Source organism: Notechis scutatus, chromosome 2, assembly GCF_049901735.1.
Source record: "Notechis scutatus isolate UNSWTSFEM ecotype Mainland chromosome 2, rNotScu1.2, whole genome shotgun sequence".
Lineage (NCBI taxonomy): Eukaryota > Metazoa > Chordata > Lepidosauria > Squamata > Elapidae > Notechis > Notechis scutatus.
The window spans coordinates 256,225,522-256,359,169 of NC_142010.1; the positions used below are offsets into that span (position 1 = coordinate 256,225,522).

The following is a 133,648-nucleotide window of genomic DNA, read 5'->3' on the forward strand; positions in this document are numbered from 1 at the left end:
TGGCCATTTATCTTTCCCTTTAGGGTGCAATTGTTTCTGTAATCTTCTTGGTACCGCCACAAGAGCTGTGCTGTATTTTTATTTATTTAATTAAAAAACTTATATTGCTGCCCACTCACCCATGGTTACTCAAGATGGCTTACAGGGCATAAAAGCACAATATAAAAGCAATAAAATAAATAAGTAAAATAATAACCTCACCACCCTGGCGACAACACACATTCATACCAGCCATTTAATGGGCTCCATCCCGTTCTAGGTTCCTCAGGCCCGCTGGCAGAACCACGTTTTCAGGGCCTTCTGAAAGAGTGTTAGAAAGGGGGGCAGTCTAATTTATGGAGGGGTGATGTTCCAGAGGGAGGGAGCCACCATGGAGAAGGCCTTTCTTCTAGGTCCCACCAGACGTATCTCCTTAGTAGACTGGAGATAGGGGACCAAAAAGATTCCACAAACAATTGTACTCTGAGGGCAGGGATAAACCATCAAATGGCCTCAAGAGCTCTCACAGAGAGTGCTAATGGACCAGATGTCTGCCAAGAAATAAAATCCTTCCACAAACCCACTCCCCTATCAAGTCAGCACCTATCCTACCATCTCTAAGCACCCAGTCTCAGGTGTCAGTACCTATCCTCCATCCCTCCCCTCCCCATCACAACTGATAAAGTTTCTTGGATGAAAAACGAAACGTTTTGTTCTTCCTCAAGGAAAAGAAAACCAGCCCATTAGGACTGCAGAAAAAACAATGGCTACCAACCTGCCTTCCATTGAGGACCTGTATCCTGCATGAGTCAAAAAGAGGGCTGTGAAAATATTTACAGACCCCTCACATAAACTGTTTCAACTCCTTCCCTCAAAACGATGCTACAGAGCACTGCACACCAGAACAACTAGACACAGGATAGTTTTTTCCCGAAAGCCATCACTCTGCTAAACAAATAATTCCCTCAACACTGTCCAACTATTTACAAAGCCTGCACTACTATTATTATTAAACCTCCCATCTTTCTTTCACCCATCTCCTCCCACTTGTGACTGTATGGCTGTAACTTTGTCGCTTGTATCCAGGGGTGGGATTCTACAGGTTTGCACCTATTCGCTAGAACCGGTTGTTAACATTCTAAACAGTTCGGAGAACCGGTTGTTAGAAGAAATTATTGGCCTAATCCTGTAAGGAAGGCAGGAAGGAAACATTCTGGTGTTGCTTACAGAAACTGCCTCTCTATTAACCCTTATTACATTCTTGGCAGGACTAGACTTCCTGTCTCAGGAATTTCTCTGGAGTATTTTTTCCCTCCTTTGCTGGTACTTTGCTTGTGTGGAGTGACCATTCAAAGTTACAATGGCACTGAAAAAAGTGACTTATGACCATTTTTCACACTTACGACTGTTGCAGCATCCCCACAGTCATGAGACGCCAGGCAAGGAGAAGCGTGCCTCGATGTGAGTGCTATTGAGTTGGCCACGCCCAGCTAGTCACATGACCACCAAGCCATGCCCACCAACTAAGCCACGCCCACAGAACCGGTTGTTAAAAAATTTGAAACCCACCCCTGCTTGTATCCTTATGATTTATATGGACTGTTTCCTAGTATGATTTGATTGCTTATTGTACCCTATGACTATCATTAAGTGCTGTACCTGATGATTCTTGACTCTTGACGAATGTATCTTTTCTTTTCTGTACACTGAGAGCATTTGCACCAAGACAAATTCCTTGTGTGTCCAACCACACTTGGCCAATAAAGAATTCTGTTCTGTTCTGTTCTATTCTATTCTGTTCTGTTCTGTTCTATTCCTACAGGGTATGGTCCAAAGATTGTGTCACAAAGTGAAGACTGCCTATATATATTTCCCTGTTCCTTGATATTGCATCAATTCACATAGAGACATCCTTTAATTTCCCTCCCTCTCCTTTATTATCGACTCCCTTGGAACCCATTTTAATAAGGGAGTTATCTCCAAAGCAAAACAACATAAAAGCATTTTGGTCCAATTATGCTTGACTACACAAAGCTGTTTTGCAGATAAAGGCATAGGAAGCAATCCATAACCTTACTCGAAACTCATTGGAAGAAAAGCAGAATAAAAAGGAAGCCAATTTCTCTAGGAGAATGAAAGGAATCCCACGAAGCTGATGTGGACTTAACTACCACCTATAGAATATCGAGATTTATCACCACAGGTTCAATATTTAAGTAACACTTTCAAGTTGGTACTGACACTCTTTGAAGTCATTAGTATAAAAAGAACGTTTCTTCCTTTTCAAGGAAACAAAGAGATTCTCAGACAATTCCCAGCGCGCCCCTTCTTCTTCTTATGTTAATTTCCCAGCACAGGCTAAAATGTGCTAAATTCGTGGCATTTAAAGATCAGCTAAAGGATTTTGAATGTCTTGCAGGAGACATCTTGCCTCCATTCATTTTTCCTTTGAAGGACAGAAGGTTAATTAGCTTTCCCCGAGAAAGGGTAGCTCTTTACCATTGAATTTCTTCTCCACCAACGCCTTTTACTGTGATTTTCCTAATGAGTTTCAGAGACAGAGAAAGCCCAGGCATCTTGCCGTAAAAGGCCATTCTTCAAAGTACTAAAAAAAAACAACCATCCTAAGATCTCTCTTGAAGTGGTGGACTTGAACACATCCTGATTGCAGATACAAACCAACACTCGTCTTTTCTGAAGTGTGTGTGTGGGGGTGTGTGGAACATCTGCAAATTTTTTGCCATCATTTTATTCACAAGTACAATTGGCTACAGAGGGCACATTGGCTCATTGGCTAATCCCTGGATTACCATTCACTGAAAGGCCTTCAACTCCGGTCTCCAGAAAATTTATCCAACATTGTTTATTGTTGTTAGTTGCAAAGTCGTATCCGACCCATCGCGACCCCATGGACAACGTTCCCCCAGGCCTTCCTGTCCTCTGCCATCTTCTGGAGTCCATTTAAGCTCACGCCGACGGCTTCAGTGACTCCATCCAGCCACCTCATTCTCTGCCGTCCCATTTTTCTTCTTTTGCTCTCAATCGTTCCCAGCATTAGGCTCTTCTTCAGTGAGTTCTTCCTTCTCATTAGGTGGCCAAGTTACAGGTTTATGTCTCGTTTAATGAAAAGGACCAGGGGTGACATGATAGCAGCCTTCCAACATTTGAAGGGCTGCCACAGAGAAGAGGGAGTATTGTAATATAGAGAAGAACAAGAAGCATTGGATGGAAACTAATCAAGGAGAGAATCAACCTAGGACTGAGGAGAAGTTTCATGGCAGAACAATTAGTCAATAGAATGACTTGTTCTCAGGAGTTGTGAGTGCTCCATCACTGGAGGCTTTGAAGAAGACACTGGACAGCCATTTGTCTGAAATGGTATAGGATCTCCTGCTCAAGCAGGAGGTTGCATTACAAGACCTCCAAGGTCCCTTCAAACTCTATTATTCTGTTATTCGGTGAACTTAGATGCTACACGGTGGCGCAGTGGTCAGAATGTAGTACTGCAGGCTACTTCTGCTGACTGCCAGCTGCCTGTAATTTGGCAGTTCGAATCTCATCAGGCTCAAAGTTGACTCAGTCTTCCATCCTTCCGAGGTGGGTAAAATGAGGACTCAGATTGTTGCGGGCAATAGTCCAATTCTGTAAACTGCTTAGAGAGGGCTGTAAAAGCACTGTGAAGTGGTATATGTCTAAGTGCTACTGCTATTGCTACACAGCACTGGCTATGACTGGAATATGGATAGAGTCACAGAATAGCAGAGCTGAGACTAGACTGGAAGTCAAAAAAAATCCTGGGAAATCCCACTTCCCTATCTTTGCTATGACAGCCAGATGGTTGGGTCTGTATAGTCAAAAAAAAGTGGGGGGGGAGCATGAATCATGATAATCTTTATTTATCTTTATTTAAATAAGGTAGCAGGCCTGGATGACATAGGCTGGGCTTCAAAAGCTAAGCAGAGTTGGGCCCAATTGGTGCGTGAAAATCTCTGGGGAAATTAATAAAACACCCCAAAAGACATCAGTTATGAAACATTTGCAATTTGCTGCTGATAAAACTGTATAAAAATACGCATGAAATCATCAGAATCACTCTAGGGAAGTCTTCTTTTTTTAAAAAAATGAAACCGTGGTTGATATTATTAAAACATAATTGCTGGTAATGGTCAATAAATACAATAACCCTTACAAAATTGCTCAAATCACTGCAGTTGTTAAATGAATCATGGGGTCGTTAAGTGAATCTGGCTTCCCCCATTGATTTTGCTTGTCAAAGGCAGCTGGAAAGGTTACAAATAGTGATCCCATGTCCCTAGAACAGTACAATTGTCATAAATGCAGGCCAGTTGTCAAGGGCCCAAGTTTTGATGATGTGACTGTGGGGACCCTGCAGCAGTCATTATGAGCGGGACTTCTGTCAGAGCGTTTGCAGCGTGACTACTATTATGAGACAACCCAGGAGCAAAACTCAGCACACAGAGACTTAGACATTTAGCAGTGGTTTATATACAACAGTTATATGCAGAAATATAAGTAGTAGGCAAAATATCTTACAAGCAATCTTTCTTTTAACTCTACATGGAGAACTCTGCAGTGAATACCGGACAAAAAGAGAGAAGACATACCCTCTAATGGCTGCCTTTACATAAGCACCTCTTAAAGGGATAGAACCCATCCGCAATCTTAAAGGGACATACCCATGCCATGCTGATTCATTCTTATTGCATCATCCACATCTGGTCAGCTTCCTTGCTGGTCGGCTCGTAAATCCCAAGACCTTAACAACTTCTTGCCATTTTCTTTCGAAAGGATGATTCTGCTTCAAACTCCCTGTGTTTCTGCCAGGCACCAGGTGGCCTGCAGCAGGGTTGATTAAAAAAAAAAAACAGTACCCAAAAGTCTTTGTAAAGGGGTTGGTCTATAAAGAGATATATTGAAAAGAGAGATTGCAAAAATTATTTGGCTTTTCTTGCTAAGGAATGCAGTTCTACATACTGCCGTGAGTCTTTTGCTTTTTTAGGCTTTGAGAGAGAAAAATAGACTCTTCTGGATTTTCATGTTCTTCCCCAAAAGGAGGATGCCTTTTAATGAGTCTGCAAAGCAAGTACTGTAGTACTTCAGTACTCGTTGGTAATTGGTTCCGGGAAGTGCGGCGAGTATTAAAAATGACACATACCAAACAATCGAAATGACTTACCACACACCCCTTTGTTTCCACTGAGAAGGATTTCCTATCTGTCCCTTTTCCTATGTCAGTGACCTTCTCAGTATGGTTGACTTCCTGTCCACGCTCTGTGGCCATTCCCTGCTTCCTTTGGAGTGACCTTCCCAGCTCTGTCCATTCTTCACAGCCATCCCCCTCTTTTTATCGTAACGCATAGAGTACCAAACAAAGTACGAGTCCCGGGATAACATTATCACAACAAAATGCTTCAAGCACCAAATTTGATGGTTTTTGAAGCATTCTAGTACCAAGGTACCACTGTAATAGTGTTGGCAATGCCACTGTCAACTGGTGAGGCTTCCCTGACCTGCTCCCGAGTTGCCATAGGCAGGGGGATGGGAAATCGCGCCTTGCAGCTGCACCATGGAATTGTCTTCTCAGTCATAACACAACCAGTTTGTCCGAGTAAGTCAAGGCCATCTCCAACCGATACCAGCAATGCCTGGAGGGAGTGACTTCCACAACCTGTGAAATTACCTCATTGGGGAATGTGATCAGGTGACACACTTTGTGGAGGGGGAAGGGGGAAACAGGGTCAGAGGCAAGGGGCGAAGGGGATGAAGTCAGAGTTGGCTTCACCTCCTAGGTAATGCAGACATGGTGTTCCTAATAAAAGGCTGGATTTTTATTGCCAGATGGCCTGAGACTCTTAATTAGGTTAGGGCGCTGGTTGGAATCCTGACAACCACTTAGATTTATATAGTGCTTCATAATGCTTTTACAGCCCTCTTTAAGCAGTTTACAGAGTCAGCATATTGACCCCATCAATTTGGGTTGTCATTTTACCAACCTTGGAAGGATGGAAGGCTGAGTCAATCTTGAGCCAGTCAGAATTGAACTACTGGCAGTCAGTGGAGTCAGCCTGCAATGCTGCATTCTAACCACTGTGCCACCAGGGCTCTTCTGTAATACATTTCACTACCTTCGGAAGAACGCTTCTTACATTGTTCACTTGTAATTATCCTGGTATTTTGTTTCCCCCATACAAAACACACCAGACAGATGGCATTTATGAACAAAGTATTTGTAACCCCAGAGCAGCTGATCAATTATTGGTCTAATAAGCACAAAGGAATATTATTTTCCAAGAATTGGATGATTCTCAAAGACCAACTCAGTAATCAACAAACTGCCACAAAAAGAACTTAAGAAGCCATTAATCTTCCTGATTGATTAGCCCTCTAATCATCACTGCCTGAACACACAGCCTCGTGGTAGCATCTCTACCCGCTGCCCCTACAATATGGGATGAAAGAGATAACCATCTTTCTACACCACAATTCAGATATGCAAAAGGATTGGACATTAAGAAGAACCTCATCATAAATGTGAGTTGATAGGATGCCTGATGAACCAATAAAAAAAGACTTTGTATGGATGCTTTGTGGAGTTGATCTGCCTGCTTTATGCCATCCAAACATTAATAAGCAGAACAGTAGAAAGATAATAAAGTCTCAACCCCATGATGATCGAAGCGACTGCATGGTATGGTGGATTCAGGCAAGAGTGAGGGAGCCTCCCCCAACCCAACAAGGGTCAATTTAGTGACCAATCCAGATTACAGATGTGACCACATGACATGAACTACATTTCCCAGGATACCTTAACTACATTTACCATGATGCATTCCCTTAAGGGGACAGCTCACAATTCCTAACTAACTATCCCAAATCCCATTAACTCTAAACTGTCTGGACAGCACAACTTTATACAAGTGAAACTACTCTTGGAATATTGTGTCCAATTCTGGTCACCACGATACAAAAAAAGTCCCTAAAAGAGTGTAGAGATGGACAACAAAGATGGGGTCTGGAAGGTAAACCAGAGGTGGTATTCAGCAGGTTCTGACCAGTTCTGGAGAACCAGTAGCAGAAATGTTGAGTAGTTCAGAGAACTGGCAAATAACACCTCTGACTGGCCCTGCCTCCATCTATTCTCTGCCTCCCAAGTCCCAGCTGATCGCCTGGGTCTTCTTTTGTTGCCATGCACAAGAGAATGGAGCTGGAAAGCAGGTTAGTGGGGTGGGGAGCAGTGGTGGGATTCAAATTTTTTTACTACCGGTTCTGTGGGTGTGGCTTGGTGGGCACGGCAGGGCTTGGTGGTGTGGAAGAAGGGGTTGACTTATTCTCCAAAGCACCTGAAGGGAGGACAAGAAGCAATGGATGGAAACTAACCATTGAGAGGACCAACACAGAACTAAGAAGAAATGTCCTAGTGTGAGAAAAATTAACCAGTGGAACAGCTTGCCTCCAGAAGTGGGTGCTTCATCACTGGAGGTTTTCAAGAATAGACCAGACAGCTATTTGTCTGGAATGGTGTAGGGTCCCCTTCCAACTCTATTATGCTATGTTCTACATGTATCCTATAAGCTAATGGGTGTAATCACAGCTGGGCAATTCATTTACTCCTTTATAATCTGTGCTATTAACCTCCGCAAAGTTTTCCAAACTGAGGTCCTTCAAAGGTGGTGGGACTACAACTTCCCTCATCCCCAACCATCAGACTGGCAAGAGTGAAAATAGTAGTCCAACATAACTGGCTGGCCAAAGATCAAAGGTATCCTGTGTGGCTCTTGAAGATTAAAGTGAAGGCAATTCAAAGGCTGATGTTGATCCAGAAATAGTTCTGGGCCACCTACTTTCCCAGAAGAAGGTGAGAAGCTTGATAATTGTACAACAGCAACTAGATGCATTTCCTGATTTCCCCAGTTCAATTCAAGGGGGAACCTCGTCGTTAACATTTAGTATGCAGGAATCTGTAGTTAATCAATAAAATTATTCGTGGAGAATGAAAATAAGTTAATGACAAATCTAGTGTAAAATATTCTACAGATCAAAGGCAAAGGAGATGCAAGCACACCCTTAGGGCACAGCTTGCTTTGAAACTTAAGAAACCAACATAGAATATTGCAAATGCAATGGAAAATATCTGCTTTTTAGGCGCAGCCATAAAAATAAACAGGAATATGCACCAAGATGTCTCTTTTGTGTTTCACGTGATCTGTCTGGGAGCTGAAATAAAATGCTAGGATCAAGATTAGCTCCTTAAAATTAGTTTCTGGCTAATTTCTTGACAAAAGTATTGTGTTGCATCGTGGTTCTTATATTATGATTCCACTGCTTCAGTTTTTGTCTAATTTTAAGGAAAACCTTAAAATTAAGGAGGACATCCCAAGTAGTATAGAATTCAAATAATGAAACCCTGCTTCTACATCTGAGGTAAAGGAACTCCAGAAATGTTACTAAATGGTTGCAGGAAGCATGACCAATAATGAGAAATGCATGGCAGTTGTAAAATATAGCAACACAAATTCACAATAGGATTATTCTTCAGTGAAAATTTCATGCATTTAGTTAGCAAAGTGAAAATTTCAAGTATGTGATAGTCTTGGTGCTCTGAGCTTGATTGTTTGTTTGTAGACATTTCATGACCCAACTATGAAACATCATCAGTGGAAGTGGGGGTGGAGTTTGCGAGCAAACAACCAGGCAAACAACAAAGCTCAGAGAGCACTTAGAATTCCACAGTTCAACTCCGAGCTGCACATATTCCCTTCTATTGGAATTTCAAGAATCTCAGTTTGCAGCTAATCAGCTTTCCCTAATTTAATTAGAACTCTCATAATCCCCAACTGAGACAGGCATATTTAATGCAATTGTCCAAAAAGCACGAAGTTGAAATATTTGAATATCCTGGCCGGATAATCTGTAGGTGGCATCTCAACTGCATCCATTAAAAAAGATTGGTGATTCAGCTGTAGTAACCCTGGCTGTTATTGACTTGATAAATCATGGTTTGCTTTAATTGCAGTTTATTAAAATGCCCTGCCTGACTCAAGTTATACAGGTAGTCCTTGACTTACAGCAATTCATTTAGTGACCGTTCAAAGCAGTGGTGGGATTCAAAATGTTTTACTACCGGTTCTGTGGGAGTGGCTTGGTGGGCGTGGCATGGCTTGGTGGGCATGGCAAAATCTCCATTCTCACCCCACCCCACTAACCTGCTTTCCAGCTCCGTTCTCCTGTGCAGGGCAACCAAAGAAGACCCAGCCAATCAGCTGGGGACCCAGGAGGCAGAGAATAGAGGGGGCGGGGCCAGTCAGAGGTGGCATTTGCCGGTTCTCCGAACTCCTCAAAATTTCCACTGCCGGTTCTCCAAAACTGGTCAGAACCTGCTGAATACCACCTCTGATTCAAAATTACAATGGCACTGAAATAGTGATTCATTACTGTTTTTCACACTTAGGACCATTGTAGCATCCCCCTGGTCACATGATCAAAATTCAGATGCTTGGCAACTGGTTCATATTTATGACAGTATCGGTGTCTTGGGGTCATGTGATCATTTTTTTGCAACCTTCTGACAAGCAAAGTCAATGGGGAAGCCACTTAACAACCGTGCTACTTACTTAACAACTGCAGTGATTCACGTAGCAACGGTGGCAAGGAAGGTTGTAAAATGGGGCAAAATTCACTTAACAAATGGCTCATTTTGCAACAGGAATGTTGGTCTTGCAGTCATAAGTCGAGGACTACCTCTACGTCGTGTTTCAGAGATGGCACTGAGGCAAAACTAAACCAACCACATGGAGGTTTAGCGCCCCAGGTGAGTACAGTCTCTACGTTGGGTCAAAGGACCTTAGCAAGGTTGATGAAGGATTCCCTTGGGAGAGCTTTTCAAAAGCTTCAAAACACCTTCACGCCCTGGAAGGGATTTAATTTGGATGCTTTGCACTTGCAGTTCCCGAAGCTCGTTTATTTTAATATCTGGCCTGTGGAGTTCATCATTGTTGTGATGAAAGTTCAGCGCAATCCACTTATTCATTGGAAAGAGAGGGACAATAGAAGCAATGTAAGGATAAGAACAAAAGGAGGGGAAAGGCTGAATGGAAAACCTGCTTTCAGCCTCCTTCTGCAGACCAGGAACTACAAGCCAGCATTGCAAGAAAATGTGGTTAAAGTAGAAGGCTCCTCCTCAGACATGGAGTCAGTCAGACGTGCTGCTTCCTTCAAGATATTTCATTTCCCCACCTTCCATTTCACCACAGCCATAATTTCTTCATCAGATGATGTGGAAAAAAAAATAACCTAGTGGCTTTTCCTCCATATTTTTTTTCTGGGCATCTCTACCTCCCAGTCTCTTTGGACTACAGGTGAATCTCCCCTCTGAGAAATCACTTTTAAATCAGATCTTACCTACCAATCTAATGGGATCAGAATCTGCCTTGGTAAATCAGGAAAGGGATCTTGGGACATGTTGCTCAGCCCAATGAATTTGCTAACCTAGTGTGCAGGAGAAAGAGGAGGAGAGGGGAGGGGAGATAAAAGAATGAGAGGAGAGGAGGAGATGATCAAATGAGAGGAGAGGAGAGGGAGAGGAGACAAGGAGAGAGGAGGGGAGGGGAGGAAAGTGGGAGGAAGATAAAAGAAGAAGACCAGAGGAGGGGAGGGGGAGGAGAAGGAAAGGAAGATAAAAGAAGGAGAAGAAGAGGGGAGGGGAGGGAAAAGGAAGAAAAAAGAAGGGGAAAGAGGAGGAGAGGAAAGGAAAGGGGGAGGAGGAGGAGAGGAAAAGGAAAGGAAGACAAAAGAAGGAGAGAGAGGGGAGGGGAGGAAGATAAAAGAGGAGGAGGAAAAGAAGTCAATAGATGGGAGGGAATGGAAAAAGAAAAACAGATTTCACAATCATTAGAACTGAAAAATGTCGATATAATTATTCCCTGATCCAATCATACTGAATAAGCTAGACTGTTCTAGTCACCAACCCTTTATCCTAAGTGATAAAGCTGAGATGCTTTTTCATAGACCAGAGAGTAGGATTTGCTGCCCATAATTATGATGCAGCCCACTGAGATGATTTTAAAAGGAGACAAGACGGGTTCAAGAAGGATCAAGCTCTCAACGGGCCTTTTCCTACTTACAAAATCCTAGGAGCAGCTGGCCGTAAATACGAGGAAGCAGCAAGTAGAACAGAAGATAGCTCTCCGATCCAGGCTTGAGAGCTTCTTGAAATTCATCCTTTTATGCTGTTTTAACGTCAGACGATAACTAATCCCTCTTTAAAATAAGAATCCAGACAAGCTGATAGCCATAAGCCTCAGAGAGAAGAGGAAGCTTAAACCCAAAGCATCGCCAATTTTTGCGGGACAGAAAATCCAGTCTACATCACACAATCCTATTTCTCCTCTCTGGCTGTCAGTGTAACTTCGCTTTGTTCTGTCATCTTATATCACACTTTTTTTTTAAAAAAAGGGGTTTATCATCCACTTCAAAGGTATAACAGCAGCTTTCCCTCAGCAACAGAGTTCCTGAAGCCAAACGAAAATAAACCAGTGGTGGGTGGATGAAAAGTTCCCCCGAGAGAGAGAGCACCAAAAACAGGATGCTAAAAACCAACAAAAGCAGCCCTTCCTAAGGATTAATTCCCAGCAAGGAGGAAGAAAAAAAAAGGATAGAAATGGCAGTCAAGATATATAATCCACATCTCCCAGTTTTCTTCCAAGTTCTTTACCGGTTGTCCTCGGCTTACGACCTCAATTGAGCCCAAGATTTCTGCTGTTGGGTCAGGCATTTGTTAAGTGAGCTTTGCCTCATTTTACGAACTCTCTTGCTGCAGCTGTGAAGGGAATCCCTGCTGTTGTTAAGTTGGGAACGTGGTCATTAAGTGAATCTGGCTTCCCCATTGATTTTGTTCCTCAGAAGGTCGCAAAAGGGGATCATGTGATCCACGGCAACCAGAGGTGGTATTCAGCAGGTTCTGACCAGTTCTGGAGAACCGGTAGTGGAAATTTTGAGTAGTTTGGAGAACCGGCAAATGCCACCTCTGACTGGCCCCGCCCCCATCTCTTCTCCGCCTCCCATTGAGTCCCGGCTGATCAGCTGGGTCTTCTTTGGTTGCCCTGCACAGGAGAACGGAGCTGGAAAGCAGGTTAGTGGGGTGGGGAGGGAATGGGAATTTTGCAGTAGCCTTCCCCTGCCATGCTCACTAAGCCACGCCCACCAAGCCACACCACGCCCACCAAGCCATGCCCACAGAACCAGTAGTAAAAATATCTGAATCCCACCTGCAACGGTCATAACTACAAACCAGTTGCCAAGCATTCTGATTATTATTATTATTATTATTATTATTATTATTATTATTATTATTATTATTATTATTTAGTATTTATTTGATTTGTCAATCGCTTACAAGATACAGGTATAAGAATAAACATAGTTTTGAATACGTGAGATAGATACTTATAAGAAAAATAAAAAGAAACAACAGGACAGGGACGGTAGGCACGTTGGTGCGCTTATGCACGCTCCCTACAGACCTCTTAGGAAAGGGGTGAGGTCAATAGTAGACAGTCTAAGGTTAAAGTTTTTGGGGTTTGGGGAAGAAACCACAGAGTGACCATTATGTGACCAAGAGGATGCTGCAAAGCTTGTAATTAGAAAAAACGGTCGTAAGTTATATTTTTCAGTGCCATTGTAACTTTGGTCGCTCAACGAACTGTTGTAAGTCAAGGACTATCTGTATGTAAGGAAAATCAAAACTGACTAATCTTGTTACTGGGAGATAGCTTTTCCATATAAAAAGTAAATAAAAATCCCTACCTAAATTCACAAAACCTTTACATCAATTTACTAATATGGTTATTTTGGGGAGAAATTCCTGATGACTGTGAAATAAAGGAAACTTCAGAAACATGAGCTAGCGTTCCAGCTACCTGGGGAAAAAAATCACCATGACAGCAGCAAAAACCATCCATTGCATAAATTAAAAAAGGAGATCCTAGGTACAAGAATTCCACCCTTGAACTAAAAGCAAGGGGTATGTTTTTCCAATAATAATTAACCCGAGCATTAGATCCATTAGTCTCAGGGCAAGCTATTTCTATCCCCCTCTCTCAATTTTGTTGCCCTTGCTCATTTTCAATCTGCTTTCTATATGTGCATTTACATAATTAAAGAACATTTCCCACAGGGCCATCAGGCATGCGAAAGAAAGAAAGAAAGAAAGAAAGAAAGAAAGAAAGAAAGAAAGAAAGAAAGAAAGAAAGAAAGAAAGAAGGAAAGAAAGGAAAGAAGGAAGGAAGGAAGGAAGGAAGGAAGGAAGGAAGGAAGGAAGGAAGGAAGGAAGGAAGGAAGGAAGGAAGAAAGAAAGAAAGAAAGAAAGAAAAATAGGAGCATTTATCATTGCAGTTAGAAACTACTCCACACACTGCCGTCTGCCCCTCTGTTCCCATGATGTCACCAGTTTCTTGGGAGAAGGCATGAAGATGCTTTGTGCCTTGTGAACAACTTTGCACAAATAAGGCACCTTGCACCCTCATGTCATTAAGTTGCAAGAAAATATTTTGTGCCCTCTGGGCAGCAGTGCCGTGAGAAACAACAGTTTCAAAATTCATGTTGCTTACTTTCCGCAACTAAAAACAGTCCTAATCAAGGAGCTACCAAAAAGAACACTCTCCCACCAATCCTGACAGGGCAAGCCGCTTGTATACACAAACAGAGAGCAAACCCCACTCCCTTCCAGCACTGATGATATTACCTAGTTGGGTAATGAAATGTCTGCAAGAAAACAACCAAGTTCACAGAGCACCAAAGATTCCACTGTTTATCCTTGAGCTAAAAATATTTTCTTTTATTGGTTACAGCTCCTGACTCATCAATGGTGCTGGAGGGAACGTAAATCTGTTTGAGACCCTGAAATTCTGACTTGTTGGGAGGTTTCCAATGGGTGAGTGGCCCTTCTGTATACGATCTCCTCCCAGCTGAGAAACAAAGGGGTGATTTGTTTCTCAATTCAAAGTGAGAAACAGGACAGTCTCAGTATCATCATTTTGCCTGTCTCTGTCACATCCAGGCTATTTCTTTATTCATTTTGTACCTTCAAATCATTTTTGACTCCTAGCAACTATAACATAAACAGGCCCTGAGATGTTTTTTGGCAAAAATTTTCAGAAGCAATTTGTCCTTCAGGTCTTCTTCCTCAGGCTGAGACAAATGGTTGAACTTCTAGCTGGTTGAACTCCCGGTCTCCCAGTTTCTAGTGCTGTAACCCCTACACCAGACTGCCTTTCCAGGATATCTTTAAATTTGTAATCCTTGTGGCAGGAGGTCAGCACAGAGAGAGAAAGCTTTCGGGCTGTTTTGGGCTTCTCAGTTCACCGATCGGCAGATCGTTCACAGACAAATACGAGTTGTTTATCTTTATATTCATTTAAAAAAATCATGGTATACATATTCCCCAACTTAGCAAAGCTCCCTATTAAAAACATGTTAGCCAACACCTTTTAAAAGACAAGTTACATGTCGATTCCAATCCCAGATGACATCCTATCTAGAGATGACATGATAACAGTGTTCCAATATTTGAGGGGCTGCCACAGCCTATTCTCCAAAGCAGTGGTCCCCAACCTTTTTTGTACCACGGACCGGTACAATCCATGGACCGATCCATGGACCGGTACCGGCATCAGCACGCACGACCAAGGCAAGGCGAGCCGAGCGACCGGCCAGCCAGCCGTCCCCTGCTTCTCCCCGCCACCTTCAACTCCTCCTTTGTACCTTCTCGCGGTTGATGGGCTTTTCAGGCTCTTTCTTAATCTCCTCCTGAGTAACGCGAGACTCCACCGCCATCGGGACGGCTCTTCGTTCAGCCGCCGCCCCCTTCGACGAAACTAAGGCGTGAGGATTCCTTCAGCACCCAAACACCGCTTTCCAACCGACGACCGACAAGCTCACCCGGAAGCACTTTCTCAAGCGCCGTCGAAACAAGATGGCGGCGCCCAAGCAAAATAGGCGGCCCGATACAAAATGATCCACGGACCGGTATCGGTCCGGGGCCCGGTGGTTGGGGACCACTGCTCCAAAGCACCTGAAGGCAGGACAAGAAGCAATGGAAGGAAACGAATCAAGGAAAGTAGCAACCTAGAACTAAGATGAAATTTCCTGAGAGTTAGAACAATTAATCTGTGGAACAGCTTATCTTTAGAAGTTGTGGATGCTCCAGCACTGGAGACTTTTAAGAAAAGACTGGCCAAACGTTTGTCTGAAATGGTATAGGGCAGGGGTCTGCAAACTGTGGCTCTGGAGCCACATGTGGCTCTTTCAGCCCTCTGCTGCGGCTCCCTGTCGGCTGATCCCACCACTGGCTGGTCCCTCCCTTCCCTGTCACTCCATATTCCAGAGCAGGAGGTGACTGGGTGGGGGTGAGTAATGTCGAGTTGGCCACACCTACCCAGTCACACCGCTTGCTAAATTATTGGCTCCCGGTGCTTTCTTTTCTGTGGGAAACAGGTCCAAATGGCTCTTTGAGTGTTTAAGGTTGCAGGCCCCTGGTATAGGGTCTCTTGCTTGAGCAGGGGGGTGGACTAGAACAGTGGTCACCAACCAGTGGGCCAGGGACCACTGGTGGTCTGCGAGAAAATTTTGGTGGTCCGCAGACGAATGTCATCCCCAAAGCATCCCCCCCAAGCAATTAATGTGGAATGTGAAGGATGTGTGTTTGTGTTTATTTTCATAGTCATAATGTGTACTGAAGATGGTGTTTGATTTAGTTGTACGAGGTGCAATGACAATAGAGTAAACTAATTAACTAATCCAGGCTGCGTGGGAACACAAGGCTGCGCCGCCCACATGGCCCACAGGAACACAAGGCTTGCATCGCTTGCATCGAGAACAACACAAGGTAGTGAGGGGAGGGGGGAAAGGGCGGAGGGGGGGACTTGCCCTACTCGTGCCACGCACCTCGCCTGGCCATTCAGCTTCTTTTTTCTTCTGCTTTTGGTTGACAAAAGTCTTTCTTTCTCTCCTCCAAACTCCGCCAGAAATGAGTCTTTGGGACCCTGCAAGGCATCCTGCTCCAAGAGGCTACACTGGCACAACAAGTCTCACAAAGACTCATTTCTGGCGGAGTTTGGGAGAGAGAAAGAAAGACTTCTGCTGCTTCTGCTGTTTTCCTTGCATGAAGCCAAAAGTCTCTCTCTCGCTCCCCGAGAATAGAGCTGGAGATGGCATCTTGTGATCCCAAATAAAGAATGATCAATTGTAGGAAAACAGAGTAGGGAATTTTCCTACAGACTTTTTTGGGGGATTTTCCCAGGGTCTCTGGTCCTTGGGATTTAAAATTATGAGTTTGGTGGTCCCTGAGGTACAAAAGGTTGTCGATCCCTGGACTAGAAGACCTTCAAAGTCCCTTCCAACTCTCTTATTCCGTTATCTGGAAGGAAGCATTAGCACATTTGCTGGGACCTCTTTTTTGAGCATGGGACTATACAGTAAAACAAAAATTAAGAATTTTTGAATCTTCATAATCTTTCTTTAGGAAAGATTCCAGTCTGATAGCACCTCGGGATTGTCTTCTCTGAGAGAGCAAGTCTATTGTTCTTAAATATATTAATATTGTTAAAATGTTACTGTATAAAAGTGATTGTTTTCTGCTTAACGAAGTATGCTATTGTGTTGATATCAAAAATTCTTAACCAAGGAATCAATGAAAGTTCACAGTTCTAGTGGTACTATTAGGAAATACCAACCAAACTAAAATCACAGAGGAATTCCACTTCCTTTTTTGGACATAGAACAGCAATCAGATTATAGAACTGTAAACAAACTACAATTTACCTGTAATCTAGCCTGCAATTTATGCCTAGCATATTGATCAGTCCGTTGAGGTCTATTCAACCATAATTCAACTGTTTAGCATGTTTTGGAAATGCGGCCCCTTATTAATATAACATTTGAGACTTTTCACTTAAGTGCGATGATCATATATCAATTATTAGTGCTTTCAAGTTTCATATGAGCTTTTGAGTAAGCAAAGTACTCTCTGGTGTTTACTTTCTTGATTCTCACCAATGACCTTGCCAGGAGAAAAACATTCATTATTATTAATGACCACTTTAAAGCAAGTACAGTACCATCAGTGACATAGAAATAAATTGATTTATTTTCCCTTCCTCAGACAGGAGAGCCTATCAATCTCTTCTGTGTTTGTTATCCCAGAACCAGCCAGTTAAAACTACAAAGGAGGTTCAGGCTAAACATTTAGAGCAGGTGTCTTCAAACTTGACAGCTTGAAGACTTGTGGACTTCAACTCCCAGAATTCCTCCTCCAGTCATGTTAGCTCAGGAATTCTGGGAGTTGAAGTCCACTAGTCTTAAAGCTGTCACGTTTGAAGACCCTTGATGTAGAGGAATTTCCTAACAGTATGAACTATCAGCCAGTGGAACGGGCTGCCACATGAAACAGGGAATTCTCCTTCATTGCTGGTCTTTAATCAGAAGCTGGATAGTACTACTGCTGTCACCATGTTACTGACTGCAACTCCCAACAGCCCTAGGTAGCACAGCCAATGGCGAGGCATGCTGAAGAAGTAGTTCAGCTAGAAGTCCACAGTTCATATTGTAAAGACTCTTGCTTAAAATTATTTAAATTATACACATGTCATTTCAAATGTGAAGACATCAATAACCAGCTTTCAAATGAGATCTGCTCATAATCTGACATCCAGATCTTGTTCATAGATTGTACCAAGTCAGATTTCTTTAAATAGCATCTCTAAATAACATGACTGCTATTGTCAGAATAACAGAGTTGAAAGAGACAGTAAATAAACTGTCTTCTAATCCAGTGATTGCCAACCAGTGGGGCGGGGACATTGGACCATTGGTGGTCTGCAAGAAAATGTTGGTGGTCTGCAGAGAAATGTCACCCCCAAAGCAATTAATCCAAGCTGCGCAGGAACACAAGGCTGTGCCGCCCACATGGCCCTTGGAAACACAAGACTTGCATCGCTTGCATTGCGAACAACACAAAGTAGTGAGGGGAGGGGGGGAAAGGGCAGAGGGGGGGGGAACTCGCCCCAGTCGCCCCACGTGCCTGGCCTGGCGACCGGGCTGCTTCTTTCCACTTCTTCCTTCTTCTGCTTTTGGCTGCACGCAAGGAAAGCAGCAAAAGTCTTTCTTTCTCTCCCCTAAACTCCGCCAGAAATGAGTCTTTGGGACCCTGCAAGGCCTCCTGCTCCAAGAGCTCCTGCACCGGCGCGACAAGGCTCACAAAGACTCATTTCTGGCAAAGTTTGGGGGAGAGAAAGAAAGACTTCTGCTGCTTCTGCTGTTTTCCTTGCATGAAGCCAAAAGTCTCTCTCTCTCCCTCCCTCCCTCCTTCCATCCATCCATCCCTGAGAACGGAACTGGAGATGGTACCCTGCAATCCCAAATAAAGAATGATCGATCAGTAGGTAAACGGGGTGGGGGATTTTCCTGCAGACTTTTGGGGGGATTTTCCCAGGGTCTCTGCTGCTTTCTGCAGAGACTCTGGGAAAATGTCAGCAAGCCACCATCAATCAAAATTCATATTAATGGTCCGCAGGATTTAAAATTATGAATTTGGTGGTTGGCGACCCCTGTTCTAGTCCAACCCCCTAACTCAAGCAAGAGACCCCATGCAATTTCAGAAAATGATTGTCCTATCTCAAGTCATAACACTAATTAATGTCAGTAAATGTTTATTTAATTCTAGGTTGGATCTCTCCTTGATTAGTTTGCATCCATTGCTTCTTGTCTTGCCTTCTGGTGCTTTGGAGAATAAGTTGACCCCCTCTTCTTTGTGGCAGCCTCTCAAATATTGGAATACTGCTATCATGTCACCCTAAGTCCTTCTTTTCATTAAACAACGCCTGTTCCAGCAACCGTTCTTCGTCTGTTTTAGCCTCCAGTCCATCTTTGTTGCTTTTCTCTATATTCTTTCTAGAGTCTCAACATCTGGAGAAGGCCAGATAATTCTAATCTTCAAAGAGAAAAGAAAAGATTTATAATGGCTCCTTCTATTGAGGAACTGAGAAGGGACTATGAGCAAGCAAAAAAAAATGGTAAAGCTGGTTTGAAAGAAGCCTGCCTTTTTTTGGAAATGGCGCTCATTAACTATCAACAAACATTGCAACAGATGAAGACAGCAGAAGAAGAAGAAGGAGAGGAAGCCATCTTTAATAAATCTCAGAACTCGACCAAGAGGGAAGGAAGAGGGAAAGGAAGAGAAATAAAGGACTTAAGATTTAAAAAAACATTTAAGAAAGGGAAAAATAAGGTGCAAAATCAATATAATGATGGTAAACAAAAGGGAAGAGGAAAACGACAGAGAAGGGAAGCCAGTAAGGCAGAGGCTAGAAGAAGGGGGGGTAGAAAGGTTTGTTGGGAGAAGAAAAAAAGGAAAAGGTGGAGAAAAGCTACAAAGTTTTGAAATTAAATGGGAAAAAGGAATCTTTTTTAGGGATAAAGGATAAGTATAATTTTTGCAAAGAGATTTTGCAAGGTACATAAGATGATATTGTAGTATTGTATTAGAAATAGAAAACTTAAATGGCTTAAGAGTTGATAAGAGATTAAAATGTTGAAATGTTAATAATGATTGGTTTTAAAATTTAATAATATGAGGGGAGATTTAGAATATTGAGCTTTAATTAAAGAGTTTAATAAGATTATGGTATTGATATTATTATAAAATTTTTATTATAGTATTTGTTTTTAATATTTAGATTTATTGTTTAACTATGTATTTAATTATTCTGGATGTATTATTCAGTTAGAATGTACCAAGCAAAATCGGATTGGGTATTGGGTGTTATTTTAAAGATTAACTTGATTAATTTAGTGGGGAGATAGAAAGGCATCATACTCTGATTAGTGATTTCAGGAGAAATTTCTTTTTTTTAAATAAGGAATGAGACAAAGGTATAATAAAGAATGGACAAAAGAAAGAGGTCATAGAATTGTGAACTTCTAGGTATTCTTATTACTTCAACTACTCTTTTAAGGCTTAACAGCAATCGATATCTCAGAGCAATTTAGTTTTGTTACCATGTTACTTTATTACAATAAACAGTTGTCCAAACAGTTGCATGCAGCTAACAACTGCCCCTCTTTAAACTAAACTATAACCAAGTTTAAACCAAATTGCCCTCTTTTAAACTAAATTTGCATGACCTCTGTAGATGCCATATACTAAATAATAAGTAAAAACTCCCTTCTTTAGGGACTGACATTTTAATGGCACTGAAAAAGTAACCTTAGAGCAGGTCCTCACACTTACCACTAACAATGTCTCCATGGTTATGTGATAGAAATTCAGGCACTTTGCAACAGCCAGGCTTTTATAGGTAATCCTCGAGTTACAACCATTTGCATAGATAGATAGATACTGTGTTTCTCATATAATAAGGCCGGGTCTTATTTTGTTTTGAGCCCCGAAAAAATGGCTAGGTCGTCTTTTCAGGGGTGACTTAATTTCCCTCCCCACTTGCATCTTCAGGCAGGCGGGTGGCGACGGCTTGGATGTTGACCTCGGCGTTGGTGGGGCACTTCGTATCGGGGTCAATGCAGGCAGCACCATATCCGGGTGTGCAACAAAAGTACTTCCTAACGGCAAGCCCCCCCACCATTCCCCCCCATTTCGCATGTTTTAATATAGGCCTTAATTTGGGGGGAGGGGCTTAATTTCATTTCATGCCTATAAAACATGCTGGGACTTCCTATTGGGGGAGGCCATATTGTTGGAGAAACAGGGTAGATAGATAGATAGATAGACAGATAGATAGATGGATAGATAGATAGATGATTGATAGATGATAGATAGATGATAGATAGATAGATGATTGATAGATGATAGATAGATAGATAGATAGATAGATAGATAGATAGATAGATAGATAGATAGATAGATAGATAGATAGATGATGATAGATGATAGATAGATAGATAGATAGATAGATAGATAGATAGATAGATAGATAGATAGACAGACAAATCATAGAGAGATGATTGATAGGGGATAGATAAGATAGATAGAATAGATAGAATTCTTTATTGGCCAAGTGCGATTGGATACACAAGAAATTTGTCTTTGATGCATAAGTTCTCAGTGTACATCCAGGGTGTCAAACTCACGGCATCACGTGACATATTGGGACTTTTGTCCCCTTTGCTAAACCGGGCAGGGGCGGGGCCAGCACATGATGCATCTGGCCCACAGGCCGCAAGTTTGACACTCCTGGTGTACATAAAAGCTATAAGTGATAACTTATGATCATAGTCAACATAAAAATATATTCATCATAAATCAGCAATCAACATAAACCATACTAGGAAACGAAATAAAACAATATAAACCATCAAGATACAAACAATAAGATAGTCAAAGTAGAAAAGGGTTAATACAACCTTACTAAATAGTTGAACAGTGTTGTGGGAATTATTTGTTTAGCTGAATGATGGCATTCGGGGAAAAACTGTCCTTGTGTCTAGTTGTTCTGGTGTGCAGTGCTCTATAGCGTCGTTTTGAGGGTAGGAGTTGAAACAGTTTAAGTCCGGGGTGTGAGGAGTAAATATTTTTACAGCCCTCTTTTTGTCTCGTGTGGCCTTCAGGTCAGTGGTGGGATTCAAATTTTTTCACAACTGGTTCTATGGGCGTGGCTTGGTGGGCATGATGTGGCTTGGTGGGCGAGACAGGGGAAGGATACTGTAAAATCTCCATTCCCTCCCCACCCTACTAACCTGCTTTCCAGCTCTGTTCTCCTTTGCAGGGCAACAAAAGGAGACCCAGCCAATCAGCTGGGACTCGGGAGGCGGAGAACAGATGGGGGCAGGGCCAGTCGGAGGTGGTATTTGCTGGTTCTCCAAACTATTCAAAATTTCTACAACCGGTTCTCCAGAACTGGTCAGAACCTGCTGAATGCTACCTCTCCTTCAGGTCCTCAATGGAAGGCAGGTAAGCTACAATGGCACTAAAAAAAGATGAGTTTGATCATTCTTCAAATTTAGGACCCTTGTTTTTTATTTTTTTATTTTGTTTATTTTATTTGGTTTGTCAATTGCTTACAAGATAATAGGTATTAGTAAAAACATAGTTATGAATATATGGATACATATAAGAAAAATAAAACAACAGGACAGGGATGGTAGGCACGTTGGTGCGCTTATGCACGCTCCCTACAGACCTCTTAGGAAAGGGGTGAGGTCAATAGTAGACAGTCTAAGGTTAAAGTTTTTGGGGTTTGGGGAAGAAACCACAGAGTCAGGTAGAATATTCCAGACATTGACCACTCTGTTGCTGAAGTCGTATTTCCTGCAATCAAGTTTGGTGCGGTTAACCTTGAGTTTGTATCTATTGTTTGCTCTTGTATTGTTATGGTTGAAGCTGAAGTATTCATTTACAGGTAGGACATTGCAATGTATGATTTTATATACTATACTTAGATCGGACTGAAGGCAGCATAGTTCTAGGTTTTCTAGGTCTAGAATTTCAAGTCTGGTGGCATAAGGTATTCTGCAACGAGTAGAGAAGTGGAGAACTCTTCTTGTGAAATATTTCTGGACTTTCTCAACTGTGTTAATATCAGATACATAGTGTGGGTTCCAGACTGATGAGCTGTATTCGGTTGGTCTAGCAAATGTTTTGTATGCTCTAGTTAGTAGTGTAATATTACCAGAGAAAAAGCTACATAAGATTAGGTTAACAACTCTTAATGCCTTTTTGGCTATGTAGTTACAGTGGGCTCTAGCACTTAGATCATTAGAGATGAGTACTCCAAGATCCTTGACAGAGTTTGGATCATCAACAAGGTCTTGACTATTCAGCTTGTATTTTATTTTCTGACTTTTTTTGCCAATATGTAAGACAGAGCATCCTCACAGTCATACGAACAAAATTCAAGCTCTGGCAACAGGCATGTATTTATGACAGTTGCAGCATCCTGAGGTCATGTGAACACCATTTGTGACCTTCCCAGGAAGCTTGTGATAAGCAAAATTAAAGGGGGAAGCTGAATTCACTTAACAACCACCTGGCTGTCAATCAATATGTATGATGTTTCAGCCTCCCACTGTCACTGATTGTGGTCTTTGCAGCTGCTTTCCCCAAGCAGAGTCTTGGAGAAGCCCACAGTAAAATTTTGCGCCTGTGACATCTCACTTAATATCTGAGTCGCTCAGCAACGGGGTTGCCAGTCCCAATTGTGGTTGTTAAGCAAAGATTACCTCTTGCCGTGCAAAGGCAGCGTACAGCTGGGGCTCTGAGTGCTTCAATTTTTATAGCATCTTCTCTTCAGCCCACACAGCCCAGCATCCATCACGCAGGGACTCACGAATGACGGTCGTTTGCATCACAACAAAATTCATTCATACAAAACCTCATTGGCAAGAGACATCAATGCAACAGATTACATATTTCTTCCTACAAGTGGGTGTACAAAGAACAGAGGGCTTTGAAGTTTAACTTCACTGTTGGATTACTCGTTAACTACCTTTTTTTAATATACAGCAGATAAGATGACAGATTAATGGGTTGCAAATAGATTTGTAGAGATTTGTGGCCCTCTTTTGCAAGGGGGGTGAAACTATTATTACTGTAATACATCTATCAATATTCAAATAGGGGAGGACAGTATAAGAATATGTGCTTTTTTTAATGCACATTTTTAAATGCTCTGTCTAGTTTTCTTTTATCTTTGTATTTCATTTTATTTTGATGTGTGCCTTTTATTTTTCTGAATAAGATACAGCCATTCAGTTCAGAGTTACTGACTTATGACTGTTTTTCATACTTATAACCATTGCAGCATCCCCTTGGTCACATGATCAAAATTCAGACTCTTGGCAACTGACTCATATTGATGACCGTTGCAGTGTCCCAGGATGACGTGATCCCCTTTTGCGACCTTTTGATAAGCTAAGTCAATAGGGAAGCCAGATTTATTTAACAATCATCTTACTCACTTAACACCTGCAGTGATTCACTTAAACAATCACTTGAAAAGGTCATGAAAACAGGGCAAGACTCACTTAACAAATGTCTCGCTTAAGTGACAGAAATTTTGGGCTCAATTGTGGTCATAAGCCGAGAACTACCTGTGAAACCACATGCCAATAGAGATCGATGCAACCGAAGTCTCTCTTCTTCCAAGGGAAAGTGGATGCACAAAAAGCATTTGGTAAATGCTGACTCCCAAACTTTCTAAACGTTTTCTGGACAGACAGCAAACGAAAAGCAAATTAAAAGCAAATAAATACCTTGCAAGGAAAATATGACCACCAGATCATATTTATGCAGGAGGCAGTTTGGAAAGAAATGCAAGAGACAATACTATAAGTCCAAGATAATTCCTTGGAAAATTTGAGGGGAAGAAAAATGGAAAATCCCTTTATGAAGAGCAAAGACTCACCTGGTCCTTTCTCCTGATTCTGACAGCTGCCAGAAAGGTAGCTCTTGAGAAGGCCTGCAAGGAAGACAGGAGGACAATGGCTGTCTCTGAATGTGAAGGTTGCACAGGCATCTTATGATGATCTAAGACGCCCTCAACTGACCTTTCCTCGGTGAATTTGTACAACCTTCCTTCGAAGCTATCAAAAGCAGTGATTCCCACCTTCTGGAAGAATGTGCCAAATGCTCACAAAAACACATGACAGAAGGGAAAGAAAGCCTTCATCCACATCCTCAATGTGCAATCCATCAATATCGTCATACGATATCACGATCCCATCGTTCGATATTCTTTAGGTGCAAATGCAGCATTTCCCTTCCCTGTTCTCTCTCATTCAGTGCTGTCATTCTCGTGCTACAGAGAACTATTTTTATTTTTTTTTGAACTATTACCATCTGGCAGACGGTACAGGGTAATAAAAACAAGGACAAATAGGCTGAAAAACCACTTCTATCCCAGGGCAGTAACTCTGTTGAATTCTACTTTATAGTGCAATATCAATGCAATATCAGGGGTTTTCAATTCAATTGTATAGAATGCGAAGGATGTGAGTTTGTGTTTTATTTTTATAGTTATAATGTACATTGACGTTGGCATTTAATTTCATTGTATGAGGTTGTAATGACAATAAAGTAAACTAAACTAAACTAAATTAAGATATATCTAGTTAGAGCGCTGTTTCCATGGTGCTCAAAGTAACTTCCTTCCATGGTTGCATTCACACGACACAAATACAGGTCATGTTCAACTTAGAATCATTTCTTTAGCGAACATTCAAAGTTATAACGGCATTGGAAAAAACAAACAAACCAGTCCTCGCACTTACAACCGTGGCAGTACCCCACACAGTCACATGATCAAAATTGGGGCGCTTGTATTTACAAAGTTGCGGTGTCTTGGGGTGATGTGATCACCATTGGTGACCTCGTGTGTCCAATCACACTTGGCCATAAAAAATTCTATTCTATTCTATTATCTTCCTACAAGCAAAGTCAATGGGGGAAGCCAAATTTTCTTAACAACAGCCTGATCTGCTTAACAACTGCAGTGATTTCTTTAAATAACCTTAGCTGCAAAGGTCATAAAATTGGGCATGACTTACTTAACAACCACCCTGCTTAACAACAGAAATTCTAACCCATTTGTTATTGTAAGTCGAGGGCCACCTGCAATATGTAGGTTTGTTTATTTGCTGATAGCCTATGATTTGAATGAAGACTGGAAAGTCACTCCATACAAAACTCAAATGTCTTGTTTGCTTCAGGGAATTAAAAATCTTGCTGGAAAAGGTATGGATGAACCAAAATTTCCCAGTCCCTTCTTTTAACTATCACTTTCAGGACCGAGATTGCGTTGTTTTATGCTAATGCCAACCATAAATTGCATGTTCAGGTAACTGACCATTTCTTTGCATTGGATTTATTATCCCAAAGGTCCCTTTTTTTCAAGAGGCAACTAGACTTCCTTTGTTTTTCCTTGAAGATGTTTCACTTCTCATCCAAGAAGCTTCTTCAGCTCTTCTCAGAGCTCAATCCATTCTCAGAGCTGAAGAAGCTTCGTGGATGTGAAGAGAAACTTCTTCAAAAGAAAAACCAGAAACTCCAGTTGTCTCTTGAAAAAGGACCTTTGGAACAACCATGACCTGGATGACTGAGAATCTCCATAGAGATTTGATCTATTAATTACATGCCCCCAGGTGAGTGTTGATTCTTTACGCATAGATAGAATTTATCATTCTTTGCATTTAGTGTCCTTAAGATAAAGCTTCCAAGCTGAGGTCAGTTCTAGAAATGTACATAGGTAGCTCCTTGCAATTTTATTGCAATAGAACAGAAATCATTTGCTAATAATACCTGGTCTAGTAATTAAGGCTCCAGAGTAGAAAAGAGGAGACCACGAGTTCGAGTCTTGTCTTAAGACACAAAAGTCAGCTGTGTGATTTTTGGGCCAGTCACTCTCTCTAAGCCCAACCCTCGCCACAGGGTTGTTGCTGTTGGGCGAATAGGAAGAAGGTATGTTCACTGCCTTGAATTACTTGTAAAAATAATACAGGCAAGATACAAATAAAAAATACTTTCTTCTTCGTCTTTTTTCTTAATTTAAGCAAACAGTTCCCTAACCCTTGCCAACTTTGCTCATCACTCTAGATTCTTAGGAGAGTGTTAATTGAGGCTAGGAGCAGCATTTTTATAATTAATATCGAAAGAGAATTAGGAGGGGGGAATGCAATCAGACAGAAGTCGCATTCAGTTTTAGATATCTAATGAATATTGGATCCACTCTTCCAGTGTCTCTGCTCTTTCCCACCAGCTGATCCCAGTGCTCAGCTCAGCACCAGCTGATGTCGATGTTCTCACCCATCGGCCACACTGCCAATTCCCAAACCAGGGCAAAATTACACCCGGAAAGATGCTGCGGCGCTAAATGTTAACACAATGCAACACAATGCCCTCAAATGTCAAAGGGAAAAAAGGTCTCTTTTGCTTGAGCACTGTTTGTCTGTCAAAGAAGCCACAATCGACCACAATCAATTCCCATCTCGGCTTCCTTCACAAACCAGCACCTTCGGGCACACCTCAAGCCAAGCTTAGTGTGTGTGGGGGGGGCTCCTTGAGTTGTGGGGTGACTTAATGAAGAAATCTGGGGTTTGTTATGTCCGCCCTGGCTTAGCAGAATGGGGGGTAACCAGGTTATATAGGCTCTGGTTACCGGGGTCATTCATTCTGGGCACGTCTGAATGGGGTGGGGTGGGGTGGGGTGGAATCAATCTCTTTCGGGAACAAACCAGCATCGGATCGGGGTTGGGTTGCTCCCAGACCCGGGTTCAGGTCCCACAGTTCTGCCTGCCCCTTTCTTCTCGGCCATGCCTCTGCCCAGAACCCACCCTCCGTTGGGGATGCCCCGCTCTTGGGCTTCCCAGCTCCGATCGTCGGGAGGGGAGGCTGGAAGACTTGCGGGGACGCCTCGTGGAAGCGGAGAGCGAGAGAGCCCCGGGAGGCTGGCGGGCTCCCCTCGCATCCTCCCGCGTCCGGCGTGGGCGCCTTTCTTTCTTCCTTTCTTGCGATGCCCGAGGCGCCTTTCTTACCCCGGGCTCCGACTTGCAACTCCTCCCGGGGGAAGCGGGAGAAAGAAGAGGCTACTCACCGCCCCAGGACGCAGCCCTGCCCGCCGGGGGGGTGGGCGTCCAAGCGAGCTCGTCGGTTCCTCTCTTCTCCTGCCCCGCCGATGCTTTGGGGGAAACCTCAAGCGGGCATCGCCTGCCCATTAGGCGCGCCGTCCTTGCTGCCTCCTCGCCCCGAGGGGAGCCCAGCAGCCCCTCCCCGTGTCGGGACCTCGCCGCTGCCTCTTCCAGTGCAAAAGCCGCCGCTGCAGCAGCAGCAGCAGCAGCAGCAACAGAACGCGCCTCCCGGTGCCCGGCCCACCTGCATGACGTCATGGGAGGCCTGTCAATCATTGGGCAGCCACCTGCTGTTAGCTCGGACTGGTTGCAACTGGGGTGGAGAGGGAGGGCGGGGACCAGGCGGCCAAGGAATGTGATGGCTGGACACCATCAAAGCTGATACCAGCCAGAACATAGACCCACTCAAAAAAGTCAGGGAAGATTGGAAGATGTGGAGAGAACTGGCGCACAAGATTGGACAAAGAGTTGGACACGACTGAATGGATAACATCATCATCCTAGGAGCTGGGTTGGAGGTTAGCTACAGAGGTGCGGGTGGGGGGGCGTGTGGGGTTGGACTAGATGATCTACAAGGTCCCTTCCAACTCTGATTATCTGTTATCTGTTAGGTGGTATTCAGCAGGTTCTGACCGGTTCTAGAGAACCAGTAGCAAAAGTTTTGAGTAGTTTGGAGAACCGGCAAATACCACCTCTGACTGGCCCTGCCCCATTTATTCTCTACCTCCCAAGTCCCAGCTGATTGGCTGGGTCTTCTTTGGTTGCCCTGCACAGGAGAACAGAGCTGGAAAGCAGGTTAGTGGGGTGGGGAGGGAATGGAGATTTTGCAGTAACCTTCTCCCGGGAGTGGGGTGGAATTGAGATTTTGCAGTATCCTTCCCCTTCCATGCCCACCAAGCCACGCCCATGTAGTAAAAAAAAAATGAATCCCACCACTGGTTAGCAAGCCCACGTTCAAGACCCGAGTGCTGCCTCAGGGCAGGGTGAGCTTCTGTCCTTTGCTCTAGCTCCTGCCAGGGATATGTAAGAAGCCCCCAACTGGGTGTCTTCTGGGCAACGGTGATGGCACTGGGTAATCTTTTCGACCTGGAAGCACCGAGGTGTTTCTGACACAAATGCCACCCTCGTCATCATCTTGAAAAAATGACATATAAAGAAGATGGAACAAATAAACTCTTGCCTCAAAGGGTAACACAATTAGATAGCTATTTCAAATTCCTTTAGCTCAACTCAACACTAATTTGTGAAAGAGACAGCTTCACAGCTCAGGAAATTGGCATAGACTCTCGTGAAAATTGGAGAAGTCTTCTAAAATACACTTTTCTCCAGTCTGTTACCACCTGTCTTTTGGACTTTAGCTCCATGAGATTAGGGAGTTGAGTTGACTATCATCTGGTGATGCACCCAACAAGGGGCGATATGAAACGGGCAGACCCTTTCGTCCATCAATCATGTAACCTGGTTCAAACATCATGGTATTTGTTTCAGTTTGGCATAATTTTGTGAGAACTTGGTCATTGTGGCTCACAAGCTATGGTTTATGGATTAGTGTGCTGTGAATACCCTGCCAATTGGAGTATCACTACACTAGCAAAAACAAGGAACAAATTACCAAAATGTATGAAATCTTTTGATGCAAAATATGTCAAGTTAGGCTGCTAACTGATGCTAAAAATGGAGAACATATTATACCGGTGATGAAGGACCTGTACCAGGGGTGGGATTCTACAGGTTCGGACAGGTTCAATAGAACCGATTGTTAAGATTCTGCACAGTTCAGAGAACCGGCAAATAATGCCCCTGGCTGGCCCCGCCCTTCGCTCCCCTCCCCGCCCAGTCAGTCCTTATCACACATGTGCAACATCAAGCACATGCCCAACATCACTGACTGCATTCTCCATGCCCAGTCACTCCTTAAGGTATTTCTTTCTTTTTTCTTCCCGACGATCAGCTGTTCTGACGATCAGCTGTGCCAGGATCCTGCTGGCTTCGCCCAGGTTTCCCTGAGCCCCAGAAAGTAAAAAAAAAAATGGAGCGTGTGGGTGGCGCTACAAAAAAAAAAGAATAATAAGAAGCCACGCCCACCCAGTCACATGACCACGCCCACCTAGCCACGCCCACAGAACCAGTAGTAAAAATATGTGCATCCCACCCCTGACCTGTACCATTTGCTGAAATTGTTGTTAGAACACCAACTTGCGTGTGTGGTTGTTGTGAGGAAAAGGAAGGAATATTAGGTATGTTCACTACCTTCAGTTACTTATAAAGTAATAAAGGCAGAATAAAAATCAAATAAATACATATACTTTTAAAAGGGGCAGCTTTCAATTATACGGTGGTGGTGCCATCTTACCTTTTTTTTTTCACACACACACACACACACACTCTTATAGACATCCCTGGATTAATTTAATCTGTAAATTATCAAACAGCTTAGAGATCTGAGGACCACCTGTCTGAACATGAAACTTTTAGGACATTGAAAAAGGATAGAAAGTGTTATTTTAAAGATAGCCTCACTTTTTGAGTTTGCTGGGGCTTCTCTGCTGCTCCTAAATTAGGGGAAACCGTCCATCAAAAACTTCACGATTGCCTTCCTATGTCTGGTTTTGAGAAGATCCCAAGACCTTCATTTTTAAATAAGCTTTTTTAAAGGTTATATTAATGAATAGCCATTCTAAACACCTTTAACAGCCGTCAACTCTTTATGCTTTATTTTTATTTTTGTAATGGCTAGTCACTTGGAGTACTCTCTACTCTGTACAGTAAAGCATGAAATACATCAAATGGATAATTGAATAAATTATAAACAGCACCATTGTCTTCTTTTTCTCTTTGTTGTCATTTCCGTGGAACTGATGCACTCATCCTTTTGAGCAATCTGCTCCATAATGAAGGTATCTAGAAACACGTCAGAAATAATAAGTTGTTTATAATGGCGCTGGAAGCAGTTTTGTAAGCTGCATTTTCCTTAACATTGATCTATTCTGAATAACAGAATAACGGTTGAAAGGGATCTTGGAGGTCTTCTAGTCCAACCTCCTGCTCAAGCAGGAAACCCTACATCATGTCAAACAAATCATTGTCCATTCTCTTCTTAAAAACCTCTATTGTTGGAGCATTCACAACTTCTGGAGGCAAGTTGTTCCACTGGTTAATTGTTCTCTCTGTCAGGAAATTTCTCCTTAGTTCTAAGTTGCTTCTCTCCTTGATTAGTTTCCATTCATTGCATCTTGTCCTGCTTCAGGTGCTTTGGAGAATAGCTTGACCCCCTCTTCTTTGTGGCAGCCCCTCAAATATTGGCACACTGCTTATCATGTCACTTCTAGTCTTCCTTTTCATTGAACCCAATTCCTGCAACCATTCTTCATATGCTTTAGCCTCCATCCCCCTAATCATCATTGTTGCTCTTCTTTGCACTCTTTCCAGAGTCTCAATATCCTTTTTAGGCCATGAATGCAGCATTCCAAGTGTGGCCTTACCAAGGCATGATAAAGTAGTATTAATACTTCACGTGATCTTGATTCCATCCCTCTGTTAATGTAACTTAGGATTGTGTTTGCTTCTTTGGCAGTTGCAGCACACTGTTGGATCATATTTAAGTGATCGTCCACCTGTTCTACCTGCTCACTTTTGTGTTTTAGAAATGACTGGATGGGCCCTGGTGCCTTCAGTTTTTAGTTTCTCGCCATTCTTTTATGGTATTTATTCTGCCTTGCATTGGCAAATAGGCCTTCCCATAAAGCATTGTAGCAGCAACATTTCCTAGCAAGACCTATCTATTCGCCAGAACAAGGTCAGTATTAAAATGTGGCAAATCTGAGGTGGGAAGAAGGCAACCCTTTGTGGCAAGATCAAAGCAATAAAAATAATATTGATTTGCGCTGTTTCGTGCTTGATATTCTCCCGCTTGCATTAGAACACATAAAAATGAAACTAGATTTATCAACTTCTTATCCAAACACCCTACCTAGTATAGTATTTTGATATACTGCTAATAAGGGCAGTAAAGTGATATTATTTCCTATCTGTGAAAACGTTCTGCCTTTCTTCTTTCTGCTCCTGCAGTTTAAGACATAACAGCAAAAAAATAATAAACCAGCTTTGGAGAAAAGCAATGTGAAATATAAATGGCTGAATTTTCTCTCTCTTTAACATCAACAGCTTTATACACTCACTGAAAACAAAGTGCACCCTTACATGCTCTAGAATGGTTTCCCCCAAGGTCCCAATTAAACAGGATTGCATTACAGCAGCCTTAATGAATATTTGAGAGGTTTGTAGACGAGACCGAACAAGAGAAGGCAAAAACAATGAGATGGTCTATTTCTGTGCTGGTTTCCCGTCATGTTAGGGTGAATGAGAACTGCATAGACGACAAAAGGAAAATGGCACAAGAAGCTTGCAATATGATGGGCCAGATAACGGGTATTTGTCCCAGGTATATGCCTAACCTGTTTGCCTTCTCCCCTCCACACTGCTGAAATGAGGAGCTGCATTGCCTACATGCAACCTGGTATTTAGCTAGGTTTTGATGAACCACCTAAAAGTGCACTGATGATGTTACCTAGTTGGGTAACGAAATGTCTGGAAGCAAACAACTTAGCTCAGAGAGTATCAAGGACTCCATAGTGGAACCTGGCTAGAGTCACACAATATACTATAGAAAGTTAGCACCCACCCTTCTCTTAGAAGAATGAAATTTTCTAGGAAATATTTAAAAGGCAAAATATTTCCCCTAAAAGATAAATAAAAATCTTAAAAGAAACAAAAACAGCCTCAGCTCCCTGCCCCCAGCAGATATTTTGGTGCCAGCCTATCTACAAGACAAAAGACCTTCACCCTCAGGACATAATAGGATTAGCCCTCTACCTATCTAGCAGCAATGCTCACCCCATGGCACCTGGGGATATTACATCATCCCAAGGTTCAACCAAACTTGATTCAGACAAACATGCCTCCACATGGGAGTCTGACAACAACCAATAGAATACAATTCTTGCACAGGAATAGGAAGCTCAAGGGCATGGCCCAAGAGTGGGTATAAATACCGCCCCCCCTCCCTCAAACCCATGTATTCTGCTGCACCAGGACATCAAACCCATATGGTCCTGTCCACCAATAAACCATCTTTCCAATCAGCCTCCATGTTTCCAAGACTTACTTTCTCCCCACTTGGAACTGAACCCAGATGGATATTTCTCCCAACAATATTAAGAGAAGAAAGGCAAGTTGGCTGACCTTGGGCTACTCATTCTCCCTCAGCCCAACTCACCTCACTGAGTTGTGGCTGTGGAGAAAATAAGAGGAAGAAGGAGCATTAGAATGTTCACTGCCTTGAGTTATCTGTAAAAATAACAAAGGAGGGATGCAAATAAATAAATAAATACATAAAAATTACTAAGAGAAGGGTGGGCATTAGGCAACTCACTTCCTTCAATCTGCATTAAACCCTGTGCTTTGTTGTGGGCCTCAAAGCAGCCTGAGATCACACTGTCAAAATTCAGAGTCCACGTTATTGATTTTCAGTGGAACAATTTAGTTATGTGGGATACAGTGTCTCTTAGTAAGGGAGCTCATTATTCATTCAAAAGGCCAAATCAATCCCAGAGTCATCATATCCTTGTCCAAATTTAATCTCTATAAAACCAACTGTGTGGCCCTGAGACATTTATTTCAACTGGCGCTGCAGCCATATTGAAAGACTGAGGGGCTAGATGTTGTTGCTCATGTCTCTCTTCAGAACCTCTGAGAAGGTTGAAGGGCCCTCAGATGATACATTTCCTGTACTTTCTTCATTGTCAAGAGTGACAAGAACTGGAATGAGGGAGCCGGGCAGGCAAATATGAACAAAAAAAATATTTCCTTGTCATCCCTGAAGCATAGAGAAGAAGAAAAACTTAGTTCTAACTTCTTCTGACAAAAGATTATACTGTATCTCTAGGAAAAAATCAAACATTGGAGATTGTTTGGGCTTTTTTTCCTTGCAATGTGCTATTTCTAGATTTCAACTAGCACTGTAGGAGCTCCAGATCCAGATGTGAGAGGTTCTCCACATGGAATAGACCATCTCAGAGGATGGCCCCCAAAAAAGCCTTAATTTCAGAATGTTACTACCAACCTGCCTTCAATCGAGGACCTGTATACTGCACAAGTCAAAAAGAGCGCTGTGAAAATATCTACAGACCCCTCACATCCTGGACATGAACTGTTTCAACTCCTTCCCTCAAAACGACGCTATAGAGCACTGCACACCAGAACAACTAGACACAAGGATAGTTTTTCCCCAAACGCCATCACTGTGCTAAACAAATAATTCCCTCAACACTGTCCAACTATTTACAAAGTCTGCACTATTACTATTAATCTTCTCATCATTCCTTATCGCCCATTCCCTCCCAGTTGTGACTGTATGACCGTAACTTTATCGCTTGTATCCTTACAATTTTTATTGACTGTTTCCTAGTATGATTTGATTGCTTATTGTAGCCTATTAGTCGGTGTTGTACCTCATGATTCTTGACTATTGATGAATGTATCTTTTCTTTTATGTACACTGAGAGCATTTGTACCAAGACAACTTCCTTGTGTGCCCAATCACACTTGGCCAATAAAGTATTCTATTCTATTCTATTCTATTCTATTCTATTCTGTTCTGTTCTGTTCTGTTCTGTTCTATTCTATTCTATTCCATTCCATTCCATTCCATTCCATTCTATGTCTACAGGGTATGGTCCAAAGATGGCAGCCACAAAGCTCCGTGCATGTATTTAAGTGAGCTGTGATGTGGTTATGATGTGGATTTGAATCTAGTTTGATCAACTCATTTCAAGAACTGTTTGTATTCCTCATCACGTATATGTATGATAATTAAGGCAGTTGGTGAAGCAATAGGAAAACATAATTATAACATGTACCTATGTCTCAGTTTAATGACATGCAAAAATGCAGAGCGGACCATTAAATTGCAAACAGCATCTCCGTTTCATTACCTGGTTTTTCATGTACCAGGCTCCTAATCTCAGAAGACTATTTTCTATTGCAGTACATAACTATTAACAACTTCTGGAACCTGACATGAAGAAAATAAACGGCTGACTTTTGTCATTTTGTGTATGTGTACACACACATACACACACACGCACATAAACTATTTGATACTTGTGAAAAATTTCTGCTTTGTAAAATAGATCAAGCCCCTTTAAAAGTTGAAAATTATTTATGTAATTTTTTTCGAGAAATATGGCTAGTTTTATCTAGAACACTTTGGTTTTCTTCAGTGTTCTTTATATGCTTGTCAGAATGCAGAATAGGTAACACTTTTTATCAGGATGAACTAAAATTCCACTGAAAGATATGTTGGCAGTCCTCGACTTACAACCATTTATTTAGTGAATGTTCAAAGTTAGAACATGCTGCAAAAAAAAGAGAGATTCACAACTGGTCCTTGAACTTATTACCACTGCAACATCCCCATGGTCACATGATCAAAATTTGGATGCTTAGCGGCTGGCATGTTGGTTGGGGTCATCCAGCTGCCATTTGTGACTTTCCTAACCAGCTTTTGACAAGCAAATCCAATGGGGGAAACCAGTTTTACTTAAAAACCATGGGATTTACCTGATGATCTCGGCAAAAAATGATCATAAAATTGAGTGCGACTTACTTAATAACCACCTCACATAGCAACAGAAGTTCCAATCGCAATTGTGGTTATAAGTTGTGGACTATCTGTGCAAGCTTTTGGAGTCCCCAAAACTTTTAATTGGAGTAAGTAGTATTAAACTAAGTGGTATAAAACAGGGGTTTCCAACCTTGGCCACTTTAAGACTGGTGGATTTCAATTCCCAGAATTCCTGAGCTAACATGACTGGAGGAGGAATTCTGGGAGTTGAAGTCCGACAGGCTTAAAGTTGCCAAGATTTAAGACCCCTGGTATAGAACATGGTGGATGAAGTTTTCCTTTTAGATTTTAGATTAAGTTGTAAGAGTGATCCCCAATGTGAATTTAGAATCTTCTCCCACCTCTTTTTTTTTTCTTTCTTTTCTTCTCGATCAGCAGTTGAAGTCAAAATACACCGGAGAAAATGTTTCTTTCAAATTTCACTCAGGCAAAATTCCATTGGCATTTCATCCTTGTCTATTTATCTGCCCATCTGTTCCATTCAGGACAGGGCACAGCCAAAGTGAATAGGTTCTGAAAAGCATTTGTTTCCCTTCGTTTGTTAATGAGACAAATATTAATTTCATCCTAGTCTGGAAGCCAATCATTAAGTCTGAACAGAGAAGGCGGTTACATCAAAGACAAGTTAGAAAAGAGCAGGCAGGTTGCCAGTGGAGGCAACTGTTGTTGTTTTTATCTGAAGGGTCCTTGGAGCTCTCTGAGCTTGGTTGTTTTCTTGCAGACATTTCATTACCAAACTAGATAACATCATCAGTGCTAATAAGGAGTGGGGTTTGCTTTCAGTTTATATTCTAGTGGCTTGCCCTGTCAATATTGGTGGGATCTGTGGGAATTGTCTTGGGAACAAAGAGACCAAAACACCTCCCCACAAGTAATCAACATCCAGAGCATAGATTAACTCCAAGGTTAACATCAGACCAACCATCAAATACTGTAGTAAACAAGCTAACAGTAAACAGCCCAAACAAAGAATTTCCAAGGTCAAGCCCATCTATACTGGCAGGACAAGCCACTAGATTAGAATATAAACCGAGACCAAACCCCACTCCCTACTAACACTGATGATGTTACTTAGTGTTGTGGTTCGCCGGCAGCGGAATTGGACAGTGGGAAAGAAAGGGGATCGTTCCAGTGTCTGGGGAGGACTCGAACGAGGATCCTGTGTCTGATGCAGAGATGGGGCCAGGATCATCTGGGAATGAGGTGCTGCCTCCAGAGCTCTGGAGTCTGGCAGCAGCAAGGCAGAGGACTCAGGGGAGCCTGTTCCCAGTGCGCATGTGTGCAGAGCTGCTAGAAGGCTAGAGCAGCTGAAACAAAAGGGGCGACTTGGGAGTAAGGCTGGGAGGTGATTGCCCCTCCCATAAGGTATAAAGGACAGGCAAAGATGACAAAACCTTTGCAGGAAGCAAAGTCGTTCGTTTGGTTCAGATTCATCCTTGAAGCTCTTTGTACTTTAGTTGGTTTCTTTTCTAGTTCATTTGACACTTTTGTTATTGGCAGCACTTCGCAAGAAAGGAAGGTGGGTGCTTATCTCGAGGAACTGTTTGAGATTCATTACCGGCTGGGAATGAAAATACTTCCCAACATTGCAATAAAACAAGACTTGTTTTTAAAATAAGTATGTGCATAATTACAGTCTCAGAAGCCTTGGTCAGCACACCTAGTTTGGGTAATGAAACATCTGTAAGAAAACACCTAAGCTCATTCTCCTTTTTTTGTTGCTTTCTCAATGGATGCAAGGGGACTTCCATCGCATGTTTATGTTCATTGTGTCAATGATGCTATCTAACCATCTCATCTTCTGATGTCCCCTTCTCCTTTTGACATCTATCTTTCCCAACATCAGGGTCTTTTCCAATGATTTGTCTCTTTTCATTTGATGGCCAAAGTACTTGAGCTTCAGTGAAGAAAAAGATCAGGGAAGACAGGATAGCGGTCTTCCAATATTTGAGGGGCTGCCACAGGGAGGAAGAAGGGGTCAAGCTATTTTCTAAAGCGCCTGTAGGCCAGTCAAGGAATAATGGATGGAAACTGAACAAGGAGAGATTCAATCTGGAAATAAGGAGAAATTTTCTGACAGTGAGAACAATCAACCAATGACTTCAGAAGTTGTGCCAGCTTCATCACTGGAAGCTTTCAAGAAGAGACTGAACTGCCCTCTGTCAGAAATGGTTTAGGGTCTGCTTGGGTGGGGGGTTGGACTAGTTGACCTATAGGGTCTCTTCCAACTCTATTTATCTATCTAGCTTCAGTATCTTATTTCATTACAGCCGAATTAATTCAATGGCATGAATTTGTACTATACTCTGGCCAAAAACCGACCTACCTTGGTTTGAATTTTGATCTAGCTTGGTTAGCTTGGTTTGAATTTTAATCTAGCTTGCACATTAACCCAGTCCTATTTCATTATGGATGGGTTAGTATGCAAGCTAGATTCAAATTCAAACCAAGCTAATAGAGAGTTTGTGGCCAGACCAGGGTACAGATTCATGCTATTGAGTTAATTCAGTACTTGAAGCTCCAGTTAGTTTTGGATGAGCAGGTGGTATGAACACAATCACCTAAAGCTGTACCACTCTTTTCAGAAGTGGAGAAAAAGGATAGCAGGGTTGCACGACACCGCATCTGTCTGCAAGCTCCTTAAATCAAAATCATCTTCTATCCTTGTGTTGCATTAGCCGAGGGCAGCAGTGTGTGCTCCCAGCAAAAGAGCAAGTAGCTTTCAGGGATGGCTGACAGGTGCAAAGCCCCTTTTCTTTTCCTTTATATTGGAAGGATCGCAAAATCACAGCGATGGAAAGACCTCGGAGGTCATCTACTACAACTCCCTGCTCAGCGGTGGGTCCGTTGAACAGCCTCTGCTTAAAAAGCTCAAGCAGAGAATTCAATGCACAGCCTCCCAGCTTGCATGTGTAAATCTAGCTATTCGTACGAACAAAAATGTGTGTGTAATACATTATCGCTGCTTTGTTAATGGTTACAATCTAGAGGTCGTTTATGTTTCTCCTAAAAGTTGAAAGAAATTAGACCTGGGGGCGAAGCCAGAATAATATCTATTATTTCTCTTAAATGACTAATATTTTGTCTTTACTACATATTTTTCTCTTTTTAGGATTTCTTTCTCTTTTTCTCTGTCTCTGTCTCTCACTGTGTCTGTCTCTCTCTCTCTCTTTCTCTTTCTCTGTCTCTTGTTCCTTCCTTCCTTCCTTCCTTCCTTCCTTCCTTCCTTCCTTCCTTCCTTCCTTCCTTCCTTCCTTCCTTCCTTCCTTCTGTTAAAAGGCTGGAAAATGCCTTTCTTCTGAGGATTCGGTTTTTTTCCAGCTGGGAGAACTCCAATGCAAGGATTCAGACAAACTGCTTGAGAGCTGAGTGTTTTATTTTTTTCAGGAAGGCAAGAGACAGCAAGAAGTCTGCGTTCCCGGGGCTAGCTAGCTAACTTTGAATGGTGAATTCCTAGTTCTTTATACCTTTTTTCCTCCCTTTGTGTGTGAATGTTCGTTTAGTGTTTAATGTTTAGATATTAAAATCCTGTCAGAGTTTAATTTTCGCCGGAAGGCATACTTAGCAAGGTGTGGAAAATAACTCTGCGGGGCGGCTTGATTGCCTTATCGGTTCTTTCTTAATCAATTTTACCTTTAAAATGGGTTTTTCTATTTGTTTCCTAGCAATCTCCTGTCTGTTTCCTATGTAAATTATTCTGTGTCTTCTGTCTGTTTTGTTTTGCTGATTGGGCCTGTAAGGGTTTTCTTTTCCTTGTTTCCCTAGCTTTCTTAACTACTTGGCTTTTGTCTGGGGGCTCCTTTCAATACTTTTTATTAAATTTCTTTTCCTATGCAAGTTTGTTCTATGGCTGGCCTGATGTTCCCCTCGGGCTTTTCCTGCTTGAGTGTCACCACTGTCCTCGTGAAGTTCCCTTTCCACACTTCCTTCCTTCCTTCCTTCCTTCCTTCCTTCCTTCCTTCCTTCCTTCCTTCCTTCCTTCCTTCCTTCCTTCCTTCCTTCCTTCTTTCTTTCTTTCTTTCTTTCTTTCTTTCTTTCTTTCTTTCTTTCTTTCTTTCTTTCTTTCTCTATTTCTCTCTATAGCCTGCACAAAGGGAGAGCTGGCTCTTACCAGAAACCTAACTGAACTTGAACGGCTTTTGAAATGAATCTGAAGGTTGCATGAGATTAAAATGCAACAGCTGGGCTTTTTCCATGCAAATACTTCAGGAGACAACCTTATTTGGATTCAGAGCCCGCTTTCTACTTGGCTAAGAGACCATCAGGAGATCCCAAGGGCTGTCTGTTGGACTGGGAAGTAAAGAAAACTCCCAGGAAGAAGGCAATGACTAAACGTCAGCCAGGAAACCCCAAGAGGTGAGCTTCATTCCAAAGAGCCCTTAATTGACAACTGATTGGAATTTATTTAATAACAAGCAAATTTACCTCCCGCTTGCAACTTAAGTGTGTTAACTTTGGTTTTATTAATTATCTTTGTGTGCCATTCAAGGATTTCTAGAAGCCATAATTCATCTTATTTATATGTTGCTTAAAGAAATGTGGCAGCATAACATGAAATCATAAAAAGTAATTACAAAAGTTCTCTAAAATTAAAACAAATATTAAAGAAAAACTTAAAGGTAGGGAGACCATAGATGTTTATGTGTTTATTTATGTGTATCCAGTGGTGGGATTCAGCCGGTTCGCACTAGTTTGGGAGAACCGGTTGTTAACTTTCTGAGCAGTTTGGTGAACTGGTTGTTGGAAAAAGTCATTAGGGCAGGAACCGGTTGTTACATTATCTGAATCCCACCACTGTGTGTATCCCACCTTTACTATTTTACAAAGGTAGCAAACATATCCAACACACCTTCCCCCTCCTATTTTCTCCACAACAACAACCCTGTGAGGTGGGCTGGCCTGAGAGAGTTGGCCAAAGTCACCTAGTTGGCTTTCATGGCTAAGACGGGACTAGAACTCTCAAGTCTCTTGCTTTCTTATCTGGTGCCTTAACCCAGACGTCTCCAAACTTGGCAACTTTTAAGACTTGTGGACTTCAACTCCAGCTATGCTGGCTGGAGAATTCTGGGAGTTGAAGTCCACAAGTCTTAAAAGTTGCCAAGTTTGAGGACACCTGCCTTAGCCACTTGACCAAATGGATCTCACCATTTAATTTAATGAGATGGTTGCACACAATGTAACCACCTCGTTAAATCCCCATTTCTGTGCAACCCCCAAACCTGTCAGGATAACTAAGTTTTAAAGAAAAGTTCCCCAATGTTTCTGGTTTACAGACCAATGAGGGTGAGGGGGAGAGGAAGTTTCCGTGTGGGTGGCCAGAAAGCACCCATGAAGCTCCATTTGTATGACTGGTGTGGCCACATGCCTGCTGCTCATGCAAATGAAGCATGCACACATGTGCTTGCCCACTGCTTACGCAAGGATGCACATGCATGCATACTTGCTGTGGTGACCTGGGGCATGGCACAGAGATAACACAGGCTGCTGGCAGTTCACACTGCCCCTTTATTGCTCCAAATTTCCCCAAACGCTCCCACGTTTCTGGCAAGTCCTAGAGCAAAGTGATGGCACACACACAAACACACACACACCCTTCAAGCAGCCTCTGGCTGCAAATAGTCCAGCCCAGCACTGTGTACAACAAGGCTGCACGGCAATAAATCCAGCAGGGCAAATCAAGGAGTTCAGGAAGCAAAGGATCCAGGTAATTACTCCAGAAAGCCAAAAAGAATTTAAGGACTCTTGGAAAGTTCAAACATTGGCACACCACACTTCAGGAATTCAGCGTTTGTTCCCACAATGTCTCCTTAAGCCTCATTCCCCAGGTGTGCCTTATGAAGCTGGGTGGGGCACTCTTCTCCTGAGTAGCCAGGTCAGTTTGCGCTGTTCTCGTCTTCTCTCCACTCTCCGTGCTCTTGGATCAGGAGGGGATGATCCTTGCTCCTCGCCTGTCTCTCATGTTCATCCTGATCCTGTTCCTCCCTGTCTACAAGCTGTTCTAATCCTGAAAGGCCCTGGCCTGACTGGCTCTGCTCTTCCCCGTTTTCCTCCAAAGCCAACGAAGCCACCCCCTCAATCTCTGTTGACTCAGGTTCCAGCTCATCTTCCCCCACAGATTGAGGCTCCGACGGAGGCATGGCACTCACTGACCATTTCTGAAGCCCAGTTGCAATCCCATGGCCCACTAGTGAGCCACGGCCCATGGGTTGGGAAACCCCTGTTTTAAAAGGCTTCTGGGAGGATCAACACCTGACAACAAAAAAAGGGATAGAGTCAGTAGCGCATGAGGTACAAATTAAAATTGGCAACTGTAAAATTTGGCATCCCATATCGACAGCCTGTCAAAGCCAAAATAGCTGCTGAGTTTGGCAGAAGAATCATAGATGGCACCTAACAGATTATAGTAAAGTCCAGCACTCACAAAGTACTGGCAAGTAGAAGATTCTGGGCTGTGAGACTGACCTTGAAATTCGGCCGTAAATTCAATGCAAGCCCAATCCCTCACATTCTGCAGTGTATACTGCAAAAATTTATTTATGTACTTATTCATTCATTCATTCTTGGCAACTTTGTCCAAGATAATGTAGGATTAAAACATAAAGTAAGTAGTAAACACAAAGATATGTCATTCTACCAAACAAGAGCAAACAATAGATACAAACTCAAGGTTAATTGCACCAAACTTGATTGCAGGAAATACGATTTCAGCAACAGAGTGGTCAATGTCTGGAATACTCTCTACCTGACTCTGTGGTTTCTTCCCCAAACCCCAAAAACTTTAACCTTAGACTGTCTACTATTGACCTCACCCCTTTCCTAAGAGGTCTGTAGGGGCGTGCATAAGCGTACCAACGTGCCTACCGTCCCTGTCCTATTGTTTCTTTTATTTTTCTTATATGTATCCATGTATTCATAACTATGTTTTTACTTATACCTATTATCTTGTAAGCAACTGACAAACCAAATAAATAAATAATAAATAAAATAAATAAAACTGAGACCAAGTCACAATCTGTTCCAATCCAACCCCATTGTATGTTGCATTCACCTAATACTCTGACCCAAACATTCTCTTCTGTTGATAGATCTCCTTCCCCCAGTCCTGGAAGAAGGACCACCACTGCGACACCATGCCTCTCACACCTTGGCTGGCTGGGGAATTCTGGGAGTTGAAGTCCACCCATCTTAAAGTTATCATAGCTGAGAAACGCTGCTTTAGGCTAAAACTACAAGCCAGTATCTCCTGTAACTAGCAAGTAAAGCTTTCAGGGTAAAGTATTAATTATAATCCGCTGCTAATTGCCTGGTGAAACAGAACCCTTAGGGAAGTGGAAAAAACATCGTCAACTTAAGAATCCAATCCCCAGAGTTTCTTTGCTAATGATGTCCTTGCCTCCAATGATAAGCTGTTTCCCGGCTATTGGACACCATCTGCTCCAGGGAAGTTAATGATTGGCATGCCAGTTGCCTCCATTCAAGAGCTCCAAATAGTGTTCTTCCATTTAAGAAATCACCTTGTGAGAATGAATCACTCCTAGGGAGGCTTCTCTTCCTATAAACTCCTGTCATGCCCCTGGTGGAGACTGACTTTGAGGGAGAGGAGGAACAGCCGGCAGGGAGGGGAAGTGTGGCTCTGGAGGTTGTGGAGGAGGCTGGGGAAGGGCAGAGGCCAGCTGGGCACTCAGTGGAGGACCCAGGTCCATCCCCTTTCCATCCTAGGGCATGCAGGCAGGAGAGGATAAGGGAGAGATGTGGTCTCCTTGGGAGGAGAGGGCCTTGATCCTCTTCATGGGCTGCAGCTGTGACAACTGAATGAGAGTTTGGACCTGCATACTGGCAAACACTGGAAACAAAGCTTGTAAATATCTCTAGTTTATAGTTCCTCTCTGAGTTTGGCGTCCTTCCCAGTGTGTGTTATCTGTGGACATCCTCCAGCCCTTATCTTGCCTGGTTTGTGTTGCTTTTTTCCTTCTTCGTGTAACTGTTTGTGTGGGAGTGTTTTTGTCTTCTTTCAAAGATATTAGGAGCTTGGAAGCAAAGTGAAGGAATAAAAGCGGCTTCACCTGTTTTCTGTGACTGTGTTTGTTTTGTATCCCACCCTGGGTCATCACAACTCCTCTCCACCACAGCTTCTGCCTGACAGTTTAATTATTCCCTTCCTGCACTAGGCTACATGCTGCTAATTGATGTAAACATTCAAGAACAAAATTGGTTTTATTCCTGTTTGTTCAGGAATAAGGGAATTGGGATATTCCTCATGACTTTACTGCTGTAACAAACAGAGAAGACAAGGAACAGCGATGGGAAGATAACCATTTTACTAAGCAATAGCTCCTTTATTATAAGGTTGGTTAAATTATGTCGGGTGTGGGAAGCTACCCTCCTCCGAGAAGAATGAAATATTTTGAGAAATATTTAAAAAGGCAGGATAAAATATTTCCCCTAAAAGAGAAATAAAAATCTTAAGGGAGACACAGACTCAGAGCCGCAGTTCCCTTCCCCTCAGCTGGTATTTTGTGTCCATTGAGAAAGATTGGGCCAGCCTATCTACAAAACAAAAGACCTTCAGCTCCAGGGTGATGGGATTAAAACACGACCCTCCAGGACATAATAGGATTAACCCACCACCGTTAGAATAGCAAAAGGCACAAGGTTTACTAGATTGCACAACTCCCTGGAGCATCTCAGAACCCTATAAAAATCAATTCCTAAGCCAAAGGGGTCAGCTGCAGGGTTGGGCTGCTTGAGGTTCTGAAGATCCTCTAGCTAAAATTCTGCACAGTTTGAAGAACCCTTAAATCCCACTCCTGGCTGACCCTGCCCACCCCACCCCGTTCTTCCCCGGAGTCCCCACACAGCCCGTTTTGGATGCAGGTAAGTGCAGGGGGCACACGTAGGCTCTGGGAGGATGAAAAATGGGCCTCCCGGAAGTTTGGGAAGGCAAGAAATAGGCCCATTTCCAGCTTCCAGAGAGCTTCCGGAGCCCAGGAAGGCCGTTTCGCCCTCCCAGAGGCTTGAGGAAAGCCTCCGGAGTCCGGGGAGGAAAAAAATGACCCCCCACCATGGTGCAGAAGGCCAACTAGGCCATGCCCACCCAGTAACTGGGCAGAGAATTCCATTGCTAACATTTTTGAAGCCCACCCCTGGTCAGCTGTCCCAGAAGTGCATGCTGTTGTTGGTTCTGCTCATCAATAAACCTTCTTTCCTAAGCAGCCTCCATTTTATTCCTGGATTGGAACTTGGACCTGATTTTTCTTCCTACACTCAGCTCAACCTGAGGAATTCTCACTGGCTTAATTTCATTATTCAGTATTTTAATATCTAAGTCATCTTACACGATCCACTTATTCTTTAAGACAGAGTGGACAGAGATGGACAGGTGGAAATAACAACCCTCTCTGTGCTTATACAGGTAGCTCTTGACTTACAATCATTTGCTTAGCGACCATTCAAAGTTACAATGGCACTGAAAAAAATGACTTAGGACCAGTCCTTCCACAGCCTATCACAGCATCCCCATGCCTATGTGATCAAAATTTGGTCGCTTGGCAGCCAGCATATATTTATGATGGCTGCAAATTCCCAAAGTCATGTGATCACCTGTCATGCCCCTGTTGGAGTCTGATTCCGAGGGGGAGGTCAAACAGCTGACAGGGAGTGGGAGTGTGGCTCCAGTGGCTGGGGAGGAAACTGGGGAAGGGCACAGTCCGCATGGGCATTCAGAGGAAGACCCAGGCCCACCCCCTCTTCATCCTAGGGGATGCAAGGAGGAACGGATAAGGGAGCAACGTGCGTTACAGGGGAGAAAAAGGCCCTGATTCCTTTCATTAGCTGCAGCTGGGAAAACAGGATAAAGAGGATGTTTGTGCACAGCACCTTGCTGGAAGCAAAGTGTGCATTATCTTTGTTTGTCAAGTCCTATCTGGGTTCTGGCGTCCTCCCAACTGTGTGTGTTTTGTTATCTTTTGAGTTCTGCCTTTCCTTATCCTGCCCTGTCTCGTTAATTGCTGCAGTGTGGTTTGTGTTGGTTTTTATTTATAATTTAGATGTATTTTGGGTTTGGACTGAATTTCTTCCCTTTAAAAACTGTTCTTGGGAGAATTTTTTCTCCATCCGATGATAACTGGACATTGGAGACCAGGTTGAAGGAATTAAAGGGACTTTACCTACTTTTGTGACTGTGTTACTGTTGTGCCATGCCCTGGGTCATCACCTCTCCATTTGTGACCTTCCCAGCTGTCTTCCGATAAACAAGATCAGTGGGGGAAGATTCACTTAACAACTGCCGCAATATAGTTAACAACCACGGCAAAAGTGATAAAATTGAGCACGGCTCACTTAACAACAACGTTGTTTAGCAAGGAAAATCGGGGTCATAAGTTGAGGACTACCTGTATAGCTTAGCTGAAACTAGCATAGAGTGGAGACAGAGAGATTCAAACTGTGGACCTGTTGTCTGCCACTATTTTCAGAGGGAGAGAAAGAGAAACCCAGATTGCTCACCCATCCAAGGAGGAAAAAATTTAAATTAGACACATTCCAACTTGTATTAGAGTCAGGTTATCATTTTTTAAATAACCCTATTAAGATTACCAGTTTGCCAAAGGGGAAAATATTTCAGTGATTTGAGCTGCTTAATGCTTGCACCAACTGCTTTCATCCAGCAAATCCATTTCTTGTCTTAAAGAGCAAGAGAAGGAGAATAGTAATAGCATTACAATTATTAGGGTATTCTAAGTACCAATAATCTCCGAATCCCAAAATATGATTTAGGCTTTGGCAGGGATAAGAGCCGGTACAATTAATTCTCGACTTATGAACACAATCGAGCCTGAAATCTCCAGTGCCAAGTAAGATGGTTGTTAAGTGAATTTTGCCCCCTTTTTAACCTCTTTCTTGCCACAGTTGTTAAGTGAATCATTGCAATCTTGGTTGTTAAATGAATCTGGCTTCCCCGTTCACTTTGTTGGTCAAAGACCACAAAAGGTGAGAACGTGACCCCGGGATAGAGCACCCGTCATAAATATGAGTCAGTTGCAGGGGTGGAATTCGGTTCTGTGGGCATGGCTAGGTGGGCATGGCCATGTGACTGGGTGAGCGTAGCTTCTTCTTCTTTTTTTGCAGCAAACACCACCTCACCACCCCGTTGCTGTTGTTTTTTGCCTTCTGGGCCTCAGAGAAGCCTCCTTGGGGGGCGGGGGTTGCTCCCAGGAAGGCAAAAAATGGAGCCTGGGGGGGCGCGCAGTACCACCTCATGCTCCATTTTTGGGCCTCCTGGGCCTCAGGGAAGCCTCCTGGGCAAAACAGGAAGACAACACGGTGGGATCCCAGCACAGCTGATCATTGGAACAGCTGATTGTCGGGAGTGGGGGAAAGAAATACCTTAAGGAGTGACTGGGTGGGGGAGAATGCAGTCAGCAATGTAGGGCATGCATGTGATGTTGCGCATGCGCGATAAGGACTGACTGGGAGGGGAGGGGAGGGGCAGGCGGAGACGGGCATGGCCAGCCAGGGAGACAATTTGCCGGTTCTCCGAACTGCGCAGAATCATAACAACCGGTTCTATAGAACCGGTCCGAACCGGAAGAATTCCATCCCTGGTCAGTTGCCAGCAGCTGAATTTTTATCATCTGACTGTGGGGATGATGCAACGGTTGTAAGTGTGAAAATGGCTGTAAGTCACTTAAATTCAGTGCTGTTGTAACTTTGAACAACAATGAACCGTTGTGATGTCAGATCTGGTAGATGTGGTACAAGTTTGCCGAGAGGCAAATTGATTCAAAACCAAGGAGCTGGTCCATAAGGAAAGAGAGATATGGGGTAGGTTGGAGGCAGAGTAAAGAAAAGTAGAGGGCAGGGGAGGGAAAGGAAGGAAAGACAAGAGAAGAGAAAGACAAGCCCTAATATTAAGAATATGCTTTATTAACCAGCCAAGATATTCAAGTATGATTTATTCAGTTAGCTTACAGGTCTGGTTTGCAAGATAGCGTTGGAAGAAAAATCCAGGTCCACTTCCAAGCTGGGAGAAAAGCGCTGGAAATAAAATGGAGGCTGATTAGAAAGAAGGATTCTGTTTATGGGTGAGCAGAACCAACACAAACACACAGCATGCAGTTCTGGGGCAGCTGACAAACTAGCTTGATGAGTGCAAGGGTTTTTATACAGTTTCTGAAATGCTGCTGGGAGTTGTGCGGTGTCTGAAATGCCCTTAGGAGACTGTGCAGTGTAGTGAGCTCTGTGTCTTTTGCTAAATGTTACTGGGTTAATCCTATTATTATTAACTTTAGAGCCATGGTGGGCACAGTAGTCAGAGTGCGGTACTGCAGTCTACTTCTGCTGACTGCCTATTGCTGGCAGTTCAGCAGTTCAAATCTCACTGGCTCAAGGTTGACTCAGCCTTCCATCCTTCTGAGGTCAGTAAAATGAGGACCCAGATTGTTGCAGGACAGTAGGCTGACTCTGTAAATCTTAGACAGAGCTGTAAAAGCACTCCGAAGCAGTATATAAGTCTAGGTTCTGTTGCTATTATGTCCTAAAGGGTCATGTCCTCTTCTTAGAATTTGGGTGGAGGAGAAAGTAAATTTTAATCCTATCTCAGGAGGTGAAGGTCTTTTGTTTTGTGAATAAATTGGCCTGGATTTCTTAATGGGCATGAAATATCTGCTGGAGGCTATTAAGAAAAACTGAGTCTGTTTTCTTTCTTTAAGAGCATCTTTCTCCATTTCTCCTTTGGGAAAACATAATATTCTGCCTCTTTTAATATTCTCCAAAATATTTCGTTCTTCGGGGAGGGGCTTATCACAATAGATTGTTGTCAAAGTTGTCTGATTTACAAAATGCTTATTTGGCGTTTAAAAACAAAACTTGACCTGAATTTGGTAAGACCTATCCTGATTGAGGTATTTCTCTGTGGGAAGAAATATCCATCTGGTTCAGTTCCAAGCCAGTAGAAAAGCACTGGAGACAAAATGGAGGCTGGGGGCTGATTGGAAAGAGGGTCCATTTATTGATGAAGCAGAACCACCAAGCACGTGTGATCCTGGGCAACTGACCACGTGGAGTTGAGAGTGAGGGGTTTTTATACCTTTTCTTAGGCTTTGCACTTGAGCTTCCTGTTCCTGTGCAAGAACATATCTTCTATTGGCTGTTGTAGGGGTTGTGTAGGGGTCATAGCTGGCTCTATAGGTAAAAGAGGAAATGCAAATCCTAGGTGTTTGTCTGAGCTAAGATTGGTTAAAGTTTGCTGGTGGTGCAACTGAAAGGATGTTGGGCAATTCCTATGGTGGCTGAGGGCTAATTCTACCATTTGTTCACACCTTGGTGAAGGGAATTTCAAAATATTCTCTCTTGATATGGATTTCTGCCTGCAGTATTTGCTTTGCCTATGAATAGAGCTACCTAGATACTTGTCTTCTTTCAATAAGGTCTTTATCTCTTAAGTGCTGGCATCTGCTGTGGGCTATTAAGAAAGACTGGAGGCTGCTTTCTGCCTCTAAAAACATGTTTCTCCATTCGTCCTTTAGGGAAATATAATATTCTGCCTTTTTAATATTTCCTAAAATATTTCATTCTTCTAGAAGACGGGTGAGTGCTAACTTTCTACATTTCCATGTTTCACCTGTCCTGCTTTTTTATTATTTTTGATACCATAACTATGCAGTTAATCATTTGGGGTAGTTTCCCCTTTGCTGTCTCAGAAGCACAAAGGCTGAAAAAAAGGCAGGGCACAAATGTCTCAGTGGCTTTGAATAAACCCTATTAACCAGCCACCTTTTTGCTGTCATGAAGCAGTTACTTATTTCATGATGAATATCAAGGGACCGATAAAACAGGCACTTGGTGCCGAAAATCCATTGCAGGGGCAGACAGGAAAAGACTCATTCAAATTAGACCCCTGCTAAGCTCATTACATCATGTCTGTGAGTAATTTCAGAGAGGCGTATTAATCACGAACATTAAAATATTGGAATAGGGTTTTTGTCGCCTAAGCAAGACAATCATCATAGATGAGAATTTTATAAACAGAACCCAGGCAGAGAGGAAGATTTGGGCAAGTGTGTGAAAGAAAATATATTCTTAAAATTGACTCCGTACAAGAAATGGTCAGGCGCTCGATTTTAAAACAAAACTAGAAAAAAGCTCCCCCACCCCTAGTTTTGTACACATCTAAAAACAGCAGATACAAGACAACCTATAATTTAAGCACTGAATTAAAAATCCTCTACAGGTAATCCTCGACTTATGACCGACTGAGTCGTAAATTGATGATTCAGCCTAAAGTTTGTGATGCTAAGCAGGGCATTTGCTAAGTAAGTTTTGTCCCATTTTACGACCTTTCTTACCACTGCGGGTAAGTGAATCACTGCAGATGTTTAAGTTAGTAATACGGTTGTTAAGTGAATCTGGCTTCCCCATTGACTTGGCTTGTCAGAAGGTCGCAAAAGGGGATCACATGGTCCCGGGACAAAGCCACCAGTTGAACCAGTTGCTAAGTATCTGAATTTTGATCCCATGATCATAAGGATGCCTCAAGAGTTGTAAGTGGTTTGTAAGCAGTGGCGGGTTTCCACACTTTTTCCTACTAGTTCTATGAGTGGTTCTTTGTGTGCACGCGCATAACTCAAAGACCAACCTCTGTCCAAACGCTGGTGAGCTGAGCTGTTTTTTAGCTCAGCTGAGGTACGGCAATCCGCTCTGCCACGAAAATCAGCTGAGCTAAAAAACAAGGAAATATAGGAGAGGTAAGAGCAGGGGTGGGTAGTCAGGGACAGTCAAATGTGGATTTTCTGGTTCTCCGAACTAGTCAAAATTTCCGCTATTGGAATGCCAGAACTGGTCTAATCCGGCTGAATACCACCTCTGGTTGCAAGTCACTTTTTTTCAGGCCCACTGTAACTTGGAATGGCCACTAAACAAATACCTGTAAGTCAAAGACTACTTGTGGTAGACTTTAGAAGAAACCCTCCCATACTAACACCTCTTACAATACTAGACAACACAGTATCAACAGTAGAGATCTTCAAATTTCTAGGTTCTACTGTATCACATGACCTAAAATGGACACCTAACATTAAAAACGTCATCAAAAAGGCATAACAAAGAATGTTCTTCCTGCACCAACTTAGAAAGCTCAAACTGCCCAAGGAGCTGCTGACCCAGTTCTGCAGAGGAATGATTGAGTCTGTCCTCTGCACCTCTATAACTGCCTGGTTTGGTTCTGCAACCCAATAAGACAGACAAAGACTTCAGAGGATAATTAGGGAGGTAGAAAAAACAATTACTACCAACCTGCCTTCAATCGAGGACCTGTATATTGCACGAGTCAAAAAGAGGGCTGTGAAAATACTTACAGATCCCTCACATCCAGGACATAAACTGTTTCAACTCCTTCCCTCAAAATGACGCTATAGAGCACTGCACACAAGAACAACTAAACACAAGAACGACCGAACGCCATTACTCTACCTGACTCTGTGGTTTCTTCCCCAAACCCCAAAAACTTTAACCTTAGACTGTCTACTATTGACCTCACCCCTTTCCTAAGAGGTCTATAGGGGGCGTGCATAAGCGCACCAACGTGCCTACCGTCCCTGTCCTATTGTTTCTTTTATTTTTCTTATATGTATCCATGTATTCATAACTATGTTTGTACTTATACCTATTATCTTGTAAGCAATTGACAAACCAAATAAAATAAATAAAATAAAATAACACTGTCCAACTATTTACAAAGTCTGCCTTACTATTCATCTTCTCTTCACTCCTTACCCATCCCCTCCCACTTGTGACTGTATCACTGTAACTTTGTCGCTTGCATCATGATTTATATTGACTGTTTCCTAGTCTGATTTGATTGCTTATTTGTACTCTATGACTGTCATTAAGTGTTGCACCTTATGATTCTTGATTCTTGACGAATGTATCTTTTCTTTTATGCACACTGAGAGCATTTGCACCAAGACAAATTCCTTGTCTGTCCAATCACACTTGGCCAATAAAGAATTCTATTCTATTCTATTCTATTCTATTCTATTCTATTCTATTCTATTCTATTCCATTCCATTCCATTCCATTCCATTCCATTCCATTCCATTCTATTCCATTCTATTAACAAGGGATGGAGCAAGAAATACTTCCTCAGATCAGATCTGATCATCTGATATGGAGTGACCTTTTAAGGCATCTGCAAGAGAAAAAAAACTGGGACTGGAAAAGCAAGAACCTTTTTTAGTATCTGGTGAAAATGTAACTAAATTAAGAGTTACTGTGAGCAAGCTTTGCGCTGTCCAGGGTATATAAAAATAGCACCGCATAAAATTAAATTTCACCTTGCTAATCATTCTTTGGGGTGGAAAGAAAATGAATACCAAAATATGGTTGACATATAGAAATAAATAACAAACCATCAAGAATAGCATAATAGATGAGGATGGATAACATAAGAAGTGTTAAGAATAAATGTATATAAGTATATTAACGAATGGAAAAAATTAACTTTGGCACTTTAAAAATAATGTTTATATACTTTTGGAACCAGTGGAAATAGAGGGGGGGGGGAAATGTAGCTCAAGATATATCAATTAGGAAGCAATGGAGTGAGGTAGCTATGACATTTGGTAATTAATTTTTTCTTTCTTATTAACTTGTCTTGGTTTTTAGCAAAAGGCTCTCAGGATACTCTATGCCAAATTAATAAAATAGTCACTGTCCAACATATATACTGGAAATGCATTTATTTACTTATTGAATATATTTTAATCCTGCCTTTATTATTTTTATATAAATTGTATATTTTATATAAATATCTAATACACCTTCCTTCTCCTATTTTTCCCACAACAACTCTGTGAGGGTGGGTTGGATTGGGATGGGCTGGCCCAAAGTCATTCAGCTGGCCTTCATGCCTAAGGCAGGACTTGGACTCACCATCTCCTGATTTCTGGCCTGCTGCCTCAACCACTACACCCAGCTGGTTATATGATATAAAATGGAGGGGAAAAAAGATGAGAAAGAAAGAGGATACTTACCTCTCCTCAAGTTACTAGTCCTGTGCAATTTTTGTATGTGTGTTTTCAGAGAGGGAGAGAGAGAGAGACAGAAAGTCCCCAGCAGCTGTTCTTTTCAAGCTGGTGTCTATAGAGCCGTGCGTCTCAACTCTGGCATGTGTGGACTTCAAGTCCCATAATTCCCCAGCCAGCAAGGAATTCTGGGAATTGAAGTCCACACATCTTCAAGCTGCCAAGGCTCTAGATTTCCTTCATAAAATGAACTGTATTTCAGTGGCAGTCCCAAGGGTGCTTTTTTTTTCAAGAGGCAATTGGACTTTCTGGTTTTTCTTTGAAGATCTTTCGCTTCTCATCCAAGAAGCCTCTTCAGGTGAGAAGTGAAACATCTTTAGAGAAAAACCAGAAAGTCTAGTTGCCTCTTGAAAAAGCACCTTTGGGACAACCATGATCTGGATGTCTGAGAATCTCTAGACATTTCAGTGGCAGCTCTGTGCCTATTTTTATGTCCTTTAATCTTTAAAAGGATGGGGGTTTTTTTCTTCCCATCTCTCTGGCAAATCAAGTGCAAAAGCTACTTGGCAATTAACAGCTCTTTGATGCTATTTCAGGTCTTCCCAAGCTCAAAGCTTTAACTCCAAGAAAAAGGTGTGAATTTCAAGAATGGTTAATTTGATCTTCTGGGGTTGAATTAAGCTTAAACCATGAACAATTTAGCACCGTGTACCTGCTTGGTACTCAGCAAGAAATCCTTTTAAATTGCAATGATCTGTCTTTATGAAGCAGTGACCGGTTTGATATTTGCTTGCCCTACCCAAGATGTGGGGTGAGGAATTTAATTCATTTAAATACCCTGATTGCAAAGATATCAGACTAAATTCATCCATGAATTGCAATGTTCCAAATGTGGATCAGGAGATTAACCTTGCTGTAAATAGACACAGCGAGGCACATGTCTACTTTGTTTAATTAGCAAAATGAAAATCTTGTTGACTTGTATAAAGTCAATTGATGCATCTAGCTTAGTAATATGGGCTGACTGGCAGTACGTTTCAGATATTTTAGAAATAAGTAACTGGAGATCTCAAAGAATAACCCCAAACATCAAAACTCTTCATATCCCAAGTGTGTTCTATTTCTCCCATGAGCTGTTCAGAGCATCCAGAAGTGGGAGGTGCTTCAGTCTCTTCTGGAAAGGCTGGGCTTAAAACTCCGGGACGCTCCTCCTCCTCCACGGGACACCTCCCCAGCGTCCTCCAGTTTTAGCTCAGCCTTCGTGGTAAGAGGTTGTGCACTCCCTGACTGGAACGGTTTTCTGATTCAGGTTTGCTCTTGGGTTATTTCGGCTTGTAAAAATCTTCCCCATTTAATTTGGCTTTTTTCAGGCTTGTGCCTCTATTAGGTTGCCTCGATCAGTTTAAAAAGTTTCTTTGTAACTAGCGGAGCCTGCCACTCCACGGGCAGCCTGAGGCGACTGCCTCAGGCAATTACCTTATCTAACTTCCCGATCGTCTTCTCTGCGATTGTAGCGGAGCGCTCGCAGCCGTGGCTCACTTCGCCTTGCCGTTTCGTCTGACAGGAGCATTTAACTCGCAAGTTAGAGCCTCAGCAGCAGCGGCTTGTTAGACTTCTCAGACATTAGCAGCGGAGATTCTGGCTTCCCGCCTTTTTCAACGGCTGGCTCAAGTTCGCGCCTAGATATCACAGGTGCCATTCCCCGCTGGTTTCCCTTTTTGGGGACCGGGGCAGTACCTTCCCACTTCGTTCTCCCTGGGTTTAGCTCTCCCTTGTCTGGCTGACGTTGGATTAAACATGAATTTCCTTGCAATTGCCTTTGGATCATTTCTTTGGAGTGAAGCCGCAAGTGCCATTTTAAACAGCGGGACATTTTGTTTTGACAGGAAAGAATCCACCTCAGATCCTGTATAGCTGGTTTCCCTTGTTTTAGACAGGATAGGTCTGAATCTTCCGATAGAGGTCTGTGGGGAGGCCAAAAGAAGAAACCCCAGAGGCACCGGAGGCCGATTTTTTTTGTCGCCCCAAGTGAGTCCTTGACAGCAGTTCCCAGTGGAGGACGGCTAAAATTGTTTGCTGATCAATGGGACAGCTCCACCTCTGATGCGTGGGTCAAGGACACTATTAGGTTTGGTTTGGCACTAGAGTTTCAATCCTCCCCCCCCCCAAACTTTTTCATTAAGAGCCCTAGGTCCACGGACCCCATTAAGAGGGTGTTGATGCAGGAGGCTATCAATCATCCTCTACATCAGGGATCCCCAACCTTTTCGACGCCGCTGCCCGGTTCCGGCGTCAGCTGGCGCCGCGCCCGGTTCAGCGCCAGCTGGGCGCCGCCATCTTTTTTGACGAAAAATCACTTCCGTGACGTCACGGAAGTGATTTTTCGTAAAAAATGGCGCCAGCGCTTCTGGTGAGCTTTTTCGGGTAGAAATGGCTTTACCCGGAAAAGCTCACCGAAGGCTGGCGCCGCCATCTTTTTGACGAAAAATTGCTTTTTTACCAAAAAGATGGCGGCGCCCAGCAACCAGCGGCCCGGTAAGGCTTGTTCCGCGGACGGTACCGGTCCATGGACCGGCGGTTGGGGACCCCTGCTCTACATATTCGGGCCATTAGAGAGCTCCCATCTGAACAGCAGGGTCAAGGCTGTTACTCTCTATTGTTTGTGGTCCCAAAGAGTTCGGGGGGCTGGAGGGCAATTTGGACCTCAAACGTCTGAACAGATCATTGGTTTCTCGAAAATTCAAGATGACTACTCTCCAGTCCATTCTGCTCAGCATCAGAGAGAACGATGTCCTGACCTCTATAGATCTCACAGAGGCTTATCTACATATACCAATTAGAACTGCTCACTACAAATATCTTAGATTTTGCTATTGTGATCGGCACTATGAATATATCGCCCTACCATTCGGTCTGGCTTCGACCCCTATGACTTTTACCAAGGTCCTAGCGGCTTTGGCTGCCTCACTCAGGATCAAATCTATTCGCTTACAATGTTATCTGAATATTTTAATCCAGACATCGAGCAAAATTGGATACCAAGATTACTCTGGAGACCCTTCAGGGTCATGGCTTTTCCATAAATTGGGATAAAAGCCATTTGATCCCCTCAACTAGGTTAGTTCATTTAGGGGCAGTGATAGATACCGTGGAGGGCAAGGTCTTTCTCTCTCAGGACAGGTTAAACAGTATCCAGTCTTTGGCCAGAGAGATCAGAGCCTTAAAGAGGGTTTCCCTGGCAGTGCTGTCTCAACTGTTAGGGAAACTGATTTCTTGTATTTCCATTGTGCCTTGGGCTCAATTCCATTCTAGAGAGCTGCAATGGTTCCTGCTACCTTTCCAGCGATCCGGAAGAGCCACTTCCAACGTCCGGATAAAGGTACCGCACAATGTTCTCCGATCACTCCGCTGGTGGTCGGAAAAAACGATAAACAAGGGGTGTCCTTTCAAGGAACCTTACAGGGCAACGATCACAACCGATGCCAGCCTGGTAGGATGGGGAGCTCACTTCCAATCCCACACTGCGCAGGGAATTTGGACTATTCACAACTATGTATACACTTATACTTATTATCTTGTAAACAATTGGCAAATCAAATAAATAAATAAATAAATAAATAAATAATAAATATTTCCGAACAATCACAAAGCATCAACCTGTTGGAGCTGCGAGCAGTTCACCTGGCCTTATGCAGTTTTCTACCCTGTGTGTGTGTGTGTGAGAGAGAGAGAGAGAGAGAGAGAGGGAGGGAGAGGTTAGATCAGATCTCTCTCTCTCTCTCTCCACCAACGCCAGCAAGCCACCATCAGTCAAAATTCATATCAGTGGTCCCTGGGAATTAAAATTATGAGTTTGGTGGTCCCTGAGGTACAAAAGGTTGGCGACCCCTGTTCTAAACCAGTTTGTTTTAACCATTGTACTGTAGAAAGTTAACTTAGCACCCACCCCTCTCCTAAAAGAATGAAATATTTTAGGAAATATTAAAAAGACAGAATAATATATTTCCCTAAAGGGAGAAATGGAGAAACATGCTCTTGGAAAGCATCCCCCACCTTTCTTTTTTAATTTTTTTTTAATATGAACACTCCATCTTCCATTAAACAGTGTGTCATTTTGATAGAAATATCTCTGTGCAACAACAATCAAAATTTACCACAGTGTACACTGTATTGGTATTAATTTTTCAATCTTACGATAATATTGTGTATAGTAAATCTATTCATTCCTCCCTCTTAACATGTCTTCTAATAAGAATATAATAATAATAGTAAGCATAGTAAACCTAATAATGATGGAACAACCACAACTTCTGGAGGCAAATTTTTCCATTGATCAATTGTTTTCACTGTCAGGAAATTTCTTCTTAATTCCAGGTTGGGTCTTGCTCTAATGGGCTGTCATCCTTTACTTATTGTCTTCAGCTGCTTTGGAGAATAGGTTGAGCCCCTCAGTGGAAGAACGATGTTTGTTTAGATACAAGAAGCAGACTTTCATGTATCTATGATGGCCCTTATTTCTGGAGAGAACCTCTGCAGAAGCATAAATCGTCAAATTTTGGAATTGTTGTCCTGGAGAAGGTAAGAATTTTCCAGAAAGGCTACATGTACATGCAGCTTGGGGTCAAAGCTTTATCAGGAATGCAGAAACAAATCAGAATAAAGCCTAGAAACCACAAACAGGTTGATTTTTCAGATTTTTATCCCGCTGTGATGACCCGGGGTATGGCACAAAGGCAACACAGTCAAATAAGCAATAAGAGTCCCTTTATTATCTCCAACTTGCTTCGTAGTGTAATCTGGAACTGAACACACTCAAAACAATAGAAATGGTGGTAGACTTTAGAAGAAACCCTCCTATACTACCACCTCTTACAATACTAGACAACCCTGTATCAACAGTAGAGACCTTCAAATTTCTAGGTTCTACTATATCACATGACCTAAAATGGACACTTAACATCAAAAACATCATCAAAAAAGCACAACAAAGAATGTTCTTTCTGCGCCAACTCAGAAAGCTCAAACTGCCCAAGGAGCTGCTGATCCAGTTCTGCAGAGGAATTATTGAGTCTGTCATCTGCACCTCTATAACTGTTTTGGTTCTGCAACCCAACAGGATAGACACAGACTTCAGAGAGTAATTAGGACTGCAGAAAAAAGCAATTACTACCAACCTGCCTTCAATCGAGGACCTGTATACTGCAGGAGTCAAAAAGAGGGCTGTGAAAATATTTACAGACCCCTCACATCCCGGACATAAACTGTTTCAACTCCTTCCCTCAAAACGACGCTATAGAGCACTTCATACCAGAACAACTAGACACAAGGACAGTTTTTCCCCGAAAGCCATCACTCTGCTAAACAAATAATTCCCTCAACACTATCCAACAAAGTCTGCACTACTATTACTGTTAATCTTCTCACCACTTCTTATCACCCATCCCTTCCCACTTGACTGTTTCCTAGTATGATTTGATTGTTGATTGTACCCTATGACTATCATTAAGTGTTGTATATTATGATCCTTGATTCTTAATGAATGTGTCTTTTCCTTATGTATACTGAGAGTATTTACACCAAGACAAATTCCTTGTGTGTCCAATCACACTTGGCCAATAAAGTATTCTATCTATCTATCTAACTTTGCCCCCAATGTCCAGGTTACCTTCGGCTGGAGAAAAACTCTCCTAGGAATAGCCTTTAACTGTAGAAAAGTCAGTCCAAAACAAGTTACATACAAACTGTAACTTAAAATCCAAACAAACCACACTGAAGTAATTAGCTTGACAGGGCAGGAGAAGGCATTTCAGACTTGAAAGCACTGCAAAACTCACACAATTGGGAAGATGCCAGGAACACAGATAAGCCACGACAATACACGATAAATACACATTTACTCCCAACAGCTTGCTGCGCTGTTGTTCCCAGCTGCAGTTAATGAAAGGAATCAGGGCCCTTTCCTCCCCCATTAGCCATGCAACCCACGTTGCTCTCTTCTCCGTTCCTCACTGCGTGCCCTAGGTTGAAGAGGGGGTAGGCCTGGGTCTTCTTTTGAATTCCCTCTCCCTTGCTCTACCTCTCCTGTGCTCTGCCCAGCTGGATTGTGGCCTTCCCCAGTTTCTTCCACAGTCAACGGAGCCACACTCCCACTCCCTGTCAGCTGGTTCGGCTTCCTCCTCCGAGTCAGATTCCGCTAGGAGCATGACACCCACCTTTATTACTGTATAAGTACCTCAAGGTGGTGAACATCTCTAGTCCTCCTTCCTTCTCCTATTTTCCCCACAATAGCAACTCTGCAAGGTGAATTAGGCTGACAGAGAGTGACAGACCCAAAGTTCTGCATTTGTGCTAAGCCAGGATAGAACCATGTAGGTTTGTTGGTTGTAGCAAACTTGGTAGCACATTGAGAATAGCACTCATGAAGGGGGGTTAATTCATCTTTAAACCTCCCCCCCCCAATGCAAAAAGTGGGGCAAGGGAAAGAGGAAGAACTATTAAGTCACTTAGTATCCCCTTTTTTTCTGTTTAGATAAATATATTTATATAAAAATACTGCTAAAAACAGATAACCAGTGAGATTGATAACTCCCATTAAAGTAAACTGCCTGCATTTTTTTAAGCTTTTAAGTAAGAATTAGAGCGAAAAATGAACAGTCCGAACCAGCTAAATCCTGATCAAAGAAGGCAGTCTTTTCCCAAACAGAAAAACAAAAAGCTAAGAAAATAATACTCTTTATATTTTTGCCCTGCCGAAGGTTTGCAGAACAAACTTTAAGTAGAGATATACTAAGAAGGATAAGCTGGAATTTAAATAGCTAGCGGTAACCTATAATCTTAAATATGTCTTTGAAAAGCAAAACTAAATGAACTTGGCCTTTTAATAACTTGACAGAGGGCACAATTCAGAGGCCATTAAGCATGTTTAAATTCCACTGAAATTAATAGCAAAAGCTGAGCGCTAAGCTCTCCATTTAAATGAGATTTAGACAATCGCCTTATGATTGCCATGTAAGAAAAAGGCAGAGCAAGAGAGATTTGGGCTCTAGTACTGCCACTACTGACTCTACTATTTGAAAAGTGTTTTTTTTTTAATAAAGAAACTGACCACACTGTGCAAATCTGCTATCACCCAATGAAGATCATAGACTGATTTACAATTTACATCCTCTTCTTGTTACAATTCCTACCAACTGCAGAAACAATACTGAGGGATGCTGGAAATTGTAGTTCAGCAAGATCTAGGTTGCCGAGAATACCTGACAATTGATTACGTGTCATCAAGTTATTTTCAGCTCCTAGCGACTACGTGAGTAGCTTTTCTCTATGATGATTGTCAGAATTTGGGGTTCCAACTCAAGCCAAGGTTACATTACAATAAATAAAAATGAAATCCAGACAGCTGAGGAAAAAATTATTTATTCCCCAAAGCAAAAAGATTTCTTGCAGAGAAATGGGGTACAGATATATTGTCTTATAGGGGAGTGTGCGAACCTCCCCACCCCAGAAGAATGAAATATTTGGGGAAATATTGAAAAAGGCAGAATATTATATTTTTCTAAAGGAGAAATGAAGAACATGTTTTTAGAGGCAGAAAGCAGACCCCAGTCTTTCTTAATAGCCCACAGCAGACCCCAGCACTTAAGGAGATAAAGAGCTTGTTGAAAGGGCAGGGAGTTGGACTAGATGACCTACAAGGTCCTTCCAACTCTGATTATCTGTTATCTGTCTACTTCTTGAATGCTTGTTCCTTTACTTACTGACCCTAAAAGGCAGAAATTGTTTACTATTTTGACATTCTGTCAATTCTAACGCTCTACTTGTAGTCATTAATTTGGACGTCTTTATATTTAATTTTAGTCCTATTTTTCATGGTGCTCTTTGACTTAAGACTACGGCTTTCAGATCTTTTGCATTTTCAGCTATCAGCATAGTGCAAGTTACTGTTCCCTCCTCCACTTTTAAAACCATGCTCATCTTCCATGCCTCCTTAGTACTGCAAGACTTAAATAGACCCTGCATTGATTGCCCCTGTGACTATATTAGACAGAAGGGAAGAAGCTAACTATCAGGTTGCAAAAACACAAGCGAGGTCAGACGAGAAGGCTTGAACTCATTGGTAGCCTCGCATTGCAATGAACAAGGACATACATTCAATTCCACAACTACTAAAATTGTTGGCTGAGCAGGTACAAAAATACCCAAGGAAATAATTGAAGCCCGGGAAACAGGAGTCAATCAACAAGAGTGCTGATTTACGACCAGCTTATCAGGCACTTAGGAGCAGAAGAATTGGCAGCACAAGGAAACAAAACCAATGACTTAATAACCGGCCATCAACACCCCAGTCAACAACTAAGCCAAACAATTAGTGACCACAAAAATACTATGCATAGACTAGCCTAAAGCATTCATTCAGATGAAAGAAAAGTTTCTTGAGGATGGGCTTCAGCATGAATCTGAAAGCAGAAGACTAAACCTCTGGTACCTGGTGATCAACCCAGATTGGATCCTGCAGGACCTATCCATAACTGCTGTGTAGTACCAGATACTGTATAGACCTCAGAGCCTTGGTGGCACACTGGCTAGAGCGCAGTACTGCAAATTGGAGCCAGCTGCCTCCAATTTGGCAGATCGAATCCTACCAGGCTCAAGGTTGACTCAGCCTTCCATCCTTCCGAGGTGGGTAAAATGAGGACTCAGTGTCAGGGTTCCAGCAGTTACTCCAATTAAATCACGAGCCTCGAGCCACACTCCCAAAACTAGAGGATTTGAAGGTAACATTCTACGTCCGGCACTAACCTGGGCGTAGCCAACTCTGAGATACGTAATTCACTATCACCCTTGATCTTCCTTTCCCCCCCATCCCTCTGGGTGTATCATCCAACAAAAAACGTCCATAGCCAAGAGTCATCAATCATGCTCTCCAATTAGATTTTTTTGCGGCAGAAGCTTCAGACATCTCATCAGTCTTTGAAGAAAATATGAATGGAATGTACTTTTGATTCCACACTGCCGCCTGCTCTTTGAAACCACCCCCCTCACTTTCTGTAGTCAACTATAAAACGTGTATACAAAATGTTTTGAGTTGACACCCAGATTGTTGGGGGCAATATGCTGACCCTGTAAACCACTATAAAGAGGGCTGTAAAGCACTATAAAGCAGTATATAAGTTTAAGTATTATTACTAAGTGCTATCCCATGTCTGTCCAGTGCCTAGTTAGCTGCCCAGAGTGTTTGGTAGTCAGGTGGCATACAGGAAGGAGAGGGAAGGGTTATTGCAGTCAATCTATCGTCACGGTGTCCATAGTTTCTTGAAAAAAAAAAGACAAACCAGAGTCACATATGAGATTCATAAGGATTATACATTTTATTCTTTACAACTTTGCTTTACAAAGGAAGATTAAGCTTAGACTGTAAACAGGATGTCATTGTATCCCGTTCCCTTGGAGTAATTTCACCATGTCCATTCTGCTGCCAATATAATTGAATCCATGAAGTCAACCAGGAGTCAAGCTTGTCTTGAAGATTTTACTTAATCCATGCAGGTAGAAACTGTTGCCTGCGATGGATATTTGGGCGGATGATGAGCCAAAACAACCCTGTTCTTGGTTTTATGGCAGGACAAAGGGCATAAGCTAATCTTGTATGTTGTGCTGGTAATACAGATAGCTGGAAAAAAGGTAGACTTACCTGGGGCATTTTTAAAGAACTGATTCTTACCATATATTGGGATCTGGTGTGTGTGGTGGGTACGATTTCCATTGATCATACAGCGTGTAGCAGTCAACATGTATTTCAATTATTCCGGGTTTTCAGCATTACAATAGAAATAGAAACAGAAATAGAATGGAATAGGAATAGAATATCTAAAGAATGGAATGGAATAATAGAATAGAATAGAATTCAGTTCTGGGTTTTCAGCATAATTAGAATAGAAATAGCAACAGAAACAGAAATAGAATGGAATAGGAATAGAATACCAAAGGAATGGAATAAGCATAGAATTCAATTCCGGGTTTTCAGCATAATTAGAATAGAAACAGAATGGGACGGAATAGGAATAGAATAGAATATCGAAGGAATAGGAATAAGAATAGAACAGAACATGCTTTATTTGGCCAAGTGTGATTAGACACACAAGACATTTGTCTCTGGTGAAGAAGCTCTCAGTGTACATGCAAAGCAACAGAGTAATGATGATTATGATACAATAAAAGAAGGTAGTAGAATAAGATGGAAAGGATAATAGCAATTCAGCCCTACTACATGGGTAAATATCCATAGACATAAGACAGTGGTGTGGAAATTAGATATGTAGCAGAGTGATGGCATGAGGGAACAACCTGTCTAGTTGTTTTGGCATGCAATGCCCTTTAGTTGCATCCTGAGAGTTTTGAAAACCTTACAAGCTCTTACATCCCTCCAAAGGAATCCTTTACACTGAAAACCTATTTTGGGAATAAATCTTCACCAATGCTTTTTTCATGAACAGACACCATGATTCCCAAAAACCTCATATTCACACTCAAATACGAGCCAGCAGAGTTCTTTTGCACATTTATTCCTTCTTTGATTTATTAGCAACACACAACTTCTTCCATAGTTCTAGTAATTCCAAAGATGTTGAGCAAATCACATTTCAAACACTTCATCTATTACGCTTCTCCTGTTGCCAAATTAAAATTAAACTCAAATTAAACTCATCAAGTAGAAAATTAAAGGGGAATGAGGAGATGGCAGGAAAAGCTGGGGTATTGGTTCCGCTGCCTTCATCACGGCAAAAAGCTAAAAATCTTTGTCCCACAACGAACATTTTACTAATGCCAACAAAAACCCATCTTTTCTAATAATAATGGCAGGAAGGAAAGAAAACAAAGCAGCAGCATTGTCAGGGGAGAAAAAGAAAATTAGCAGATCGCATAGCGGACAAGTCGCGATCCTCGGATTTCCCGCACTCGGTGGCAATGTCGCAAGATCGTCAGGATATTGTGAAAACGTTTGTCAGCCTTCAGCTGGGTGAACTCTTCGATATCAGCTTCCACAATAAAATATTCGCCTGAGGAGACACAAGGTTTCATTTCGGAGGGTCAAACACAGTCTGAAAGCATCTGGAGCTCCTGTATTGGCCACAAGTACCGTGTTTCTCATATAATAAGGCCGGGTCTTATTTTTTTTTTGAGCCCCGAAAAAATGGCTAGGCTGTCTTTTCGGAGGTGACTTAATTCCCCCCCACCCTTGCATCTTTGGGCGGGCGGGCAGCGACGGCGTTGGTGGGGCACTTCGTATCGGGGTCAACACAGGCAGCACCATATCCAGGTGTGCAACAAAAGTACTTCCTAACGGCAAGCCCCCCCCCACCATTTCGCATGTTTTAATATAGGCCTTAATTTGGGGGGAGGGGCTTAATTTCATTTCATGCCTATAAAACATGCTGGGACTTCCTATTGGGGGAGGCCGTATTGTTGGAGAAACAGGGTATCTACCACAGGGGTGTCAAACTGGATTTCTTTGAGGGCCGGACCAGCATTGCAGTTTTCCTCAGCTGGCTGGCAGGGGTGATGGGGAGACAGGATGGACGCTTCCTGCAGCACCCTGCTGGTCAAAACAGCCCTTCTTCCAACCCCCCTCTGCCCTGGTTTCTCCTACCAGCCTCCTCTGTCCCGTTTTAGGCCTGAATGGCCTCCTGCAGCACTTTACCTGCCAAAACGGGGCACGGAGGAGGGCGCACCTCGTTTTTGGCCTCCCTGGTCTCCAGCAGCGCTCTGCCGCTTTTGGGCAGCAGACTGTTGCAGGAGGCCGTGCAGGCCAAAAATGGGGGGCTTGGGGACCACCGTGGCCCATTTTGGCTGGCAGAGGCACCGCTGGCCAGTCCTTTGATATTTCCAGACCGGCCCCATGGATCCAGCCTGAAGGCCTTGAGTTTGACATCTTTGATCTACCACAATTGCATTAGGAGCCATGGTGGCCCAGTGGTTAGAATGCAGTATTGCAGGCTAACTCTGCCCATAGCCAGGAGTTCAATCCTGATCGGCTCAAGGTTGACTCAGCCTTCCATCCTTCTGAGGCCAGTAAAATGAGGGCCCAAATTGTTGGGGGCAAGATGATGACATTTGTAAACTTCTCAGAGAGTGCTATAAACCACTACAAAATGGTATAAATGCTAGTGCTATGCTCTCTTTGGCCATCTAAAGGATCTTGGATCTTAGCTTGTTAAGGGGGTAAAAATTGTTGGCGATTTCAGGCTCTTCTGCGCCATGATGTGATACGAAGAAAGCACTTAGTTAGCTTTAGAAAATAGTACCACATATAGCTTTTCCTTCAGTTGTAACATAGAAACACAATAATTTTCATCTTCTTGTAGGAATGGTGGCACAGCCTCTAAGCAATTGTTCTTTGGTCACACGGTGAAGTTTCCCAAGTTTAAAAGAACTCTTTCCCAGCAGATACAGGATTGACAAAAATAATAATAATAATTGGTGCCTTCTTCCTAGGTCTGTGATGGTGAACCATAGGTTCCTATGCTTCCTATAGAACCTATGGCATGCTTGCCAGAACCTATGGCACGCAGAGCGGGCACGCAAGCCATCACCCCAGCTCAGTTCCACCGTGCATGCACGCACACCTCCCACCAGCCAGCTGATTATCGGGTCTCTGCCACGCATGCGTGGGGGGTGGGGCACATGCGGGAGAAGTGTGCTCATGCGCAGAGAAGCGGGGGTGTCCCACGTGCCTGAGCATGGGGTGGGGAGCATGGGGGGTCACGCGTGCATTGCATTATGGGCGCAGGCACCGCGTGCGCCCTCTCACGCGCACACATGGACTTTCGGCACGCAGTGATAAAAAGGTTAGCCATCGCTGTCCAAGCTAAGGAGTGAATTATTGTCCTTAGCTACCTCTTTCTCCTTTCCAGCCAGCAAATTTCCCATTTTGCTAATGGAAATCCTCCATTGTGTTGAGGATCAAATCAAGTTAAGTGTGCATCTTGACCTTCTAAGACAGTGGTAGTCAACCTGGTCCCTACCGCCCACTAGTGGGCGTTCCAGCTTTCATGGTGGGCGGTAGACGGGTTTTGTCCCCTACTTTATAAATCACCATTACTGTGGAACCGGTGGGCGGTTAGAGAAAACTTTATTACTAACAGAGATACAAAAATGGGCGGTTAGGTATAAAAAGGTTGACTTCCCCTGTTCTAAGACAAGAGGAGAGTGAAGGAAAGGCCTCAACTGAAGGTGAAAAAGCATGCTAGAATACCACGCTGCCAGATATCAAGCTAGACCAGGTAAATTCAACCTTGGCAACTTTAAGACTTGTGGACTTCAACTCCCAGATTCCTCAGCCAGCAAAGCTGGCTGAGGAATTCTGGGAGTTGAAGTCCACAAAGTCTTAAAGTTGCCAAGGTTGGACACCCCTGAGCTAGACCATTGGTCAAACTAGCCACTATGATCTACCTGGAAGACCTCCTGGCTTTTAGAGAATATGGTACCTTCCTCCCCATTTTCTTTTGATAACGACTTTTTCCCAATGGGAGGTGTTAGAAACATGCCCCCCACCCAAGCTGTTTTCGCTGGCAGAGGCACCGTGGACCGGTCCTTCGCCATTTCCAAGGTGGCCCTGCAGGCCAGGTCTAAGCATGGCACGGGCCTTGAGTGTGACACCCCTGACATACAGCTTTCCAGGTCGTAAGGGATGGGTACAGGAAGTCCTCAAGTTACAACCGTTCCTTTAGCATTTGTTCAAAGTTACGAAGGTGGCATTGGAAAAAAAGTTACTTATGTGACGGGTGCTTGTACTTTCAACAGCCGCAGCTCTCCCAGAGTCACACAATCAAAATTCCAGGGATTGGCAAATGGCAAGTAGTTAGTCCTCGACTTACAACAGTTCATTTAATGACCGTTCAAAGTGACAACGGGCACTGGTAAAAGTGACTTATGACCATTTTTCATAGTTACGATCTTTGCAACATCCCTATCCTCCTGTGATCAAAATTCAGACACTCGGCAAATTGGTTCATACTTATGACCGTTGCTGTGTCCTGAGTTCACGGGATCCCCTTTTGCAACAAGCATGGTCACTGGGGAAGCCAGATTCACTTAACAACTGAGTTGAGTAATTTTTATCAACTGCAGGGATTCACTTAACGATCATGGCAAGAAAGGTCCTAAAATGAGGGAGGGGGAAAAAAAAACCCTCACTGAACACATATCTCACTTAACAAGAGAAATGTTGAACTCAGTTATGGTCGGAAGGTCGAGGACTACCTGTATTTACAATGATTGCAGCATCTCAGGGTGACGTGATCTCCATTTGCGACCTTCCCAGCTGGCTTCTAATATAAGCAAAGTCAGTAAGACGGCCCTATTCACTGCGTGAATCATTTAGTGAGTCATTTAATAATTCTGGCAAAAAAGGTCATAAAATCAGGTGCAGCTCACTTACCGTGTTTCTTATATAATAAGGCCGGGTCTTTTTTTTTTTTGAGCCCCGAAAAAATGGCTAGGCCGTCTTTTCGGGGGTGACTTAATCCCCCCCCCCTTGCATCTTCGGGCGGGCGGGCGGCGACGGCTTGGATGTTGACCTCGGCGTTGGTGGGGCACTTCGTATTGGAGTCAATGCAGGCAGCACCATATCCGGCTGTGCAACAAAAGTACTTCCTAACGGCAAGCCCCCCCACCATTCCCTCCCATTTCGCATGTTTTAATATAGGCCTTAATTTGGGGGGAGGGGCTTAATTTCATTTCATGCCTATAAAACATGCTGGGACTTCCTATTGTTGGAGAAACAGGGTACTAACCACTTTACTTCGCAATGGAAATTCTGGTACCAACTGTGGTCATAACTCAAGGAGTCCCTGTAAGTAGCTTATGGAAGGCTGTTAGGTACCCTCTTCCCATGGCATTCAGAGCAGCAGTCCCCAATCTTTTGGGTACCAGGGACCAGCTCCACGGAGAGAGGTTTTTCCGTGGGCCGGAGGGCACATGGTTTCTCGTGCTGCCTGCATCCCATTACAGGAGAAGATGGTCAACAGTTGTGAAGGCGGGAGAGGGCTTTATGCCCCGACGGCAGATAAAACGGTCGAACCATCTTCTAGGAGAAGGGAAACTCTGATTTCAAACCTCCATTGCCTTGTGGCTATATCTGTTATTGGAAAAGGCTTCAGGAATCAACCTAGAGACAAAATCCAGAGCCAGAGTCCCGGAACTGTGTATAATCACGTTCTGGTAACTCCTGCGATGCAGCTGCAACTAATCATATTGGCTCTTAGACTGTTCCAGTAATGTGGAGAGGGGGGAATCTGCTGCTTGGGTAACGGTTTATCCTCCATATTAAATTATACCCAGGCCTCGTGCTCTGGAGAGGGCACTCCAGCTTTGCATACAGCAGTGATCCCCAACCTTTTACGCCGCGGCCCGGTACCGGCATCAGCTGGGCGCTGCCATCTTTTTTGATGAAAACGTGCTTCCGGTGAGCTTTCTACCCGGAAAAGCTCACCGGAGCGCTGGCGCCATCTTTTTGATGAAAAAGTGCTTCCGGTGAGCTTTCACCCAGAAAAGCTCACTGGAAGCACTTTTTCATCAAAAAGATGGCGGCGCCCAGCAAGCCAGCGGCCCGGTAGGATTTGTTCCACGGACCGGTACCGGTCGCGACCGGTGGGACCCCTGGCATACAGCATTGAAACAACACGGGAAGTGGCAGTAACCAGTTTCATGGTTTCATAGCACGATACCATCGTCTCTTGAGACTGAAGGATGGCATCCCACGGATGAAGCTTCATTTGTTGGCGTGGACCGGTTGCTGTGGCATGCCACGGACCGAAGGTTGAGGACCCCTGATTTAGAGAGGTGCACTTGACTTAACAACTTACCTTTTGTGTCTTTGGTTTCTTCTTCCTGGAATCGGAAATAGAGGTTCCGGGTTGTGTTCGCCAGGCTTTTAAGAGGCTGGCGCATGATGCTGTATTTGCTAGCCACAGCTTTGTTGATCTCTGTGATGACCGCGTTCACTTGGCTGCAGGTCAGGCGGCCTTTCATGTACCTTCAGGGGAGAAGAAAGAAACTTAACACAAGTAAGACTGAAAGCTTGTTTTTCAAAGCACGGATGTCATAGGAGAATGACATACACAGTCTCTGGAGATTCTCAGTCATCCAGGTCATGGTTGTCCCAAAGGTGCTTTTTCAAGAGGCAACTGGACTTTCTGGTTTTCCTTTGAAGACGTTTCGCTTTTCATCCAAGAAAATTCTTCAGCTCTGGCTGGATGGTGGGGAATGGAAGGATTTATACTCCTTGAATGCTCTTAGTCATTTGCATTCTTCTAGAGAGTTGAGGCCACTTGGAGGGTTATCTGTGTCCTTAGGGACAAAGTGGGGGAGTATGAACGAATGGGGGCGGGAGTATGCAATGCATTTCCAGAAAAATTGCAGACTACAGGAACCATTTGTATCTCAACCAGTTTGAGGTACAGACACTACTCAGGTGACTCTGAGTTCACAATAAACCTGCAAGTGGCCTTAACGACTCTGTAAAAGAATGCAAATGACCAGTTGTCTGCAAGGAATATTCCATCCAGTCAGAGCTGAAGAATCTTCTTGGGTATGAAGCGAAATGTCTTCAAAGAAAAACCAGAAAGTCCAATTGCCTCTTGGAAAAGCACCTTAGGGACATACATAGTATTTGTAAAGGATAAGAGTATAAAGCCTGAGATGTTACTGCAATTCATATCCAGAATTGACTGCTGCACCATCCCCACAGTCATGCAATTTGGACACTTGGCAACTGGCCTGTATTTATGACAGTTGCAGTGTCCCGGGGTCATGTGATCACCTTTTGCCACCTTCTGGCAAGCAAACTCAACAGGAAAGTTACTGACTTAACATCTGCACTGATTCACTTAACAACCGCGGCAAGAAAGGTCATAAAATTACTATGCGTAAATGTTAACATTCTGGCTAGAGGGTGCTCAAAATGTCCACCTCCCAACAGGAAGTTGGATCAACCAATCAGCATGCAGGACACATTTGGGAGGCTGTGCATCAGCCAATCTGCAACCATTTGCAACCTACATTTACCCCTCAACTCTTTTGCAGCATAGGTATGCGTCAGTATCTACGTCAGGGTGTCAAACTCAATTTCATTGAGGGCTGCATCAGGGCTGTGTTTGACCTCGGGATGGGCGTGGCCAGCACAATGTCAACTCATAAAATATTTCTCTGGTCTTTTAGTTGCCTGCAGAAAGGGAGGGGCAAGCAATGTAGCAGCTTGCAAAACTGAAACTGCATTCCATAAATGTTTTTAGAGATAGTTTCTAGGTGACCAAAGTTTCTGCTGTGCAAAATTCTAACTGGCGAGCATGATTGATGACTCTTGGCTATGGATGTGTCCCATTGGAGAATATGGATTATGATACACCCAGAGGGGTGGGGGAAAACCAGGGTCAAGGGTGACAATGAATGATGTGTCTCAGAGTCGGCTACATCCAGGTAGCACCGGCATGTTTACTCCTAATAAATCTTTAAGCTCTGGAAATCCGGCTAAAGGCTCATGATTTAAATGGCAGTAACTATCGGAGCCCTGACTCACCACATCACTCATGTCAGGGGCGCCTGTGGTGGGCCAAGCACTCTGTTTTTGGCTGTGATGGCCTCTTGCAACCCTCTGCCAGCGAAAATGGAGCTTAGGAGGGACATGCATGTCCCTCCCTAGCTCCATTTTCGCTGGCAGAGGCGCCGTGGGCTGGTCTGCTGTTTCCAGGTCGGCCCCATGGGCCAGATCTAAGCACCCCCACTGGCTGGATCTGGCCTGCGGGGCCTTGCAGTTGACACTCCTGGTCTACGTGAAGTTGTGGACAAACCTAAATCAAGCTTAAAACTATCTCTGGCCATCTCAGTGAGCCCAGAAGAGGGCCTTGTGAGATGCCAATCAAGCCATTAAGGATCACTCATTGAATCTGGCTTTTGAGTCATGGCTGAGTCACCCACTATATTATCTTTTGGCCCACATGACATTTTGAGGCACATTTGAGAAGAGTGTTATCGATCTGGCTGCCTTTCTGAGCTTATTGTCATTCCCCCCCCATCCCCCCCCCCCAAAAAAATTGATTAAGGATCCGGTTACTTGATGAATCATTGAGCAACAATACGCAACCTAATCACACGCAGCTAAATATATCAGCTACTCTGTGGGTGTTTATAATTTAAAAGAAGCAACAAAATATAATCACTTGGGTTCGAGATCATCAGTTGGACTAGGAAAAGGAAATAGGAATGGCACCGTTGTTTTCATCATGTTCAACTTCATGTTAACCATACACTTTTCCTCGTTTTTATGTTTATGGATATAGAGGAAAAGAAAATCAGAAGGAATAGTGCATTATCCAATCCCAAAGCCACCTCATTTCATTTGGAAGTCCACAGGTTGGACCTCAACACCCATAATCCCTTAACCACTATTCATTTATCAGTTTCCCCGCACCTTTATTACAGGTAGTCACCAACTTACAAGTGCATTCGTTTAGTGATTGTTCATAATTATAACGGCGTTGAAGAAAGTAACTTATAACCGTTGCGGCATCCGCATGGTCACGTGATCCAAATTCAGACCCTTAGCAACTAGCCTGTATTTATGACAATTGCAGTGTCCCAGGGTCACGTGATCAGCTTTTGCGACCTTCTGGCAAGCAAACTCAACAGGAAAGCCAGATTCTCTTAAAAACCATGTTACTAACTTAACTGTAGTGATTCCCTCTTAGCCACTGTGGCAAGAAAGATTGTAAGATGGTCAAAACTCGCTTAACGACTCTCTTGCCTAGCAATGGAAATGTTGGACTCAATTGTGATCGTAAGTCAAGGGCTATCTGGAGTTTAAATAACTTAAGGAGGTGAACATATCTAATACTCCTTCCTCTTCCTCTTTTTTCCACAACAACATTGTGAGGTGGGTTGGGCTGGAGTGAGATTGACTGGCCCAAAATTACCCTGATGGCTTTCATGCCGATGGCGGGACTAGAACTCATAATCTCCTGGTGACTGGCCTAAAGTCACCCAGATGACTTCCATGCCTAAGGCAAGACTAGAACTCACAATCTCCTGGTGATTGGCCCGAAATTACCTAGCCAGCTTTCATGTCTAAGGCGGGACTAGAACTCAGTCTCTTACTGATTGGCCTGAAATTACCTAGCCAGCTTTCATGTCTACGGCGGGACTAGAACTCACAGTCTCTTACTGATTGGCCCGAAATTACCTAGCCAGCTTTCATGTCTAAAGCGGGACTAGAACTCATAGTCTCTTACTGATTGGCCCAAAGTCACCCAGGTGGCTTCCATGCCTAAGGCGGGATTAGAACTCCCAGTCTACTGGTGATTGGCCCAGTCACGCAGATGGCTTCCATGCCTAAGGCAGGACTAGAACTCACAGTCTCCTGATGATTGGCCCAAAGTCATCTAGATGGCTTTCAGGCCTATCGTCCTGGCTGGGCATTAGGAGGGAAAGAGTTATAAAAATGTAGGTTTGCAGGTTACTCACGAGGGAATGCTCTCAAACTCCTCATCTGTTATGAAGGGTGCTTCTCTGATGCACTTTTTGGCTGACTTTTTTGCAGGCTTATTCTCCTCAGCTTTGCACGGTTCCTTCTCCTTTAGAGTTCCGCCGATCGAACTGCAATGCATAACAAAGAGAGTCCATCAAACGCTGACCACGCCAGTGGTATATAAGCCTAAGTGCTACTGCTATTGCTAATACTCCATATAATTGTTCAGTCTCATTGTAAAACGTGCAAAACACTGGCTATTTCTTCATAGTACATCTATCTCTTTTGCACTTTGAGAACCAAAGTGATGGATAGGAAACAGACCTGACTTGCGCAGCTTGGGGAAGGTAGATTGGCACGTTTTCTTCAAGATGCTGGGCTTCCAGGTAGTCTCTCTCCAACGACTCTTGCAGATCCTGTAATTAGAAATATCAATGCACAAGACTTGCATTAGTAGCTACTGACGGCCGTTTGGAATATGGAGAAAATCAAGACTAGCTAGTTTCTCATTTGGGAGATGCCATCTCAGAAATGGTTAAGCTGGCTTCCGGTTTTGCGCGGCTTCGGTAGCGGCAGGAATTCGCGCCTCTGTGATCCCTGCCGCGTTGTTGCCAAGGTGCCCCGATCTAAATAGGTCTGGGGGCTATGGCTGCTTGTAGAGGCAGCCGAAGAGAGAGGGGATCCGGACAGAGGTTTGGGGTAACGCAGACCCCTTTCCAGCTGGAATAATCCCTTTTTCCTGAGGTGGTGGAGCGGCGGTCAGTAATGGCTGCCTCAAAGAAGCCAGCAGCCGGGTAAGATTCGTGCTGGAGGAAGAGGGAAGAGCTGTGGAAGTTGCTTCTGACTGGGATAAAGCTAGAGAGAGAGTTCCTGTAACCTCGAAGGCTGCTAAGGATACTTTGTTTCTAGAAAGAGATACAAGCGCGAACATTTCAAAAGAGTAAGTTTTTTTTTTCTTTTTCTTGCCTTTCACTCTCCTCCCTAACGTGACAGCAGTGGAACCATAAGAGAAACCGGGAATCTGTTCTGGAGGTAAATGAATATTGAAGGAGCAAGGATTTCTGAATATTCAAAGGAAAAAAAAAAAAGAAGAAGAATTTTTTTGGCTGTGAGTGGGAAGGGAGAGGAAAAAGAAAAATTGGAGCAACCTGAAAATAAGGAGAAGACTGCCTAAAACTTTAAAGAGCTAATTTTAAAGAGCTATTAAACAGCAATAAGATTTCCTAAAGATATATTTTAAAGAGAACTTTGTGATCAAACTTTATCCCAAAAAGAGAAAGTGGAAAAAGAGAAAGTATTAAAAAGAATCAGCTGATTGGATTGTTTGATGACTTTGGATTTTATGAGAATTATCTCAGACTAAAAGCACTTGGGTGGTTGTTTTGAAAAAAATTTCTCTGTACAATGGCATCAGTTGTGGATGAACTAGAACTGATACATCAAAAATATGAAAGAGAAAAGCAAGAAGGGAAAGATGTCTTTGGCACTCTTTTTCAGTTTATAGAAATGGCGGTCTGTGCTTATGTAAAATCGTATGAGCAGGATAAAGAAGAAGCCATTTTTGAAGAACATGTGACTTTGGTTGGGGAAGAAAAGAAGGAGGAGAAAAAGGAGAAGAAGACTTTAAGACCTGGGAAAACAATCCAAAAAGAGAATAAGGTGAAAAGAGGATATCGTGTTAGGAAACATCAGAAAGAGGGAAAACAGGATAAAAGGGAGGTGGAGAGACAAAGGGGTAAAGAGGATAAGGAGAAGAAGAAGCAAGGGAGAAAGGAAGGGATGAGAAGCTTTAATGGTGGGGAGTAAAATGCAAAAAACAAAAGTTTTTAGAGATAATGGATAGATTTTATTGGAAAAGGGATTCTAGAAGGGTACATAAGATTGCATTTTTATATTTGTATTTAGAAATAATTATAGAAGATTGGAAATAATATGTAATTTAAAATGTGATAAATATTTAGTATAATTTAGTGAAATTTTTGTTAAGAGAGGAGTACTTTAATGAAATAATGATTTAAGATCGGTGATGTGGGGGGAATAATTTTGGAAAGTATAATAAGTGTTCCCATAAAGGTATGATAATTAATTGAAATGTGTAAAATGTCTAAAGATATAAATGATTTAACACCAATGATTAGGCTATGTTATAATAGTGAAACTATTCGTGAAATGAGAGGTTTGAAGAAGGAGAGGGGAACATGTAATGTAATAATGATTTATAATATGTGATGTGGGGGATGGAATTAATATGGCAAATAGGTGCTCCCATAGAAATATGTGACCTAATTGATAAGAAATGTGCTAGATGTTTAAGATATGAATAAATATTAATATTAATGAATAGATTTGTATTGGTTTTGATGATATTGTATAATGTCAGAATTGGTTAAGCTAAATCTACTTAGATTTAGTAAGTACATATAGAAAGAAATATAGAACACTCTAGGAACAATGAAAGTAAAATGATAGCTTAGAACATAGGGAAAAAAATCCAGGGGCCTCCTGAAATTTTTGTTTTCAAAATATTTTAAAAAAACGACTATTTTCACATCAAAATGCCATGATAGAATTCTTTTGTTGCCTAATGAAAATACAGTATTTCAAATATACTAGTGATACAAATTCCAACCTATCCTGCATTAATCTACGTATTTAGATTCTTCTGTTGATTTCTAGTAATGCAAATCTTATTTTAGTCTCTCTGAGTTAAAATAAATAGAAAATAAAGAGGAGGCTTAGAATAAAGTTGCACTCTTTTTACAAATCAGAATTGAGCCCAAGATTTATGTTGTTAAGCGAAACATTTGTTAAGTAAATTTGTCCCATTTTACGACTTTTCTTGCCACACTTAAGTGAATCACTGCAGTTGTTAAATTAGTCACATGGTTGTTAAGTGAATCTAGGCTCTACATTGACTTTGCTTGTCAGAAGGTTGCAAAATGACTCTGAACACTGCAGCCATCATAAATAGGAATCAGTTGCCAAGAATTTTGATCATGTGACCATGGGGATGCTGCAATGGCCATAAGTGTGAAAAATGGTCATAAGCCACTATTTTCACTGCCTTGTAACGTTGGACAGTCAATAAATGAACTGTTGTAAGTCAAGGACTACCTGTAGTGAGAACAAATTTGTAACTCTTGGTCGTCTGCTGAAGACACCATGATAACCGTGATAGCGAACCAATGACAAACGTGCCACAGGTGGCACGCAGAGCCATTTGTGCCAGCACACGAGCTACAGGCAAACTTACCTCACTGCGCATGCGTGTGCCTCATAGCTGATTTTCGGCTGATTTGAGGCCTTTTTCCGGCCTCCTAGAGGCTGGAGAAAGGCTTCTACAGGCTTCTGCAGGCCGAAAACTAGGCCTGTTTCACTATTTCCTGTTTTTCTGAAAATAACAGAAGTGATGAAACGGGCCTAGTTTTCGGCCTGCAAAGCCTGCAGAAGCCTTCCTCAAGCCTCTGGAGGGCGAAAAAGGCCTCAAACCAGTTGAAAATCAGCTGTGAGGCGCAGTGAAGGGGGCGTCAGTGGGGGTGGGTGAGGATTGCACGTGTGTGTGTAGGGAGGTGTGCATTGCCTTCTGGGTGCTGGCACGCGAGTGCGAGCATGCACGCGCGCGCACAATTTTTGGCACAGAAGCACAAATAGGTTTGCCACCACTGCACTATAAGAACTTTCCACAATAATGTAATACAGTGGTTCTCAACTTGTAGTCCACGGACCTTTCGGGTGCTGCGATGTTGACACAGGGAGTCCCCAAAACTTTGAAGAATTTAAACTGATTTAAAAATTCTTGGGAGTCTGTGGCCATGGTTCGTGGCCACAAAAGGTGTTTAAAGAGGTCTGTGTGTATGAAGAAAAGGTTGAAAACCACTGATGTAAGTAGGCAAGAGGAACATTTGCTTCAGATGCTTAACATCTGTAGAGACCACATTCTTCTCAGAAAACACCTTTTGAGATTCTGAGACACCAAACGTCATTAGTACCTTGAGTTTTTTCTGCAGTCTCTTCTGATGACAATATTCCTCTTCCAATTTATTGAGGAGGCTGTTTAAGAGAAACATTTCGTGGACTACCTTACTTAGCACTGTCTTCAAAGATGGATCTTTGTCTATAAATAAAGAAGATAAATCAAAACATGGAAAAAGTGGAAAAGGAATTAGATTAGATGAATAGAATAGAATAGTTGGAAGGGACTTTGGAGGCCATGTAGTGCAGGGATCGCCAACCTTTTCGACCTCAGGGACCACCAAACTCATATTTTCAAATCCCGAGGACCACTAATACGATTTTTTAAAAAAAAGATAATATATTTAATATATCAAAAATTAATTTTATATTAAATTTAATATTTAAAAAATCAACTATATATATATATATATATATATATATATATATATATATATATATATATATATATATATATATATATATATATATATATATATATATATACCGTGTTTCCTCACATAATAAGGCCGGGCCTTATTTTTTTGACTTCGAAAAAGCGGCTAGGGCGTCTTTTCGGGGGTGACTTAATTCTCCCCTTGCATCCTCGGGTGGGTGGGTGGGCGGCGACAGCTTGGATATTCGGGAGACCTTCGGGTTCGGGCCACTGTTGCTTTCCCTTCTCCCTTGCTGCCGCGGCGTTTGGCGCAGCCACGTGCGGCCAGTCAGAACTCCTCCCTGCAACCGGAGCCCTGAGGAGACACTGGCTTCAGGCGCTCCCGTCTTCCCTTTGCTTTGAAGGTAAGCGAATTATTTTACAAACCCTCCCTGCCCGAGGAGGGCAGCCCAACCCCACGTGGGAGGCTAATCTCCCGGGGCCTCTTCCGCTTCCTCCCCGACCTCCCTACGCTGCGCGCCGCTCCCTTCAGCCCAGCGAGCTCTTCCACCGCAGCGGGCGGCTGCGGAGCAGCAGCAGCGGTCTGAGCCGCCGCAGCGGAAACAGCCACCACCCATAGCCCGACGCGGGAGAACGAGCGAGGTTAGCGCCCGCCAGCCCGGCGAGATTTGGGAACGAGGGGCAGGAGGAGGCACGCACACACCCGCGGCTCACTTTCCCAGCTTTGCCCAGCCCTTACGGCTCTGGCGCGCCCTGGCAGGCAGCGAGCGCCTCCCGCCGCCGGACCCTTCGCTCATCCTGCCAGGGCCGCACCAGAGCCATAAGGGCTGGGCAAAAAGCTGGGAAAGTGAGTCGCGGGTGTGTGCGTGCCTCCTCCTGCCCCTCGTTCCCAAATCTCGCCCGGCTGGCGGCGCCAACTCGCTCGTTCTCCCCACGCCGGGCTATGGGTGGTGGCTGTTTCGCTGGCGCGGCTCAGACCCCGCTGCTGCTGCTCCCGCAGCTGCCCGCGCTGCATGTGGAAGAGCTCGCTGGGCTGAAGGGAGCGCGCGTCAGAGGCGCGAGCGTAGGGAGGTCGGGGAGGAACGGAAGAGGCCCCGGGAGATTAGCCTCCCATCGTGGGGGTTGCCCTCTCGGGCAGGGGAGGCTTTGTAAAATAATTGCTTTACCTTCAGCAAAGGGAAGACGGGAGCGCCTGAAGCCAAGTGTCTCCTCAGGGCTCCGGTTGCAGGGAGGAGCCTGACTGGTCAAGCACAAACGCCGCGGCAGCAAGGGAGAAGGGGCAGCAAGGGAGAAGGGAGAAGCAATAGTGGAAGGTCTCCGATATGAAGTGCCCCACCAACGCAGGCAGCACCATATCCGGGCATGCAACAAAAGTACTTATTTTCTACGGCAAGCCCCCCGCCTCTCCGCCCCATTTCGCATGTTTAATATGGGGCTTAATTTGGGGGGAGGGGCTTAATTTGATTTTATGCCAATAAAACATGGTGGGCTTCCTATTGGTGGAGGCCGTATTGTTGGAGAAACACGGTAGTTTGGAAAAATACCCGAAAAACCAAAATACCATATATACATATACATATATATGTAATGGGCCACAACAATAGAACTCAGAAGGTCATCACACAGCCCATGACCGAGGTCGTTACAACACAGGAGGCTGATAGACATACAGCCAATACCTCAGCCACACATATTTGTACAAAAAAGCCAGCCAATCTGCAAACATCAACTCCATCAACCAATCAAGAAATGACAACACAGCCAACCTCCCCACCAGTATATATAGGGAGACGGCAGCTCCAATCATGCTTTGCTCGCACAAGCACAAAGCCGAAAGCACCAACCTGAAGATGGCGAGTGGGACCTCGTCGAAACGTTGCCAAGATGCTCTCAGTCTTACATGGGAAAAAAACCTGAACACACCAAGACCTGCATATATATATATACCATGTTTCTCACAAAATAAGACCGGGCCTTATTTTTATTTTTTTGACCCCTGAAAAAACGGCTAGCCCATCTTTTCGGGGGTGACTTAATTTCCTCTCCCACCTAGAGCAGCCCATACGCACGTACCTCGCTGCGAGGCCGCTTCTATCGGCCAATGAAAGCTCCCTTGAAGGCAGAGTCCCCAGCTGCTTCAGGGTGTGGCGTGGCTACCCGTGTCCCCTCGCCTTTAGGCAGTCTCTTTCGGGCGATGGAAGCTCCCCAAGTGCAGTCACCAGCCACTTCGATCGGCCGGTAGAAGCGGCCTCAGGGCGAGCGCACACACACATTCCCCTCGCCGCGAGGCCGCTTCTATCGGCAGACGAAAGCTCCCTTGAAGGAAGAGTCCCCAGCCGCTTCAGGGCGAGGCGTGGCTGCCTGTGTCCCCTCGCTTTTAGGCAGTCTCTTTCGGGCGATGGAAGTTCCCCAATTACAGTCACCAACCACTTCAATCCGCCGATAGAAAATACCCGAACAAAGCTGAATACCATACATGTAAGTACCCACAAAAACTTAAGAAAACACACACACACGCACACACACACACATATAGAAAGCAGACTCACACCCACACAGAAGATGAGACACGACCACGGACCAGAAGCCGCACTGCAGCTGCATCACTATCCACTTCAAACCCCTCCGAGCCATACATGAAGCGAACTGACACCCACCATGAAGATGCGGCACGACCACGAACTCGAAGCCAAACATCAGGATCACAGCTCACCAGCTCAAATCCCCCAGCAACTAAGACTAACCTGAGCACAACCAAGCCCCCACCTGAACAGAACATGCCTCCAGCCAATCAGAAGACGGCCAACCCCCAACCAATCAGAACACAGCCAAACCCCAACCAATGAGAACACACCCCCACCCAATCAGAACACAGCCAAGCCCCCACCCAATCAAGTCACACCCCCACTAGCAGTTAAAAGGAAGAAGCAGCTGCAAGCTCACATCACTCTGAGAAGCACAGAGCTGAAGACACAAGCCTGAAGATGATGAGACTTCATCGAAACGTTGCCTAGATACTTCCAATCTTACGCGGGAGAAAACCCGAATAACCAAAGATCCACATACAAATACCGCGAGAACCTCAGAAAACACACACACACACATAAATATATATATATACACACACACACATTCTTATTTAATTATAACAAATTCGTAAATGCTTAATCATAGGATTTCTCTCATCCTTACTGCTGGGATTCAAAAGAAGCCTGGAGGCTGGGAAGGTCTGGACCGGTTCCCTCTCAAATGGAAGAAAAGCAGAGCCTGTACCAATCTGGTTCCCTGTCATTTCATATCTCCCCCTCTCGCATTACCAGGGTTTCAGCCACTCTATGGCCAGCCATGCAGATGAGGCAATAATCACAGAATCCAAAGGAATAACAGTGGTTTATTCCATCACAGCTGTAGCAGTAGCAAGAAGCAGCGAGCATATGTAAATAAAGTTAGCGCTGAATGATCATCGATCACAGCGTTCTATTTATCCCACTCGGTAATCGCCACCCCACATCTGGCAGCCCCACCCCACAGGTAGCCAGCATCCCACTCCTAATTGATGACAGCTAACTCCGCTGTCCCACACCACAATGTGCTCATCACCAGGCTGTGCTACAATATGTGGACCTCTGACACCCTCCACCAAGTTAACATGCTGCCTGCCATCTGTATCAGCTCAGCGATCTTCAGCCAGCTCGGATCTGTCGCTTCAATCAGCTGAGCATTGCATCATGGCTAGCTGACGCCCTGCTGACGTATATTGTTAGCGCCCACTGCTGCTGTGGGGCAAGAAGTGAATCTGAAAGTTCGTAATGAGCTGAAATCATAGCTGGCCTGGAGAGTTTGTAGCAGGCTTCATTCGCGGCTAGCCTTCACCAGCCGCTGTCCCCATTAATTCTCCCGCCTCTCTCTCTCTTCTCTCTCTTTCCTTCCACACACACACACACACCCCGTGCCCACCTGGAGGCAGGTGGGTGGATATGTTGGATATGTTTGCTGCCCCAAATTATTTGTAAAAATAATAAAGGTGGGATACAAAAAAATAAACAAAATGTGGCATCAAACAGTGACTAAACAGATGCATTGAGGAAAGCAGTAATGTTTTTCTTGTTTAAGATATTCTTCCTATGATTCAGGAATTATTGTAGCATTAATTCTCCATATAATTGTTCAGTCTGATTGTAAAACTATCTCAATTGGCAGACACCACAACTATGCAACTAAATTGCATAGTTTATGCCTTGTACAAAGGGAATGAAATATAATATTTATATCAGACTGGCATTTTCCATGCATACATTCCCAACAGATTCCCAGATCAATTTGCAAACACCAAATCTGTCCTAAAGAAAATGAAATGCTCTTACCTATTTTTCTCAACTGAAGTATCCTTTTGATATTTGAGATCTTGGAGTTGAGATGAATGCATAAGTCATTTAAGTTTGAAGAGATTGTATCCCATTTTCTTGCTTTAAGGGGAAAGAAGGAAAAATAGACTAATGCTTAGTTTTAAAGGTTACAATAACTAATGTTTTACACATTTTCACTTTGTAAGAAAAACAAGTATTTTTACCCATCTGCAATAGATACAAAAATATTTAATATCATAGAGGGAACACAAAGGCAGAAATAGTTAAGTATTATAAAAATATATAAAATTAGAATTAAAAATATTATACACTGCACTTTTTACACATTTTCATGCTTTTCTAAGGATACAAATATTTTTACAAATTTGCCTAAAGATAGCAGAAATATTTAATATAATACCAATTCAAAAATAAAAATGAAAGCATTCTTTCGTTGAAAACGAAGAACAGTTGATATCTTTACTAAAAACACATGGAGTAGCTGTATTTTATTACAACTATGATTAAATAGTTTCCCAAAAGAATTGTGGCCAGTTCCAAAAATGCTAAAAGGGAAGTAGGGTTTGTGTGTGTGTGTGTGTGTGTGTGTGTGTGTGCACACATAATATATGAATAGTAGTTAATTCCATATTATAAAAATAATATGCTATAATAGCAATATAACATATAATATAATTTTATAATAATGCAAAATATAACAATTTTTACATAATATTAAATATATTTATTTAAGTTAATGAAATATTAAAATATTATAATTTTGGAATTTTAAGTGTCTCAGAGTCACTGATTGAGATGGGCAGTTAGAGTAATAGAATAAATAAATATTAATATTAGTTTAGACTGTATATTTCAAATACTACACAATTGAATTATTTCTAAAATATGTTTTCTTATTTTATTTGTGAATATAAATAAAATATTTTACGTTTATATATAAAAAAACAGAAAGAAAGTCATAGAGGGCATCCTGAGCTCACCGTCAGCATCACCGGGAGACTCAAATGCCACTTTCTCTTCTTCCATATCCACCAGGATCACACAAAACCAAAAACTTCCTTCCAGCGGCGACTCGCTCGCATTCAAACGACCCGCCCAAGCGGTTGAGCATCTCAAATCGCGCGAGAACTCGGTCATGTCGCCGCGGAGGCTTGCCTTATTCATTCCCAATCTCGGAGGGAGTGACGAGTTTAGCCATAGACGAGAAATATAGAGCGGCACAACAGTTTAGCCACCCATTTTACGAATGGTGAGTAGTTTAGCCACAGAGGAGAAATATAGAGCGGCACATAAGTGTTGGGAGATACAAATGTTAAAGTTGCGCAGCGTCGTCAAACTTGGGGGTTGGGGGGGAAGAGATGAATTGTACCGTTGGAGGAAAAAGGATTAAGAACGAAGTCCTTAGTTTGAACTAAAGGGGTTTGCGTCTGAATTGGCAGGCTGTTCTGTATTCTGTACACAGGCATAGAGGAATTTTATCAATAGGGTAGACTTTAAAATTTGGCTCGGATGGAGTTTTTCCTCCTGCATTTTCAGACAATCAGTGATAAGAGACTGCCGAGCTGCAAAGATTTAAGATGAATCGACTTCAACTCCCAGAATTCCTCAGTCAGCAGAATTCTGGAATTTGAAATCCATACATCTTAAAGAATAATAGTTGGAAGTCCATATATCTTTAAACAGGGGTATTCAAACGTAGCAGCTTTTAAGACTTGTGGGCTTCAACTGCCAGAATTCCTCCTCTAGTCATGTTAGCTGAGGAATTCTGGGAGTTTTGAAGTCCACAAGTCTTAAACTTGCCAATTTTGAAGACCCTTGTCTTAAAGAATAGCAGTTGGAAGTCCATACATCTTAAAGCAGAGGTCTCCAAATTTGGCAACTTTAAGACTTGTGTACTTCAAGTCCCAGAATTCCGGGAATTGAAGTATACAAGTCTTAAATTTGCCAAGTTGGGGACCCCTGTCTTAAAGAATAACAGAGTAAGAGTTGGAAGGGACCCTGGAGGTCTTCTGTCTAGTCTAACCCCCAAATGCTGAGTTTGAGAAATACTGATCTGCACAATAGCAAAGAAACAGGCAATTCCTGTCATCACATGTAGCCCAAGAGTTAGATGTCCTAGGTGAAGGCAGAAAACATAACAAAAAAATCACCCCAAAGCCAAAAGTCCATTAAAAAGTATGCCTAAATACAATGTTAATCAACCTTGGCAGCTTTAAGATGGGTGGACTTCAACTCCCAGAATTCCTCAGAGCCATACTGGCTGGGGAATTCTGGGAATTAAAGTCCAGCCATCTTAAAGCTGCTAAGGTTGAGACACACTGCTATAATGAACTTATGAATTCTCTACACAAGGTGCTGGCCCTCGATGCTAATTGCTGTATGGTCAGGATCTTGAGTTCCTTAAAGTAGAATCCGAGTACAGATAGTCATTGACTTACAATCTTTTAGTGACTCTTTGAAGTTACAACACTTTTTAGTGACTTATGACCAGTTTTTGAATTTATGACCATTGCAGCATCCCCATGGTCTTGTGATCAAATTATCAACTGGCATGTATATTATGACAGTTGCACTGACCTAGAGTCAGTTTTAATCTTCTCAGATGGCTTCCCACAAGCAAAGTCAGTGGGGGAAGTCGGATTTGTTTAAGGACTGCATGATTCACTTAATTGATTCACTTGACAAAGATGGCATAAAAGACATAAAATGAGGCACAACTCAACAACTGCCTCGCTTGGCAATAGTTATTGTAAGTCAAGGACCACCTGTACTTCATGGCAGGAATTCTGACCAGAGATAAACAGAATGACAGAGTAACAGAGTTCGAAGGGACTTTGGATGTCATTTAGTCCAACCCCATGCTCAAGCAGGAGACCCTATACCATTTCAGACAAATGGCTATCCAATCTCTTCTTAAAAGCCTCCAATGATGGAGCACCCACAACTTCTAAAGGCAAGTCATTCCACTGGTTAATTGTCCTCACGGTTAGGAAGTTTCTCCAGATTGCTTCTTTCCTTGATTAGTTTCCATCCATTGCTTCTTGTCTTGCCTTCTGGTGCTTTGGAAAATAGGCTGACCCCTCTTCTTTGAGGCAGCCCCTCAAATATTGGAATGCTGTTATCATGCCACCCCCTCCCCTTCTTTTCACTAGATTTAGCCATACCTAATTCCTGCAAGTGTTGTTTATACTGGCAGCAACAGCCAACAGGAAGTCTGAGCAGTAAAATCTGTGTCCCTAGGCAGCATTACAAGGCAGTTGTAGCTGAATGGAAGCCTGAAGTGTGGGATGAAACTGGGAATGCAATGGTTCTAGTATTCAAGCAAAGAGAGGGCTGAAGTCCAATGATCATTTGCTCATAACCAGTTTCCACATTATTTGGAAAGCTTAGCAAAACCATTCAGAGCCGTTCTTAGATGTAAACTAGACTCCAACACACATAAGGTTAAACAAAAAAATCTAGCCTTGCGTTCACTCAATATACTTAGTTCGTTTTAACCGGGTCTTTTGTGTCATTTATGCTTTTGCAATTCATTGGATAGCTTGTGGTTTGACGTTTTATGCGTATGTCCTTATACATAAGGACTGTTTCAATCATGGGTTGTATGAATGCAACCTTAGCAAAACAAGTGAAAAGATCCAGGAATTTGCTGTAATAGGATAGTCAGGCTTCTCTTTCCTGATCCTCATAGTTCTGTTCCTGGCAGATGTTGGCTGGATTCTGAAACTCATGAGGGATGGGCCTGATTGGCACTTGGATGGGAGACCACCAAGTGATTCCAGAACTCAAGATTAGGCTGGGATATTTTTAAAAAAAATTCAAGAAGGGAGCAATTACTGGTACACAGCACCAATACTGCCAGCTCCATGGAAGTGTAAGTGGAATCAGAAGGGCCTAAATTCATCTTAAGAGACTTTATTGTATGTGGTAGTTGAATTCCACAGCAAATTGTAGAAAAGTCATTTAATATTTTTGCCATTCTATGTATGATAGAAACCCAGAAAATGTATTAAAAATGGGGGGGGAGAGGAAATAATTCCAAAACAGGACACTAGCAAAGTCCTTCCATATTTTCAACATTGCCTGTGAAGTAATCAGAAATCAAGTTTAAACAAAATATCTTAAGTGTCCTTGTGTTACTATTTTACACTCTGGCTATTTCAGTTCTCCTGTTATTTTCAAATGAAATAAAATGCTGTACTTTTTTTTGGAAGTATTTTATTTAGGTTTCAGGAGGCTCTTTATGTAAAGTATCCATACAATACTCAACAATTAAAGAGAAATGGTTTGAATGTTTTCCCCCCAGCAACACATATGCTATGTAAGTTGTTTCTCTGCTTACAAAAACAAGAGGACAAAAAAATGAATATATCTGTTTGTGCCCCAGCAAGTCAACATCCTTCATCTGAAGAAATTGTTTTAATGCCATCCAAGAATGCAGAATAATATTGGAATGAAAGTAGCATCACAGTTTTAATATATTTCCAGGCACATCCTGAAATTTTACTCAACTGCATTGCATACTGGATTATTGGGCCAAAAATAGATTGTATTCAAACTGGAGCATCCAGTGAATAAAGACTAAAAAAAAAATCAAATCACATACACCTAGATCGGCCTTTTCTAACCTGGTGTTTCTGGAATACATAACTACTCCATGCAGATATGGCTGGGAATACGTAATTAAACCATGACTTCTGAAGGATTCCAGCAACTCTAATTTTGTTCTGTAGCTCAACAAATTTATAGATGGGAATTGTACTTAGTTTGGACAGACCAGAACTAAGGATGCAGTGGTAACAAGGAGTAAATATATTTTTTCAGAGATAAGGCTATGGTTGATATTTAGAGCAGAGTAAAACGGGCATGTCCAACCTTGGCAAGACTTCTGGACTTCAACTCTCAGAATTCTCCAGCAATCGTGGGTGGTTGGGGAATTCTGGAAGTTGAAGTTCAAAATCTTTAAAGCTACCAAGGTTGGACACTCCCCGCTTAAAGTCTGAAGCCTATTTTAGGGATTATGTTACAAATTTATTGTGCTTCCCCTGTATGAATTGTCGGTTTGGGGGATTTTTACCACCAGAATTCAACATTGAATATCATGAGCTAAAAAAAAAAAAGGAGATTAGGAACCTTTATGCATTTCTGACCTAACTCAACTTCTGAGCAAAAGAATTTACATGATTAGAAATGTAATGGATATTCTGTTAGGAAAGCTGATCACTCCCAGATGAAATCTACCTGTCTAAATCTCCCAAAATTACTCCAGAAAATGTCAGTCTAGAGAAAATGCAATTCTCAGCATTCATACCTGCACTTTTTCTTGGGAGAAGAGTCCAGCTTCAATCCAAGGCATGCTATGTTCTCAACATTTACCTCAGAGTGGATTTCAACATGTCTAACATTTAGTCATTTCCACTGGATTTTAGAGAGTTGCTATAAGCACCTAGCTCTTTACCATATGCCAATGGCCCAGCCAATCTGGGAAAAAGTATTTCTTGGGCAAAATTTTTTTTTTTAAAGTCTATTCAAAGATACATTCACGAATTATATCAGACACTGAAATCGCAGACGTTGGTCTGCCTTTTCTGGTGAATGTCTCCATCTGCTGTTTAAAAATGGGCACCTTAATTTCAACTACATCAGACAAATCTCAGGCTTAATCAGGATGTTAATGCCAACTATTTCACCTTTAATATGACTTCTGAAAACCAGTGTAATTTCATTTGGGATTTCATAAAAAGTAGTCTAATGCTTTCTACTCAAGACATCTTTCCATTTTTGTTCATGGAGATCCCAAAAGGAAAAGTCCTCTATTTCTTGGTCAGGCAAACACTCCGGTGCTCAAGGACTGATACCCTTGGTTTTCCTTCTTGCAGGCCAACATGCAGATTCCCAGCATTCCAAAAAACTGAAATGAAAAAAAACCCCACAGTAATTAATCTTACAGTCTGCGTACATAGCTCGAAGAGAATATTTGTTAGGTCAGGGTTAAACTGTAGGGTGCTTGATGCTTTCTGAGCTTGGCAGCTTTTCTTGCAGACATTTCACTACCAAACTAGATAACATCATCAGGGCTACTGGTTTTAAATGTTCCTTCTAGAATTCTAGTGGATTAGCATTAGTGTACTGAAGTGGAGGCCTCTTTGTAAAATATTGTGTTTTGCAATAGATAGTGGATGGCTGGACATGTTGACCGCCCATTCAGACTCCGGGGCCTCTTTGATTCTAAGATTTAGTTTTAGGCAGCACTGGTGATGTTACCTAGTTTGGTAATGAAACGCTTATAAGAAAGCCATCAAGTTCAGAGACCACGAAGGACCCCATACTTGGCAACTTTTACAAAATTTACAGTTTGAAAATAGATCGGTTTTCTCTGAAATCTGCCCCTTAACATTCTCTCCACATCTATTAATTCTAATTTCTCTATCAAATTCAGTGATACTCTGGATTATAGGTGGTCCTCAACTTATGACCAGTTGCTTAGCAATCGTTGGAAGTTCCGTTGCACCTCCTTTGGGGGAGGTACCCACAACCTAGATTTGAAGTTCCAAAGCTCCCCTGCGGTCATGTGACCACATGCTGGTTACTTGGCAACCATTTACTTCCAGTTTGGTGCTAAACTGGCCTAAAGCAAACCAATGGCTTACTAAACAACCATGGTGTTCATAAAAGATTGTAAAATCAGGCTGGTCACGTGACTGACCTGTTTTATGATCATCACGACTTATGAACACGATGAGCAAGCTCCACTACGGTCATAAGGCAAGGACTAATCTGTATGTGCTCTATCCATTCCAGTTAGCACAATCCTTGGTGTGCAACACATCAAGTGGGGAACTGAGTGCAGAATACCCAGGTAGTTTTAATTCAGGGCTAAACAACCTGATGCTCTCCAGATGTTTCTGGCTTCATAATAAAACAACAGAAGTGCCATGGAGGTGCTCAATGGGATCCATAGACCAAAATGTCTGGAGGGATACAGGTTGTCTTTCCACTTCTTCAGAAACAATCAAAAGGCACTAAATTGGACTGCAAAATATTATGCAGTTGGGGTTTTTTTTTTAACTTGCCTGCAGGTCCAGGTTAACACCAGAGCAATGATGCAAACAATTTAATAGTGGGGTTGATTCCATAACTTGCTTAGTTTTGGCTTATTGCATAATATAGTTTCTAATCAAGGTTTGTAGCCTGATGTACTGTTTGGATTCAGTCCATTACAGTTTATTCAACAACCAGGACTTAGCAAGGAATGTAGTATGGTGCTGGATGGCATGGTTTGTAAATCATGGTTAATAAAATAAATACTGCATGAACTCTACGTTAAGAAACCACTGGCTATTTGTGGATTAGGGCTAGGTGTGATTACTCATAATGGAAGAACCAAGCAAATAATTAATCACCTTCGTAACTCTCCCTGGAAAGACACCTATTAGGTTTGAAAAGGCAGGGATAGAAATATAATTGAATGATTATTGCTTAAACACTCGAAGGGAAGAGAAGAGCCCTTGGAATGTTCCACTTAATCCGGAAGGTGGAGTTTTCAATTGAGCAAATAAAAAGACAAAAACCTTTAGAATCAAAACAACATTAGAAGGGACTGGTAGGATCAGGCCATGTTTCTTTAGCAACCATCTATGAAACCTTTGAGATTGCAGGAAGCCTCCAAGATCACTATCATTTGGACAGAAACAGCCAATTTGGGGTGTTATTGTTTTTCTTTTGTTTTTTTGTTTTTTGTTTTGTTTGGTTTTTTAAACCAAATCAGGATGGGAACGAAAAGAGGAGGCCATTCAGATTGAAAGTGGCTTGGGACTATTTTGGGTCCGTCATGCAGTTATTTCTTTCCAGTCCCCGGATGTCCTTTGAACAATAAACCCAACTCAGAAGCATGCTCAAACTTGGCAATCACACATACCTTCACAATGGCAAAAGCCAAGACAATGAGCATCGCGTAGTTAAGCAGGTCACCAAGATTTACTATCTTTTCACAGCCCTGTAGTGAGGGGAGACAATGGGGAAGAACTGATCACATAACTTCAAAGAGCTTTGTTGAGAAGTTCAAAGAGTTTTGTTCAAGAACTTGGTAAAAAGATAGCAATAGCACTTAAGACTTATACACTGTACCACTTCATAGTGCTTTATAAGCCCTCTCTAAGCGGTTTACAGAATCAGCATTTTGCCCCCAACAATCTGGGTCCTCATTATACTGACCTCGGAAGGATGGATGAGTCAACCTCGAGCCGCTCAGAATTGAACTGCTGGAGTGAGCAGTGAGTTAGCCTGAAGTACTGCATTCTAACCACCTGCGTCACCACGGCTCTATAAGGATAAGGGCACAAGGCCTCTGGACCTGCCCAGAAGTTCATCTAGTGTACAATGTTTTCATCTTTGGCAACTTTAAGGTGGGTGGACTTTAATTCCCAGAATTCTGCAGCCAGCCATGAGTTGAAGCCTACTCATCTTAAAAGCTGCCAAGCCATCTTAAAAGCTGCCAAGCCTGAGAAACACAGATCTAGTCCATTCCTATATTTTTCACAGTAGCCAATCAGAGACTTGATGATACACTGCAATGAGGAAGTGGATCCTAAGGAGGGAGGGGGTGCATTCCAGAGGAATAAGAGGCAACTCAGCCCAGATATTATGTGTGATAGAAAGAGGATGAACACTAATAATTCCCTCTTTAATAATTCCCAGAGTATATTGTAGATGCAGATAATAGAGTCTACATCTTTCAAGATTTTGTCTATAGGTGTGAGAACAATAAAGGACTCAGCTTGGAAAATCACCATTTGTCGTTCTTGAGTTTAGAATAGGGGTGTCAAACTCAAGGCCCAGGGGCCGGATCTGATCTGCGGGGTGCTTAAATCTGGCCTGTGGGCGATCCTGGAAACAGCAAAGGACCAGCTTGCGGTGCCTCTGCCAGCAAAAATAAAGCTTGTGAAGGCCACAAGCGGCCCTCCCGAGCTCAGTTTTCGCTGGCAGAGGGTTGCAGGAAGCCGTCGCAGCCAAAAACGGAGCTCGGGATCCCGTTTTCGCTGGAAGAGTGCTCAGGCCACCACAGGCGACCCCGACACGAGTGACATCAAGCTGGCCACGCCCACCCTGGCCCCTGAGGTCAAACACAACTGTAATGCGGCCCTCAATGAAACTGAGTTTGACACCCATGGTTTAGATTATTCTATTCCTCTCAAACAAAGTAGATGAAACTCTATCTTGGGGCAGTAAATTCCACCAGTTAATGATAGCATACCATTGGTTTTCATCAGCTCAATCCATAAATATGAAAGCACTGCTAGACAAAGAGTTTTCTTCAAAGTAAATGTAGGGAGAGGACTCTCAAAGGCAGTGATGTCTTTCCACAAGAACAGCGATCTTCCTCGGCTCATCGTTTGGTGGATGGTGGTGGGGAATGGAATTTCTGATAGTATATTCTTTCATTTTATAACTGCAACCCTCCAAGCCCAAAATCCTGTCAGAACTAATCCTTACCATTTCCCCACCACCACCACTGTCTATCCAGAACTGCTGAAGCTTCTTGGATTAGAAGCCTCTTCTTCCTCAAGGGAAAAAAACAGCAATCACACTTAGACTTATATACTGCTTCACAGTGTTTTAAACGGTTTACAGAGTCAGCATATTGCCCCCAACAATCTGGGTCCTCATTTTATCAACCTCGAAAGAATGGAAGGCTGAATCAGCCTGGTCAGGATCGAATGCCTGGCAGTGGGCAGAGTCAGCCTGCAATAGCGCATGCTAACCATTGCACCACCACGGCTCTTAAAAACATAGTCCAGTTGTCTTTTGAAAAAACAACAACAACACCACCTTTGAGACAAACCATGGCCTGGATGACTCAGAATCTCCACATACACGTAGGCAGAGAAATTTTGCACATGAAGCAGGAAATATATATTCCAGAATAAGATAAGTAAACACAGACAGCCAAGCAAAAAAATAAATAACCACTGCAGGAAGCTGGTTCATACAATTTAAATTCTTGTTTCCTACAGCTTCGGTCAAACTCAAGCAAAGTCTGAATGCTCTTACTTGGGTGTTGAGAAGATCCTTCTCACTTAGTTGTCCTGTGCAATTCTTGGAAGTTGGACCTTGCTTGCAGCAGCTCAGAGGAAAAGTGTGGTTTCCTTTAGTGTTGAACCACTCGGTCCCAGTCCAGTCAGTGTAGTTCTGGACACCGCAACACTGAAGCTGAAAGAGTAACAACTGGGGTTGGAAGAGGCACATCCAAAGTTCAGTTCATTTGCCTCCGAGACTTGGAGGTCTTATCCCTCAAGGTCACCTTCTCCAGAATGTGATACCTGCCCGATGTGCTAGGATAACAAGTCACAAAATCCCCCAGAATTCCATGCATCTGGTAAATAATTGCTCAGTTAGAGCCATAATAGCAATAAGACTTATATACTGCTTTACAGCTCTCTCTAAGTAATTTGCAGAATCAGCCTATTGCCTCCAACAATCTGGGTCCTCATTTTACCCACCTCAAAAGGATGGAAGGCTGAATCAACCTTGAGCCTGGTGAGCTTCGAACTGCCAAAGTGCAGGCAGCCGGCAGGCAGCAGAAGTAGCCTGCAGTACTGCACTCTAACCACTGTTCCACCGTAGCTCATAATATAGTATATCGATTATCTTCCTCCTTAGAAAAACACTGCAATCAAGTTCTGAAATTGGTAACTGTGTGTTGTGTAGAGTCCTGCCCAGAAACAGTATACTGGAGAACTTTCCAGAAACTTCGAACTATTGTTGCTGATGCTTCACAATGAAAAGAAAAAAAATGGCTTCAACTTTATTTCCCTTGTGATGTTTATGTGGGCACAACCAATTTTTATTTGGCAATAAAGTAGTTTTTCATTGCCTTGTCTAGCTTTAAAAAATAACTTTTATTTTTCAGAGCCTCCTATCTAAGGGCCAAACAGACCTTCAACTTTTCTGTTTTATTAAAAGATTCTCACCAGATTCTTTGTTATGTTCTGCGAAAGATTAATCCCTCTGGTGAAAACTCAATTCATATACAGTAACCATACGTTCTTTATTGTAAGGACAGAGCTTTATTTCAGAAAGTTGTCTTTTAGATGGACTTGTTTTCTACAAAATCACTTTTGTCCTTTCTTTTTAGTCACTTATTGTTTCCTGTACAAATGGTTCTACAGTATACAGTTTTTCATATTCCTATGAAAAATATGGACACTGAATTGCCTTTTTCATACATTTATATATAGGGCTCAATTTTATATATCTTTATTACAATATGCATTTTTACAAGTTTTTTTCCCCTTGGTTTTGCTCTTGAATTTTCTTTTGTAAAGCAAAGTTATAAACACAAAGAATTAAAATGTTTTACCTTTATGAATCTCTTTCATATTTGCCTCTTTTTCTGGTTTGTCCTTTTTTCAAGAAAATATGGTCACCGCAACGATAAATTGACTGTATAACCCTTCCTTCCTTCCTCCCTCCCTCCTTTTTTAGGCTAATTGAAAAAGTGAGATTAAGAAGAGAACTGGACTCTAAAATAATCTCTCTAAATATAGTATCAGCACTGTATAACTAATTTACGGAACAAGAATGTATTGAGAATATTGTGTTTTTTCACATGATCAGGAAATACTTGTTTAAATGCAACCATTACTTTGGAAGCAAAACTATCTGCTTTGCAACAGTTCTTTCATACTGAGCCATTCATCATGACACTAATATTGTCCACATTTCTGCTGGGAAAAAAAAAAAGATCCTAACACGGAATATATAGATTTAAAAAATTACAATCAAAGCTAAAACTTATTGAATATTTTATAACGTTAACTTCAGGTGAATATTGCAAAAATAAAGTGAAAGAATTAGATAAATTTATACACGAGAATGGCCTGATCTTTGTGAACTGGGCAAAATGGTTTTGGTTCAGCATACAATGTGAGTCAATCCTTCTAAGTTATAAACCAAGTCTAAGGTTTGGTGAGTTTGGAAATCTATGGTCACTATTTAGTCAATAAATGTTGGCTTAACCATGTCTTAGCAAACCAGTGTCCTTCCAATGTGATGTCCTCCAACTTGGCTAGGAATTACAGATCCAAACCTTGGAAAGCAAACAAGTTAATAAACCTAGTGTAGCCATTGTTTTAAATTAATCTCTAGCTCAGGGGTGTCAAACTCTACCATATCTCCCTTACAAGGTGACTCACTCACTCACTCACTCAATCTATCCATCCATCCATCCATCATCTACCTACCTGATTTGGAAACCTCATGGCAGCTGTTAATAGCAATAGCAATAGCACTTAGACTTATATACCGCTTTATAGTGTTTTACAGCCTTCTCTAAGCGGTTTAGAGAGTCAGCCTACTGCCCCCAACAATCTGGGTCCTCATTTTACCCACCTCAGAAGGATGGAAGGCTGAGTCAACCTTGAGCCTGGTGAGATTCGATCTGCCAAATTGCAGAGGCAGCTGGCTGCAGCAGAAGTAGCTTGCAGTACTGCACTCTAACCGCTGCGCCACCGAGGCTCAGTTAAGTTAGTAATATGTTTAAGTGAATCTGGCTTCCTCATTGACTTTGCTTGTCAGAAGGTCTCAAAGGCTGATCACATGACTCTGGGACACTGCAACCATCATAAAAATGTGTCAGTTGCCAAGCATCTGAATTTTGATTACATGACTATGTGGATGCTGCAATGTACATACGTATGAAAAATGGACGTCATTTTTTGCAGTGCCACTGTAACTTGGTCACGAAACGAACTGCTGTTAAGTCAAGGACTGCCTGTAAAGACTACCTGTCTCTATTCACTTTACAGAGGATTTGTTATTTTTCTTTTATCTAGGGATCACAGACTGTTCTGACCCACACCCTTTTCCAATAAATCAAACACAATCCAAAGGGAACAGAAACCTTGTAATGCTTCTGCAAAATAATTAGCTGTGATAAGCACAAGCCTTGCCAAACTGTGCAAGACTTGCCAGAAGATAACAGAAAAGAAATAATTTGCAATACAAGAATCTTCAAACACAAACTCAAGATACTGGAATGTCCACGAGGCTGTAGTTTCAAAACGTCTTTGCCTTCTGCAAAGAATGTTCGTTTCACAGCTGGCTTTTATCTTCTTGAAGGAGGGGCCATTACCTTTCAGCCTTACTCTCGAGTCGCCCATGCTGCTGCTCTTTCCTAGGAGCAATCCTGCGCACATGTGCACTTGGCACAAACTCCTCGGAAACCTCATCACTGCTGCCAGCCCCCACACTCCCTAATGGTCTTGACTCCTCATCTGAGTCCTCGGTCTCCTCAGCCATCCGCACCTGCTATTGGCTAACCACAACACAGATCTGTTTGTCTGCTATTTATGTTGATAGGCCACAGTTCCATAATTTTTTAAAAATGTATATTTCTAATCCAACTCAAATTTCTGTGCTTAAAAACAAAACTACCACCAACTAGAGAAACTGCAACCAGAATGAACATACAGCAGAATAAAAATACATTCATGTTTCCAGAACCAATAGCGTCGTATTAGGAATTGAGACACAAATGCTAGCCCCCAAACCAGTTTTCCTACCTCCTGCTGCAGGTAATCTACATTATGAGAGTTTTCTGATTTTCCGTCGTAGGCTGCAAATGCTTTCGACATAGAGTCATGGAACTCAGCTATTATCTGTGACAAGAAAAGAAAGGCAGAGATTGTTATTCCATCGCATCCTTTCATCCATCTGAAATGCAATGGAAAGCTTTAAGCCAGGGGTGTCCAACCTTTCACCTTCCCTGGGCCACATTAGAAGATGAAAATTTGGTTTGGGCCGCACATAATTAAAAAATTAAATTAAATAATTAAATTAAATTAAATTAAATTAAATTAAATTAAATTAAATTAAATTAAATTAAATTAAATTAAATTAAATTATTACATTAAATTAAATTAAATTAAATTAATAAAATAATAAAATAATAAAATAAAATAAAATTATTATTTATTAAAAATTATTTATTTTTATTTTATAATTTTCCAGCCAAATTTTGCAGGGTGGGGGGAGGGGGAAGAAAGCTCGCCCGCCTCGCGCCTACCTCTCCTCCTGCAAATTATTTATTTTTTATTAATTTTCCGGCCAAATTTTGCGGGGTGGGGGGGAGGGGGGGAAGAAAGCTCGCCCGCCTCACGCCTACCTCTCCTCCTGCAAATGCAGCAGCGGTGGCGGCGGCGGGGCAGAAGCAGCAGCAGCGGCGGCGGCGGGGGGCAGAAGCAGCAGCGGCGGCGGCGGGGCAGAAGCAGCAGCGGTGGCGGTGGTGGCGGGGCAGAAGCAGCAGCGGTGGCGGTGGTGGCGGGGCAGAAGCAGCAGCGGCGGGGGCAGAAGCAGCGGCGGCGGGGGGAGCAGAAGCAGCAGCGGTGGCGGCGGTGGCGGGGCAGAAGCAGCAGCGGCGGCGGCGGGGGCAGAAGCAGCAGCGGCGGCGGCGGGGGCAGAAGCAGCAGCGGCGGCGGCGGGGGCAGCAGAAGCAGCAGCGGCGGCAACAGCAGGAGGTGGCGGGGCGGGACTTTTGGGCTGCGGCTGCCCGCCTTTTCTGTTGCTCGCCTCGCCCCGCCTCGCGCCTGCCTCTCCTCCTCCTCCTCGCTGGATCTTTCATTAAGGTTGGGGTGGGCGTTGGGCCGCATTATGAGGCGACTTGGGCCACATGCGGCCCGTGGGCCGCGGGTTGGACAAGCCTGCTTTAAGCCTTAAAAAGGCAAGATTTGTATATCAAACAACAGCACCTCTAAACAATGAGGTTTTGCTGTCCTTGTCTGCAGGTGCTAATAAAAAGGGTTTAAGCACTGGTGACTCAATTTAAAAAGGCAACACTTGATCATTTGAAAAGATGTGCTGTTGTACTTAGCGACTGTTTGAACAATCATTAAATGAATGGTTGTTAAGTTGAGGACAGCTGGTGTTGTTTTATTACCTGGATGATATTTAGATATTTTCACTCACCTTTCCTTTGTAAACAAATCCAAGCACAAAGGTTGCCATTTCTGCAGTGAAGATCAGCAGGATAATGACCAAGAACTAAAGAAAGAAAAGAAGAAGACTTAAGAAGCAGTGAAACATGTGATCTTCTCCAGATGTTGCCAACAAATCAACTTCTGGAATGTTTTGACTGTTCTGTGGAAAGATCCACCCTCTTTCAAGATGTGTGGAATTCTAGGAGTTAAAGTCCACATGTTTTCAAGTTGCCAAGGTTGGTAAACGCTACTGTAGGCGAAAGGGTTTTTTAGAGATCTATTGGCATGATGGAATCAACCCTCAAGCTAGTTGAAAAGCTTCAGAGATTTCTGGATTATTTGAATCTCATCATTTACTAAAAATATCCCTTCCTACTAGGCAACCGTTAAGAGTCCAGAAATGGAGGGACTGGGAATGGGATAATCTCATTGTCCACTTCCAGCACCACCTCCATTTTTTTATTTTTAGTCTTTTAGTGACCCCGTAATCCAGGGGTCTTCAAACTTGACAGCTTTAAGACTTGTGGACTTCAACTCCCAGAATTCCCCCTCCAGTCATGTTAGCTCAGGAATTCTGGGAGTTGAAGTCCACAAGTCTTAAAGCTGTCAAGTTTGAAGACCCTTGCCATAATCTCTTGCACTGGAGTGGAGTCAGGAGTCAACTGAATGGAGCTGAGTGTTTACTGGCCGGGTGCCCCTCCTGTCGCCAATGCAGAGTTCACAGCAGATATTTACTCATTGTGCCCAGAGAGAAGAATATCTGCCACTATCTAGGATTGAACGCACAGTCTCCTGATTGTGAGGTGAGAGCTTCACCTCTAGGCCACTGCACCGCTCTCAAGTATCATCTCTGTGCGACAGTATTGTTATAAATGGCACCACCAGTTGCCAGGTCCTATTCTTACCACTCCAAGGCCAATCTTGGATTCACGAAGGGTGGCACAGCAGCCAACTATGCCAATGACCAGCATGACCACAGCAACGGCAATGATAATGATGGGAGGCAAGAGAGCATCTCGGTTCTGAAGAAAAGGGTCATATTCCTTGTAAGCGTTGAGGACGTGCGCGCCAACATAGAGGAGTCCAGCTGCTGCACCCTTTAAAAGATAAGGAGATGGTTTCAAAGTGTAATCCAATCAATCAACTTAACTTAGGAGATCTTCTATCACCCCACCTCTTCTGTAAACCCAATGGACTCCTTCCAACAGTGTCTAATAGAAGATTCACCCCAGATTCCATGTCACTGTCAGCCACCCATTTGCAAGCAAAATCTAATTTATACTTATACTTTTATACTTTCATATTGTATTACTGTGTGGTTTGGAGGTATTGCTGTTTCGGATAGGAAGGTTGTGCAGAGAGTGGTGAGGACAGCAGAAAAAGATTATTGGTTGTTCACTTCCTTCTATCCAGGACACAGCATATAAACGATGCTTGACCAGGGTCCTCAATATTGTCTGGGACAGTACACATCCTCTCCATGACTGGTTTTCTTTGTTACCTTCTAGGAGGAGATGTCACAATATCTGAAGAACAACAACTACATTCTGTAACAGCTTTACACCACTCAATACGGTGTTGAGTCAACCTCGCTAACTCTCAAGATTATTTTTTCTGCTATGTATTCTAAACGGTATGTGATGTGTGTGTTTGTGTGTGTGTGTGTGTAGGAATTATTGAGTCTGTCATCTGCACCTCTATATCTGTCTGGTTTGGTTCTGCAACCCAACAAGACAGACACAGACTTCAGAGAGTAATTAGGACTGCAGAAAAAACAATTACTACCCACCTGCCTTCCATCGAGGACCTGTATACTGCATGAGTCAAAAAGAGGGCTGTGAAAATACTTACAGACCCCTCACATCCCGGACATAAACTGTTTCAATTCCTTCCCTCAAAACGACGCTATAGAGCACTGCACACCAGAACAACTAGACACAAGGACTGGTTTTTCCCAAACGCCATCACTCTGCGAAACAAATAATTCCCTCAACACTGTCCAACTATTTACAAAATCTGCACTACTATTACTATATCCTTCTCATCACACCTTATCACACATCCCCTCCCACTTGTGACTGTATGACTGTAACGTTGTTGCTTGCATCCTTACAATTTATATTGACTGTTTCCTAGTATAATTTGATTGCTTATTGTACCCTATGACTATCATTAAGGGTCGTACCTTATGATTCTTGACTCTTGACAAATGTATCTTTTCTTTTATGTACACTGAGAGCATTTGCACCAAGACAAATTCCTTCTGTGTCCAATCACACTTGGCCAATAAAGAATTCAATTCAATTCAGTTCAGTTCAGTTCAGTTCTGTTCTACTCTACTCTACTCTACTCTACTCTACTCTACTCGTGTTTGCGTGTGTGCATCATAATTCATTTTTGCTAACCTTCTTATAAAGAAGATTCTCAGTCATCTGGGTAGAGTTATCTGGAAGTTGAGTCATGGCAAGTGACTTCTTGAAGTCCAGTTGCCATGATTCAACTTCCACACCTTGATACGAACTGAGCATGAGGTATGGGGTTCTGAAACATTAGCCACAGATGTCCCCACTTCTCTTGCCGAGGAAGCCAATACTGCCAATAAGCCACACAGAGCCACGCCAGTGTGGCAAAGTGGTCAGATGCCTGAAGAATGATGGGACAGGAGAAAAAGGCTTATTCAATAGGCATTTGAGCCAGGAGGTTGAGCGATTGAGCGGTCTGCCCTTACCTGCTTCTTCCTAGGCTAAGGTAAAGTTACTGGAGCATGATTACCCAGCTGGTTTTGTGCTCGAAATGGGACTAGAATTCCCAGTCACCCAGTTTCTAGCCTGATACCTTAACCCTAACAAACTGGCACTCATAACTTGAAATTCTGCACTTACACTGAATTTAAATCTATAATCCCTTTGTACCAGAGCTGGTATTCAGCAGGTTCTGACCAGTTCTGGGGAACCGGTAGCAGAAATTGTGAGTAGTTCGGAGAACCGGCCAATACCGCCTCTGACTGGCCCCACCAACCCCATCTATTCTCTGCCTCCCGAGTCCCAACTGATCGGCTGGGTCTTCTTTGGTTGCCTTGCACAGGAGAATGGAACTGGAAAGCAGGTTAGTGGGAATGGGATTTTGCAGTAACCTTTCCCTGCAGTGTGGAGGGAATGGGAATTTTGCAGTATCCTTCCCCTGCCATGCCCACCAAGCCATGCCCACAGAACCAGTAGTAAAAAAATTTGAATACCACCACTGCTTTGTAGTCACTCAAGAGCAGTTCTAGGTACCAAGGGATGGGCAACTTATCGCCTCTTTACGACTTGTGGACTTCAACCCCCAGAATTCCTGAGCCAGCATAGAATTCTGGGAATTGATGTCCACAGATCATAAAGAGGTCATAGATGCCCAGCCCTGATCTACCACATACATTCTGGTAACCAGTTCTGAAAACAGGCAAAGCACAGTGGAATATAAATAAAAATATAAAAAGAAAGCCGGTAAGATGTCCAAATTGAAGTACTGGAAAAAGGATGGGGAAGAGCTTGTTTTTTCTACTCACAGCTATGGAAACTTACTAGTTGACTTTTGAGCCCACGACAATTACAAGTTGGTTGTTGAGGAGAAAAACTGGTGAAGAGAACTGGTTATGCTTGTGCCGGAATTTTTTTTAAGGAAAGGCATGTTTTCATCTAATGAGTGAAGGAATGCATGGATGAACAACAGATAAAACACTTGACTCTTAATCATATACAAAATCAAAACTGAAAAGACCATTATGCCACATGAGACAAACTCATGTGATGTAAATCATAATTTGTCATCCCCTTAAAAACTGAACATTTTCCTCCTCTGCCTAGTTATCTTCAAAACTCTACGGGGGTGGGGTGGGGTGTTGGACTAGAAGACCTGTAAGTTCCCCTCCAACTCTGTTATCCTGTTATGTACATTAGCTTTATTGAACTCAAGGAGAACTCAATTGAACACAATGTCTATTTGGCATAGGTAAAGGTAAAGGTTCCCCTCGCACGTATGTGCTAGTAGTTTCCGACTCTAGGAGGCGGTGCTCATCTCTGTTACAAAGCCGAAGAGCCAGCGCTGTCCAAAGACGTCTCCGTGGTCATGTGGCCGGCATGACTAAATGCCAAAGACGCACGGAATGCTGTTACCTCCCCACCAAAGTGGCCCCTATTTTTCTACTTGTATTTTTACGTGCTTTCGAACTGCTAGGTTGGCAGAAGCTGGGACAAGTAACGGGAGCTCACTCCGTTATGCGGTGCTAGGGATTCGAACCGCCGAACTGCCGACCTTTCTGATCGACAAGCTCAGCCACTTTGCCACTGCGTCCCTTCTATTTGGCATACTAAAGGTCAAATTATACCATTGGTTCTTCTATTTTAGCTACTTATGGCCATAATTGGGATCAGAATTTATGTTGCTAAGGAAGGCGATTGTTCGGGGACTGGTGCCCAATTTTACAACGTTGCTTATCATTATTAGGAGAGTCCCTACAGTTGTTAAGTGAGTCATGCGATGGTCATTAAGCGAATCCAGCTCCCCCTCTAATTGACTGATTGTTGGAAGCTGGTTGGGAAAGTCACAGCGGCAATCACATGACCCCAAATGATCATAAACACATGATAAGCACATGCCTGTTGCCAAGTCCCACTGGATAGTGCCTGCCAACCTACACAAGGATGGGAGTAGGTGTGTGTGTGTATGTAAAAGAGAAAGAGAGAGAGAGAACTACGACCAGTAAAGTTTGTTACTTTAAATTCTCTGAGTCTCCATGAACTCCAAATGAACCCTGTTTGTGCCTGTGTGTTCGGTTGAAAGTGATTTGAGTGTGGCTGTTAACCAGAGCTATGAGTGACCACAAGCCAAATCAGGGAGAGTGTACTGTAAATAGCTCAAAGATGTCATCTAATGACTGAGCTGACTTACAGGTAGTCCTCGACTTACAACAATTCATTCAGTCACCATTTAACGTTACAACGGTACTTAGACAAAAGTGACACAGCCATTTTTCACACTTATAACTGTTGCAAGTATCCCGGTGGTCACGTGATCAAAATTCAGACGCTTGGCAACTGGCTCTTATTTATGACCGTTGAAGTGCCCCGCGGTCATGCAATCCCCTTTTGCGACCTTCTGACGAGCAAAGTTAGTGGGGAAGCCAGATTCACTTTACAACTATGTGATTAACTTAACAACTGTAGCAAGAAAGATCATAAAATGGGGTAAAATTCAATTAACAGCTGTCTCGCTTAGCATCGAAAAATCTGGGGCGCAATGGCGTTGGTAAGTGGAGGCGTACCTGTGTTTCTTCCCCATAGCTTATCTATCTATATATATATATATATAAAAGCCAAATACCAATCACTCATCCCAAAATCTCTAGAATGTAAAGCCTACAAATTTGAAATTTGGCACGTATGTTCCTCTTGGCTTCTAGGTGCTCACTAAGAAAGGATTTTTCGTTATATTATTATTAACACGCTCTGATGCTAAGGAGTTCTACTCCCCCTCCCCATCTGAAAAAAATTCTGTTCCAACTGCCAGTTGCCTCACATTCCGTTACCTCAGTTCAAATTGGCAGACGTTCCACTCCTTCACTCAGGAGCAGTTTGGGGCTTCTTACAGTACTAAATGTTGGTACCTCACCAAAATGTGTACGCCTTCTACCTACGGAACTGCTTCTGGACTCAAGGCGGCGGGAGCGATATTCCCTTATGTGTATCAATCACCAACCACCACTGAGCCAACAGATTGTGAACTGAATCTCTCCTGCATAGCCCGATCACAAAGTTTCATCGCAAAGCAGGGTATCCAGCTAGTTTTTCATAAAATCTTTCCTGATGAAGAATCTTACAGAATTTGAAAGCTTGCACATTCTCTCTCACTTTATAGTTCATTCAAATAAAGATGTAGATTCTGAATCATCTTTCTCTTATTATTATTACTGATTATTGGTGAATTTTGCTGATGTGTATGTTTCCAAAGAAAATTAAGTGTTAATGCAACTGGAGCACTAACATTCTTGACTGAAACGGAAAATTACTCATCACGTTTTCGGTTGCAAGACAGAAAACAAAACTAACATCTCTATACAGGTAGTCCTCAACTTACGACCACAACTGAGCCCAAAATTTATGTTGTTCAGTGAGAAATCTGTTGAGTTTGCTCCATTTTACGATTTTTCTCGCCACATTTGTTAAGTGAATCACTGCCGTTCTTAAATTAGTAAAATGGTTTGTTAAGTGTATCTGGCTTCCCCATGGACTTTGTTTGTCAGAAGGTCACAAAAGGGGATCACATGAACCCTGGGACGCTGCCACTGTCATAAATGTGAGTCTGTTGTCAAGCATCCGAATGTAAATCACAGGACCATGGGGATGTTGAACGGTCATACGTGTGAAAAATGGCCGTAAATCACTTTTTTCGGTGCCGTTGTAACTTTGAATGGTCACTAAATGAACTTTTGTAAGTAGAGGATTTCCGGTATATGTTGCGGAAACTCAAGAACACGTTTGAGTTTTATCTACCTACATTTTCCTAGTGAAGCTTTTCCCAACGTGTTGCAATCCTGGAGACCTTCCCAGCGTCCTCGTGGCTGGTGTAACTTGATGTCCAAACATCTGGATTACACCAAACAAACAAGAATTTGTTTGTTCATTTCTCGGTCTCCCCTGGTACTCAAGGAGTTTCCTTGTGGTTCTTCATACAAGTACACTCAAAAGTTCTGGTACATTAAAAATGGGATCTTCATATCAAGAGATTCAATGAGCACAAAGGGTTAGCAGGGCAGGCAAATTGGATCACCCGAAGTTTAGAAAACCTCAGTCCTGTTTGACCTCAGAGATGAAGCAAGAAAAAGAAGTACTCTTAGCCTACCCTTTAGCAGCCAATCCTAACAAAACTTTTATCCATTGTTCTGGCTAAAATCCAGAAGATAGCCTTATGCAAGAGAGCTACACTAATAGCTGTACAGGGATTGAGTATATGTTGGCCTAAGAATGACTTCAACCAATGGTTGAAATACCATATATATTTAATATTTATATCTTGCCTTTATTATATTTACAAACGCAGGCAAGTCTTCAGCTTACAATAGTTCGTTTAGTGACTGTTCAAAGTTACAACGCCACTGAAAAAAGTGATTTATGACCATTTTTCACACTTATGAATGTTATCGTATCCCCAGGGTCATGTGATTTACATTCGGAGGCTTGGCAACTCCATTTCCCTAGGGTCTTGCAAAAGAATAAAGTGGAGCAACGACTGATGACCTCCTTTTACCGGTCCACAATAGAAAGTGTCCTCACATATTGCATGACAGTGTGGTATGCTGCTTGACAGCCCCAGATAGAAAGACATTAGCACAGCACAAAACATTGTGGGCTGTTCCCTGGTACCACTAGATGACCTCACATGGGCTCACTGCCTTAGAAGAGTGAGGAAAATCCTCAGGGATGACTCTGTTCTGACCCAAACCCTTTTCCAATAAAACAAATAATAACCAAAGGGAACATAAACCTTTTAATGAGTCTTACAAATCCCCAGTTAAAAGGCTGCTGCAAACTACCCTGTTTCTCCAACAATACGATCTCCCTCAATAGGAAGTCCCAGCATGTTTTATAGGCATGAAATGAAATTAAGCCCCTCCCCCCAAATTAAGGCCTATATTAAAACATGCGAAATGGGGGGGGATGGTGGGGGGGCTTGCTGTTAGGAAGTACTTTTGTTGCATACCTGGATATGGTGCTGCCTGTGTTGACCCCAATACGAAGTGCCCCACCAACGCCGATGTCAACATCCAAGCCGTCGCTGCCTGCCCGCCCGAAGATGCAAGGGGGGGGGGGAAATTAAGTCACCCCTGAAAAGACGGCCTAGCCATTTTTTCGGGGCTCAAAAAAAAATAAGACCCAGCCTTATTATATGAGAAACACGGTAATTAACTTTGATAAGCACAAACCTTGCCAAAATTGTGCTAGATTGCCAAGAATCACAGATAAGAAATATTTCACAATACAAGAGTCTTCAAATACCAACTTAAGATACTCTAATGTCCACGAGGCTGAGTTTCAAAATGTCTTTGCTTCCTTCAAAGAACGTTAGCTTCACAGCTGGCTTTTATCTTCTTGAAGGAGAGGCCATTACTTTGCAGCCTTACTCCCGAGACACCCGTGCTGTTGCAGCTGCTCTGTCCTGCAAGCAATCCTGCACGCATATGGACTTGGCACAGGCTCCTCGGGAACCTCCTCATCGCTGCTGCCAGCCCCCACAATCTCTGAAGGCAGCAGTCCACTCCCTAATGGTCCTGGCCCCTCATATGAGTCCTTGCTCTCCTCAGCCGTCCGCACCTGCTGCTGGCTAACCACAACAGACTCACACCCCGGTCAGCACTTCTTCACTCTCCTACCATCGGGTAGGAGATAGAGAAGCATAGCCAGCCGCACCAACGGGCTGAAGAACAGTTTCTACCTGTGGGCTGTCAGATTCCTGAATGGAAAATAACTTCCTGTCAACATAGTATGATAGACTTGCAGGTATGGCACGTTGTGCAACAAGGTCACCTAGTGTAATAAGATTGGGTCTGGGTTAGGGACTGTCCTCACTTGTGTTGGGGGGGTGTGCACAAAGGGAGGCTCAGTCAATCTCATTGTACACCTGTTGTAATCTGACAATAAAGGTAATAATAAAACTGACTCACATTTATGACGGTTGCAGTGTGCTGGGATCGTTTTGCAACTTTCTGACAAGCAAAGGCAATTAAGCGAACCCAGATTCACTTAATAACCATGTTATGATCTTAACAATGGCAGCGGTTCACTTAGCAAATGTGGCAAGAAATGCCGTAAAATGGAGCAAAACTCATTTAAACAAATGTCTCACTTAGCAACATCAATTTTAGGCTCAAATGGTAGTCGTAAGGCAAGGACCGTCTGTTGTTAATGCTTTAGCAGCCCTATAAAATAATCTAGAAATGAGGTTCTCCTATCTTTGCCTCTTGCAATGACGTAAGTGGCTGGGGAAAAAACATTTGAAGATGCTTACTCACAGTTTCCAATTTCTATCACAAGACAATGTACTTACTTTACTTGTACAGTTCTCTTTAGGCCACCCACTAGGTTGAAAACAAGACACTTTTTATAAAACAATAATTTTTCAGCAGAGGTAGTTTCCCACGGTTTACGTTTAATGTAGATTCCTCAAACAGTCTTCTATCTGTTCTTATAATTACGGAAACTTTATGAGGAAATTGTGCTGTGTAGTAATCATTTAGCTGCAAAAGCTCATTATGTAAATGTATTCCGTATTTCTTGCTGTGAAATGGGAACATTCCTATTAATAGGATTAGAAGATGTAATTTAACTAAACTCTGCTACAACTTAATAAGCTGGTTATACAAATTAGAAGAATGAAGTAGAATTCCAACGCTTTAACCAAGGTATTTTTTTTACCGGATATTGTGGCAAGTTGCTTTATCTCCCCAATTGAGATATTTAAAAAAATATATATGGAAAGGCACTCCCACACACTGCTTTCCAAATACAGAATAACTAATACCAATTCACATTACAGGTAATTCTCAACTTATGACCATAACTGAGCCCAAGTTTGGTCGCAAGTCATAACAGTTGTAAAAATAAGTCACCACGTGACTGTGCCTAATTTTAGGACCTTTATTTGCAATGATTGTTAAGTGAACACAGCAGTTATAAAGCCAGCAAAACAGGGCTTAAGTGAATGTTATGGGTGTTAAACAAACCCATCCTTCAGCAAATGCCATGATTGTTAAGCAAAGTTATTTATCACTATAAGGTGGCTTTTGCAGGAAACTGGAAATAATGCCTGGTTTGGGGCAAAAATATTGTAAATTGTAGTCACACTGCAAATGGTTGTAAATGCAGGCCAATTGCCAAGTGCCCAAAATGTGATCATGCGATATTGGGACTCTGAATACTGTTTTAGGGGTCCGTCGTAACTTTGAATAGTTGTTAAACAATCCGTCGTAAGTTGAGGATTACTTTTGGTGTTTTATATCCGGTCCTGGGCAACAGGCTTCCCAAATGCACAGTAGAAGCAATATTCCTACTATTAATTTTGATCTCAATATTGCATTTTCCTACAGTTTTCTTATCTGATATTTTTCCTGTGGTTGCCATTTGGAATGTGACAATTGCCTGCAACCAACTGCCCCCCCTCCTCACCCTGCCCCTCCCATCCTAGCCAACCTACTGCGTATGTTCCTCCCCATCTGCCCTTCCCCCATCACTGCTCCCCCATCTCTCCTCCCGTGTGGCCCCAGGCGATTGGCCAAAAAAGACAAATCATCAGAAACACTCGCGGTGGTTGGCTGGGGAAGGGTGACCAGGGTGATGTGGGCGGGGCCAAGGGGCCACCATCAATTGTCATAGACCCCGGGCCATTCTCATGATACTGCAGTTCCAAGTTAAATGTCAGGATTCCGGTACTTAACCACATTTAAATCATCATGAGTCTCAAGCCAAACTTCCAAAACTTAAAAAGGATTTATTGGGAGTTAAAAGGTCCAGCATTACCTGGGTGTAGCAACTCTGAGCCACATCATTCATTGTCATCCTTCACCCTGGTTTTCCCCCACCCCGAGTATATTGTAATTCACATTCTCCAATGGGACACATCCATAGCCAAGAGTCATCAATCATGCTCTCCAGTTAGAATTTTGCAGGGCAGAAACTTTGGTCACCTAGTTACTATCTTTGAAAACATTTATGGAATGCAGTTTCGGTTTTGCAAGCTGCTGCACTGCTCCCCCCTCTCTTTCTGTTGGCAACTCTAAAAAGACCATAGAAATATTTTAAGAGTTGACATTAAACTTTTTTGATTTCAGACAGAAGGAAGATGCAGGTTGGAAGGAAATAGGGAGTTCTTTCATTTGAGTGCTGTGTATGATGGCACATCTAATCTTTAGTTTCAATTCTGCATCCCTGCATTGCTATGTATATAGGTCAGCATAAACCCATTTTTTTATCTGCAATGAGTATGAAATTAATTCAATTTAAGCACAACCAACAGAGCTTTCAAACCTAATTTTAACACTATCCACCAGTAGCATCAGGGCTTCAGGAAAGGAGGAGAAATTCCTAAATGAAAACAATACTTTGTCCTCTGTAGTAAGAAAAAAAAATAAGAGAGATATCTTGGCCTCCAAGGGAGAAGTGAGCAGAGGCATTCCTCGAGTCACGACCATAATTGAACCAGGCCATCATAAAGTGCGTCACCACAATAAGTGACCACTAATAAGTAAAGGACTACCTGTATTGGAAATTCATGGCATGGTCCAGGACCGTGATGGCGAACCTATGGCAGCGTGCCACAGGTGGCACTCAGAGACATTTGTGCCAACATGCGAGCCACAGGAAAACTTACCTCACTACGCATGTGTGCGCCTCACAGCTGATTTTCCGCCTGTTTGAGGCCTTTTCCGCCTGTTTGAGGTATTTTCGGAAAAATAGGAAGTGACGAAACAGGGCTAGTTTTCGGCCTGCAAAGCCTGCAGAAGCCTTCCCTCAAGCCTTTGGAAGGCTAAAAAAGGCCTTAAACCAGCCAAAAATCAGCTGTGAGGTGTGCGCATGCCCAGTGAGGTATCCAACCCAAGCTAAGATGGTTTTTTCCTTGTTAAATTTGCATAAATGCCATGTAAAGAACTAACATAGTGGATGTGATTCTTTCTTCTGGAAATTTCCATCTTATAGCTGTGATTTAAATTTAACTTGAAAAAGAGAAATAGACATGGAAATGGCAGAACTGCTTCGTTCAGTTCCTCTAATTGAGGCATCTTTGCACCCTGATGCATTGGCACAGGAGAGGGCAAGCTGTGCCATTACACACCCAAATCGAGTTTGAAGATAAAACAGGGCTGCAATTGTGAATATCTTCCTTGCACCAGAATGTCAAATGCAGAAGCTTCAAAGGCCTTGTTCCTTCCACAAGCTTTGCTTCAGAAGGTCATAAATCACAGTGAAGATCAGAAGAAGGAATTTTTGACAGCTGCAGCCCTGCTCAACCTTCCACTTAAGCCTGAACAAATCAAACAGGGTGGGGAAATATTCCATGTTCAGATCTGGCACACTGTTCCTTCAGAACTGATCTGGACCTTCCTCCTTTTAAGCAACCCTTTTCCAATCCTGCCCTGCAGTGGCATCTAGAGAACAAGATCTTCTTTGTTATGCCAGCCTGGCTGGGGAACTTTCAGCAGGGAAAGAAGAATGAGAAGATGACAAAGAGGCGGTTGAATAGAAGCAAAGTGTCCCTAATTATGGAAATACAGTAGTGGTTCTACTCCATTCTGCATTTATCAGCCCTGACCTTGATCCATGTCCTGTTTGGAGCTACATAATTTAAGGAGGTCTTAGATAAACTGGAACAGAAGAGGGGAATGAGAGAAACAAGGGCAGGCTGGAAATTGAAAGCTGAGAATATTTAGCTTTGAAAAAAGAGGGAACATGATAGTACTTTTAAATATCCTGAAGCGGTGTCCATTTACAGAAAAGGTAATTCCCATCAATGACAGAGAAAAATTCAATTCCTTAAGGAGGTAGCAGCCTCCCTGAATTTGGATCCCTACACTGAACAAGAAACAAACTAGTGAGAGTAGAACTCCATCATAATTTTGGGGTGGTAGAACATTTATATACCCCCCCAACCACATGTTGTAAGAGAGATCCTCCATAGCTAATGAACACAAACTTTCATTGACACCATAGACTTGTGTTTCTCAGCCTTAACAATTTTAAAATGAGTGGACTTCAACTCCCAGAATTCCCCAGCCAGTATGAATTCTGGGAGCTGATCCATGTATCCAGTCAGAGCTGAAGAAGCTTCTTGGATGAGAAACAAAACATCCTCAAACAAGAAAAAAAACAAGTCCAGTTGCCTCCTGAAAAACATCTTGGGACTACCATGACCTACAGACTTTTAAGATCCATGTATCTTAAAGCTGCCAAGGTTGAGAAACACTGATATAGACAAACAACAATGACAAGGTTTCTTTCAGTGTCATATAAAAAATACTCCATGCGTGCGTGTCTTAGTAACCTAGTGCAGGGTAAAATCAAGGTGCCCTTGAGTTGAATTCGCAAAGCATGTCTGGGGAATTCTGGGAGTTGAAGTCCAGATATCTTATAGTAACAAAGGCTGGGAATCACTGTGTCAAGGCTCCGACTAATGAACCCAAGCAGATCAGAACTCCAAAGACTGGGCTCCTTCTCCAAGGTCTTCTTTACTGAGTATATCATATCGCACAGCTTCAATGGAAAACCAATTCTTTTCAGTATAATTAAACTAGGAAATAGCCCCATCCCCAAGTGCCACAAGGTCATGTTGGCCAATTGAGTTAATTGTCAGGCTTTCCAGGCACTCCTTCTCCAGCCTTATCAGTTACCAGTAGAAGTGACCTTGGTTCTCAGGAGAAAGTTCTCTGTCATGTCTAGAAGGCACTCCCACCTCCTTCCCCCTCTGTGTGGCAACTGAGGAACAGAAAAATAGCTGCTGCCAGGTTCAAAGTTGACACACAGCTGTAAGGAATACATAAACATCCCATATGTGAATGTTTGTACAAAAGTTCAGTTTTGAAGCACCTAGCACACTTTTAATGGTTATAAGGTCCAGCAAATATTCCCCCTCCCCCACTGTGGAGAACTACATTTTGTTTTCTCTGCCAAAAACAAAAAAAACCCCAACCCTTGGCTGGGCATTTGGGGTTACTTCAGGAATCCAGATTTTGAGAAACAGCCCCAACACCTCCAATCCTAATACAGAAGATGTGGCTTTCACCACTGTTGTCCGAGATGATGCAGGTGGTTTGGGAAGCCAGTGTGAAGATGGCGGTTAGTAAGATCAACAACATATGCATCCTGTTTCTCCTTTAAATGTCAAGTCATCTTCGAGTCTTGCTTGATTTCTGCTGACCACACTGACACAATTTTCTTGGTAAGGTGAGGAGGTGCTTTGCCATTGCCTTCTGAGATTTTTTTTTTCAACTTTCCAATCTATAGCTCTGGGATTTCCAACTCTAATCTCAAGAGTTACTGGATCCAATCTAGTTTTGCTTTTTTGGACCCAGCCAAGGTCAACAACTTGGCAGAATCAGCAATCCAACAAGCATACCCATACTGCGATTTCCTCTTCGAATGGTATTTTGAGTTCTTCACTCCCATAACTTTCTTTCATTGTACAGTTTTCCTGCCTCAATTGTGGAAGTCAGGAATATCAACAGAGGCATAAGTTCCTTCTGCAAGCCTTCAATAAGATGGCTTGCAGAAGGAACCTATCCTAGGTTGATTGATTGAGTTTCCCTTAGCCTTGTCTTTAAGACAGTGTTTCTCAACCTTAGCAACTTTAAGAAGGAAGGACTTCAACTCCCAGAATTTCCCAGCCAGCATGGTGGCTGGAAAATTCTGGAAGTTGAAGTCCACCCATCTTGTTGCCAAGGTTGAGAAACACCACTTTAAATCCAACATATCCATCCTTCCCCCTTTAATTCATGGTATTCAGCATCCACACCCCTATTTGAATTGCAATACACTTAATTCAAGAGTTGAACTTGAAACAGAATGTACGAATTCAGCAACTTATAAGATGTGAGGACTTCAACTCCCTGAATTCACCAACTACTACCATACTAGCTGCCCAGACTGAGAACCATACTAATAGATTGATGATTTTCAATAAATCTGCAGCCATTACTAATTTCACTTGTTTCACTATAGCATCCACTTAAGGTGCATTCCTAAGACACATAATAGAAAGCTTTGGGGGAGAAAACAGGGTAGATTGATGTGGGAAAGGACTCAATTCTCCAGATTATTTTTGAAACCCAGTTTCTGAGTAACCATTGACTCAAAGTCATTTTTCTTCCTTATTCCTGAAGTCATTTCTTCCACAATCGTGCTGTACAACCTTATATGGTTTACTCCTTATGACAGGCACTGATTTTATTTATCATCACAACTTCTCCCAGAATTCAAGAAAATATACACCACAGGAAGTATTCACTGTATTTTATCCCTACAACATCCCTGTGAAGTATATTTTTGGTCTGGAGATCCTTGCATCAAAAATCCAAAATCACCCAATGTGATGTACAGTATGGACAAGAATTAGGATTTAATTTGAGATTATGTTCAATTCCTGAACAATAACATTGCAGTACAGTGTTTTTCAATATTCTCAAGTGCACAGCAAAGCTGGCTGGGGAATTCTGGGAATTGAAGTTCACCTATCTTAACGTTGGCTAGGAACTGGAAATTAAAAGCTATCTATCTTAAATTTGGCCAGGAAATTTAGGAGGTGAACTCCACCAATCTTCAAATTGGCTGGGGAATTCTGGAAGTTAAAATTCCAGCTATCTTAGAGTTGACTGGGAACTTGGGGAATTCAAATTCTCCTTTTTTAAAATTGCCACTAAACACTGCTTTAGTGGCTCTTACTCTGGAATTAGAACTTGGGTTTCTAACAACAAAGTATTTCTCTTCTTCACTCAGTCTGCTACTACCTTTTCTGAATGAAGAAGCAATCCTTGATTTCAGACAAATATATATATATATATATATTCCACCTAAATTTTGCTGCTAGCTATCAGCAATAGAACCAAAAACTTTACCTGCTTCTTTTGGAAGAACCTTAAACAAAACGGGTCTTAACTTCTTAAAAGCTCTCTAAAGAAAGGCATCACAACATCTCACCCCTAAATGATGGAAAATTCCAGTTGCAACAGAAAAAAAAAAGCCAAAAATTACTTTATACCCCAGAGATGTCGGACTGCATCTAAAGACTACGTTTAAACAATTGCACAGGATTATAATTTAACCGCGGAACTGAGTTTACACGAAACTATGGTTTACAAGCCCTAATGGCCGCGTTCAAACAATATACTTAGCCAGAATCACATTAGAAATTACGAACCGTATGAACTAGAACCAGGCCAGTGCATAAGCCATCTTTTTGGGCTAACCCTCCGAGTTAAAACTCGGCAGAAAAACTGTCTACTTCTGAGCAAAACTCGGGAGTAAATCTTCATTTCTTTCAAGCCGCCATCCTATTTCAGTTTTCTAGCAAAATACAAGCTTGGTGGTTGCGTTAGAAGCCTCAACTATCCTCCGCGCGGTTGTATAAGCTGCGCGTTCATTTCAGAGGAAGGTTTGAGTAGAAGGATGGAAGCTTTCTCAGACTTACCCAAAAGATGAAACTGATAAATAGCAGCACGCTCTTGGAAACAATCACCCCAAAATCCATCTTGCCCTTCGAACTCTTTTCCCAAAAAGGAAGAGAAAAGGGAGGAAATTAGGCAGGCAGCAGCTCGTTCCGGACTGAGAAAGTAAACGACAGGCAGTTCTGGCTCGTGTGAAGAACTTTTCCTGAGACGCTGAACTTATTGAGCTCTGCCACTTTATCACATGATGTTCTCGTAACTTGCTATTTCCTGGACAATGAAAACCAACACCTTACTGTAACTTCACCTCCCTCCCACCGCCATTAATTTGATTAACAAGGCTACCGCAAACTTGCTAATATAGCTGCAGAACAAAAGAAAGAAAGAAAAAAAAGCGAGGTACCGGAGAGTTCCTAGTAGTAGGCTCGCCAGGAAAATTATTATTATTTTCCTAAACAAGATCTTCTTGTCTAACTAAGCCTGGTGCAAACGGCTCTATGTAGTATTGAGAGACTCGCAGGGTGGCGCAACGTGCAACATTGTTCACGTTGGTGCAATATAATAGAATGTATTGTTATGCACATATATATGTAGGGTATGGGATTTTCTTTTTTTCACTGTGAGCTATTGAGATATGTTGGAGTGGGGTGCACTAAAGGAGGCTCAGCCAATCACACTGTACACATGTTGTGCATTGACAATAAAGGTTTGGGGTTGGTTTGTTTTTTTGGACAGGGCTGGTTGTGTTCACAAGACACGGTAGCCTAAAATCCAAGTGCATTGCTGTTTATTAACTAACTCAGGTCCCAGCAATGACAATGCAAATTGATTTATAAGGGGGTCCTTGGAGCTCCCTGAACTTGGTTGGGTTTTTTTTTTTGGTTTTTTTTTTGGCAAGAAGTTTCATTACCCAAACTAGATAACACCATCAATGCTAGGCCTAGCACTGATAATGTTACCTACTTTGGGTAATGAAACGTCTGCAAGAAAACAACCAAGCTCAAGAGAGCACCAAGAACCCCTCAGTTCAACCCTAAACAATAAATATTCTCCTTTACTGAAACTGAATTATAAGCTAGTGTGTTAGCTGAAGGCCTTTTGCCTTCAAGTCAGGTTGGCAGACAGAGGGATAAGACCCTGCAGTTTTCTTGGCAACATTTTCAGAAATGGTTTAGCTGATTCTTCTTCTTCCTAAGGCTGGCCTGAGGCTGAGTGGTGGTCAGAAATGGCTGCCTCAAAGAAGCACTCAGCCGGAAAAGAAAGTGCAGGAGGAAGTTAAGAAGTGAAAGTTTTGGCTGACCGGGATAAGAAGTAACAACTGAGGTATCCTGGAATTTAAATTTTATAAAAGATACATCGCTCCCAAAGAAGATTCGGAAGCAGCGAATGAAAGTGAAAAGGGAAAGTTTTTTTTCTCACTCTCCTTCCTTACGTTGACAGCAGTTGAATGAGAAATCGGAAAAATCCACTTTGGCATCAACAGGTAATTAAACTGGAAAATTAAATGCCAAGGGGACAATAAAGATTTCTGAACACTTAAAAAACTTTTTTTTTTTTTTTTTGCTGTAAGTGGGAAGGGAGAGGAAAAGAATAAGAGCAAGATTTGGCTGGAGGAGGCTGCTTGGAATTTAAAAGAATCTAAAGTTAAATCTAATAAAACTTCTAAAAGATACATTTTAACTGGAACTTTGTAACTAAATAGTAACCCCAGGAAGAGAAAGTGAAAGAAGAAGAAAGTGTTAAATGAAACAGCTTGTGTGTATTTGGATTGTTTGGTGACTTTGGGACTTCTGGAAATTATATTTGAATGATTAAAAACAATTGGGTGGTTGTTTAAAAAATTTCTTACAATGGCATCACTTGTGGATGAACTGAAAATGGAATTTAAAAAATATAAAGAAGAGGAACAAGAAGGGAAGGGCTCTTTTGACTCCGTTTTTCATTTCTTAGAAATGGCGATCTGTACCTATGAGAAACTACAAGAAAAGACTGCGCAACAAGAAGATTGGGACGAAGAAGAAGCCATCTTTAATGAACAAGTAACTTTATCTGGGGAAGAAAGGGGAAAGAGAATGAAGATTTTAAGACCTAAAAAAAAAACCAAAAAAGGGAAAAATAAGGTGAAAAGTGGATATAATGTCAGAAAGCAACAGAAAAGAAGAACACAGGAGAGGAGAGCGAAATGGAGGTGGAGAAACAAGGGGGTAAAAAAGGTAGAGTGAAGAAGCAAGGGAGGAAGGAAGGGAAGAGAAGCTACAAAGGTTTGGAGCAAGATGTAAAGAAACAGGACTTATTCAGAGATAATGGGTAAAAATATAACTGAAAATGAGATTCTGCAAAGGTACATAAGATTGTATTGTTATATTTGTATTAGAAATAATGTTAGAAAATTGTAACAATATATGATTAAAAAATGGGATAAAATACTCAGTGTAATTCAGTGAAACTTTTTTGAACAAAATAAATGAAATGAGAGAATTGAATTAGGAAGGAATGGGAACATTTTAATTACACAATGTTTTAAAATATAAGTGAAATGGGGGGAAGTAACTACGTAAAATTTATAAGTGTTCCCATAGAAGCATGATACCTATTTGAAAAGTAATGTGTAAAATGTTTAAGATTTAAATGAATATTAATTTTAACGATAAGAGTTGAATTGGTATGGATTGTTGTTTTAATTATATTATATACTTATAATTTCTTCTTTTCTTAAAATATAGTGTGTAGCTTTAGAATGTACTAAGCAGAATCCGAATGAAAGTTATGTATTATATTGTTATAAATTTAGGGGAAAGATATAAAGGCGTCATACTCCAATCAGTGAATACAGGAGAAATTTTGTTTTAGTGAGAAAAGATAATAGACAGCTGAAACAGGACAGACAAAGGATATAAATATAATGATTTAAATTGAGATGAAATAAATAAAATAGAATTAAGAGAGTTAAAAGAGGGGAGAAGCTATATAGAAAATGTAGAATGGTAATAAGATATGGAATGGTATATAAAAATGAGCATGAACTTGAATTTGTGTCTGTACGAAGAGATGCAACCCGGGATCAAGCTGCTTTCAAAAAAGATGTTTTATGTTTTCATGTTTTGTGTTTTGTTTGTTTATGTTTGTTTTTTAAAAATCAATAAAAATTTTGGAAAAAAAAAAGAAATTTTGGGCTCAGCTGTGGTCGTATGTCAAGGACTACCTGTAACATCTTCACTTTTACCCAGGCTTTTCTTTATTTAGGAAATTATATGGCCACCCTATATACTATTTAATTATTTGATTTTTATCCTGCCTTTATTACTTTATCAGTAACAAACATACATTATACTCCTTCCTCCTCCTATTTTCCCCACAACAACCCTGTGAGGAGGATTGGACTGAGAGAGAGGGACGGGCCTAAAGTCACCCAGCCAGCTTTTATGCCTAACATGGGACTACAGAAGTGATTCACTATAATTGTGGGAGACTAGTGATATATATGAAGTCATTTAAAAAAATCCATATCCAACAAACAGCACTTGGAGCCCTGAAGTAACATCCACAGTAACAACAGCAGTTGTTGGAGAGAACATCTGGAGGGCTTATTCACCTCCTAGTAGTAAAACAAGTTTTTGTGAATGGCTACTTTTGGTCCTTTTATAAGCACATCTCCCTAGTCCAGCATTCCAAAATGGGCCCACAGCTTTCCTTCAATTTTCAGCTTAGAAATTTATAGAATATAACAACAACTCTTGTGAATTTACAGGATCCTGTGGGCTCCCACCTTGCATTAAGCTATGGTTTATTTTAATCATGGTTTGTTAAATAAGCCATCTTGTCTGTATTTAAAAACAATGGAAAGTTATAAACCACGACTGGATTCACACAAACATTCCCATTCACATTCAGGTTTAAAGACAAGACTGTCCCTAATTTGAGTCTCAGTGCAAATTTATTTTCTGTAAGCACTACTAATTTTAAAATTACCAAAGCTGAACACAATTCTATTGCTTTATTTTCCTTGAACCACTCTTATTTTACTTGCCAGCTTTCCTAAAGGTAAAATAAAGAAACTTGATTGCTTTTCATTTAAGTTCACTTTTGAGCTACTTCAGCAACAATTCTTGCATTTAATGAAACTAAACAGGCACCAGAGGGCAGAATTGTCCTTTTTAAAAAGAATGATAGAATGGATGAAGAAAAATCATCTCTTCTTTAATAATTAGAAATGTCATGTTTATTTTATTGCTGCCCTTCCTACCACGATATCGTTGAAAGGCTACAAGGGGAAACACCATTAAAAATATCCTTAAAACGCTTTCTTCTTTCTCTTTTTTAACATTACCAAAAGATCCTGGAAACAAATAACTGAAGTCTGAAAGGTTCTTTTTCAAAAGGCAACTGGACTTTGTTTTCCCTTGAAGATGTTTTGCTTCTCATCCAAGAAGCTTCTTCGGTTCAGAACTGAAGAAGCTGTTTGGAGGGGGAAGCAAAATGTCTTCAAGGTTAAACAAAGTTCAGTTGCCTTTTGAAAAAGCACTTTAGGGACAACCATGACCTGGAAGACTGAGAATCTCCATACAGACAAACAACTTAAGTCCATCTATTTCTTCTCACCTTGTGAGGCAAACTAACTTCAGTGCCAAACTTCCTTAAACAGAACTTGATGAGCTGAATAGCTTCTTCTGAAGGCAGTACAACCCAGGGAAGCGCAAAGAGGGGAAGGCAGACTCGGTCTGTCAAATGACCATGTCCTAAGTCATACAGGGCTTCATATGTCATAACAACCTCTTTGCATTTTACCTAGAAACAGAGCAGTAGCCAGGGCAGTTGTCTGAACAGTCAAACTCCCCTGTTCCGTATAACCAGCGTGTGTCCTGATGCAGGTTTATGTGGCATTTGTAGAGCAGCTGAAACTCCACACATGATGTGTGTTCCAATACTACAAAGGGGGTTTATGAAACCATAAAGATGATTAGGGGACTGGAGGCTAAAACATACAATGAATGGTTACAGCAAGGGTCTTCAAACTTGGCAAGTTTAAGACTTGTGGACTTCAACTCCCAGAATTCCTGAACTAACATGACTAGAGGAGGAATTCTGGGAGTTGAAGTCCACGAGTCTTAAAGCTGTCAAGTTTGAAGACCCCTGGGTTATAGGAACTGGGCATGGCTAGTCTAGTGATGAGAAGGACCAGGAGAGACATGATAGCAGTCTTCCAATATTTGGAGTAAGACCACACCTTGAGTACTCCATCCAGTTTTGGTCACCACACTGTAAAAAAGATGTTGAGACTCTAGAAAGAGTGTAGAGAAGAGCAACCAAGATGATTAGGGGACTGGAGGCAAAAACATAGGATGAACGGTTGCAGGAATCCTGGGCATGGCTAGTCTAGTGAAGGGAAAGACCAGGGGAGACAGGATAGCAGTCTTCCAATATTTGAGGGACTATCACAGAGAGGAGATTGGGTCAAGTTATTTTCCAAAGCACCAGAAGGCCAGACAAGGAATAATGGATGGAAACTGAGGAGGAGGAGAGATTCAACCTGGAAATAAGGAGAAACTTTCTGACAAGGGAGAGCAATCAACCCATGGAACAGAAGTTGCCTTCAGAAGTTGTGGGAGCTTTATCCCTGGAAGTTTTCAAGAAGAGACTGAACTGCCACCTGTCAGAAATGGTGTAGGGTCTCCTTCTTGGGCCGTGGGCGGGGGGTTGGACTAGATGACCTACAAGGTCCCTTCCAACTCTGTTAATCCGCTATGTGTCACCATGGCTGCTTTTGATGTTGGATATCAATCTCCTTATGCTGCGTCACCTGTAAAGTCATGGAATCAATTATTAACCAATCCATCATCCTCCACTTAGAGTCAAACAACCTACTCTCCAATAAACAATTTGGTTTCAGAAAAAAACTATCCTGTAATCTGCAACTCTTACACTGCAAAAACATATGGACGACACAACTCAACCAGGGCAAAGCAATTGACGCAATCTACACAGACTTCTGTAAAGCCTTTGATTCAGTGGTACACAACAAACTACTCCTAAAAATAAAATCCTATGGTATCTCTGGACAACTGAATAACTGGATAGAAGCATTCCTGTCAAACAGACAACAAATGGTCAAAATCGGGAGCGTTCTATCAAATCCAGTACCTGTCAATAGTGGTGTCCCCAGGGCAGTGTTCTAGGACCAACTCTCTTCATACTCTACATAAACGACCTCTGTGATCATATTAAGAGCAATTGCGTTCTCTTCGCTGATGATGTAAAGCTGTTCAATACCACAGACAATACTGCTACCTTACAAAAAGACCTTGACTATGTATCTGAATGGTCAAACAAATGGCAACTTCAAATCTCAACAAATAAATGCTCTGTCTTACATATTGGCAAAAAAATCAGAAAATAAAATACAAGCTGAATAGTCAAGATCTTGTTGATGACCCAAGCTCTGTAAAGGACCTTGGAATACTCACCTCTAATGATCTAAGTGCTAGAGCCCACTGCAACTACATAGCCAAAAAGGCATTAAGAGTTGTTAACCTAATCCTACGTAGTTTTTCTCTGGTAATATCACACTACTAACCAGAGCATACAAAACATTTGCTAGACCAATACTCGAATACAGTTCATCAGTCTGGAACCCTCATTACGTATCTGATATTAGCACAATTGAGAAAGTCCAGAAATATTTCACAAGAAGAGTTCTCCACTCTTCTATTCGTTGTAGAATACCTTATGCCACCAGACTTGAAATTCTAAAACTAGAAAACCTTGAATTACGCCGTCTTCGGTCTGACCTAAGCATGGTATATAAAATCATACATTGCAATGTCCTACCTGTGAATGAATACTTCAGCTTCAACCATAACAACACAAGAGCACACAATAGATACAAACTCAAAGTAAACCGCACCAAACTTGATTGCAGGAAATACGACTTCAGCAATAGAGTGGTCAATGTCTGGAATACTCTACCCAACTCTATAGTCTCTTCCCCAAACCCCAAAAACTTTAACCTTAGACTGTTTACTATTGACCTCACCCCTTTCCTAAGAGGTCTGTGGGCGTGCATAAAGCGCACTATCGTGCCTACCGTCCCTGTCCTATTGTTTCTCTTATTCTTTTATTTTCTTATATGTACCCATTTCATGTATTCACAACTATGTATACACTTATACTTATTATCTTGTAAACAATTGGCAAATCAAATAAATAAATAAAATAAATAAATATTCAGAGGCATGCCCGATGCATACACTGTAGTTCAGTGTGCCCTGCCAATCCAGATATTGTCTCTGCAGGTTGTGAAAACCAGCCTCCAAAGTAGCTTGTAGGGTCGTTGGTGTTCTCTGAATTTGGTTGCTTATAGATAATCCTCAACTTATGACTAGTTGCTTTGTGACCAACCTTACCATGGACCCGGAAAAAGGGACTTATGATCTGGCTTCAAAGTTCTGACATCTGCCCCCCCTCCCCCAAGGTCACATGATCACATTTCAGATGCCATATTTATAGCCATATTTAGCCAGTCCATGTTTATAGCTATTTGCAGCAAACCTACAGTCCCATGACTGCAACTAACAATGGAGTTTACTTCTGGCTTTTGGCAAAAACTGTCCCATGACGAACAATGAGTTCGCTTAGCAAATGTCCTGTTCACTTTAGAACCGCCGTTTTGCTTACCTGCCACCAATGTTGTAAAAATCACGTCTGGTCATATGGTGATCTGCTTTGTGACTATCACAATTTACAACTGAGGGCCTCATTTACGGTTGTTACTCGAGGATTAACTGTGTTTGCAAATGTTTCCTTACCTGACTAGGTAACCTGGTAACAAGTGTGAAATTTGTTCTCTGTTTGCTTGTCCTTCTAGTGTGGGTGGGGATGTTGTTTTCTCCTTGATAATTCCTTGATAAGGGTATTATTTTCTGTTTGCTTGTTTGTCTGGTGTTAATCCCTGATTATCTGGGTGTTGTTGACTGCTACAGAGGATGTGTTCTAATCTTTTCATTTCCTTCTTAGCTTTTTTATAATCTTTTGAAAGGTGTGTAAAAATAGTGTTGGAAGAAATATCCTTCTGGGTTCAGTTCCAAGTGGGAAGAAAGACGCTGGAAACATGATGACTGCTTGGAACGATGACTTAATGGTGGACAGGATCACATGCCTTGGGTGAAGAAAAAGGGCAGAGATGCTGAGAGCCCCTTGGTTTTATGTCCTCTGTTGGGATTTGAATTTGAGCTTGTGTTCTGATTGGTTGTCAGACTCCCATGGGGCCATGCAGGGGCAACTCTATAGGCTGTCCTGAGTACCAGGCTTGGTTGAGCCTTGCTGGATGGTGATGTAATGAAAGGGCTTTGGGCAATTCCTATTATAACTCTACCTGGAGTAGATCTTTGTTATGTAAAATAGACTGGCCCAGGCCAGAGTAATGGTCCATTAGCAAAGGTTTCTGCCTCTGAGTTTCTACTTTTCTTTTGAGGAGAAATATTCTGTCTTTTTAGTATATCGTAAAATATTTCATTTTCCTAGGAGAGGGGTGAGTTTTAACTTAACCAACGATAGTTTAAGTCTGTGTATTTAATATTCTCTATGCACGTCCATTCTCTAATCTGCATGTATCTAATAATATTCTACTGTGATTTCTTTGGGCATAATAGGCTGTGTGAACTCTGGATGTTTCACTAATCTGTGCTGTGTGAACCTGCATAATACTTTGCACAATTCTGCATAATCCTCATCCTTTTCCTTTTCAACCGGCCCATGACTGACACCCGAGATAGTTCTAAAACTTAAACAGATGATGATGGTGATGATATTTTTCCTTACGTACAAAACTTCCCTTGAGGATCTTCCACAAGAGGAAAATGAGATGGTCACCTACCTGTTGTTCCGGCCCAGTAATGTCAGAAAAAACAGATGCACCCTCTCGCCACTTCTCTCCCTCTCTGATCTATTTCAATCTTCTCTCTATATAAAAGCGAAATGCCACTCACACATCATCACGAAATCTCCAGAACCATAAAGCCTACAAACTTGAAATTTGGCACGTATGTTCCTCTTGGCTTCTAGATGCTCACTAAGAAAGGATTTTTCGAAATGACCATCAGAGCATTAGTATTTCCTATATTATTATTATTATTATTATTAACACGCTCTGATGCTAAGGAGTTCTACTCCCCCTCCCCACCTGAAAAGAAATCTGTTCCAAATACAAAACACCAGCAGAGGAGAATTTCAGTTTCACAGCACCAAGCACCCTTAGTACAGAACAGTTGGGCTAAGCCACGCCCAGGCTCCTTGCTGTCTCCTTCTTGCTCACACAGCAAATACTGTTTCAGTTTCCAAACAGCCCTCAACTCACACACTGACAGGACACTAGCCAGATGATTACCGATGGATGCTGGTAGGCAGAGGCAGAATTTCCCCCCCTTATTTTCCTCCTCAAAAACTAAGCCCGACCACATGGTTTCGTAGCGAAGCACGGGTATCGATCTAGTTCAGAATAGAGCTGGAGGGGACCTTGGAGGTCTTCTAATCCAACCTCTGGCTCAAGCAGGAGATCCTACCATTCCAGACATGGCTATCCCATTTGTATTTAAAAGCCTCCACTGATGGGGGCCCTACAACTTCTGGAGGCGAGCCGTTCCACTGGTTCACTATCCTCACTGCCACGAAGTTTCTCCTTAGTTCCAGCTTGCTTCTCTCCATGATTAGTTTCCATCCAGTCTTTCTTGTTTTGAATTCTGGGGCTTTTTAAAATTAGTTGACTCCCTCTCCTTTGTGGAAGCCCCTCAAATACTTCAAAAATCATGGGCGCTTCATCACTGGAGGTTTTTAAGAAGAGACTGGACAGCCACTTGTCCAAAATGATATATAGGGTCTCATGCCAGAGCAGAGAGCTGGACTAGAAGACCTCCAAGGTCCCTCCCAGCTCTGTTCTATTCTATTCTATTCTATTCTATTCTATTCTATTCTATTCTATTCTATTCCATAATTTCTATTCTATTCTGTTCTGTTCTATTCTATTCCATTTCATTCCATTTTATTCTATTCTATTCCATAATTTCTATTCTATTCTATTCTATTCTATTCTATTCTATTCTATTCTATTCTATTCTATTCTATTCTATTCTACTCTATAATTTCTATTTTGTTCTGTTCTGTTCTATTCTATTCCATTCCACTCCATTCCATAATTTCTATTCTATTTTATTCTATTCCATTCCACTCCATTCCATAATTTCTATTCTATTCTATTCTATTCTATTCTATTCTATTTCACTCCATTACATAATTTCTATTCTATTCTATTCCATTCCACTCCATTCCATAATTTCTATTCTATTCTATACTATTTTATTCTATTCCACTCTAATCTACTCTACTCTAATTGCATTCTCTTCATTCTATTCTACATTCTATTCTTTTCTTTTTATATTCTATTCTAATTTTATTTTTTTCATTCTATTCTATTTTCTACATTCTGTATTCTATCCTGTTCTGTTCTACTGTTCTAATGATTACATAGTTGCAGCATGTTCGTGAAAGAAGGAGGGAGGTGAGATTCTAGATTAGATTAGATCCTCCTTCGTTTATGAATTTGCCGCAACTATTTTTTTTTTTTTTTTTGGCATTGCAGTTTTTAACAAGGAAACTCACTTGCGGTAAGTGAAAAAAGAAAGTTCAGCTTCAACCATAACAACACAAGAGCACACAATAGATACAAACTCAAGGTTAACCGCACCAAACTTGATTGCAGGAAATACGACTTCAGCAACAGAGTGGTCAGTGTCTGGAATACTCTACCTGACTCTGTAGTTTCTTCCCCAAACCCCAAAAACTTTAACCTTAGACTGTCTACTATTGACCTCACCCCTTTCCTAAGAGGTCTGTAGGGGGCGTGCATAAGTACACCAATCGTGCCTACCATCCCTGTCCTATTGTTTCTTTTCTTTTTCTTATACTTATACATGCATCTTGTAAGCGATTGACAAATCAAATAAATACTAAATACTAAAAAAAGAAAAGATGCGGCTGCAAACGCCTTTCGCCCTCCCCCCTCTCAGGCAGGGGGATCCCCACGCAAGGCGCCGGCGGGAATCGCCCAGGCGTGATGACGTCACCGCCCCTCGTCCCCTCCTCCCACCCCCTCAGCGTTGGTTGCCGCGGCAACCGCAGCGCGTCGGAGTCAGCGGCGAGTCCGAGAGGCAGCCGGCAAGATGATGGACGATCGGGGCCGCGTGCATCGGGAGGTGAAAGGCCACAAGCCGTACGTCGTGGCCTTTGTGAGTCGCCGTTGGGGAAGGGGATTGCTTTGGTGAAGGGCGGGGGACGCTCACGGGACGTTCCCCTCTCCTTTTTTTTTTTTTTTAACCCAGCCAAGCAGCTAGTCCTCAAGGATGTTCCAAGGCTTAGTCCCCCTTTGCTCCTCGCGTCTACCCAAGCTAGCCCTGTTCCTCCCCGCCAGAGGTTGGAGCTGCAGCCCTGGACACGCATTTTCCACTAAGAAGCCCCAACAGCAACGGGTCCCTGCCGGATGTGTGGCTGGCATAGATAGACAATCATTGTGTTGTTGTTGTTTTCCCGGGTTTTGTAACTCACCAGAGGTACAACTAGGCTACAACTACTTTAATAAATTGAGCATCTGAGACATATAGTTCACCGCTCCCCCATTCACTCTTGTAATTCCCACAACACTGTCTTGCGCCCAAAGATATTTACCTGTGTAATAGTCTGTATTGCTACCATCCTTCTCATCTTTGCTACTATCTTCTCCTATTTTATGATTTATCACTTGTTTGTATCTTATGATTAATTGTTGTATGATTTATAATCTATGACCTTCCACTTTATTGTTTGTATATACACTGAGAGTTTATGCACCCCAGGCAAATTCCCTGTATGTCCAATCACACTTGGCCAATAAAGAATTCTATTCTGTTCTGTTACCCTAACCCTTAATCTACTCTACTCCATATTCTACTCTACTCTATATTCTACTCTATATTCTAAAGGTAAAAGTAAAAATTCCCCTTGCACATACGTGCTAGTTGTTTGTGGCTCTAGATCAGGGGTGGGCAAACTACGGCCCGCGGGCCACATCCGGCCCGTTGGTCTGTCCAATGCGGCCCGCCCCTGAAAAAAATCGCTGCCATTGGTCTGTCCAATCCGGCCCGCCCCTGAAAAAAAATCGCTGGGCGTGGCGTAATTGCCCTGTGCTGCGTGGCCCCCAAAGCTGCAAAACAGTGCGGAGCGATCTAGGGGTAGGAAAGAAAAGAAATTTGCAAAGGCCTCGGCTGGGAGTTGAAATCACCTTCGAGTGCGACCTCTCCGAAGGTGAGTCCCCGCCGATCCCACTTTTTCCGGGGCTTCCAGGCTTAAACTTTGCAAAGGCAAAGCTTGCAGGCTGGAGCGTCTTCCCGCCGAGGAGCAGAAAGGGTTCCACCCGGCGGGCGGGCGGGTTGCTTGGAGCCACCTAAAGCTACGCCGCTGCTGGTGGAGCTTTGCCCTGCCTTGGTGCCCGTTTCCCGGCTCGGCGGTCCTGCTCAGCGGCACTTTAAAAACCTGCTCCCAGCACCCGAGCAACTTCCCAGCAACTTTCGACCGTTTTAACTCACGGGCGCTCGTGCCTGGCCCCGCCAGCGCGGCGAAGGAAGCCCGGTGGGCGGACGGGCAGGCTGCTTGGAGGAGGCTCCGGGCTTCCCCTCCGCCAGGCGCGAGTGCCCGCGAGTTAAAAAGAAGCCCGAAAGTTGCTGGAAGTTGCTCCGTTTTCCAGGGCTTTGCAAAGGTAAAGTTTGCAGGCTGGAGCGTCTTCCCGCCCGAGGAGCGGGAAGGGTTCCGCCCGGCGGGTGGGGTGGGCTGCTTAAACTTTGCTCGGGTGGCACTTTAAAAGCCTGCTCCCAGCACCCGAGCAACTTCCCAGCAACTTTCGGCTTCGTTTTAACTCGCGGGTGCTCGCGCCTGGCCCTGAGCCACGCGGCCAAAGGAAAGCCCGGCGGGCGGGTGGGCAGGCTGCTTGGAGGAGGCTCCGGGCTTCCCCTCCACCAGGCGCGGCGGCCGGGAGTTAAAGCGAAGCCGAAAGTTGCTGGGAAGTTGCTCCGTTTTCAGGGCTTTGCAAAGGTAAAGTTTGCAGGCTGGAGCGTCTTCCCGCCGAGGAGCGGGAAGGGTTCCGCCCAATGAGTGGGGCGGGCTGCTTGGAGCGGGCTGCCGTGCGGCTCGGGCGAGGTGCGGCGCCCGCGAGTTAAAACTAAGCCGAAAGTTGCTGGGAAGTTGCTCGGGTGCTGGGAGCAGGCTTTTAAAGTGCCGCCCGAGCAAAGTTTAAGCAGCCCACCACCCGCCGGGCGGAACCCTTCCCGCTCCTCGGCGGGAAGGCGCTCCAGCCTGCAAACTGCCTTTGCAAAGCCCTGGAAGCAGCAACTTCCCAGCAACTTTCGGCCGTTTTAACTGCGGGCGCTCGCGCCTGGCGGAGGAAGCCGGAGCCTCCTCAAGCAGCCTGCCCGCCTGCCCCCGGACTCCCTTCCGCCGCGTGGCTCGGGGCCAGGCGTGGCGCCAGCGAGTTAAAAGGAAGCGAAGTTGCTGGGAAGTTGCTCGGTTCCGGGGCTTCAGGCTTAAACTTTGCTCGGGCGGCACTTTAAAGCCTGCTCCCAGCACCGAGCAACTTCCCAGCAACTTTTGGCTTCCTTCCGGTGGGCGGGCAGGCTGCTTGGAGGAGCGACCCGGTGGTGCTCCGGCAGCAGCAGAGGCAGTTTCGCCGGGCTCCGCTCAGGTGTCCGGCTGGGGCTGTCATGAGTTGCTACCGCCGGCGCAGCTCCGTGCGGCTCAGTCCCGCGTTGCCTTGGGAAGGAAAAGGCAAAACCAGGAGCCGCTGAGCCTGTTGCAAAGCACCACCGCGGCTCTTCCTTTTGCCTTTCCTTCCCGAGGCAATGCGGGACTGGAGCCGCGCCGGCGGTAGCAACTCCTGACTCAGAGGGCCTCCGAGGGGGAGGAGCCTCTGAGGGGAGGGAAGGAGGAGGAGAAGAGGGGCGATTCCCCAAAATCTTTTGCTGACCCGGCCCGTCTGTCAAATTTTAAAAGTCAATGTGGCCCCCGAGCCAAAAAGTTTGCCCACCCCTGCTCTAGATAACCTAACACTCTACTTTGTTCTATTCTAGTCTACTCTACATTCTACTGTACTCTATATTCTTAAGATAAAAGTAAAAAGGTTCCCCTCGCAAATACATGCTAGTCGTTTCTATCTCTAGATACCCTAGCCCTCTACTCTGCTCTGCTCTACTCTATATTCTACTCTACTCTATGAAGTTGCTTGCTGCTATTAATACTGTATAGTCAGTCTGGGATTAAGGGATAGAGTGCTTCTGAACATGGAGGATCAGCATAAGCAGTCCAGGGTTTGGTGTGGAGCTACCTCCTTAAAAAATAAAAGATGAAGGGACTATGGAGCATTTAGATCAGTGTTTCTCAAACTTGGACTGTTTTAAGATGGGTGGACTTCAACTCCCAGAATTCTAGGAGTTGAAGTCCACCCATCTTAAAGCAGCCAAGGTTGGGAAACATTGATTTTTCAAACTCATCTGTCTGGAGAAGTCCATGCTTCTTAGAGGTGCCAAATTCGCAAAACATTGATGTAGAAAAATGGGATGTATTGGATCCTAAAGCATTTCTGGATCCTAGGCATTTCTGCCACCCCTTGGTGATTACAGAATAACAGAGTTAGAAGGGACCTTGGAGGTCTTCTAGTCCAACCCCCTGCTCAGGCAGGAAACCCCATAACATTTCAGACAAATGGTTGTCCAATTTCTTCTTAAAAACATCCAGTGTTGGAGAGCATTCACAACTTCTGGAAACAAGTCATCCACTGATTGATTGTTCTAACTATCAGGAAACTGATAGTTCTTGTCAGGCTTCTCTCCTTGATTAGTTTCCATCCATTGCTTCTTGTCTTGCCTTCAAGTGCTAGTTTGGAGAATAGATTGAACTCCCCTCTTCTTTGTGGCATTCCCTTAGATCAAACTTGGCAGCTTTAAGACTCGTGGACTTCAACTCCCAGAATTCCTCCTCCAGTCATGTTAGCTCAGGAATTCTGGGCGTTGAAGTCCACAAGTCTTAAAACTGCCAAGTTGGAAGGCCCTTGCCTTAGATATTGGAACACTGCTATCATGTCACCCCTAGCCCTTCTTTTCATTAAACTAGACATACTCAAATCCTGCAACTGTTCTTCATATGTTTTAGCCTCCAATCCCCTAATCATCTTTGTTGCTCTTCTCTGCACTTTTTTTAGAGTCTCAGCATCTTTTTTACATTGTGGTGACCAAAGTTGGATATAGTATTCCAGGGCTGTCAAACCCATGGCCCAAGAGCCGGATGCATCACGCGCTGGCCACACCCATGCCCGGTTTAGCAAAGGGGAAAAAGTTGTGACACGTCACGTGACGATGCAAGTTTGACACCCCTGAAGTATTCCAAGTGTGGTCTTACGAAGGCATTATAAACAGGGCCGTCTTAACAGCATTATGGGCCCCGGGTGTCATGCCCCTGGTGGAGACTGACTCTGAGTGAGACGAGGAACAGCCAACAGGGAGTGGAGATGTGGCTCAGGAGGTTGTGGAGGAGGCTGGGGAAGGGCAGAAGCCGGCTGAGCAGTCAGAGGAGGACCCAGGCCCATCCCCTCTGCATCCTAGGGCACGCAGGGAGGAGAGGATAAGGGAGAGATGTGGTCTACTCGGGAGGAGAGGGCCTTGATCCTCTTCATGGGCTGCAGCTGTGACAACTGAATAAGAGGACGGACATGCATACAGGCGAGCGCTGGAAACAAAGCGTGGAAATATCTCTAGTTTATGGTTAGTCTCTGAGTTTGGCATCCTTCCCAGTGTGTGTTCTGTTATCTGTGGACGTCCTCCAGCCCTTATCTTGCCTGGTTTGTGTTGCTTTTCTTCTTCTTCTTGTAACTGTTGTGGGAGTTTTTTGACTTCTGTCAAGGATATTCGGAGCTTGGAAACAAAGTGAAGAAATAAAAGGGGCTTCACCTGTTTTCTGTGACTGTGTTTGTTTTGTATCCTACCCTGGGTCATCACACCGGGCAAAGCAGTGAACTGGGGCCAGTGGTGATATTCAGCAGGTTCTGACCAGTTCTGGAGAACCGGTAGCTGAAATTTTGAGTAGTTCAGAGAACCGGCAAATCCCACCTCTGACTGGCCCTACCCCCATCTCTTCTCTGCCTCCCGAGTTCCAGCTGATCGGCTGGGTTTTCTTTGTTTGCCCTGCCCAGGAGAACGGAGCTGGAAAGCAGGTTAGTGGGGTGGGGAGGGAATGGGATTTTGCAGTATATCCTTTCCCTAATACGCCCACCAAGCCACACCATGTCCAAGTCATGCCCACAGAACCGGTAGTAAAATATTTTTGAATCCCACCACTGACTGGGACCCCTTTTATAACTACTCACATAAACATTTGAACAATACACAAGGCTTGAAAAACACAATAATACTCAGTAAGCCATACAGTTGCTGTGTTTATATGACGCAAGGTGCACTGAAGGGCTAACATACACAGATTAGTATGGGACCCCTATGCTCGTGGGGTCCACGGGCTAGTGCCCATCAGGCCCATGCGTTAAGACAGCCCTGATTATAAATTGATATTAACATGGTGAATTAATTAATATGGCGAACTGGGCAACTGTTTGAAAAAGCTTGTTCGGTGCCAAGAGGGGTAGCCCCTTTCCTTCTCTTCGGCAGAGGTGGCCCGATGCTACGATTAAATCCCATTTCTTCCCGCAGAGAGCCAAGTTGCCCAATACAGCGGAGGATAGCCAGAAACAGCTCTTTTATTGGAGGGCTCAGGAAGCAAAGCGCCATGAATTTGCCCGCTACGCCAAATCCCACCACATTGGGATCGTTAAGGGTAAAATGGAGGAGATCAGCGAACGGAAACGACATCACCTGGAGGTTCAGAAGAGAATTGGTGTGGAAATGCAGGCTTATCTGGCTGGTGAGGAAGAAAGGAAAGAGAGGTAAAGAAAAAAAGAATTACTCCCCTTTTTAAAGAAGATTTTAATGAGGAGGGTTTGCGGGTTTTGATTTTGGTCGTCTGAGCCTGAGGAGAGAAAAACTGACAGGAAACCTCTTATTGTCTGAGCAATACAGGTAGTCCTCGACTTACAACAGTTTGTTTAACGACCGTTCGAAGTTACCCCAGCATTGAAAAAAGTGACTTGACACCATTTTTCACACTTAACGACCGTTGTAGTGTCCTCAGGGTCGCGTGATTTGCATTCGGGTGCTTGACAACTGACTCACATTTATGACGGTTTTGCAGTGTCCCATGGTCGTGGGATTCCCCTTTTGCGACCTTCCCACGAGCAAAGCCAATGGGGGAAACTTAACAAACACATCGCTAACTTAACAACTGTGGTGATTCATTTAACAGCCACGGCGAGAAAAGTCGTAAAATGGGGTAAAACTTACTTAACAACTGTCTCGCTTAGCGGCAGAAAGTTTGGGCTTCGTTGTGGTCGTAAGTAGAGGACTATATGTGAAAGAATTTTGAACGCCTCTGACAGTTTAATTTCTCTACCATCTCCACACTACATAAAATCAAGCCAGGTTTATTTCAATTTCCTTTCTCATTCTTTATTCTTGCTCAGCATTGAGTTATCTTTTCTGAGAGTTCCTCCTTAATGGTTTGCGTGTCCTTCCTCCAGTTCCAAAACCTACATTCTTTCACCTCGAGAAAGGAGAAAGTATACTTTAGAGCAGGGGCCGCCAACCTTTTGGACCTCAGGGACCATCAAACTCCTAATTTTAAATCCCGTGGACCACTAATATGAATTTTGATTGATGGTGGCTTGCTGACGTTGGTGGGAAAGTCGGTCCCATATTCCAGAGCTGGAGTAGTCACAGGACTGGCCCTTTGGTCATTCCTGAGCAGCTGCTCCTCCACCCGGGTGCACCGGCCTGCCATGAACTGGAGGAGCTGCTCCGGGATGACCAAAGGACCAGTCCTGTGACTACTGCAGCTCTGGAATATGGGACCAACTTTTCCACCAACGTCAGCAAGTCACCCTGGGCATATTTCCCTCCCCCACCCTTGGTCTTACCTTCTAGTTCCAGCTCGCGTGGCTCTACTCAAGGTAAGGTTTGCGCTTGGCCGAAGGGTGGGGGCCTGTGGGTGGGTGGGCCATGTGGGCCGCTCAGTCTTGTGTTCCCACGTAGCCTGGATTAATTGTTTTGGGGGGGGGGGACATTTCTCTGTGGACCACCAACATTTTCTCGCGAACCATCAGTGGTTTCCCCGGCCCACGGTTGGCGAGCACTGCTTTAGAGTACATGGAGTCCTTGACTTACAACCATTCATTTAGTGACTATTCAAAGTTACAACAGCACTGGACTTCCGGTTTGCAACCTTTCGGGCGGCAGGGATTCGCGACCGCGCGATCCCTGCTGCGTTCACCGTCAAGGTTCCCCCGATCCATTTGGATCTGGGGGATATAGCTGCCCTGCAGAGGCAGCTGAAGACAGGGGATCCGGCAAGGGGTTTGGGGGTGTCACAAACCCCCTCCCCAGCCGGCTAAACCCCCTTTTCCCGAGGCAGAAGAACGGCGGTCAGCAATGGCCGCCACGAAGAAAGCTGCAGCCGGACAAGCAGGTGCAGGAGGGAGGAAGCTGAAAGAAAAGTGAAAGTTGATTCTAACCGGGACAAGACGGGAGAAAATGACCTGGAATCTTGAAGGCTGCTAAGTATATATTGTTCCCTGTGAGAGTTTTTAAGCTGCGAATATTCTAAAGGGGAAAGTTTTTCTTTGTTCTACTCTCCTTCCTAAAGTGACAGCGGGGGGTACCTATTTGGCTGTGAGTGGGAAGAGAGAGTGAAAAAAGAATTAGAGCAAAATTTGAATAAGGAGAAGATTGCCTAGAATTACAAAGAGTTTAAAAACTTCCAAAAATATACTTGAAAAGGATTTGTGATTACTTTAACCCCAGAAAGAGAAAGTGAAGAAGAAGAAGGTATCTAAAAGAAATAGTCTGTTTGGATTGTTTGGTGACTTTGGAACCTTTGGAAATTACTTCTGATTAAATCATCTGGGTGGTTGTTTGGAAAAACTTTTTCTCTACACAATGGCATCATCTATGGATGAATTGGAACTTATATATCAAAAATTTGAAAGAGAAAAACAAGGAGGGGAAGATGGTCTTGACACTATTTTTCAATACTTGGAAATGGCGGTTTATATTTATGTGAAGCAGAATGAGGATGATGGGGACAAAGAAGAAGGAGAAGCCATCTTTGATGAACAAATTACTTTGACTGGAGAAGAGAAAAAGCAAGAGAAAAAAGGAAAAAGGTCTTTAAGATCTGGAAAAATAGCCCAAAAGAGAAGAATAAGGTGAAAAGGGGACATTATGTTAAGAAACAACAGAAAGGGGAAAGCAGAATAAAAGGGAGGTGGAGAGACAAGGGGTTAAAGAGGATAAGGAGAAGAAGAAACAAGAAAGAAAGGAAGGGATGAGAAGTCCTAATGGTGGGGAGCAAGATGTTAAGAAGCAATTTTTTTTTAGAGATAATGGATAAGCTTTATGGTTAAAGGGATTCTAGAAAGATACATAAGACTGCATTTTTATACTTGTATTTAGAAGTAAACATAGAAAATTAGAAACAATATGTAACCTAAAATGTGATAAAATATTTAACATAAATTAGTGAAATTTTTGGTTAAGAAAAAGGAGTACTATGTGAAACATGATTTAAGATTGTGATGTGTGTGTGGGGGGGGTTTATAATCTTTGAAAAGCATAAGTGTTCCCATAAAGGCATGATATTTAATTGAAATGGATAAAATGTTTAAGATATAAATGATTGTTAATATTAATGATTAGAATATGGTATAGTAGCGAAATTTCATGTGAAATGAGAATTGAAGTAGAAGAAGGAGGTACTTTTTAATGAAATAATGAGCTATAATATATGATGGGGATATAATATATAACTATGGAAAATAGGGCTCCCATAAAAGTATGTGATTTAATTGAAAAGTAATGATTTAAATGTTTAAGATATGAATGAATATTAATACTAATGAATAGATTTGTATTATTTTTGATAATATAGTATAATTTTAGAATGTACCAGACAGAATCCCAATATATGTCATGTGTTTTATATTAAGTATTATAAAGGTAGGGGAAAGAGATAAAGGCATTATACTCCATATAGTGTACAGGAGAAGTTTTTTTTTTTTTTAAAGAAGGAAAATAAAGGGCTGGCTGGAATAGAACAGACAAAGAATAATAAATATTATGATATGAATTGAGAGGAGATAAATAAAATAAAATAAAATTGAGAAAATTTAAAGGAGAGGAGAAGACATATAGAAAACTGAAAATGTTAATAAGATATGAAATGGTATGTAAAATGAATATGAATTTGAATTTGTGTCTGTACCAGGAGTTTTAACCCGGGACTAATCAACTTTCAGATAAGAGATTTTTTATGCTTTTATGTTTTGTTTTATGTGTATCTATGTATTGTTTGTTTTGAAAATAAAACTTGTTTAAAAAAAAAAGTTACAACAGCACTGAAAGAAGTTACCAATGTGAACATTTTTCACACGACCATTGCAACATCCCCATGGCCACATGATCAAAATTTGGACTTTTGGCAACTGGTTCACATTTGTGGCAGTTGCAGTGTCCCAGAGTTGTGTGATCGCCTTTCACAAGCTGACAAACAAAGTCAATTGGAGGGGGGGCAGGGGTGGGATTCTATCGGTTCGCACCTATTCGCTAGAACCGGTTGGTTGTTAACATTCTAAGCAGTTTGGAGAACCGGTTGTTAGAAGAAATTACTGGCCTAATCCTGTAAGGAAGGCTGGAAGGAAACATTCTGGTGTTGCTTACAGAAACTGCCTCTCCGTTAACCCTTATTACATTCTTGGCAGGACTAAACTTCTTGTCTCAGGAACTTCTCTGGAGTTTTTTCCCCCTCATTTGCTGGTACTTTGCTTGGGTAGAATGACCATTCAAAGTTAAAATGGCACTGAAAAAAGTGACTTAGGGCCATTTTTCACACTTACGACTGTTGAAGCATCCCCACAGTCATGAGAGGCCAGGCGAGGAGATGTGTGCCTCCATGTGAGTGATATTGAGTTGGCCACACCCAGCTAATAACATGACCACCAAGCCATGACCACCCAGTCACATGACCACCAAGCCACACCCACCACCTAAGCCACACCCACCGCCTAAGCCACGCCCACAGAACTGGTTGTTAAAAATTTTGAATCCCACCCCTGGTGAAATGTTTTCAGAGAAAAACCAGAAAGTCCCGTTGCCTCTTGAAAAAGCACCTTTGGGACAACTATGATAAAAGCAATCGATGCATCAAGGCCCTTACTGCCATCCATAGCCAAGAAAGTTAAGTGCCTCCAGGTTGATCTTAATGCGATTTATTGAAAGGAGAAGTTAGGCTATATAATTTTGGAAATAACTATCTTATTCATAGTAAGGATGTTAAAGCGAAGTATTTTTGATGCATTCTCATCCCCTAAAGCAGTGGTGGCTAACCTTTTTGGGCTCCTGTGCCAAAAATTGCCCAGAAAGCAATGCGCAGCCCCCCACGCCCCCCACGCCAGTCACGAGAGGCCAGGCAAGGAGATGCGTGCCTCGATGTGAGTGATATTGAGTTGGCCATGCCCAGCCACTTACATTACTGCCAAGCCATGCCCACCAACTAAGCCACGCCCATAGAACCCATTGTTAAAAAAATGAATCCCATCCCGGGGGCGGGGGGGCAGATTCACTTAACAATTGTGTTACTAACTGAACGATTGTAATGATTCACCTAAAAACTGTCAAGATAGGTCATAAAATTTGACAAATCTCACTTAACAACTGTCTTGCTTAGCAACAGAAATTTTGGGCTCAATTGTGATTGTAAGTCAGGAACCAC

General features: G+C 42.7%; 4 protein-coding genes across 5 annotated transcripts in view; 1 reads left to right on the forward strand and 3 right to left on the reverse strand.

Moving 5' to 3' along the window:
* The window catches only part of MAPK4 (mitogen-activated protein kinase 4), a 112,762-nt gene extending 84,915 nt beyond the window's left edge, over nucleotides 1-27,847 (reverse strand). Inside the window, exons 1-2 of one of the 2 annotated variants that reach the window (XM_087958637.1) lie at nucleotides 27,591-27,790; nucleotides 24,408-24,461 (exon numbers count right to left, since the gene is read on the reverse strand). The gene's annotated coding sequence lies outside the window, so the exon portion shown is untranslated. Of the gene's footprint in view, nucleotides 1-24,407; nucleotides 24,462-27,590 lie in introns of both variants that reach the window. The other variant, XM_026666304.2, reaches the window with a different exon arrangement.
* Nucleotides 27,848-61,670: 33,823 nt separating this feature from the next.
* SKA1 (spindle and kinetochore associated complex subunit 1) lies at nucleotides 61,671-81,768 on the reverse strand. Its single transcript, XM_026666280.2, has 7 exons — nucleotides 81,541-81,768; nucleotides 80,558-80,659; nucleotides 75,835-75,959; nucleotides 72,170-72,261; nucleotides 71,842-71,973; nucleotides 68,190-68,359; nucleotides 61,671-63,383 (listed from the first exon to the last, which is right to left on the reverse strand). Exons 1-7 carry the CDS (start codon nucleotides 81,722-81,724, stop codon nucleotides 63,235-63,237), a joined length of 954 nt encoding a protein of 317 aa, XP_026522065.2. The 5' UTR covers nucleotides 81,725-81,768; the 3' UTR covers nucleotides 61,671-63,234.
* A 4,463-nt stretch (nucleotides 81,769-86,231) lies between these two features.
* On the reverse strand, nucleotides 86,232-112,205 carry LOC113411343 (tetraspanin-36-like). Its single transcript, XM_026666339.2, has 7 exons — nucleotides 111,742-112,205; nucleotides 96,441-96,632; nucleotides 95,525-95,599; nucleotides 94,123-94,218; nucleotides 90,611-90,769; nucleotides 88,479-88,556; nucleotides 86,232-86,471 (listed from the first exon to the last, which is right to left on the reverse strand). The coding sequence occupies exons 1-7, from the start codon at nucleotides 111,799-111,801 to the stop codon at nucleotides 86,385-86,387; spliced, it is 747 nt and encodes a 248-aa protein (XP_026522124.1). The 5' UTR covers nucleotides 111,802-112,205; the 3' UTR covers nucleotides 86,232-86,384.
* Nucleotides 112,206-122,858: 10,653 nt separating this feature from the next.
* The window catches only part of CFAP53 (cilia and flagella associated protein 53), a 33,351-nt gene continuing 22,561 nt past the window's right edge, over nucleotides 122,859-133,648 (forward strand). The window contains exons 1-2 of the mRNA XM_026666279.2: nucleotides 122,859-122,991; nucleotides 128,482-128,714. Of these exons, the coding sequence (XP_026522064.1) occupies nucleotides 122,926-122,991; nucleotides 128,482-128,714 (299 nt within the window). The 5' untranslated portion in view covers nucleotides 122,859-122,925. The remainder of the gene's footprint in view (nucleotides 122,992-128,481; nucleotides 128,715-133,648) is intronic.

Excerpts from the sequence above, each read along its gene's own strand:
- SKA1 (XM_026666280.2), bottom strand. The coding sequence starts at position 81,724 with ATGAATAAGGCAAGCCTCCGCGGCGACATGACCGAGTTCTCGCGCGAT. Across the intron at positions 68,360-71,841 it reads GAGTTTGAGAGCATTCCCTC|GTACATGAAAGGCCGCCTGA; the intron begins GTGAGTAACCTG and ends TCTCCCCTGAAG. Across the intron at positions 63,384-68,189 it reads AGAAACCAAAGACACAAAAG|GCGAATATTTTATTGTGGAA; the intron begins GTAAGTTGTTAA and ends GTGTCTCCTCAG.
- LOC113411343 (XM_026666339.2), bottom strand. The coding sequence starts at position 111,801 with ATGGATTTTGGGGTGATTGTTTCCAAGAGCGTGCTGCTATTTATCAGT. Across the intron at positions 96,633-111,741 it reads TTATCAGTTTCATCTTTTGG|GGTGCAGCAGCTGGACTCCT; the intron begins GTAAGTCTGAGA and ends TATCTTTTAAAG. Across the intron at positions 88,557-90,610 it reads AGGATCTTCTCAACACCCAA|GGCTGTGAAAAGATAGTAAA; the intron begins GTAAGAGCATTC and ends CCCTCACTACAG.